A 136,468-nucleotide genomic window follows, 5' to 3' on the forward strand; every position below is an offset into this window, starting at 1 on the left:
GGGAAGAAAGGGGCTGCAGACCTGCAAACAGGTGACTCAGTCCATTGTTCCACATATCTGAAAAATCAATTGGATTCAAAGTAAAAATATTTATTTAATGAGGGAAAATATGTGGCTAATTGGTTTTTAAAAGAATATTGCTTCCTGCTCTTTGAGACTGAAAAGGAGCCTTTGGGGAAAAAATTATTTACAGGGATTGAGTTCTGAAAATGGCTTTGGAGGTTAAATAAGTATAGAGAATGGCATATAAACCACAGGAGGCAACTCTGTGGGGTACTGAGGAAAGTGGACACCTCTCAGAGCAATACCATGCCAGCGAGGATGCCGTTAGAAAGGGTACACTGGAGGACCAGCCCGCTGCAGGCTGATGCTGATGTGACTGCCCACCCCAGTTTCAGGGCTCCCAGGGTCCCTCCATATACTGCAGGCTTGAGTCTCTTTGGAAGATGGTCTCCATGAGTGAAGACCTGATATCTGGAGGCAGAACTGGGTATGAATTATGTCAAGTTTCATGGCTTTTTCAAGCCCACCCACATGAGAGAGTGATTTCCCCTCCCATGGAATCTTTCCGACAATACCTGCAATGTCCCTGCCATGGTTCAACTGGGCTGAATCTGCTCCTGGCAGCTCCTGCCACTCAGTGAAGCAGATGAGGCTCTTCTCTTAGGGTGCTTTTGCTCCATCCCACTGTCAGTCCTGCTGCCCGGTGTCCTGGGACATATCCCTAGTACCACCCAGAAGCCCTGACCTGTGAGAGGATGCAGGATGCTGTGGAACGGTGTTCTTAGCATCACACTTGTTGGTTCACTTTTATTATACAGACAGGGCCCAGACAAAAAAAAAAGCCCTCAAAGCAGCAGTGCTCACAAAAATAAAACAATTGGTTGTCTTTGGTTCCAAAGACATTTGACATCTGTGAACATCAGTTTTCTGCATAAGCAGACTTATGATCAAGGTGATGTCTAGTATCTTTTGGGGTTTTGATAGACTGCCAAATTTGGACTATGTGAGTATGAGCTCCCTGGGAATGCTACCACAAACTGCCACAGGTGGAGTGGCTGAAAACCACATGAGTTTACTCTCCCACAGCTTTGTAGCCAGAAGTTAGACACCAAGGTGTGGCAGGCCGCTCCAGGGAAGGCGGTGTCACAAGCATTCCCATCACAGTCTTTGCAAGCACACAGTGTCAAGTCAATTGTAAGCTTCTTGAAAGCAAAGATCTTCTTCCACTTGTTTCATTTTTCTCAATGCCACCTGTAACAACAAACCCAGCTTCATCCTTGCCTCCGGAGTCTCGTCATTGACTATTTCAACTACTGATAGTTATAAATGACAAAGGGCAGAAGAGCTGGTGATCAGAATTCTAAGTCACTTTGTAGATTGGAAACCAGTTAATTGAGTTTCAGGTTTCTGCTTGTACTTTTCTCTGATCATCTTCATCATCTACAAAAATTGCCTGGAGTTGGCCAGGCTAGACTGGCACTCAGACCTCCTGAGACAGAGGGGGAGACACGTCCATCCCTCCAGGCTCCTACCCTCTGGCTGAGCCTTGTGGCCAGTGGGGTCCTCTTGCTTCCCATTCCTTTACTAAGAATTCCCAGCTCCATGTCCCCTTCCCGCCCCTCCGCTGTGGCCCTGTTCTGTCTCCCCCACATGGAAAGGGAGCCCTTTCTTTGGCACTGTTGCCACTCCATATCTGCCTAACAGTCACATCTTACAGATACTCTCACCTACACACTGGCATGTGGCATAGCCTATCCACATATTTCATTCACCACCTCAGCAGACCCCAGGATGGGTTGGGAATGCATTCAGCTGCAGCAGCAGTCACTTTAATTCATATTTTCTCACTGAACCAGAAACCCAGAGGTAGCAAGTACTAACTAATGTTGGCTTGGAGCCTAAGTTGGGTACCTCTGTAAATTCAACAGTTTTTCTTCCTTCATTGCTCCAAGATGACTGCTACAGCTCCAAGCATCACAACTGTGTTCAAGGCAAGGAGAAAGGGAACATATCATGTGCTACCTTTTCTTGATTCCTTTTTCCAGGAAATCAAAACTTTACCCCAAAAGGCCAGAACTGGCTAACCAGAGTGGTAAGAGATGTAGGGAGGTTTTCAGTCCACTATACTGGAAACAGGCAAGGTCAAAGGGGGTTGGGAACCCCTCAAGAGCCATGTTAATATTTTTTTTAGAAATGAGAAAAGTGGTCCCATGAGCCAGCGAGCCTGCCCAAAGAACCTCTTCTTTTTTCTGGGCAGGGCTGCCTCACTGACGACCATTTCTGCCTCCAGTTGTGCTGCTCAGAAAGAGCACCTGCATCTCACCCCAGGTGTCCCCCCACTCCGTGCTGCTCACTTGAATGTGGAGGTAATCAACTGCCACAACAGGTGGCAGTGTGTGGCCTCTCCTTGCACTCACCGAGTTCTGCCACATGACAACTGTGAGCCTAACAGGAATGCTGACCTGGCAGTGGGCCCGGTGATGTCAGGATGGGCAGAGTCAGTGTGGTAGGTGGAAAACTTTTGAAGGGCAGTTAGGTTTAGCTAGCCCACGCTGGTGGGCGAAGGACTATGGTGGGGGGTGGGTTCTGGGTGACCTCTTGTGTGGATGGTGTGTCCCGTTCGGCCATGCTCTGCCTGGTCCTGAGCCCTGCACTCACTAGGGCCTTATAGGTGAGAGCAGGTTGCAGGTCCCCAGAGGTGGGCCTTGTCCCTGGAAGGGCTGGAGATCCTGAGGCTATGCCTGACAGTTGCCCCTTGATCCTGTATCTCTTCCCAGTCAGTGAGCAGATGGGCAGATGAGCAGATGGAAGGATGAGGGGCAGCTCTCATCTGGAAGGTGCCAGATGCATAGAGAGAATTGACAAAGACACAGTGGTTATGGGGTGCCATGTGCCAGGGCTCATTCTACAGCTGCCCACCACTTGGAGGTAGCTGCCCCAGATGGCATGCAGGGCTGTGGGCATACCTGTCCTTGTACTCCAGGGTGCAATGCCTGAGGGGCTGGGTGGGCGTATCCAGGTGGAGCCATGGAATGCCAAAAAGCAGGCTTGTTACATCACTTCACATTCAGAAAGACCTGGAAGTCACGATTTTCCTGAGGAGTCTTGTGTTTTTACATCTTGGCAACGGTAGGAAATGGCCAGCCCTATTCTTCTTCCTATGGCAGAAGCCCCACCCCAGCACAAGGTGTCTCTGGAACTCAGGGACTGAAGGCTGTCATATGGGACAGGAGACTTAAGGGGCTAAGGGAAGCTCTTCTGTGTTCAGTGGGCAGTGGGAGGAATCAGGGGTCTCCAGCTGTACGTGGATGGAGAGAATTGTTTCCAGCCTCGTGAGAACCGGGAAGTTCAGTTGCTGATCAGCAAAGCTGAGCCCTCCCCACCTCATGGGTTCTAGTTGTGTGTCCTTGTGTACCCCATTCCAGCTGGGTTTTACTTGCACCTTAACTGATACCTCGACTAGCTAATGTTGGGTTGGAGCCTAAGTTAAATGAAAATACTTACACTCTCAGGGGAATCTTCCCACCCCTCCATGCTCCGCAGGGTGGCCCATCTGCCCCTTCCTGCTGTGTTCTCCTTTCACACAGATACTGTTTTGTACTGAGGACTCATGAGGGTACATCTCCAGGCTGAGTGTGCATCATTCCCATCTCAGGGGACTACTGTCCCAGGGACCAGGATACCCAACTCCCAGGGGAAGCCACCAGAGCTGTGGATCCTGCAGATGGAGGCCTTCACCGCTAACTCTGACATCTCACCTTCCCAGGATGAGGCATGAATCACATGCAATGAGAGTTTCAATGTAAAGCAAAGAAGTGAGAGTCCACAGACCTGGACTCCTTCCTGGCCACCTGATAGCCTGTCTCACGAGCTGACAGAGCTCACACAGTCCCGTTATTCTGGACAAGGCTTCTTCTAAGCAGGACCCAAGCTCTGTGTTAAGGTTACTAGTTACATGTTAAGACGTTATTGTGAGCCCCTAGCCCACCCCCAAGAGTTTTACTTTAAAGCAGCCACAGAAAGGGCCTTGCACCCGATTGCATTTCACACTTCAGAGAGAAGTTAGTTGGCAAAATGACATATTGACAATTCACAAACATCGATGTTGATCTTTACTGTTAGAAATTTAGTGAGGGAAAGGGCTCTTTTGTTCAACATTTATGAATAAATGAGCAAAAGAAGGAAGAAGGTAGTATGTCCATTGCAAAGCTGTCCCTGATCAGATGCATCCCATGAGAAAGCACTGGTAGAGGAATGAAAGGGTGGGGAAGGCCTGCTCCCTGGCTGATGGCCTCTCCTGCCTCCCACCAAGGTTCCTAGAGACTTAGGAGCAGCACTGACCACTGGCCCATCAATGAGAAATCGTTCAGGTGCACCTGTGCAGTAACCACTTCATCCAAGATTGGGGTGAGCCCACAGAGCACTTGGACTTAATAGTGCCTCACAGGTGACCAAGGGTGGTCCCCACCACTCGGCCTGGAAAGACGTGTAGAGTTGGAGCTCTGGCTCTGGCCCTGTAGGTTTGTGTGAGTGTGTACAAGTGCGCTTTGGGGTGTATGGCTGAGTGCCTGCCTGAGAGTATGCATTGGTATTAGTGAATGCACAAATGTGTGCATGTGTGAGTTGTCAGTGACATGTGGGTGGGTTCATCTTCAGGCTCATGGGGGCTCCCTGCATTTCGTGGGTCTGGTGCAGAAGCACAGGTGAGGCTGTGTGCAGTATGACACTGATTTTCAGTTAACTCACTCCCAGTTGGACACTGTTTCCTCACTGGTGAACTAACAGTGCTGGCTTATTCTCAGGAGGCAAAGATGACAATTCATATATATTTCAGGAGCACAGAGGTTCCCCTCAGCTGCTAGGGCTCTGAGGACCTGTGATAAGCTCCTGAGTCTTGGGGGCAGTGGGAAACTGCCCCATTTTACATTCCTGGCTCACTCCAGAGCATCCCAAAGGGAACTTCAAAACAATACCCCACTACATTTGTCACTATAAATAAGTGGAAACAAACACGATAAATAAATTTGTGTTTAGTTCCTGATCTAAAGTGACCATTTAAAACGATGTTTAATAAGGATGTTGAAGAATATTTAGTAACAGCTTTCATAAAAAGAAATAAAAAGATATCTATGAGAATGCTCAGCATAATCTCATCACTGTTAAATACACACAGGCTTGGAAGACATCCCTGAAGGATACATATGAAAGTGTTAACACTGGTTATCTCTGTGTGCTAAAATGTTTAATCTTTGTTTTCTTCTGATTTTTTTTCTTTTCTACAACAAATATGCAGTATTTCAGGAGCAGAAGACATGATTTTCAAGGTTTTTATTGGCACTTTCATTACAAACGCTGTGTGGTGCTCTCCCACAGGACGTGTGCAGAGGTTTCTTCTCCACAACTCAGCCTCAAAGACTGGGCTCCTGACCTGAAGTGACCACAGTCAGGAGGAAGCAGCAGGTGTTTGGAGTGTGGGCTGTGCCTGACAAGCTACCTGTCTTGGGTTGGGGCCAACAGAAGCCTTTTGTCTGCCTTTGTTTACTTCTGAAAAGCAAGGATATTTGTTCACTGTTTCTAAGTCTCCTGGCTGCACGAAGTTTCAGTAGGTGGAAACCTGGTGCGGTGACCACAAGCTGGCCTGAGATGTTCTGGAATCCCGCCAGTCTTGTAGGAAGGGGACAGCTCAGTAGTCTCAGGACAGATTATGTTACAGGACAATCTTCATTAACCCAGTGTTACTCCAGTCTCAATAAATGACTCCACACAGGTGCCAGGTGCCCGAGGAGGCCTGTGTGCCAGGTTTGAAGTTCTGCTCTGCTCAGGAGAGATGGGACACCTTGCATAGCTATCTGCACCCTACCACTGTATGCCTCCAGCACTTGAGCTGTGACATGCCAGGGGACTTAACCAACAAACTGGTTAAATCTGAGGTGAGAGGTAGCAGGGGCAGCCGCACACACCAGGAGGGTGGTAGGGAGGGGCACCCAGGGCGCCGGCTGGGTGGGGTAGATTCAGAACCATAATGGGGTCTTCCCTAAATCCTGCAGATCTCGGAGGCTCCTCCTGACACCCAAAAACGGGCGTGTCCTGGCCACGCCCACACCCACACTCAGAGGGACAGACACGCAACGAACCTTCGGGTTGACGGGTGACCCGCAAGATTGGATCCCAGAGATCGCTAGGAAGTTGAGGATGGGGACGAAGAAGGACTGGGCGCCTCGGAGTGTCTGTGGCTAGAGAGAATTGCAGCTCCAGAAGTGGGGATTCCGCTCAAGACGCGGGAAAGGTAGGGCAGAGTCTCCAAGTGGGGCGGGTCACCAGGTGGAGTAAACGGTCTTTGCCGGGGAGGGCACTGCGCCCAGTAAGCGGCAGCATCCTGGGTTGGTGGTGGGGTGGGTCGCTGTACCGCGCCCTACGATTGGTGCCAACTCAACTCAATCCAGCGCGGCCCACCCCGTTCGTACTCTAATAGGTCTTTGCCCACGCCCTTTAGGTTCTGTCCTGGATTCTGGCCACGCCCTCTTAGAGGCCCCTCCTGTCCCGGGTTCTGGCCCCACCCCGTGCTCCCTCGGCTTCCGAAGTGCGCAGGCGCGGGCTCAGGTGTGTGCCGTTTGAAAGCATGGCGCCCGGGATCCCGCGGCTGGTTCTGTGTGAGGAGAAGATCCGGGAGAAAAGCGGACTGGCGCCACACCACGATCTGGGTGCGTGGCGGCCGGCCTACCGGTCGGCGCGGGACACTAACTGAGGGCGCGAGCTTCCCGCCAGAGGATCAGGCCAGAGGCGCCTGCACACCGACCGAGGGGTTCCCGATTGGTCACAGGCCTGGGTGGTGAGGGGTGAGGGTCACAAGGCGGGGGTGGTGCAAATGAGGAGGTGAGGGGTGGAGAGCTGGGCGGGGGGGCCCGTGCGGGGAGAATGTGGGATGTGGAGGAAGGCGGATGGCAGTGGTCTGGTGGGGGCCTGACAGTGATTGTGAATTTACCTTTCTCCTTTCCCTTCATGTGTTTTGAAACTGTGCTATTTGTTGCCTACTAAGGATTTTTATGTCTTCTTATTGGAGCGACTTTTGTAGCATAATAATTTTGTTTCTCATATTAGTGTAGCTGCTTCAGCCTTACTGTGATTGGTGTTTGCAAGGCATATCTTTCCCCACCCATTTACTTTTTAAAAAAAATTTTTCTGAAGTTAGAAGCGGGGAGGCAGTCAGACTCCCGCATGCGCCCGACCTGGATCCGCCCGGCATGCCCACCAGCGGGCGATGCTTTGTCCATCTGGGGCGTTGCTCCATCTCTGCAGGAGCGCTAGCTGAGGCGGAGGCCATGGAGCCATCCTCAGCACCAGGGCCAACTTTGCTCCAGTGGATCCTTGGCTTTGGGGAGAAAAGAGAGAGACAGAGAGGAAGGAGAGGGGGAAGGGTGGAGAAGCAGATGGGCGCTTCTCCTGTGTGCCCTGGCCCGGAAATGAACCGGGAATTAAAACCAGGACTTCCATATGCCAGGCCCACGCTCTACCACGGAGCCAACTGGCCAGGGCTTGACACCCAAAAACTTATTAATCTTTTAACCTACTTATATCATTGTATTTGAAATGAGTTTTTTGTAGACAGCGTGTAGTTCATTTATTTTTATACACTGCTAATCTCGGTCTTTTATGTTGTGATTAGACCATTTACACTTAATGTAATTATCAATATCATAGGTGTTAAGTATGCTATTTGACTTGTTTTTTCTTTTTGTTTTTCTTGTTTTGTTTCCCTTTTCCTGCCTTCCTGTGGTATACTTGAATGTTTTTTCGTTTTGATTTATCTTTTATATTTCTGAGCATCTCTTTGTGTAGCTTTTTTAGTGGTTGTATTATGAATTACAAAATTAGTCTACTTGTGTGTACATTTTACCACCTCACTTGAAATGGAGAAACTTCACCATCATTTAAGTTTATTTATCATCTCCCTTTATATTTTAGTTGTCTTAAATATTTCCTGTACATACCTTGAGAACTATATTCATGATATAATTTTTTTTACAGCCATCTAACATTTTAAATTACTCAGAAGGAAACATATTTACCCACCTGTTTACCCATTCCATTATTTTTTTCTTCATTCTTAATGTTTCAGGTATCCTTCCTGTATCTTTCTTTTATGTTTAAAGAGTTTTTTATTTTATTTTATTTTATTTTTTCATTTTTTTAGACATTATCTTAGGGCAAGTATATTGGTGACAGTTTTTCTTAGTGTTTCCTCATTGAAGAATATATTTTGTCTGTGGTCCTGAAGCTGTTTTTGGTAGATATAGACTTCTGCGTTGAAAGTTCTTTTCTTTCAGTACTTAAAAAATGTGACATCACATTTTTCAGGTCTTTGTGGTTTTTGAAGTGTACTTCCCTGCCATATGGGTTTTTTTTTACCCCTATGGGTGATGCCTTTTGTTCAGATGGTACAATTTTGGTTAATCTATCTTTGTATTTACTCTTTGAATTTTTCTCTCTGTCATCTCCATTCTGTTATTGAGCCACTCCTGTGGTTTCTTTTTGTTTCCTTTATTTTTCATTCTGAAATTTTTGTTTCTTCTTTATAGTGTTTCTTATTGGATGTATCATTGGTGAATATACTCTCCTGTTCCGTAGGTTGTCTTTTTGCTTTGTTGATGGTTTCCTTTGAAAAAAAATTAGTTTTATGTAGTCCCATTTGTTAATTTTTTCTTTTGATTCCCTTGCCTGACAGGAGATATAGCAAAAAAAATGTTGCTATGAGAGATGTCAGATATTTTATTGTCTATGTTTTCTTCTGGGAGCTTTATGGTGTTGAGTCTTACATTTAAGTTTTTGATCCATTTTCAGTTTATTCTTGTATATGGTGTAAGAAGGTAGTCAAGTATGTATTTTTAGCATGTATCTGTCCTATTTTTCAACACCATTTATTGGGTAAGCTGTCTTTACTCCATTGTATGTTATTGCCTCCTTTGTTGAATATTAATTGACCATATAGCTGTGAGTTTATTTCTGGACTCTCTTTTCTGTTCCATTGATGCATGTGCCTATTTTTATGCTGTTTTAATTACTATGTTCTTGTAGTATGGTTTGATACTAGGTAGCATAATACCTCCAACATTTTTCTTCTTTCTCAAGATTGTTGTGGCTATTAGGGTTGTTTGTGTGTGTGTGTGTGTGTGTGTGTGTGTGTTTCCCTATAAATTTTTGATTATTTGTTGTAGTTCTGTGAAATATGCCATTGGTATTTTGATAGGAATTGCATTGATTTTATAGATTGCTTTGTGTAGCATGGACCTTTAACAATGTTAATTCTTCCTATTCGTGAATACAGCATATGTTTCTATTTTTTATCTTCTTAAATTTTGTTCTTAAGTGTTTTATATTTTTCTATACAGGTCTTTTACCTCCTTGGCTAAATTTATTCCTAGGTATTTTATTTATTTTTAGATGCATTTGTAAATATGATTGTTATTTTAGTTTCCCTTTCTGATAGTTCATTATTGGTGTATAAAAATGCAACTGATTTCAGAGTATTTATTTTGTATCTTGCTACTTTACTGAATTCATTTATCAGTTCTAGATTTTGTGTGTGTGTGAAATCTTTAGGATTCTCAGTATACAATATGATGTCATCTGCAAATAATCACAATTTTACTTATTCCTTTCCATTAAGGATGCTTTCTATTTCTTCTTCTTGTGTGATTGCTGTGGCTAGAACTTCCAGTACTTTGTGGAATAAGAGTGGTGAAAGTGGACATTTCTGTCTTGTTTCTGATCTTAAGGGAAACATTTTTAGTTTGTCCCCATTCAGTATGATGTTAGCTGTGGATTTGCCATATATGACCTTTATTATGTTGAGGGATGTTCCTTCTCTTCCCACTTTGCTGAAAGTTGTTATCATAAATGGGTGCTGGATTTTATCAAATGCTTTTTCTGTATCTGTTGGTATCATCATGTGGTTTTTATCCTTAGTTTTATTTATGTGGTGTATCCCATTAGTTGATTTGTGATACCAATCTTGCATCCCCAGAATAAATCCCACTTGATCATGGTGTATGATCCTTTGACCATTTTCTTGAGGTCCCTAGATAGTTGGCCTTCTGTTCTCCACCCTTCAGAGTTGTCTGGTGTTGTTTTCTCTATTGTTGTCAAGGGTTTTTAGGATGATAAATGGGGAGAAATAGGGTGAAATGTGTCTACTCTGTCTTATCTGGGACTTAAAGCCCACAAACCAGTTTCTTTAATGAAGATGTATTTTAAAAAATAAATGTTCCTGGGAAAGTATTGGTGTATTTAGACCCAAACTATCTTTTTGATTACAAAAACTTTTTTTTGTAGTGACATTTATTTAATGGCTGCTTATGGGATGTGCCACACAGGGGCATATAGTACACAGAGCATGCAATCTGCCCTCATATGTAATGGGCATGGAGTGGCCAGCCAGATCAGTTAAGTAGTGATCACTGCATGGAAGCTAACACAGGCAATGGGGTGAGCAGCCAGGAGTGGAAGCGGAGCCCAATCAGGAGGGTGTTCGTGGTGACAGAGAGGGTTGGACCGAGAGGCATGAGGAGCAGGCATGAGTTCGCAGACATGGAGGTGAACATGAGATAAAACTTTAAATGCAATTCTTGTTCTTGAGATTATATCTCACTTACATGACAATTTATTTTCAATTAAAAAATAAATATCATAATTTTCTATTCTTAGCTGAACTTCGGTCATTGTCTATTCCTGGAACTTACCAAGAAAAGATCACTCATCTTGGAAATTCTTTGATGAATTTAACAGGCCTAAAATCTTTAGATCTCTCACGCAACTCTTTGGTTAGTCTAGAGGTAAGTTTTAGGTTTTTTAAAAGAAAATTCATTGTTATCAATAGTAGTGGAAAAAACATTTTTAAATTAAAAATGCAACCTGTTTTATAACTATGCTTATAATATTTGTGAACTATACACTTAATGATTTAAGTGTAGGGTTGTTTTTCTTGCATTTACTGTGAACTAGATTTCTTATGTATCACATTATATCTTTAAACTGCTTTGACAGCCAAAAGTCATAGCTCTCTGGTGAAGACAGTTGTATCTTTAAAGGAATAAAATAAGATCCAAAAGACTAATGTGTGTGTGTCCATCACTCTCCATCCTTCCACTGTCTATGTTTTTCTTCATCCACTTTCTGAACTGTACCTCTTTATAACCTCTCAGTGGCCTGCTGCAGCAAGCCCTGACCTGGCAGGGGGTTGGTCCTGGTGAGTAAGAAGCCACCCAGGTGATGGCAAATTGCTATGGAGAGGGGTTCTTACCTGAAAGAAAGGCAGGACACGACTGCCTGGAACGTGATACTTTCAGTGCCCCTGCCATGGGAGTCAAGAGTCTGCTCAGAGTCCAAGGCACGTTCCAATGCAGGGAGCACACAGTGTTGGCTCAGCTCCAGCCCCCTGCTTGGTTTTCTAATCTGTAATATGGGAGCAGTAGTAGGGCTTACTCTGTAAGGTTGTGTGTGATGGAATGAAATTGCGTAAATCACTTAACTTGGCACATGCTGAGACTGCTAGCTGTCCTCAGTAGTCACAACTGTTGCAGACTTCCCTGAACAGTTGTAGCACTGTGTGCAGGACAGAAATTGATAGACACGAACACATTTCATCTCTTCCTGTAGCATTATGTATGCATTACATGCGTTTGTTAAGTTGATTGATCAGTTCATACTGAAGGCCCATTTTACTGTGTGTTTTTTTTGTTTTTTGTTGTTGTTTTTTACTGTGTGTTTACTTTTAAAAGCATGAACTCATTCAGCATTTTTCCTATTAATAGGGCATTCAGTACCTGGCTGCATTGGAAAATCTCAATCTCTACTACAACTGCATTTCCTCACTAGAAGAATTGTGCCGGCTGCACTGCTTGCCTGAGCTCACAGATGTGGACTTCCGACTGAACCCCGTGGTGAAGAATGAGTCTGATTACCGCCTCTTCATTGTGCGCATGCTCCCGAAGCTCAGGCAGCTGGGTAGGTGCAGTGTGCTCACACCCCTGCTCCGTGGACCCTTGGCTAATTTTTGTTGCTGTCAGATTGACTGCACTGTTGATCTTTTTGAAAAGGGAAGTTGCTTTCTACTCTGATGGCATGAGTCCCTGTATCACAGGATGAGGGTTGTAGGAGAGCCGCCTGGGAAGGTGACAGGGAGGCTTGGATCAGAGGCATAGGCTGGACTGCTCAGTCTCATTCTGGCTCCACTTTCTAGCTGTTTGAGTTGGGCACATTCCTGAACATTTTAGTGCCCAGAGCGTTGTCTTGGGCTCATCTGGATAGCTGTATCCTACTGGTTTTGTATCTACCTGGAAAGATACAGGACTAGAAATTCATTGTGCCACACCCTCCCCCAGGTGACAGGGGTGAGAGAAGGTGAGTTTCTGTTGGTGGGTACAGCCACCACCTGGGCTTAGTAACCCATGTTCCTAAAAGAAATGGATCTCTGTAACAGGCTCACAGACGGCACTTGCAGGGAACCAACTGGACACGGGCAGGAGGCTCACACTCAGGGAGTACACATCAGCGCCTTCCCACCTGCCTCCCCCACCTGCCTCCCCACTGACCTGGGTGAGGGGTCTTTGCCCTGAGCAGTGTGGCCAGTGGCACTTCAATGCTCCCTCACACCCCACTTCAGGGGAGAGAAGCTGGAGCATGAGCCCAGGATGCACTGACCATGCAGGTCATGGGAAAGGGAGGGCTTGGGGGCCTCGTACCCTTAGTGCTCCTGTGTGAAGGGGGATCGGAAGTGCTGGGTAGCTGTGGTGCAGGAGTGTCTGATTGAAGAGTGTCATCATGTGCCCTAGTGATCACAGCGTGTCCTCAGTCTGTGGGCCCACTCACTTCTCCGTGAGGCTAGGATGCGTTTGGGGCATCTCCTGGGTTCTGACCTAAAGAAACCAAAATGAGACCCACATAAAAGTAGCATGGAAGGCATTACTCCATCGCTGTCCCTGTGGTAAATTGTGAGCTGTGGGCAGATTGGTACTGCTGTTACTGCCCTGTCTGTCCAGCCAGTGTCTGTAGAAACCCGTGTTCTGTATCTCTTGGCTGCAAGTGGATTTATGCACATCTTAGCCACACATGTGTATCTGCTAATCTCCCAGGCCCCTCTGCACTGCCTGGGCCTGAGAGTGGGGCTAGGCTGAGGATATGGATGACTGACCCCCAAAGGCACCCTGTTCAGTATCAGATTACTTAGAATTTCCATGTTTCATTTTAATTTTCAGATATTTGGGAAGATTGAATGCTCTTGTTCTAACTTATAAATAGTTAACTTTGGCTCTTTTTCAGAAGCATTAAAATCCTAATGGGACATTTTTACAATCCTCAGTTTAAATTATTACTTTTCTTTTGTCATAAAAATTTTAGGTCTAGAATCTTATAATGTTTTTATAGAGAAGGGATATGAGAGTCTTTCCACATGGGAAAGATATTTCCAGACATGAAAAAGAAACATAATTGAAAGTCAAAGTGCCTGACCAGGTGGTGGCGCAGTGGATAGAGCGTAGGACTGGGATGCGGAAGGACCCAAGTTCGAGACCCCGAGGTTGCCAGCTTCAGCTTGGACCCAAGGTCGTTGGCTCCAGCAGGGGGTTACTCGGTCTGCTGAAGGCCCACGGTCAAGGCACATATGAGAAAGCAATCAATGAACAACTAAGAAGTCGCAATGCGCAACGAGAAACTGATGATTGATGCTTCTCATCTCTCTCCATTCCTGTCTGTCTGTCCCTGTCTATCTCTGCCTCTGTAAAAAAATAAAAATAAAAAAAAATAAAAAAAGAAAGTCAAAGTCATTGCAGGACTCACATGTTGTCCCATCCCCCCCCCCCCCCCACCTGGGTGCCCAGTAAGATCAGAGCTCAGTTGTTTGTTCTGGGTCAGTAACTGAAAGGCTCTGGAGGAGTACAGAGAACAGCAGTGGGTGTCTGGGGTGACGTGGAAGGGTTGTGGGGTGGAAGCAGGGTCTGGGAGCAGAGCAAGCAGTTCATGTGGGTCTAGGGATTGTGCTATGAGTCTGGGAGAATGTTACAAAGTCAGGACAGGGTGTAGTATTGGGGAGAATGAGTTTGCATCTGGGTTTAGCCATAGTGAGTTTGAATTTATAGTGGAATAGTCTAGGGAAATAGAGTAAGGGATTTGGAACTGGCTCAAAGCGAATTTAAGGCTTAGTAAGTAGAGTTGTGCGTCGTTAACACAAAGGAGTGTCCATACCATGAGAACAGGTGCTATTTGAGAAACATGGGAAGCTTAAAGGCCAGGAGATCCCAGACCATGTCTCAAGCATGGGGCTGGAGGGAAGGGTATGAGTCACTGAGGACAGGACAGGACAGGGGCAGGACTAGGAAGGCAGCTGTGTCCCGAGGAGGAGCCCCAATGCGCAGAAGCTGCGTGCTTTTCACAGATCCTTTGTTTTTCTGTTTTGAAGGTAATTATTGTGCTGTCACTCATTTACTCATGTCTTACTGTAAGTATGTTCTTTTTGGGTTGTGCCACAGGTTAAATGTTATTTGGGAGGCAGCTTTGGAATTTAACCACCATTTGTAACATTAATTCTGTGCTCAAATATGTTGTAAGGGCCACAGCCCTGACTTTTCAGCATTTTTGAATCACCTCATCAGTGTTTGCTGAGGGAAGTCTGGGTGTAGCTAAGGAGCGGCCTCTGAGGCCTGGGCCTATCTCTGTTTGTAGTCCTGAGGCTCTGAGGAGGCACACGGTGGGTGTAAACACACAACAAGGGCGTCTTCTCTCTTTAGCATGTTCAGGTTTCTCACCCATGCGGATTCTTAGGTGTGCTCAGTGTGGTTTGAGAACCTCGTGCAGCACCCAGAATGTACATTAAAAGAAGGAATCCCAGAAGGAGGTGCCAGTGTGTGAACTGGTATGTGTGTTTCTTTTCCTGCAGCAGCAGCAGGCCTTCAAAGCGCCGTCTGAGGAGTGAGCGTTGTGGGAGCAGGGCGCCCTCTTGGAATCAGCACTCAGCATCTCCGAGAAACCAAGTGTAGCCACCAGAGCCTTGCATTCCTTTATTGGGTCAGCTTGGTGCTTATGGGGGACACTGGCAGGGTCAGCCTCGAGGTGACAGAAGGCCCTGATCCAGCAAGGGCAGCGCTGGCCATGTGTAGTGTGCTGCAGGGCAGTGCTGGGGTGCCGGAAGGTGCACCTGCTTCATGGTGCCATCTGCCAGTTTCTCAGCGCATTGTCTCCCTAGATGACCGCCCCGTCAGAGAGAGCGAGCGGAGAGCATCCCAGCTGCATTTTGCTTCAGAGGACTCATTCAGCTCCGCCCAGAGCTTCCCCGCTGTTTGCAGAGGTGGAAGGTATGGACATGAGTGGTCTTTGAACATGGAAAGAAGATGCTCAGGCTTGTCTGTTCACAGACTGCTTAACCAAAAGATATAAATCTGTATTAACTAAAAGGTAAATGTTTTTGTGCACTGATCGCCACTTAAAGGGCAGACACATAGGAAAAGAGGACAGGAGAAACACCCAATACTAGCTGGGGGTTCAAGGAGGGGGACAGCAGGACAGGTCTCTCTATGGTCCAGATTTTCTATAAACTCTTCTTTAGTATAAAAATGTTTATTAAAATAATACATGTAAAATAAATGGCACAGGAGACTTGTGATGAGAAATGGCAGTCCCTCTCCCCGCTGCCTGGCCCTCTTCTCAGAACAACCACTTTCCTTCACTTCTGCAGTCGTCGCTGCTTCCTCATCCCCAGCAGTGCAAACTAATTGCCATTTCTGGGTGTGCACGCTTGAAGCAGGACCTGATTTTTCTCTGTTGATTTCTTGTTTTTGATTTTATTGATTTCTGCTCTAATTTTTATTATTTATTTTCTTCTGTTTACTTTGGATTTAATTTGTTCTTTTTCTAGTTTCCTTAGGTGGAACTTGGATTTTTTATTTCAGCTCTATTTTTTTCTAATATGTGCATTTGATACTATAAATTCTTCTCTAAGCACTGCTTTCACTACATTCTAAACATTTTGATAAGATGTATTTTCTTTCTCGTTCTGTTCAAAATATTTTTTAATTTCTCCCAAAATTACTTTTTTAACCCATGTGTTATTTAGAAATATGTTGTTAAATCTCCAACTATTTTGGGATTTTCCAGTTATCTTCTGATGTTACTAGTTAAATTCTGTTGTAGTGTGAGAGCAGATATTGTATGATTTTTCTTCTGTAAAATATGTAAAAGTCTATTTTATGGCCCAGAATGTGGTCTGTCTTGGTGAGGATTCCACACGAACTTGAGCATCTGTATTATTGTTTTGGATGAAGTAGTCTATAGATGTCAATTATATCCAATTGATTGATGGTGCCGTTGAGTTCAACTGTGTCCTTAATTGATTTTTTGCCTGCTGGCTCTGTTCATTTCTGATGAAAGGTGTTGAGATTTCCAACTATGATAGTGGATTCTTCTCTTTCTCCTTGCAGCTCTGGCAGTTTTTGTCTGAGTTGGACGATCTGTTGTTAGGCACATACACAATAGGATTGTTATGTTTTCTTGGAGAATTGACTCTTTTATCATTATGTGACATCCCTCTTTATCCCTGATAACTTTTCTTGCTTTAGAGTGTGCTCTGTCTGAAATTAGTATCACTTCTTCATCTTTATTTTGGTTAGTGTCTGCCTGGTATATTTATCTCTATCCTTTACTTTAAATCCATTATGTTCTTATACTTAAAGTGAGCTTTTTGTAAATAGCATATGGTTCTGTCTTGTTTTTGGTTCCACTCTGACAATCTATGTCTTTATTTGTAGTATTTATACCATTGATATTTAAGATGATTATTGATACAGTTGGAATAATATCTACAGTACTTGTTACTATTTTGTACTCATTGCCATTGTTTCTTTTTCCTATTCTTCTCCCCTTTTTCTTTTGTAGTTTTTAAGAGCATTTTATATATTTTCTTTCTTTTCTTGGCATATCAATTATATTTTTACTTTTTTTAGTGGTTGCCTTAGAATATGTATATACATTTACAACTAATCCAAGTCCACTTTCAAATAACACTGTACTGCTTCACAGATTGTAAAAGTACCTTAAATGCTCCTAATTCCTCCCTCCTGTCCCTTGTATCATTCATTTTTCTTATACATAAGCATATATATTTTATCTATACTTTATATACACATAGGTCAATTAAGAATAAGAAAAATGAAAGTTTTTATTTTACTTTCACTAATTTCCCTCTAATGGTCTTCCTTTGTTTATGTAGATCTGAGTTTCTGACTTGTATCATTCTCTTCTCTAAAAAACTTAACATTGCTTACAAGGCAGGACTACTGGTGACAATTCCCTCAATTTTTGTTTACCTAAGAATGTATTTCTTTATTTTTGAAGAATAATTTTGCAGGATATCAAATTCTAGATTGATAGTTTTTTTTTCTCTCAAGACTTTAAATATTTCACTTTACTCTTTTGCTTGCATGGTTTTTGAAGAAAAGTCAGATGTAATTCTTATTTTTGTTGTAAAATGTTTTTTTCTGATTTGGCTTATTTCAAGATTTTTTTTGTTTGTCTTTGATAGTCTCCAGTTTGTATTTTATATTCCTTGATGTGATGTGTTTGGAGGGATTTATCCTTCCAGTATTCTCTGTGCTTCCTGGATCTGCAGTTTTGTGTCTGACATTAATTTGAGGAATTTATAGTTTACTTTTACAGATATTATTTTCTCTTACTTTTTTGTCTCTGTATGGATTTTCTCATGTGTATTTTACATTTTTTGTAGTTGTCCCAATTCTTCAGTATTCTGGGGTTTTTTTAATCATTTTTTTCTCTCTTCTTTTCCATTTTATTAATTTTTTTTTTTTTTACAGAGACAGAGAGAGAGTCAGTGAGAGGGATAAAGAGGGACAGACAGACAGGAACGGAGAGAGATGAGAAGAATCAATTATTAATTTTTCATTGCGACACCTTAGTTGTTCATTGATTGCTTTCTCATATGAGCCTTAACCGTGGGTCTATAGCAGACCAACTAACCCCTTGCTCAGGCCAGCGACCTTGGGGCCAAGCTGGTGAGCTTTGCTCAAACCAGATGAGCCCTTGCTCAAGCCGGCAACCTCGGGGTCTTGAACCTGGGTCCTCTGCATCCCAGTCCAACGCTCTATCCACTGTGCCACCGCCTGGTCATGCTGCTTTTCAATTTTGAAAGTTTCTGTTGACGTATTCTCAAGCTGAGATTCTTTTCTCAACCGTGTTCAGTACACTAATGAGCCCATCAAAATTTTCTTCATTTCTGTTACAGTGTTTTGATCTTTAGCATTTCTTTTTGATATTTTCTTAGAATATCCATTTTTTCTATCTGTCCTTGCATATGTGTACATTTTTTCCATTAGCGCCCTTAGCATTATTAATCATAGTTATTCTAAATCCTGATCTGATAACTCCAGCATTTCTGCCATATATGTGTCTGGTTCTAATACTTCCTTTTCTTTTTCAGATTGTTTTTGGCTTTTGGTAGTCCCCTGAGATTCCAAGTGCATTTTAGGATGGGTTTTTCTTTTTTTCTTTTTTTAAAGAATTTTATTTTTGATGGGGCGACATCAATAAATCAGGATACATATATTCAAAGATAACAACTCCAGGTTATGTTGTCATTCACTTATGTTGCATACCCATCACCCAAAGTCAGACTGTCCTCTGTCACCTTCTATCTAGTTTTCTTTGTGCCCCTCCCCCTCCCCCTCACCCTTTCCCTCTCCCTCTCCCCCCTCCCCCCGTAACCACCACACTCTTATCAATGTCTCCTAGTTTCACTTTTATGTCCCACCTACGTATGGAATAATGCAGTTCTTGGTTTTTTCTGATTTACTTATTTCGCTTCGTATCATGTTATCAAGATCCCACCATTTTGCTGTAAATGATCCGATGTCATCATTTCTTATGGCTGAGTAGTATTCCATAGTGTATATGTGCCACATCTTCTTTATCCAGTCATCTATTGACGGGCTTTTTGGTTGTTTCCATGTCCTGGCCACTGTGAACAATGCTGCAATGAACATGGGGCTGCATGTGTCTTTACATATCAATGTTTCTGAGTTTTGGGGGTATATACCCAGTAGAGGGATTGCTGGGTCATAAGGTAGTTCTATTTTCAGTTTTTTGAGGAACCACCATCCTTTCTTCCATAATGGTTGTACTACTTTACATTCCCACCAACAGTGTATGAGGGTTCCTTTTTCTCCACAGCCTCTCCAACATTTGCTATTACCTGTCTTGCTAATAATAGCTAGTCGAACAGGTGTGAGGTGGTATCTCATTGCAGTTTTGATTTGCATTTCTTTAATAGCTAAAGAAGATGAGCATCTTTTCATATATCTGTTGGCCATTTGTATTTCTTCCTGGGAGAAGTGTCTGTTCATGTCCTCTTCCCATTATTTTACTGGATTGTTTGTTTGTTTGTTGTTGATTTTTATGAGTTCTTTGTATATTTGGGATATTAGGCCCTTATCTGAGCTGTTGTTTGAAAATATCATTTCCCATTTAGTTGGCTGTCTGTTTATTTTGTTATCAGTTTCTCTTGCTGAGCAAAAACTTCTTAGTCTGATGTAGTCCCATTCATTAATTTTTGCCTTCACTTCTCTTGCCATTGGAATCAAATTCATAAAATGCTCTTTAAAACTCAGGTCCATGAGTTTAGTACCTATGTCTTCTTCTATGCACTTAATTGTTTCAGGTCTTATGTTTAGATCTTTGATCCATTTTGAGTTAATTTTAGTACAGGGGGACAGACTGTAGCCTAGTTTCATTCTTTTGCATGTGGCTTTCCAGTTTTCCCAGCACCATTTATTGAAGAGGCTTTCTTTTCTCCATTGTGTGTTGTTGGCCCCTTTATCAAAAATTATTTGACTGTATATATGTGGTTTTATTTCTGGGTTTTCTATTCTGTTCCATTGGTCCGAGTGTCTATTTTTCTGCCAATACTATACTGTTTTGATTGTCTTGGCCCTATAATATAGTTTGAAGTCAGGTATTGTAATGCCCCCAGCTTCATTCTTTTTCTTTAGGATTGCTTTGGCTCTTCAGGGTTTTTTGTAGTTTCATATAAATCTGATGATTTTTTGCTCCATTTCCTTGAAAAATGTCATTGGAATTTTGATGGGAATTGCATTAAATTTGTATATTGCTTTGGGTAATATGGCCATCTTGATTATATTTATTCTTTCTAACCAAGAACAAGGAATATTCTTCCATCTCATTATATCTTTTCGATTTCCCTTAATAATGGTTTATAGTTTTCATTATATAAGTCCTTTACATTCTTTGTTATGTTTATTTCTAAGTATTTTATTTTTTTTGTTGCAATTGTGAAGGGGATTGTTCTTTTGAGTTCGTTCTCAAATGTTTCATTGTTGGCATATAGAAAGGCTATTGACTTCTGTATGTTAATTTTGTATCATGCGACCTTACTGTATTGGCTTATTGTTTCTAGTAGTCTTTTTGTGGATTCTTTGGGGTTTTCAATGTATAGGATCATATCATCTGCAAAAAGTGATACCTTTACTTCTTCTTTTCCGATATGGATGCCTTTTATTTCTTTGTCTTGTCTGATTGCTCTGGCTAGAACCTCTAGTACCACATTAAATAAGAGTGGAGAGAGTGGACAACCCTGTCTTGTTCCTGATTTAAGGGGGAAAGCCTTCAGTTTAGTGCCATTTAATATGATGTTAGCTGATGGTTTATCATATAAGGCCTTTATCATGTTGAGATATTTTCCTTCTATACCCATTTTGTTGAGAGTCTTAAACATAAAATTGTGTTTTATTTTATCAAAAGCCTTTTCTGCATCTATTGATAAGATCATGTGGTTTTTGTTCTTTCTTTTGTTGATATGGTGTATTACGTTAACCGTTTTACGTATGTTGAACCATCCTTGAGATTCTGGGATGAATCCCACTTGATCATTATGTATTATTTTTTTAATATGTTCTTGTATTCGATTTGCTAGTATTTTGTTTAGTATTTTAGCATCTGTATTCATTAGAGATATTGGTCTGTAGTTTTTTTTGTGTGTGTGCCATCCTTGCCTGGTTTTGGTATGAGGGTTATGTTGGCCTCATAAAATGTGTTTGGAAGTATTGCTTCTTCAATTTTTTAGAAGACTTTCAGTAGAATAGGAACCAAGTCTTCTTTGAATGTTTGATAAAATTCGCTGGTATAGCCATCAGGGCCTGGACTTTTATTTTGGGGGAGGTTTTTAATGGCTTTTTCTATTTCTTCTCTACTAATAGGCCTGTTTAGGCTTTCTGCTGCTTCTTGACTCAGTCTAGGAAGGTTGTATTGTTCTAGGAATTTATCCATTTCTTCTAGGTTGTTGAATTTAGTGGCATAAAGTTTTTCATAGTATTCTACAATAGTTCTTTGTATATCTACGGTGTCCGTGGTGATTTCTCCTCTTTCATTTTGGATTTTGTTTATATGAGTTCTTTCTCTTTTTTCCTTGGTAAGTCTTGCCAAGGGTTTGTCAATTTTGTTGATCTTTTCAAAGAACCAGCTCCTTGTTCTATTAATTTTTTCTATAGTTTTTCTGTTCTCTAATTCATTTATTTCTGCTCCGATTTTTATTATCTCCTTTCTTCGGCTGGTTTTGGGTTATCTTTGTTCTTCTTTTTCTAGTTCCTTAAGGTGTGAAGTTAAGTGGTTCACTTGGGCTCTCTCTTGTTTGTTCATATATGCCTGAAGTGATATGAACTTCCCTCTTATCACTGCTTTTGCTGCATCCCATAGATTCTGGTATGTCGTATTGTCATTTTCATTAGTCTGTATTTATCTTTTGATCTCTGCACTTATTTCTTCTTTGACCCATTCATTTTTTAAAAGTATGTTGTTTAGTTTCCACATTTTTGTGGGATTTTTTTCTTCTTTTTTGCAGTTGAATTCTAGTTTCAAGGCTTTATGATCAGAAAATATGCTTGGTACAACTTCAATTTTTCTGAATTTGCTGATGTTGTTTTTGTGGCCCAACATATGGTCAATTCTTGAGAATGATCCATGTACACTGGAGAAAAATGTATACTCAGTCACTTTGGGATGAAATGTCCTGTAGATGTCTATCATATCCAGATGCTCTAGTGTTTTGTTTAAGGCCACTATATCTTTGTTGATTCTCTGTTTGGATGACCGATCTAGAGCCATCAGCGGTGTATTGAGGTCTCCAAGTATGATTGTATTTTTGTCAGTTTTTGTTTTAAGATCAATAAGTAGCTGTCTTATATATTTTGGTGCTCCTTGGTTTGGTGCATACATATTAAGAATTGTTATGTCTTCTTGATTCAGTGTCCCCTTAGCCATTATGAAATGGCCATTTTTGTCTCTGAGTACTTTTGCTGTCTTGTAGTCAGCATTATCAGATATGAGTATTGCTATGCCTGCTTTTTTTTGGATGTTATTTGCTTGGAGTATTGTTTTCCAGCCTTTCACTTTGAATTTGTTTTTATCCTTGTTACTTAGATGAGTTTCCTCTAGGCAGCATACAGTTGAATTTTCTTTTTTAATCCATTCTGCTACTCTGTGCCTTTTTATTGGTGAGTTTAATCCGTTTACATTTATTGTAATTATTGACACTTGTGAGTTCCCTATTGCCATTTTATATATTGCTTTCTGTTAGTTTTGTGTCTTGTTTGATCCTTTTCTTTCGTTTTTCTATCTTTTGTTTTTATTTGGTTGTATTCCATACATCTTTCCTCTGTTGCTATCTTTTTTATCTCATGTGCTTCTGTGGTGTTTTTTTCAATGGTGGTTACCTTTAAGTAATGAAAAGGGTTCCTACCCTGTTCATTGTAGCGCACTATTTTGTGAGTACTTTTGCACTCCATTGTCCTTTGCTACTGTTAATCTCCATCCTCTCCCCCCCTTTCTTTTTGTTGTTGTCACAGTTTAAATTTGGTTTTATTGTGTTCTTCTTGGAGCTTTTACTTGTGGCTTTGTTTTTTTTTGTTCTTTGTATCTGATTGGAGAACCCCCTTTAGTAATTCCTGGCATGGGGGTTTTCTGATGATAAATTCCCTCATCTTTTCTGTATCTGTGAATGTTTTTATTTCTCCTTCATATTTAAAGGATAGCTTTGATGGGTATAGTATTCGTGGCTGGAAGTTCCTCTCTTTCAGGACTTTAAATATTGGGGTCTACTCTCTTCTAGCTTGTAGAGTTTCTGCTGAGAAATCTGATGATAATCTAATGGGCCTTCCTTTATATGTTGTATTCTTCTTTTCCCTTGCTGCCTTGAGAATTTTTTCTTTGCCATTGGTTTGTGCCAATTTCATTATGATATGCCTTGGATTAGGTTTGTTGGGGTTAAGAAAACTCGGAGTTCTGTTTGCTTCTTGAATTTGAGGCTTTAGTTCTTTCCACAGGCTTGGGAAGTTCTCATCTATTATTTGTTTGAGTATGTTCTCCATTCCATTTTCTCTCTCTTCTCCCTCTGATATACCTATTATTCTTATGTTATTCTTTTTGATGGAGTCAGATAATTCTTGTAGGGCTATCTCATTTTTTTTAATTTTTGAGTCTCTTTCTTCTTCTCTCTGTTGTGCCTCAAGTTGCTTGTCTTCTTTTTTTTTTTTTTAATTTTTTTTTAATTCATTTTTGGAGAGGAGAGGGAGAGACAGAGGGAGAGAGAGAGAGGAGAGACAGAGAGAGAGAAGGGGGGAGGAGCTGGAAGCATCAACTCCCATATGTGCCTTGACCAGGCAAGCCCAGGGTTTCGAACCGGCGACCTCAGCATTTTCAGGTCGATGCTTTATCCACTGCACCACCACAGGTCAGGCAAGTTGCTTGTCTTCTATTTCACTAATTCTCTCTTCTATCTGGCCTGTTCTATTAGCTAAGCTTGTTACCTTGTTTTTCAGCTCGTGAATTGAGTTTTTCATCTCTGTTTGATTTGTTTTTATAGTTTCAATTTCCTTGGAAATATATTCTTTGTGTTTGTTGAGTTGTTTTCTGAGCTCCCTAAATTGCCTTTCTGTGTTTTCTTGTATATCTTGGAGGATTTTTAGGATTTCTATCTTAAATTCTGTGTCATTTAGCTCCAAGGTTTCCAATATATTAATTTTTTTTTCCATAGATTTTTTCTCATCTAGCTGTGTTATCTCTCTTTCTTTTGTAGGATGGGTTTTTCTGTTTCTGCAAAAATAACATTGGGATTTTGATAGGGATTGCACTGATTTTGTAGATCACTGTGGGTAGTGTTGACATTTTAACAATGTTAAGTCTTCTAATCAATTAACTTTGGATGTGTTTCCATTTGTTTATGTCTTCTTTAATTTCTTTTAGCCATGTTCTGTAGTGTACCTGCCCTTGATAATCTTCAGACTGAGTTATCACAGAGCTTAGAGTTCAAAGGATCTAATAGATCAGTGGTGCCCAACCCCCGGGTCGTGGACCAGTACCGGTCCGTGGGCCATTTGGTACCAGTCCTCAGAGAAAGAATAAATAACTTAAATTATTTCCATTTTATTTATATTTAAGTCTGAACAATGTTTTATTTTTAAAAAATGACCAGATTCCCTCTGTTACATCTGTCTAAGACTCACTCTTGATGCTTGTCTTGTAAATTCTACAATTATATTTAAAAATACTGCAGTTTTTACGCCAGTCGCATAATTTTATTTTGTGCATTTATCCGTCCCACCCTAAAGGCCGGTCCGTGAAAGTATTTTCTGACATTAAACCGGTCCGTGGCCCAAAAAAGGTTGGGGATGATCTGATGCAACCTCCTCATTATCCAGGGGTAGCAGTGGAGGCCCAGAGGGCCTGAGATGTGTCAGAGGTTAGGTTTCTGTAGGAATACCCAGGAAGAGACCCTGCTTTCTGCAGAGATCTGGAAAACATTCAGTAGTAGAAAATAGCAAATGTTATTGACCTCTTTGTATATGATCAGTTGTGATAAAATCAGTATTCATAGCTTATGATTGAGGATTATTTTGAAGTGTAATTTCTTAAGCTGCCTTTTAGGAAATAAGGTCCTCTTTGAGTGCATTTATGGAATGTCATTGTTAGGAGGAAGGTCATCTCCTAAAACACCTCACATTTTAGTCATTTAATGTAAAAGTAGCAATTTGTAACACCATATCCTTTCACTTTCTGATAATATGTGTCTTGCTGTGATGTGCTAGGAAAAGAGGAGCTTTCTGAACTTTCAGTGAACAAACCCTAGTAGGACTCTGCACATGCTAGACGGTGTGGTGACATCACATGCTCTTACTTTCTGTCATGAGCTGTCTTGCTGAGTCCCTCCTAGACCTCACTTTAGTAGAGGCACAAGAGCCATTTCCTGCAGTTACACCAGCTGCTCCTCCCAACAGCCCTGTGGCTGTGGTGACAGTGCAGTTGTCTCCCCTCACAGGGTCTGTGTGGGCAGGAGTGTGCCCTGGTTGAAGCAACAGCAGTGAGTTGGCTTTTCTTTGCAGACTGCACCCCTCCAGAGCTAAGAGCACTGACCCCTCAGCCCAAAAGTGCTTAGTCATGGATGCGGATGATGAGGCGGTCCTGAACCTCATTGCCGAGTGTGAGTGGGACTTGAGCAACCCTCCTAGGAGTACAAGTTCCAGCCAGAAGGAGCGAGAGGATGACTTCCACAGTTCCCAAGGTACACTTCTACTTCACCGGAAGGCCCCGCAGGTCCAGCTTGCTCTGGGGACAATTGCACTTTTTAGAAAAATTACCTTTTAATATAGAATCTTCATAAAGTCTTGTATACTTGTAAATATCAGCAATTTGGATTATAGAATTATAAAAGAAAAAGTCATGTATTTAAGTTGAGTATAGTCATACTGCAGGGTAGTTTAAATTGTATTATTTCTCAGATCAATTATAATTGCAGAGAGGAAGTAAAATGTTCAAGTGAACATTGGTAACTTGACCTGTGGCTAGTGGAACTGACATCTGTGTCAGCCACAGGAGGTGTTCCTTTAGCTTTAGGGAGCACTTAGAGCTCATGCTGCCTTGTTAGAACTTTAAACCCAGTGAGGACACTGAAGTCTTCCAGGGCATGCACAAACTTCACCACTTTGCTAGGGACTGTTTTCCACTAGGACCTGTGTATAAGCTGTAGCACCATTTCTTCTTCCATTATGAGTTTCTAAGTGTTTTTCATGATGGTGACAATATATTGAAGTGTAAGTTGGGGCTTAAATCCCAGGATTCACCTGCTGGCATGAGGACATCGGCTCTTTCAGTGTCCTCGCCAACTGTTGGTATTATCAGTCGTTCTTTTTTGGCTGTTCTTCTGGGTATGTATTAGTCTTATATTATGGTTTTAATTTGCATTTTCCTGAAGATTCATGATGAAAATCTCTTCATGTATTTACAAGCCATTTGTATATCCTCTTCTGTGAGGTTTCTACTCAAGTCTGTTCCCCTCCCTTTTTCTTCTCTTAATATTGAGTTATGAGAGTTCTTTATGTTTTTTAATACAACCTTTTCTCACCTGACCAGGTGGTGGAGCAGCAGATAAAGATTGGCCTGGGACACTGAGGACCTAGTTTTGAAACCCCTGAGCTGCCAGCTTGAGCATGGGATCATAGACATGACCCCGTTGTTGCTGGCTTGAGCGCAGAGGTCACTGGCTTGAAGCCCAAGGTCGCTGGCTTGAGCAAGAGGTTGAGCCCCTGGTCAAGGTGCATACGAGAAAGCAATCAATGAACAACTAAGGTGCCGCAACTATGAGTTGATGCTTCTCATTTCCCTCCCTTCCTGTCTATCTGTCTTTTTGCAAAAATACAATCCTTTTTCAGATATAAATGCTACAAATTTTCTCCCATTCTGTTGCTTGCTTTTTGTTTTCTTAACAGTGCTCTGAAGAGAAGAAGTTTTGATTTCAGTGAAGTCCAGTTTCTCAGTTTTTTTCTTTATGTGATTTATGTTTTTCTGTGTCCTGTAAAAACATCTTTGTCTGACCCATGCTTGTGAAGATTTTCTCCTATGGACACGTAGACGTCCTGTGGTTCCAGTGTGTTCAGGTCTATGGTCCATTCTTTCTTTTCTTTTCTTTTTTATTGATTGATTTTACAAAGAAAGGAGGGAGGTGAGCAAGAAGTATCAACTCATAGTTGCTTCACTTTAGTTTTTCATTGATTGTTTGTTGTATGTGCTTTGACTGGGCAAGCCCAGGGTATCGAACCTGCGACTTCAGCATTCCAGGTTGTCGCTTATCCACTGCGCAACCATGGGCCAGGCTCTGGTCCATTCTTAGAGTGGATTGTGAATATAGCGTGAGATGGGTCAGATTGTCTCCCGCCTACTCTCACTCCTTATATCCAGTTGTGCTAATGCCATATGTTGAAAGCATTGCCTTTTTTCTCATGTAATAATCTTAGTACATTTGTTAAGTCAGTTGACCTGAGTCCCTCTCTGGATTCTGGCTGCTGTTTTATCTGTCATCAGATATGTCTTTGTACCAATACTCACTGTCCTGACTCCTCAGCTGTGTAGTGAGTGGTGAGTTGATCAGTGTCAGTCCTGTACCTGCAGCGCTGTTTGCAGTGACCGCTAGACTAACTGCAGGTTTGGCTGTTGCATTATTAACTCATTTAGTCATCTTTTTCTTATAATTGATATACTTAATAATATACAGTCTGAAGCATAAGATGTAATTTTTAATGAACTAAAACTTTGAAAATATTCTAGCCTGACCAGGCGGTGGCGCAGTGGATAGAGTGTCAGGACTGGGATGCGGGGGACCCGAGTTTGAGATCCTGAGGTTGCCAGCTTGAGCGTGGGCCCATCTGGTTTGAGTAAAGCTCACCAACTTGGACCCAAGGTCGCTGGCTTGAGCAAGGGGTTACTCAGTCTGCTGTAACCCCACGGTCAAGGCACATATGAGAAAGCAATCAATGAGCCACTAAGGTGCTGCAACAAAAAACTGATGATTGATGCTTCTCGTCTCTCTCCGTTCCTGTCTGTCTGTCCCTATCTATCCCTCTCTCTGACTCTCTGTCTCTGTAAAAAAAAAAAAAAAAAAGTTTTAAAATGTTCTTTTATTAAATAGAATCCAGACATCTGCTGAGTCCTCACTCAGTGCAGCACCAGTGTGGGGACTCCATAAGGAAGGGCCATGACAAGAGAAAAAGCAGCTCCAGAGGGTGTTGTCCGGAAAAGAGGCTTCAGAGCCAGTACTGTGGCGAGCTCTGGCCACAGCAGGGAGACCAGCCCGAGGCCGGCCACTCCTTCGGGCCACACGTGCACTTCCCCTCACACCCAGGTAATCTCGTGCAGCTGCTAGTTCTGAGCCTCTCTGGGGAAGTTACTCAGGGGACATGGGGCTGTGTCCCCTGGGGAAGGGAGAGTCTCAGGTCCTGATAACACTAACAGAATCTCCTATAGGAACAAATTGTTGAGTCCTCTCTAATTTCCAAATTTTAGGTTTTTACTCACTTGACTCATCTTTGTTATACATAATTTTGACAACATATAATATTGGTCAGTTCATTTGTTAAAGCTATAACTTCTGGTCACTGATGGATTACCCATATGTGCCCACAAACATACACACATATGCATACACAGGCATAATAGCTCTGGGTGCTGTGCCCAAAGAACTTGGTCTGATGGGAGTTGTTTTCTCCCCTCTGTTAGACATTGAGGACTCAGCCTCCTTTTCTCAGAAGTCAAGTTTGTCAACACAGAAGACATTAAATCCTTTGCCTGCCCCTGAGAAGTACAGGAGACGGAGAATGCTGGGTGGGAGAGCGCAGGCGCCTGCAGACCAGGAGTGCCTTAGTTGCCTGGAGGAGGGTCTGAGCAGGCAGAGCGGCTCCGAGGGCTGGAGCGAGAGCAGGAGCGAGAGCAGGAGCGAGAGGACCTTTTCCCACTTGGAGGTGTCTGAGCCTGAAGAGCAGAGGCCCCAGAGCACGAGTGGTGCCAGGGAGGTGAGTAGAGAGCCGAGGGTGGCTGGATGTTAAGAGTTGGGGGATTGCTGCCTTTGCTAACGCCATGTCTTCTGTTTTCAACAGTAATGTGATCCCAAAATAAATACAGCTCTAAATGCACTTTTCCTTAGTGTTTGTCCCTCTATTTTGCTAGAAGTGTGCTTTTAGGCATTGGGATCCAGACGCGGTGAGCTGGCTTCCTAGCTGGTCACTGCAGGTTAGATCAGAGTCTGCTTTTACAAAGGGTCTGGCTGTCATCTGTTGTTACGTTCAGTCTCCCTCGGTCTCGCTGTCCAGGTTGAGGGAGGGAAGGAAAATGGGATGTGTTCGAGCCAAGACTGTGCAGGCCTTTCCTGCTGGGGGTGGACATTGTCAGGTGCAGGGCTGCACCTGGCAGATTTGCACACTTGCTTTGCAGGAAAGGTTGCTGCCTAGGGCTCCCCCTCCTCTCAGCTCTGTGCTATGACCTCATGGTGGTTGTCATCTTGGAGAGGGCAGCACCGTGCTCCTCAGGTGGAACACAGAAATCTGAGTGACTGCACTGTTCACCTTGAGGGCCTTAGTTCTGTCACCCATGTCTGTCACCCTGGCCGAGTATCCACATTCAACCAATAGCGGTGTTTGTGCCAAACACTGAGATGGTCTCGGCCTAAGGTTTTGGGGATAAGCAGCCAGGCCTTAGTGTTACCATGCTGTCTGGTTACAGGTGTGGGCTGTCCCAACCCAGTGTGAACTTGGGCAGAGAAGAGCTCTTGGTGGGCTTGCTCCTGAGGGAACAGGGATACATCCACCACCCACCTCTGTGCTCCCCCGTGCTCATGGGACTCATGAGGTAGGCAGTGGTGGTGGGAGGTGAGAGGTATCTTACTGAAGTGGCTTTTCCTGCCCTGGCCCAGGTTCTCCTGGCACTCAGGGTTTCACTGGCTGTTCCAGAAGTTCTTCAGTAGAAGTCCCTTTGTCTGTTAGAGAGGAGTGAGGGGTGCTGGCTGTGAAGGGTGGGGCTATTGCTGGCCTTCTGCCTAGATCTGATTCCTGCAGACGTGGGGTCAGCCCTGTGTCCCCAACTCTGGTCATGGCCTGTGGGACAGATAGAAATTTTATCCCCTCCCTCCCTCTCCAGACACCTCACTCACAGTAAATATATCCTTTACACTTGGAAAGTGACCAGGAAAGCACGAGCTATTTCCTTTTCTTTAATAATTTTGTTTCAAATTGGTAAAATAATTTTTCTAAAGAGAAGAAAATAAAGCATCGAGGTGAGTGCCAACGATGACTGGTTGTGTTGAGGCGCCCATGGACACGTGCGCTCGGGCCCTGGGTGCAGCCTGGACGTTCTGCCGGTAGCCTCTTCTGCATGTGTGACTTTATTACATTCAGGGCCTCATAGGCACCAGTGACCATGCAGGATGAGACTGGCTCTGAGGGGTGTCCCCCCCAGGAGTCACTGTGGACTGATCAGGACAAACAAGAACAGCTACCGCTGTGGCATTCCCACAACCTTAGCCCTTAAACTGTGATTGTGGGTTTCATTAGAGCCTGCCATTGCCAAACGCAGTATAATACCTATAGTTTAGGTCACTTGCATCTTCCGTTAGCATTTCCTCCTGCTGTGAGATGTCACCCCATTCCACCATTTTGGACATTCAGGGCTCTTGTAACCTCCCACGGTCACACGTGCAGGGGGTGGGGAGGTGACTTCCATGAGTCAGCCCCTGCGGATTTGTGAACAGCCCCATTGCTGCAGTCTCCGTGGGACTAGGGTGTTGGCATGGTGCCTGGTGGGAAATGCGCACCCAGTGTTAGGAGTGTGTTTCAGGAACTGAAAACCAGTGTTAGTTTTGTTCCCATTGCAGGTGTCTCCCACACTGCACTCAGCTGTGCCACCTGGGAAGAAGGCCACCCTGGAGGTGGTGCTCCTGGAAGCACTCCTTGACCTGGTGGACAGGTACTGGAGTGGCTGCAAGTCCCTGCACAGCAATGAGGTGTTCCTTGGTGAGTCACGGAGGGAGTCAGCTCGTTAGCTCGTCAGCTCAGGCCGCATGCATGGGCCCACCCTTCAGGCAGCACTGTGTTAGTAGAAACTTGTTCTCCCATTGGGTCCTGGGCCACACAGCAGCTGGGGGCTCCCCTGATGTGTGGCTTTTGGTTTTTCCAGCCACAGGTTCTGTATTCAGGGAGATGCCTCATTGCCTAGTTTTCTTGGAAGTGCCATTCACAGATTTTTGGTTGTCTTGGCCTTTTCACGTGAGAATTTGGGAAGAATAAAAGTCTGGTACTGTCTTCTCCAAATTTCCTGAGAGTTTGATTAGATGCAGGATCTGGGACTTGCCGAGATTTTGTTGGAAATGACTGAAGTCCAGGAGGTGGCCCCTCCCCTGAGAGGACTTTGGTTTGCTTCTGGCATGTGGGTACAGGAGCACAGTGGAGACCCCTTTACCCAGAGTTGGGGTGTGAAACAGGATGCCGCAACTCCAGAGATGCAGGGGAAGGGGGAAGTCTGAGTGCAGCATCCAGTGTCCCAGTGGGAGCAGGGACTTGCCAGCTCTCTTTCTTGGCCGACCCTGGGCCCTGTCTGGAGCTGCCATCTTAGCTGCTGCCAAAGGCTTCTGAGCACTTCAGCCACTCAGCCTTATAGCCCCTCACCTTCTCCTCCTGGAATCATGATCCCTGAAAGAGTTGGAGCCCCTGGATGCTGACCCCATAAATCTGTACCCTCTCTTTAGGGCAGCAGCAGGACTGGTCTGCGCCACCAGGGTGCTGCTATTCCCGGTCATGGAGCTGCCAGATGGTGTCTACATGCAGAGCCAGCCTAGTCATGGGCGCAGTTGGGGCTGTTGAAGAGTGCGGGGGGTGCTGCTAGGGCATTCAGCCAAACTGTCCTGGTCATAGCCTTCTTTTAAGGGGTACCTTTTTTCTAGAAGAAAACTTCTGCTCTCCTCTGCCTCTTGTCCTTGACTGGATGTAAAAAATCCTGAGCAAAAGTAATTTCAATGGTGCCCATCTCCGTGCTTGTCAGAGTTTTTCAGGCATGGTCTTGTTCAAAATGTATTGAACATATTTTGATTATACCTTATCCTTTCAGCATAAATGCAATAATAATACTTGATTTTTACTCCTAGCACAGGCAAGACATATTATGTCATCTGTTCGAGGGTTTACAGCAACTCAGGACAATTCGACAATTGTGAGCGAAGAAATTAGCTATCTGACTGTCAAAAATAAATCTTTGCAAAATCACCTTGTTGAGCAACAGCAGCAGTATAGTGAGAAGATGAGTGAGGTGGTGGCGGAGCTCAACAACGCTCGGAAAGAGATGGTGAGTGCACCCATGTGTTTTCCTTGTTCACAGATGGGGTGATTGTTTTGACTTCACAGACCAAGAGGAGACTCTCAACTCTGCCTTCCCTTAGCTGCTATTCGGCTGTAGCACTGGGGCTCTTCCTCTCTTGCCCTTCCAGGATCACAAACCCTCCCACCAGTCCCCACAGGTGGGGACTCAAGCCTCACTTTTTGTCTCTCACAGACTCCACGGCAACAATGATTTGCAGATGGAGGCATTGCCACTTCTCCCAGCTCTGCCTCTCCTGAGCGGCTCTCTTCTCTCCTAAGAGAGGAGGAGTGGGAGAGACACAGAGAAGAAGCCGGGCTTGAGGTGGAGTTCTGTGGCCTCATGTTCCCTGGCCCAGGCTCCCTAGACCACTGACGAGAGAGATTTCAGTTAGCTGGGTGATCCTGGGGTTCCTGCTCCTGTCCTGTTTGTACCAGCCAGCCACATGACATGAGCACCTGTTCAACTTGAGGGAACTTCCACCTCCAGGTGGCACCCAAGGGCAGCCAGAGCCAGCACAGCTGAACCTAGCAGCAGAGCTAAGTCTTCTGATTGACAGGACTACTCTTGACTTTTGTAAGACCATCATGTATAAATGTCTACATTAAAAAAACAGAAACATCTCAAAATCTAGATCCTCAAGGAACTAGAAAATGAACAACAAACTAAACTGAAAGTTGACAGAAGGCAGCAAATAATAAAGATCAGAGCAGAGCCTGACCAGGCGGTGGTGCAATGGATAGAGCGTCGGACTGGGATGCAGAGGACCCAGGTTTGAGACCCCGAGTTCGCCAGCTTGAGTGTGGGCTCATCTGGTTTAAGAAAAAAAAGAAAAGCTCACCAGCTTAGACCCAAGGTCTCTGGCTTGAGCAAGGGGTTACTCGGTCTGCTGTAGCCCCCTGGTCAAGGCACATATGAGAAAGCAATCAGTGAACAACTAAAGTGCCACAACGAAAAACTGATGATTGATGATTCTGATCTGTCTGCGTTCCTGTCTGTCTATCCCTATCTATCCCTCTCTCTGACTCTCTGTCTCTGTTAAAAAAAAAAAAGATCAGAGCAGAAACCGAGAATAGAAAAACAATATAAAAAAATCAACAAAACAGTTCCATTTTTAAAAATATATACAAAATCAACAAACATTTAGCTAGACTAAAAAGAGAAGACTCAAAATGAGAAATGAAAGGAGATATTACAATGGATACCTCAGGGAAACAAAAAAAAAGGATTATTATGAATTATTGTATGCAAACACATTGGGTAATGTAGAAGAAACGGATAGTCTTAGAAACATATAGTCTACCAACATTATATCAAGAAGAAATGAAACCTGAACAGACCAATATCAAATAAGGGGATTGAGCAATAATCCAAAAGCTCCACCAAAATGAAAAAGCCCAGGACCAGATGGCTTCATGGCTGAGTTCTATCAAGCATTCAAAGAAAAATGAGGAGAGGAGGACAAGATGGCGATGGAATAGGCGGACATACAAACTTCCACCTCCCAAAACTAAAGTGGATTACAAACTAGTTTTAAGAACCATCATCTGGACAAACCAACTTTGGACTAATCTAAGAGGATTCTTCAAACAAGGAACACTGAAGAAGCCACACTGAGACTGGTAGGAAAAGCGGAAACACGGAGAGGACTGCCCAGCTCCCTAGAGCGAACGACAGCCAGGAGAGAATCCCGTGGCAGGAAGTGAGTTTAGCCGAGAGAGGAGGGTCCTGAGTCCCAGGAACAAAGCCCCAGCCTGCAACCCCAGAGCCTAGAAGAGGCGTATGGACAGTATTTAGCTAGAAACAAGATAGGATACAGTTTGTGAGAAAGAGACTGATTTCTCAGACCCAGGATTTTTCTTGAAGGGACTGCGCAGAAAACCTCTCTCACAACCACTCACCCAGGGATATGGAGGATAGGGGGAGAGGAGAGGACTGGAGTAGCAGGAAGAGAGAGTGTAATCTAGGAGGCACAGGGAGAAACACTTTGAGGGACAGCCACCCTAACCCCTGGGATGAGTCACTCCCCAAATCTGAAGTGAATAGTTCCCCTGGATACAGCAATACAAGCAAAGGGAAGCAGGACACCAGGCAAACAACTCTCCCGCGGCACTCACAGCAGAGTCGCTTAGAAGGAGGAAGCTTTCAGGACTACAGTAGTGGGTCTTAGGGTCTGAGCTGCAGCGCCCCCACCCACATGGCTGAAGGCTCGCCCAAGGGTGGGCGGTGGCGGGATGCAGAAACGCGGTTCTGTCGGAAAGGGCGGAAGCTGGCTGGCCACCACTGAGGCCCAGGTGTGAGCTCAGTCTTGCGTGGCTGGGGAGGAGGGGATATGCAAAAGTGGTCAAGCCCAGCTGTGGACCGCTTGCAATCCAGCCTGCGGGGGAAGGGCAGGAGTCCCAGAAGGGACAGAGACCCTCCCTTGAGCAAGGGCGCAGGAGCACAGCCTTGCCCTGCCCGCAGAACTGAGGCTTGTGGCCTGACTTGGGAGCCGGCTCCTCCCGTGGGGGTGGAGCCAAAAGCCCGGAATAGGCGGAGTCCCACTACTAAGTGTGCCCAGCCTGTAGAGCCAAGGCTTGCAGCTGTCCCATGAGTGGGCTCCTCCTGTAGGGGTGGGGCAAAAGCCCAGAATCAGGCGGAGACCTGCAGCTGAGCAAAGGTACTCACCCCTGCCCTCAAGGCCAAGCCTAATGCCACCCATGGGGGCGGAGTGAAGGCCAAGGCCACCCTAGCACGTGATCACAGCCACTCTAGTGATGAAGAGGTGGAAACCACAGCAACAGCCCCAGTGGGCAGGCACCAGCAATGCCCATACCCGAACGCCCTAGGCAGCAACAGCAGAGGGTGTGGCGGGCCTGCAGACAGACCACACCTACGGAACACAGAGGCCACACCCAGTGGACTACAGTGGCCAAAATCTTTTTTTACACAGACAAAATGAGAAGGCAGAGAAATGCAACACAAATGAATCAAGAGAAATCCCCAGAAAAGGACCTGAAGGAGTCAGATATAACCAAATTACCAGATGCAGAGTTTAAAATAACGATTGTTAGGATGCTCAAAGATATGAGAACAACAATAGATGGTCATTACAAACACCTAAATAAAGAGATAGCAAATATAAAAAAGGACATTGAAATAATAAAAAAGAATCAGTCAGAAATGACAAATACAAGATCAGAAATGAAGAACACAATGGAAGGAATTAAAAGCAGGATGGATGAAGCTGAGATCGAATCAGCAAGTTACAGGACAAGATAAATGAAGGCACGGAAGCAGAGCAGAAAAAAGAAAAGAGACTCAAAACGTCTGAGGAAACTCTTAGAGAGCTCTGTGACAACATGAAGAGAAATAACATCTGCATCATGGGGGTTCCTGAAGAAGAAGAGAAAGAACAAGGGATAGAGACTCAAACATAACATAGCTGAAAACTTCCCTCAATTAAGTCAGGAAAATGTCTCACAAGTTCCAAGAAGCACAGAGAACTCCATTAAAGAGAAACCCAAAGAAATCTATACCAAGACACATAATTAAAATACCAAAGCCAAGTGATAAAGAGAAAATATGAAAAGCTGCTAGAGAAAAAAAGACCATCACCTACAAAGGAGCCCTCAAAAGAATGACTTCCGACTTCTCAACAGAAACACTTGAGGTCAGAAGGGAATGGCAAGAAATATTCAAAGTAATGCAGAACAAGAGCCTACAACCAAGACTACTTTATCCAGCAAGGCTATCGTTTAAAATTGAAGGAGAAATAAAAAGCTTTCCAGACAAAAAAAAACTCAAGGAATTCACTACAACCAAACCAAGGCTGCAAGAGATGCTAAGGAGCCTGTTGTAAACAGATCAAAGGAGAAAAAGAATATAGCAAAAGAGGAATACAGTTTTAAAGAATAAAATGGCAATAAACAACTACATATCAATAATAACTTTAAATGTAAATGGATTAAATGATCTGATCAAAAGACGTAGGGTAGCTGCGTGGATAAGAAAACAGGACCCATACATATGTTGTCTACAAGAGACACACCTAAAACAAAAGATGCACATAAACTGAAGATAAATGGATGGAAAAAATATTTCACGCAAATGGAAATGAATAAAAAGCTGGAGTAGCAATACTTATTTCCGACAAAATGTACTTTAAAACAAAGACTAGAGTAAGAGATAAAGAAGGCCACTACATAATGATAAAGGGAGCAATCTAACAGGAATATGTAACTGTTATAAATATGTACACACCTAATATAGGAGCACCTAAATATATAAAGCAGACTTTCATGGATTTAAAGGGTGAGATCAACATCAATACTATAATAGTAGGGGATTTCAATACCCCACTAACATCACTAGATAGATACTCAAGAAAGAAAATTAAAGAAACAGCAGACTTAAAGGACATACTAGATCAACACGATTTAATAGATATCTTCAGAACCTTTCACCCTGAAGCAGCAGAATATACATTCTTTTCAAGTGCTCATGGTACATTCTCCAGATAGACCACATGTTAGGGCACAAAAGTGGTCTCAACAAATTTAAGAAGATTGAAATCATATCAAGCACTTTCTTTGATCACAATGGCATGAAACTAGAAATTAACTGCAACAGAAAAACTGAAAAATACTCAAACACTTGGAAACTAAATAGCATGTTATTAAATAATGAATGGGTTAACAATGAGATCAAAGAAGAAATTTAAAAATTCCTAGAAACGAACAATAACGAGCATACATCAACTCAAAATTTATGGGACACAGCAAAAGCAGTCCTGAGAGGGAAGTTCATAGCATTACAGGCATACTTCAAGAAAAAGCTAGAAAAAGCTCAAATAAACAACTTGACCCTGCATCTAAAAGAACTAGAAAAAGAACAACAAGTAAAGCCCAGAGGTAATAGAAGGAAGGAAATAATAAAGATCAGAGCAGAAATAAATGACCCAGAGGCTAAAGAAACAATACAGAGGATCAATGAAACCAGGAGCTCGTTCTTTGAAAAGGTAAACAAGATCGATGAACCTTTAAGCAGACTCACCAAAAAAAAAAAAGAGAGAGGACTCAAATAAATAAAATTAGAAATGAGAGTGGAGAAATAAGAACTGACACAACAGAAATACAAAATATTGTAAGAAAATGCTATGAAGAAATGTACACCAAAAAACTAGACAGCCTAGATGAAATGGACAAATTCCTTGAAACATATAATCTTCCAAAAATTAATCTGGAAGAATCAGAAAACCTAAACAGACCAGTGATAACAAATGAGATTGAAACAGTTATGAAAAAACTCCCAAAACAGAAAAGTCCTGGGCCTGAAGGCTTCCCAAATGAATTCTACCAAATATTCAAAGAAGAACTAACTCCTGTCCTTCTCAAGCTATTTCAAAATTTTTAAGAGGATCCCTGGCCGGTTGGCTCAGTGGTAGAGCATCAGCCTGGCATGCAGGAGTCCTGGGTTCGATTCACAGCCAAGACACACTGGAGAAGCGACCATCTGCTTCTCCACCCCTCCCCCTCTATTTCCTCTCTGTCTCTCTCTTCCCCTCCTGCAGCCGAGGCTCCACTGGAGCAAAGTTTGCCCGGGTGCTGAGGATTGCCCAATGACCTCTGCCTCAGGTGCTAGAATGGCTCTGGTCGCAACAGAGCAACACCCCAGATGGGCAGAGCATCGCCCCCTGGTGGGCATGCTGGGTGGATCCCGGTCGGGCGCATGTGGGAGTCTGTCTGACTGCCTCCCGTTTCCAACTTCAGAAAAATACAAAAAAAAAAAAAAATTTAAGAGGAAGAAAGACTTCCAAGCTCCTTTTATGAGGCGAGTATAATTCTGATTCCAAAACCAGGCAAAGACAACACAAAGAAAGAAAATTATAGGCCAATATCCCTGATGAATTTAGATGCTAAAATCTTCAACAAAATATTAGCAAACCAGGTCCAGCAATATATGAAAAAAATCATACACCATGATCAAGTGGGATTTATTCTTGGGAGGCAAGGCTGGTACAATATTCGCAAATCAATCAATGTGATCCATCACATAAACAAAAGGAAGGAGAAAAACCACATGATAATTTCAATAGATGCAGAAAAAGCATTTGGTAAAATCCAGCACACATTCATAATCAAAACTCTCTGCAAAGTGGGAATACAGCATACCTCAACATGATAAAGGCCATCTATGACAAACCCACAGCCAACATCATACTCAATGGGCAAAAATTAAAAGCAATACCCTTAAGATCAGGAACAAGGCAGGGGGCAGGGGTGCCCCCTTTCACCACTCTTATTCAACATAGTTCTAGAAGTCCTAACCACACTAGTCAGACAAGAAAAAGAAATAGCATCCAAATTGGTAAAGAAGTAAAACTATCATTATCTGCAGATATGATATTGTATATAGAAAACCCTAAAGTCTCAGTCAAAAAACTACTAGACCTGATAAATGAATTCAGCAAGGTGGCAGGATATAAAATTAATACTCAGAAATCAGAGGCATTTTTATACACTAATAATGAACTGACAGAAAGAAATTAAGGAAGCAATCCCCTTCACTATTGCAACCAAAAAAATAAAGTATCTAGGAATAAATTTAACCAGGGAGACTAAAGATTTGTACTTGGAAAATTATAAACTATTGATAAAAGAAATCAGGAAGCATATACCGTGCTTATGGTTAGGAAGAATAAACATCATTAAAATGTCTATATTACCCAAAGCAATTTATAAATTCAATGCAATACCAGTTAAAATACCAATGACTTACTTCAAAGATGTAGAACACATATTCCAAAAATTTATATGGAACCAAAAGAGAACACGAATGGCCTCAGCAATCTTGAAAAGGAAGAATAAAGTAGGAGGTATCATACTTCCAGATATCAAGTTATACTTCAGGGCCATTGTACTCAAAACAGCCTGGTACTGGCATAAGAACAGGCATATAGATCAATGGAACAGAACTGAGAACCCAGAAATAAACCCACACTTTTATGGACAACTGATATTTGACAAAGGAGGTAAGAGCATACATTGGAGTAAAGACAGCCTCTTCAACAAATGGTGTTGGGAAAATTGGACAGCTACCTGCAAAAAAATGAAACTAGACCACCAACTTACACCACTCACAAAAATAAACTCAACATGGATAAAAGACTTAAATGTAAGCTGTAAAACCATAAGCGTCTTAGAAGAAAACATAGGCAGTAAGCTCTCTGACATCTCTCGCAGCAATATATTTGCCGATTTATCTCCACAAGCAAGTGAAATAAAAGACAGGATAAACAAATGGGACTATATCAAACTAAAAAGGTTTTGCACGGCTAAAGACGACAAGAACAGAATAAAAAGACAAACTACACAATGGGAAGATATATTTGACAATACGTCTGATAAGGGGTTAATAACCAAAATTTATAAAGAACTTGTAAAACTCAATACCAGAAAGACAAACAATCCAATCAAAAATGGGTGAAAGAAATGTATAGACACTTCTCCAAAGAGGTCATACATATGGCCAATAGGCATATGAAAAAATGCTCAACATCACTAATCATTAGAGAAATGTAAATTAAAAGCACAAGGAGATATCACCTCACACCAGTCAGAAAGGCGCTCATCAACAAAACAATACAAAGTGCTGGTGAGGATGTGGAGAAAAGGGAACCCTCCTGCACTGCTGGTGGGAATGTAGACTGGTGCAGCCTCTGTGGAAAACAGTATGGAGATTCCTCAAGAAATTAAAAATTGAACTGCCTTTTGACCCAGCTATAGCACTTTTAGGAATATACCCCCAAAACACCATAGCACTGTTTGAGAAGAAGAAATACACCCCCATGTTTATGGCAGCATTGTTCACAATAGCGAAGATCTGGAAACAGTCCAAGTGTCTGTCAGTGGACGAGTGGATTAAAAAGCTTTGGTACATATATACTATGGAATACTACTCAGCCATAAGAAATGATGACATTGGATCATTTACAACAACATGGATGGACCTTGATTACATTATACTGAGCAAAATAAGTAAATCAGAAAAAACTAAGAACTATATGATTGCATACATAGGTGGGACATAAAAATGAGACTCAGAGACATGGACAAGAGTGTGGGGGATATGGGGTGGGGGGGAGGAGAGGGATGGGCTTGGGGGAGGGGTGGGGCACCAAGAAGACCAGATAGAAGGTGGCAGAGGACAGTTGGACTTTGGGTGATGGGGATGCAGCATAATCAAATGTCAAAATAACCTAGAGATGTTTTCTCTGAACATATGTACCCTGGTTTATCGATGTCACCCCATTATAATTAATTTAAAAAGAAAACAGACTATACTTGCAAATTTGTTTTTATAGAGACTAATTTTATAGAAAAACTAATTAACCTGATATTATTTTTAAAAAAATGAGTACTGATTCTTCTTAAACTGTTCCAAAAAATAGAAGTAGAGGGAACAGTTTCACACTCATTTTATGAAGCAAGCAGCATCACCTGACATCAAAGCCAGACAAAGACACCACAAGAAAGAAAACTATAGGCCAGTATTTTTGATGAGCATAGAGTAAAAACCCTCTAAAATACTAGCAGACTGAATTCAACATCACATCAAGAAGATTATATACACTGTGATCAAGTTGGATTTCCCCCTGGAATACAAGTCTTCTCAACATATGCAAATTAATATACCATATTAACAGATTAGAAGATAAAAACCACACAGTCATCTCAAAGGTGAAGAAGATAAAGCATTTGACAAAGTTCAGCATTCATTCATGATAAAAGAACAACACATAAAAACCCCACACAAAGTAGGTATGAAAGAAAATTTCCTCAACACATAAAAGGCCATTTATGTAAAGCTACAGCTAACATGATCAGTAGAGGAAAACTGAAGGCTTTTCCTCTGAGATCCAGTGCAAGACAAGGATGCCCATTCTGAAAACCTCTATTTATCGTAGCATGGGAAGTACTAGCCAGAGCAAGCCAACGAAAAAGAAAAGGTATCTAAATTGGATAGGAAGAAGTAAAATTCTATTTGCAGGTGACTTGGTTATTCATGTAGAAAACCCTAAAGACTACTCTCTCACTCTCTCTCTCTCTCTCTCTCTCTATCTCTATCTATCTCTATCTCACACGCACACACACACACACCAAGAAGTTCTATTATTGTTAGAACTAATAAATTCTGGGAAATTGCAGGATATAAAACCAACATAACAAAAATCAGTTGCCTTTCTTTATACCAACAATTATCCAAAAGAAACCAAGGAAACAATCCCAATTATAATGGCATCAAAAAGAATAAAATATTGGGAATAAATTTAACCGTGGAGTTTAAAGATCTTACACTGAAAACTTTATAATGAAAGATAATTGAAGTCAGAAATGAATGGAAGAATATCCTGCGTTTATGGTTTGGAAGTTTAATATCAAAATGTCCATACTACCCAAATCAATGTACAAAACAAATAATCTTTATAAAAATTTCAATGGCATTTTTTACAAAAATAGAAAAAGCAATTCTAAAATTCATGTAATTATATTTCTTTTAAATTATATTATTCTAGTCCCAGAGAAGGCCCCAAATAGCCAAAGAAACCAGTCTTGAGGAACAGTTGTAGTATCACACTTCCTAGAAGGAAACAGGAAAAAGCTACTTGACATGCACCTGGAAATGACTTTTGGCTATGACACTAAAATTGCAGGCAGCAAAGGCAAAACTAAACTAATGGGACTGCATCAAACTAAAAACCTCCTGCGCAGCAAAGGAAACAATCGGTAGAATAAAAAGGCAACCTATATAAAATAGAAAATATTTGTAAATCATATATCTGATAAGGCTTTAATATCCGGGATATACACAGCAAAAAAAAAAAAAGCCTCATTTAAAAATGGGCAGACATTTTCCCAAAAAGGACATACAAATGGCCAACAAGTACATGAAAGGTGCTAAACATTACTAATCATCAAGGAAATGGATATTAAAACCACAATGAGACACCACCTCACACCTGTTAGAATGTCTATCATCAATAAATTGACAAATAACAGTGCTGGTAAGGATGTTGGGAAAGAGAACCCTCATGCACTGATAGGAATGTAAACTGGTGCAGCCACCATGGAAAACAGTATGGAGTCTAATCAAAAATTAAAAAATAGATTGGCTATACAATCCAGCAATCCCACTTTTGGATGGATACCCATAAGAAATAAAATTAATATCACAAAGATCTCTGTATCCCCATTTTATTGCAACATTATTTATGGTAGCCATGGTATGGAAGCAGTCTGTGTCAATTGGGGGAGTGGATAGGAATTGTGTATTCAACAGAACATTATTTAGCCATAAAAAGAAGGAAATTCTGTCATTTGTAGCCTAAGTGCACAGTGTTTATAAAGTCTACAGTTGTGTACAGGAATGTCCTAGGCCTTCATGTCATTCACTAACCCACCAGAGCCACTTCCAGTCCTGCGGGCTCTGTTCATGGAGAATGCCCTATACACGTGTGCCCTTTTTTTTAGCTTTTATACTGTATTTTCTGGACCTTTTCTGTGTTGAGGTATGTTTAGACACACAGATGCTACCATGAGTACCAGTTGCTTGTGTTATTCAGTACAGAAACATGCTGCACTGGCTTGTCGCCGAGGAGCACTGGGCAGTGCCACGTAGCCTAGGTGGGAGGTTTGTGTACGTGCCTCTATGATGTTTGCAAAATGATGAAATGGCCTGATGACACACTTCTCAGCATGTATCCCCGTCAAGTGACACATGACTGTACTACTTTTCACATTGTGATTCAGCAATTCTGATATATAAAGGGAAACTAATACCTGTGGTTATTTCAGATGGGTTCTATTTAATTTTCTATATGTATTTTGCTGAATTTAATTTCTTTTTTTTAATTGTATTGTTCTGTGTCCTTAGGATGATTTGAGGCAGCATTTAGACAAATCTGTGGAGGAGAATAGTAGCTTAAAGTCTCTTTTGTCCAACATGAAAAAAGAAATAAAAAATGCAGACACTTCAGCTGCGTTAAATTTGCAAATCACTGGTGAGTCTATGGTTTGTTTGGTAACACTAGTTGGTGAAATGTTAAGTGTTCAAATACTCAGGGAAACCTCATTTTAAATTATTCACAGAATTCAGACCCAGCAAATACTGTAAAATGAGTGCTGGCCACTCCTTGGTTATTCTGTGAGTTGTCTTGACCCATGAGTGATGCGCACGCTTGCCCGCAGCACGCCCAGGTGTATGTGAAAGGAGGCTGTGCCTGAGCTGAGGGAGAGGCGCCTCCGCTGTGGGCTGTGAGGTCCTCACTGCTCCAATGCTTTGACTTCTTAGGAGCTTGGGAATCTACTTATCGCTGTTGCACTGTGGACTGTGTTGCCAGCCTGTCTGCCCCTTGCTGTGTGCAGGGTGATAGCACTTCTCTCAGCCTTGTCTGTCCCCAGCAGGCACAGTGGTCCTTCTCCTTGATCGCTGTACCTTCCAGACCCAGATCACTTTCATCTCCCTCTCTTCATTTTTAATTCTGTTTTGCCATTTTACAAAGGTACGCTCTTGGTATTTCAGGTTCAGGTATGGGGCTTTAGACTGAGGAGTGGCGGTGTGTCTGTTTTCCATGGTAACCTTCTCTGGGTAAAGTGGGTCTCGTGGGAAGGACACGTTGAGCATCTTTTCCCATTCTCATATCTCAGGTTCTTATTGCCTCTGTCCCGAGTACTCACTGTGGCCTCTGTCACAGTGAGTAGCCATAGAGAGTTGAATGTAGCCATAGAGAGTTGAATGTAGCTATAGAGAGTTGCCCTGGTCTGTCTTTGCCCGTTGTGTTTATTGGGCAAGTTTATTGAGTGGTAGGAGTTGTTTACAATCTTTTTTATTTTTATTTAAAAACTTCTCCCTTTTTACCTTCTGTTTCTTTGAGATATCATTGTTGTGTTCACTGCTCTTTGGTTCCTTCTAGTTCGGCCTTCATTTTGTATTCTTGCCTGATTTCAGTCACCTCCTTTCTGACATTCTCTGATTTTTGTGGTTCATTCTGAAGTGGTTAGTTGTGGTTTTGATTTGTTCTGGGTGTGGCTTTCGTTGTCTGAAGGGCTGCTGCTGTTCTCATACAGTAACTTGTGTGGGGTTTGACCTCAGCACGTCTCTATTATTTATTGACATGTGAAATTTGTTTTCCTGAGTTTCTAGAAGAAGCAGGTCAGGCAGTTTCTCTAACTTCACATATAAATATGGTGGCCTCCTTTGGCCCTGCTCCCTCCTCACTTCTCTCTGGTGTCCTGTCTACTTCGAACCAGCTGTTTCTCTGTGAAATGGCCCTGTTCCAGCAGGGTCCAGGCAGGTCGGCCTCAAGGGGTCATAGGTTGCTCCAGCCCCTTCAGACTACAGAGGACCTTCTGCATTTGCCTCATTAGAGGAGGCTGAACCCATCTCGTGCCAGCCCTGGTTCCCTAGCTGGCCTGCAAGGATTTTCCATGAAAAGGGACACTTGGGGGTGCTGTTGTCCTCAGGCCTGCCAGCTGCCCTACTGCTGAGTGCTGCACCCACACAGAGGTGGAGACCATGTAGGGCTGTGGCTGTCTTGTGTTTGGGGTCTTGAGGCTACTTTATCACCAGGTACTGTAACATTGTCTGTGGGGTTCCAGTCTTGTCATCTAATCACTCTTGGTGTTGACTGATGGGTTCTGGGAGAGCTGACCCGTGCCATCACTGCCCTCTTCCCTGATGCGCTTTCGGCAGGATGCCAGCTGCCGCTGCTTCTGTGCCACCCGTACCTCGGCCCCCCACCCCTCTAGGGAGGTTTGGGTAGACACAGATTCTGAGTAGGGTTTTCTTGTCTGAGTGCAGGAGGATGTCCCTGCATCGCTGAGGCAGTCGTGAGAAGGACCCTTTGCCCGTCACCTGCCCGTGCTGCCTTTGTCCTTGTCTCTGGTGTTGTGTTTTGCAGTGGCATGTCTATATGTGGAGTTATTTCTATCCTGGTTTTGGATTTAGGAGCCAATAAATACTATATTTCTTCTCCCTGCCATCAACAAGAAGGAAACCCAGAGAGAGGCAATAGTCATATACGTGGAATGCAAACACATGCTGTCACTGATGAACATGGGACCAGCGTGCACTCAGAGACTTGCAGCCACCAAGGGCTAACAGTCGCTTCTCCTCAGAGCCGCTAGCCCTCCCCTCAGCAGAGCTTGCTGCTCTGTGGAAGACACCCTGAGGCGCACTGCTGCTAGCAGGCAGGCCCACGCAGGGATCCCACCTGGCACCAGGCCCACCTCTGCCATCACTCTGCTCTCTACACAGGACTGTGGCTCCTCAGGGATGTCTTCAGGGCAGATTCCCACAGTGTCAACCCTGAGGAGGGAGCCACAGCTGGGCCCTGGGGCAGAAACGCTGGATTACCCCGTCTCTGAATTGCTTTAAAAAATTGACCTTTTCTAAATTCTTTTTCTTGTGTCCCAGGTCTAGTTTAAACTCAGAATTGTTTTAGTTTTCCAGACATATAAATTAGTTTCATTAAATAATGCTGCTTGCCTGACCAGGCGGTGGTGCAGTGGATAGAGTGTCAGACTGGGATGCAGAAGGACCCAGGTTCGAGACCCTGAGGTCACCAGCTTGAGCCCAAGGTCGCTGGCTCGAGCAAGGGGTTACTCGATCTGCTGAAGGCCCATGGTCAAGGCACATATGAGAAAGCAATCAATGAACAACTAAGGTGTTGATTGATGCTTCTCATCTCTCCGTTCCTGTCTGTCTGTCCCTGTCTTTCCCTCTCTCTGATTCTCTCTCTGTCTCTGTAAAAAAAAAAAAACTGCTTATTTTCTTTTTTAGGGCTTCAAACAAACGTGACGAGGCTTTCTGAGGAGATTGTGGAGTTGAAGCAGCACCTGGAGCACTATGACAAAGTCCAGCAGCTCACGCAGATGCTGCAGGAGAGCCACAGGTGCCTATGTGGGGAGGGCTGGGTGCCGGGGCGCAGGGGCTCGGGCTGCAGGGGCCGAGGCCTGGTGCGCAGGAGCAGTGGCCGCTGGTGTCCCGTGTTCTGGGCCCACATGTCCCGCTGTGCTGACTTGGCACTAACATGAGCTCCCTCTTCTTAATGAAAAGCGAGTCTCTGTCATGCCCTGAGAGGTGAGGGACACGTGAGCAGTGGTGAGCAGTGATGCAGGCCATGTCTCCTGAGAGGTGAGGCTGAGCTGAGACTAGATGGGGGAGCGGAAGAAAGGGAAGTGAAACAGTCACAGTGCTGGGAAGTGCAGGCATGGGAAGATCACTTCCTGGAGCCTGACGGCCACAGGGCCTGTGGCGTTGACACCGTGGGATTCCTATGGACAGAGCAGGGGGCAGAGCATCTAGTGCAGTGCCCTGGGTTTACAGGGGCTTGTTCACTCTGAGCCTCCGCCTGGTCAGTGGCTGTCGCAGTGGTCCAAGCAAACAGGGCTGCCACCTGCACAAGGAGTTTGTCAGCGGGGAGACCTTTGTGAAGATAATGGCCCTGCTTTTGCCTATTTCTTGTGATGCCACAAATGTGCTTGAGTCATTGCTGACTGGGTGAGCAGGCCAATTTGGCAAAATACAGCACCACTTCCTGAAATCCCCTATATAATTGAAAATGGTTAACAATATTTTAAAAAATCAAGACTTTTCAATTGTACTGTTATAATATCAGGGTTTTAAAGAGTGTCCTTTATATTTGACTGGAAATTAGAAATACTTCAGTGTTTGGGTCCTTTCTAGAGTTAGAACATTGATTTGTCAGCCGTAGACTATGATGTTCTTTCAATGAACCACGCATGGCTGGAGCATTGAGGGACCTGTCTACTCACATTGAGTCATGGATCCATTTCATAGGTGCTGGGCGGTACCTGCAGGGTAGTGTGGTGGCTGAAGGGTTGAGTCAGACCTGGTCCTACCTGATCTGGAGGCAAGGGGCAGATGGGCGGTTGCCAGAAGGGAACAGGAGGGGACTGTTGTACAGGCTTGGGTATGGCTGGGTGTGTGGGGTCAATGTGCAGGCTTGGCCAGGTGAGGGAAGGTGCTGGTGGACAGGACAGCAGCAGAGCCGGGACGTGGCTGCCCTGTGTTCCCTCCAGTTCCCTGGTCAGCACCAACGAGCACCTCCTGCAGGAGCTGGCCCAGGTACGGGCTCAGCACAGGGCTGAGGTGGAGCAGCTGCACTGGAGCTACAAGGAGCTCAAGAAGACCATGGCCCTGTTCCCGCTCAGCAGCGCCCACCTCGGTGGCTGCTCTTAAACCTGACCTTTGAAGTCGTGCATGTGTGTATTCTTTACCTGGTGTACTTGTTGATGTCTCTTCTGTTTGCAGTTATCCTATGAATTCTTAAGTGTAGTCAGGGCCCACAGCTTAGTTTTCTAAAACATTCTAAAAAGACAGGATTAATCCAAGCCCTTTCGCATGTTTTGAGGCAAAGCACATTGAAATATTTTAAGATACATCATTAATATTAAGATAAAGAAAATGCAGTATTTTTCTGTCTAATATAAAAGAGAACTATGTATAATGATTAAAGAAAATAATTTCTTATATAACAAGCAATCCTTATTTAATAAATGAATATGTTGTTCTAAAAAGTGGCTCTTTATAAATTATAACTGATTTTAATATGGAATTCTTTTATAAAACAAGCTATGCACCATGGTTGGTGAGCAGAAACAAGTAAGTTCCAGGACTTAATAAAGGTAACATTTAGAGTGTGGGGAACATTTTAAAATGTTGTTTTGTGATATTAACTTTCTACAGTAAAAATATTTACCCAAGTTCTGGCCCTTTTTTCCTTACGATGTATTTCTGAAAATTATGTCATAATAGAGCATAAGTTAGATTTTTTAGTTTCACAACTTTATATCTTATGTAATTCTTTCTTTGGTAAAACAGTAAGTTTTTAGAGAAATATTTAATTGATTTAGGAAGAAAAACAGGCCTCAGAAGACACTGTGTGTAGCTATGCATGTCAAAGCTGTATCACCGGGCAGTGAGAGGTGTGTCGGTCTCCCCCTTAGGGAGGGCGGGCTCTCCGGGCCTCCATGTCCTCTCCAGTCACCTGTCTGGCCACAGTTGTTTCCAACAGCACCAGTTTTTGTAATGTAGCTACAAAATGTGCCATACCAAATGTAGTTTATGTGTGAGGGTGGAATTTCTGTCATCAGATCATTTTTTAAGCTTATTTAGAAGATTTTAGTATTAATGCACTTTAAGCTTGCAGAGAATAATCACCATGTGTTACTTATGATGTCTGGTTAGGATTTTATTGGACCTCTGGATATATATATTGGACTTCTTGGAGAGAGAGAGAGAGAGATATATATAGATATATATATATATAGATATATATACTTTTTTTTTTTTTTAAATCAAATTTGGAAGAGCTTGGCCACTATTTCCTCAGATTTCTTTTTTGACCCAATATCCTTCTCCCTGTCCTCCTGGGCTCTAGCTACACTTACCTTAGACCCTGGATATTGTCTCTTCAGTGCTTTAGTTTGTGTTGGTTCTGTTGCCTTGTTGCAAAGTTTACTGATCTTCAGCCTCATATGCTCTTGAACCTGTATAATGAATTTTTAATTTCAGAAATAATCATTTATTAATTCTAAAATTCTGTTTGGTTCTTTTTCTTTTTTTTTTTCTTAAGTGTGAAAGTGGGGAGGTGGAGAGACAGACTCCCACATGTGCCCCAACCTGGATCCACCCTGGAAGCTCACTATGGGGCGATGCTCTGCCCATCTGGGATCATTGCTCTTTTGCTTGGCAACTGAGCTGTTTTAGTGCCTGAGGCGAGGCCATGGAGCCATCCTCAGTGCTGGGGCCAATATGCCCCAACTGAGCTGTGGCTGCAGGAGGAAGAGAGAGAGAGAGAGAGAGAGAGAAGGGGGAAGGGGAGGGGTGGAGAAGCCCATGGTTACTTCTCCTGTATGACCTGACCAGGAATCGAACCTGGGACATCCACATGGCAGGCCAATGCTCTACCACTAAACCAACTGGCCAGAGCCTGGTTCTTTTTTTATTAAGGTTTTATTTCCCATTATGTTCATGTTTCATTTAACTCATTAACCATATTCTTAATAACTTGGTAATTTCAAATTGTTTTCAAAGTGAATATACCAACTAACACTCCTATTAGTAAGTAGTATATGAGAGTATATGAGAATTCCTATTGCTGCATGTTTTTAGCACATATTTCTAAAGTTTTTAATATCTTCATTCTTGAGGGTGTATAATGTACCTCCTGTTGTTCTAATTTGCTTCTCCCCAATTATCAAGGGAGTTAAGCACCTTTTTACATGATTATTGACTATATGGACTTCCTTTTTTGTAAAGTGCCTATACAAGTGTTTTTCCCTATTTTTCTATTGATAGTCTGTTTACTACTTATTTTCAGGAATGATTTATAATTCTGGATAGTGATGCTTTGTGATTTACATTTGCTAATAGCTTTTTCTTGTCTTTTCATTTTTTAATGGTGTCTTTTGATGAAGAGAAATTTTAAACTTTAATATGATCCAATTTATTAGTCTTTTTCATTATGCTTTGATAATTTTAGATCCAAATATCTAGAAATCTTTCTGTTTGTGATCTTGAAGATATTCTGCTGTGTTATCTTCCAGATATATGTTCTACCTGGAACTGATTTTTGTGCTTGTTGTAAGAGTTAAAGACCAAATTTTGTTGTCTTCCTAAGTCCAGTTACCCCACATAATCACTGACAAGACTCCTTAGGTATTAATGGTGTGTGTGTGTCTGAGTCTCTGTTCATCCCATAGCCTCCCTGTCCATTTCTGTGTTTGTCCACACTTTGCACGGTAAGACCTTTTATCTCAAGTGCAGGATGTCTGGGCAATTTTTGACTCTGCATTTCCTAAATTTTAGAATTAGCTGGTTAAATTGGGATTTCATTTGACATTGCATTGGTTGGTTTAGAAAGACTTGACATATAGGTAATGCTGAGTCTTACAAACCATGAATGGAGTATCTCTGGCCACTTGTTAGATCTCTAATGTATGTCATTATAGTTTTGTCATATTCTCCATAGAGGTTTTATGTGTTTTTTGTTATATTTATTCCTAGGTTTTTCTTATTTTGTGATGATATTTCTAAAAGATACAGTTTTTAATCTATTTGGATTTCTTTTTCTAGTTATATTTTTGTTTCTGTTGCATGGAAATCCAGTTGAGTTTCATATGTTTTATATCCAGCAATCTTGGTAAGCTCTTAACTAATTTTAGTAATTTACCTGTAGTTATTTTAGCTTTTCTAAGCATGCAGTCATGTTTCATGTGAGTAATGGGTTTTCTTTTCCATTCCTTTACTCTGGGTTTTTACTTGATTGTTTTCTTCTGTTTTTTGCTTTTCCATGCTGGCTAATAATTCTAGTACAATATTGATTAGATGTGGTAATAGAGTGTGCTCTTTTGACATATTCTAGATAATAAAATGAGTGCTTTCACCATTTCATCACTAAATTTGTGATAGGTGTTTTTTTATAGATGGGCTTTATCAGGTTCCTTCCTATTGTTGATTTGCTAGGAATTTTTCATCATGAAAGATGGATTTTATCAGATACTTTTCTGCAACTATTGAAATGATCATATGATTTTTCTCCTTTATTGTTAATGTGGTTAATTTTAATAATTTGCTAATGTAAAAACCATCTTTAATTTCTGGGATAAGCACAATTTAGTAATGATGGGTTTTAATTTACAGATATATTATTACATTTGGTTTGTTAATACTTTGTTCAGGATTTTATATTCTAGATATACCACTTAATATTTAACCTTGGGCAGTTATTTAAATTCTCTGTTCCTTGATTTCCTCATTGCCTGCCTTATAATTTGTTGTGAAAGTTAAATGACATATTATAAATAAAGTTCTAGGACAGTATCTGACACATAGTAAGCATGATGTAATTGTTTGTGTGGTGGGCCACTCCGATAGCTTCCACCCACTGACCTTGCTAGCTATGTCACAAGATCAGGAAGCTTGTTTCTCTTCTATTGAAGAGACCTCTGCTTGATCCCAGTTGGATTTCTTGTGTATGAGAAATAACTTTTGCTGTGTCCAGCCACTGAGTTTTGGGGAGTTTCCACTACAGTTAGTAGTTACTTACCTTAAATCATAGGACTGTGCAGGCTTTCCATTTCTTCTCGACTTACTTTTCATGAGTTATGCATCTCTAGGAATTTGTTCAATTGCTTAATTTTCAAATTTTTTGGCATAAAACTCAGTCTTTAATAGCATTTTAATAGCTTTAGCATTTGAGGTTGTGTCCCTGTGGCAGAGACGTAGGAGCAGCTGTGTCCCTTTAAGTAAGACCTTGCCATGCATGTAAGAACCGACTGCAGGCTGCTGTGGCCTCAGGCTCCACCTCAGCTTTCATCTGTGAGCCCTAGCCAGTGACCAAGAAGGTGAGGCACCAGGGCCTGGCCCTCCTGCCACGGGGATGGCCTCAAAAAGACATCTCCAGAGACCCTGTGGGCTAACAAGACTTTGTCAAATCTGTGTTGTGGTCTGGAGGGCTCTCTGCTCTTGCATCCCCCAAGGAACTGCTAAGTGCTCAACATCTCTTCCTGGATCCAGTTCCCACTCCCCTCATCCTTCTCATTGGTTGGTTGAACTTTATCTCTTCATTAATCTACCAAAAATTTGTCAAATTGACCATTCCTGTCAAAGAACCAGCCTTGGTCTCCATTTGCTTCTCTTCATTTTCTGCTCTTCCCTTTCTATTTTTAGTCATGTTGAAATTAATGATACATTGGATTTAAAAATACTATTTTATTAATTTTCATTGTCTGTTTCTTTCTTTTGCTTTATCCTCTAATGGAATTGATATATTTTAGTTTAAATATGCTGTATCATTTTGTGTTCAACTTCTTGTTATTTTTTCCCCTTGCCACTCTTTCTGTTTTTAGATTTTCTATCATTTAGCATTTTACCTCTACTAGTTTGGAAGCTGTGCACTCTGTTTCTGGTGTATTATTATATGTTTATGTTTATGTTTATTTTGGGGGGTTTTTTGTTTATTTTTTAATTAATTTTAATGGGGTAACATTGATAAATGAGGGTACATATATTCAGAGAAAACATCTCTAGGTTATTTTGACATTTGATTATGCTGCATCCCCATCACCCAAAGTCCAGTTGTCTTCCGTCACCTTCTAACTGGTTTTCTTTGTGGCCCTCCCCTCGCCCAACACCCTCCCTCGCCTCTCCCCCACCCTGTAACCCCCACACTCTTGTCCGTCCATGTCTCTGAGTCTCATTTTTATGTCCCACCTATGTATGCAATCATATAGTTCTTAGTTTTTTCTGATTTACTTATTTCGCTCAGTATAATGTTATCAAGGTCCATCCATGTTATTGTAAATGATCCGATGTCATCATTTCTTATGGCTGAGTAGTATTCCATAGTATATATGTACCAAAGCTTTTTAATCCATTCGTCCACTGACGGACACTTGGGCTATTTCCAGATCTTCACTACCGTGAACATAAACATGCTGCCATAAACATGGGGGTGCATTTCTTCTTTTCAAACAGTGCTATGGTGTTCTTGGGTGATATAGCTAAAGTGATATAGCTGGGTCAAGAGTGATTCCTAAAGTGATATAGCTGGGTCAAAAGGCAGTTCAATTTTTAATTTCTTGAGGAATCTCCATACTGTTTTCCACAGTGGCTACACCAGTCTGCATTCCCACCAGCAGTGCAGGAGGGTTCCCTTTTCTCCACATCCTTACCAGCACTTATTCTGTATTGTTTTGTTGATGAGTGCCTTTCAGACTGGTGTGAAGTGATATATCCTTGCACTTTTAATTTACATTTCTCTAATGATTAGTGATGTTCAGCATTTTTTCATATGCCCTATTGGCTATCTGTATGTCCTCTTTGGAGAAGTGTCTATTCATTTCTTTCGCCCATTTTTGATTGGATCGTTTGTCTTCCTGTTATTGAGTTTTACAAGTTCTTTATAAATTTTGGTTATTAACCCCTTATCAGACGTATTGTCAAATATATCTTTCCATTGTGTAGTTTGTCTTTTATTCTGTTCTTATTGTCTTTAGCTGTGCAGAAGCTTTTTAGTTTGATATAGTTCCATTTGCTTATCCTGTCTTTTATTTCACTTGCCCATGGAGATAAATTGGCAAATATATTGCTTTGAGAGATGTCGGAGAGCTTACTGCCTATGTTTTCTTCTAAGATGCTTATGGTTTTATGGCTTACATTTAAGTCTTTTATCCATTTTGAGTTTATTTTTGTGAGTGGTGTAAGTTGGTGGTCTAGTTTCATTTTTTTGCAGGTAGCTGTCCAATTTTCCCAACACCATTTGTTGAAGAGGCTGTCTTTACTCCAATGTATGCTCTTACCTCCTTTGTCAAATATCAGTTGTCCATAAAAGTGTGGGTTTATTTCTGGGTTCTCAGTTCTGTTCCATTGATCTATATGCCTGTTTTTATGCCAGTACCAGACTGTTTTCAGTACAATGGCCTTATAGTTTAACTTGATATCCGGAAGTGTGATACCTCCCACTTTATTCTTCCTTTTCAAGATTGCTGAGGCTATTCGTGTTCTCTTTTAAATTCGTGGTTCCATATAAATTTTTGGAATATGTGTTCTACATCTTTGAAGTAAGTCATTGGTATTTTAACTGGTATTGCATTGAATTTATAAATTGCTTTGGGTAATATAGACATTTTAATGATGTTTATTCTTCCTAACCATGAGCATGGTATATGCTTCCACTTGTTTGTATCTTCCCTGATTTCTTTTATCAATGTCTTATAATTTTCTGAGTACAAGTCTTTAATCTCCCTGGTTAAATTTATTTCTAGGTACTTTATTTTTTTGGTTGCAATGGTAAAGGAGGGATTGCTTTCTTAGTTTCTTTTTCTGACAGTTCATTGTTAGTGTATAAAAATGCCTCTGATTTCTGAGTATTAATTTTATATCCTGCCACCTTGCTGAATTCATTTATCAGGTCTAGTAGTTTTTTGACTGAGACTTTAGGGTTTTCTATATACAATATCATATCATCTGCAAATAATGATAGTTTTACTTCTTTACCAATTTGGATGCCTTCTATTTCTTTTTCTTGTCTGACTGGTGTGGTTAGGACTTCTAGAACTATGTTGAATAAGAGTGGTGAAAAGGGGCACCCCTGCCTTGTTCCTGATCTTAAGGGTATTGCTTTTAATTTTTGCCCATTGAGTATGATGTTGGCTGTGGGTTTGGGTTTGTCATAGATGGCCTTTATCATGTTGAGGTATGTTCCCTGTATTCCCACTTTGCAGAGTTTTGATCATGAATGCGTGCTGGATTTTATCAAATGCTTTTTCTGCATCTATCGAAATTATCATGTGGTTTTTCTCCTTCCTTTTGTTTATGTGGTGAATCACATTGATTGATTTGCGAATATTGTACCAGCCTTGCCTCCCAAGAATAAATCCCACTTGATCATGGTGTATGATTTTTTTCATATGTTGTTGGATCTGGTTTGCTAATATTTTGTTGAGGATTTTAGCATCTAAGTTCATCAGGGATATTGGCCTATAGTTTCCTTTCTTTGTGTTGTCTTTGCCTGGTTTTGGAATTAGAATTATACTCGCCTCATAAAAGAAGCTTGGAAGTCTTCCTTCCTCTTGAATTTTTTGAAATAGCTTGAGAAGGACAGGAGTTAGTTCTTCTTTGAATATTTGGTAGAATTCACTTGTGAAGCCATCAGGCCCAGGACTTTTCTGTTTTGGGAGTTTTTTCATAACTGTTTCAATCTCATTTGTTGTAATTGGTCTGTTTAGGTTTTCTGATTCTTCTAGATTAATTTTTGGAAGATTATATGTTTCAAGGAATTTGTCCATTTCATCTAGGTTGTCTAGTTTTTTGGTGTACAGTTCTTCATAGTATTTTCTTACAATATTTTGTATTTCTGTTGTGTCAGTTGTTATTTCTCCACTCTCATTTCTAATTTTATTTATTTGAGTCCTCTCTCTTTTTTTCTTGGTGAGTTTGGTTAAAGGTTCATCGATCTTGTTTACCTTTTCAAAGAACCAGCTCCTGGTTTCATTGATCCTCTGTATTGTTTCTTTAGCCTCTGGGTCATTTATTTCTGCTCTGATCTTTATTATTTCCTTCCTTCTATTACCTCTGGGCTTTACTTGTTGTTCTTTTTCTAGTTTTTTTAGATGCAGGGTCAAGTTGTTTATTTGAGCTTTTTCTAGCTTCTTGAAGTATGCCTATAATGCTATGAACTTCCCTCTCAGGACTGCTTTTGCTGTGTCCCATAAATTTTGAGTTGATGTATGCTCGTTATTGTTCGTTTCTAGGAATTTTTAAATTTCTTCTTTGATCTCATTGTTAACCCATTCATTATTTAATAACATGCTATTTAGTTTCCAAGTGTTTGAGTATTTTTCAGTTTTTCTGCTGTAGTTGATTTCTAGTTTCATGCCATTGTGATCAAAGAAAGTGCTTGATATGATTTCAATCTTCTTAAATTTGTTGAGAGCTCTTTTGTGCCCTAACATGTGGTCTATCTGGAGAATGTACCATGAGCACTTGAAAAGAATGTATATTCTGCTGCTTCAGGGTGAAAGGTTCTGAAGATATCTATTAAATCGTGTTGATCTAGTATGTCCTTTAAGTCTGCTGTTTCTTTAATTTTCTTTCTTGAGTATCTATCTAGTGATGTTAGTGGGGTATTGAAATCCCCTACTATTAGTATTGATGTTGATCTCACCCTTTAAATCCATGAAAGTCTGCTTTATATATTTAGGTGCTCCTATATTAGGTGTGTACATATTTATAACAGTTACATATTCCTGTTAGATTGCTCCCTTTATCATTATGTAGTGGCCTTCTTTATCTCTTACTATAGTCTTTGTTTTAAAGTACATTTTGTCGGAAATAAGTATTGCTACTCCAGCTTTTTATTCATTTCCATTTGCGTGAAATATTTTTTCCATCCATTTATCTTCAGTTTATGTGCATCTTTTGTTTTAGGTGTGTCTCTTGTAGACAACATATGTATGGGTCCTGTTTTCTTATCCACGCAGCTACCCTACGTCTTTTGATCAGATCATTTAATCCATTTACATTTAAAGTTATTATTGATATGTAGTTGTTTATTGCCATTTTATTCTTTAAAACTGTATTCCTCTTTTGCTATATTCTTTTTCTCCTTTGATCTGTTTACAACAGGCTCCTTAGCATCTCTTGCAGCCTTGGTTTGGTTGTAGTGAATTCCTTGAGTTTTTTTTTGTCTGGAAAGCTTTTTATTTCTCCTTCAATTTTAAACGATAGCCTTGCTGGATAAAGTAGTCTTGGTTGTAGGCTCTTGTTCTGCATTACTTTGAATATTTCTTGCCATTCCCTTCTGACCTCAAGTGTTTCTGTTGAGAAGTCGGAAGTCATTCTTTTGAGGGCTCCTTTGTAGGTGATGGTCTTTTTTTCTCTAGCAGCTTTTCATATTTTCTCTTTATCACTTGGCTTTGGTATTTTAATTATGTGTCTTGGTATAGATTTCTTTGGGTTTCTCTTTAATGGAGTTCTCTGTGCTTCTTGAACTTGTGAGACATTTTCCTGACTTAATTGAGGGAAGTTTTCAGCTATGTTATGTTTGAGTCTCTATCCCTTGTTCTTTCTCTTCTTCTTCAGGAACCCCCATGATGCAGATGTTATTTCTCTTCATGTTGTCACAGAGCTCTCTAAGAGTTTCCTCAGACGTTTTGAGTCTCTTTTCTTTTTTCTGCTCTGCTTCCGTGCCTTCATTTATCTTGTCCTGTAACTTGCTGATTCGATCTCAGCTTCATCCATCCTGCTTTTAATTCCTTCCATTGTGTTCTTCATTTCTGATCTTGTATTTGTCATTTCTGACTGATTCTTTTTTATTATTTCAATGTCCTTTTTTATATTTGCTATCTCTTTATTTAGGTGTTTGTAATGACCATCTATTGTTGTTCTCATATCTTTGAGCATCCTAACAATCGTTATTTTAAACTCTGCATCTGGTAATTTGGTTATATCTGACTCCTTCAGGTCCTTTTCTGGGGATTTCTCTTGATTCATTTGTGTTGCATTTCTCTGCCTTCTCATTTTGTCTGTGTAAAAAAAGATTTTGGCCACTGTAGTCCACTGGGTGTGGCCTCTGTGTTCCGTAGGTGTGGTCTGTCTGCAGGCCCGCCACACCCTCTGCTGTTGCTGCCTAGGGCGTTTGGGTATGGGCATTGCTGGTGCCTTCCCACTGGGGCTGTTGCTGTGGTTTCCACCTCTTCATCACTAGAGTGGCTGTGATAACTTGCTTGGGTGTACAAGCCTCGGTGGCCTTGGCCTTCGCCCCACCCCCACTGGTGGCATTATGCTTGGCCCTGAGGGCAGGGGTGAGCACTTTTGCTCAGCTGTGGGTCTCCACCTGATTCCGGGTTTCGCCTCACCCCTGCAGGAGGAGCCCGCTCGTGGGACAGCTGCAAGCCTTGGCTCCACAGGTTGGGCGGGACTGTGTGCCCATGCTCAGTAGCAGAATTCTGCCTGTTCTGTGCTTTTGGTTCCACCCCTGTGGGATAAGCCAGCTCCCAAGTCAGGCCACAAGCCTTGGTTTTGCAGGCGGGGCAAGGCTGTGCTTCTGCGTTCTTGCTCAAGGGCGGGTCTCCGCCACGTCCAGGGCTCCTGCCTCTCCCCCGCGGGCTGGATTACAGGCAGCCCGCAGCTGGGCTTGACCATTTTTGCATGTCTCCTCCTCCCCAGTTGGGCATGACTGAGCTCACACCTGGGCCTCAGTGGTGGCCCACCAGCTTCCGCCCTTGCCAACAGAACAGCGCTTCCATGTCCTGCCACTGCTGCCCTCTGGGGAGCCCTCAGCCATGTGGGTGGGGGCGCTGCAGCTCAGTCCCTAAGACTCACTACTGTAGTCCTGAAAGCTCCCTCCTTCTAAGCAACTCTGCCCTGAGTGCCTTGGGGGAGCTTGTGTGGCTGGTGTCCTCCTTCCCTTTGCTGGTATTGCTGTTTCCAGGGGAAATATCCACTTCAGATTTGGGGAGTGACTCCTCCCAGGGGTTAGGGTGGCTGTCCCTCAAAGTGTTTCTCCCTGTGCCTCCTAGATTACACTCTCTTCCTGCTACTCCAGTCGTCTCCTTTCCCCCCCGTCCCCGAGGCTCCAGGTGAGTGGTTGTGAGAGAGGTTTTCTGCACAGTCCCTTTAAAAAGGATCCTGGGGGGGAGAAAAAAAAGGATCCTGGGTCTGAGAAATCAGACTCTTTCTCACAAACAGTATCCTATCTTGTTTCCAGCTAAATACTGTCTATACGCCTCTTCTGGGCTCTGGGGCTATAGGCTGGGGCTTTGTTCCGGGGACTCAGGACCCTCCCCTCTCTGCTAAACTCACTTCGCGCCACGCGAGCCTCTCCCGGCTGCCGTTCTCTCCGGGGAGCTGGGTAGCCCTCTCCACGTTTCTGCTTTTCCTACCAGTCTCGGTTTGGCTTCTTCAGTGTTCCTTGCCTGAAGAGTCCTCTTAGTCCAAAGTTGGTTTTTCCAGATGATGGTTCTTAAAATTAGTTTGTAATCCACTTTGGTTCTTGGAAGTAGAAGTTAGTATGTCCGCCTACTCCATCGCCATCTTGTCTTCTCTGTTTATGTTTATTTAATCAGCCCTTCTGTCTGCCTCTGGTATTTCCCAGCAGATATGAGCATGTAGTTCCCCAAGCACCCTTTCTGGTTCACATGTGATGCTTTTCAGTCATTTTAATGAAATATTGGTAATCTCACAGAAAGTGTTTCTGTAGTCACTATGTATTTGTAGTTTACTACTTACTGACTTCACTTTCCTTCCTCACATCTCACACATTCCATCTACTATCACTTTCCCTCTGCATTTAAAATTACTATTCATGTTTCCTGGTGGGCATTCCCCTCTTATAGTCTAAAATGCCTTTATTTTATCTTTATTTTTGAAAATTATTCTCTGGGCTGAGATTTCAGGTTGGCAGTTATCTGGTGACAGTGTTTTTGTTGGGGATACTGTGTTGTTTGTAATGTAGTTTGTATCCCATCTGCCTGGATCTAGACCCCTTCCTGTCCAGGGCTGCACTAGAATGAAACCAGGCCTCGGACATAGCAGCTGGTCAGTCCGCCTTCTTAAGGGGTCGGGTCTGTGGTGGCCTGTCTAAATGGGGAAGTGAAAGGCTCTGTTGGGTGAGGGACAGGAGGCTCTCGGCTCTGGGAGCTACGGCTCTGCACTCCCTCCCCTGGCCCCTCCCAGGGCTTGTCCCATGTTAGATGTTGGTGCCCGTGTGACTGCTCATACAGATAGTGCACTTTGAGGATAAGAGATCCACAATTTAACACTTTATTTATCACTTTGACACACAATGTTAACAACAGCGAACACATAAGGAGCTATGTGCAGACAGACATGAGCTGTTTCCCTTAAGGTTTGTAGGCCAGGCCTTGACAGCGACCCAACAGGTGACTCTGAGCCTCACACTCCATGGGAGGGAAAGCAGGGTCCCTCCAGCCCCACAGACGTTCCTGCTGAGTGCAGCTTAGACTTTCTGAGTCAGAACACCCATGACATTGACATTACTGTACCCATCACTCTGGTAAAGTGATACACTCAGTACTCCCTAACATTAATAAGATGGTGTAAAAATATATTGCATGTATATATAAATTTATTTACCTTTCCTGAAAAAACTTAGTACAAACTAGTAGTATATGATCCCTTTCAAGTTTCTTTTAAGTTGTGCGGGTTTCCTTTGTTTGGCTTGGTTTGGTTTTTCAAAAGTCTAAAGGGAGAGAGAGAGAGTTAACTAAAGTATCTCCAAGCACAGTGACCACTGCCCACCCCACCCCCCACCCTGGCCACGGTTTCTACATGCCCACAGACAACGGCCAGGCCCCTGGACCACCAGATTTCACAAAATGTCTGGTGGTAAATCAGTGTGAGGAAACTATTCAGGGTCAGTATTTTAAGGACATTTTAACTTATTGATAATTTCACATTATAGCTAAATTGTCGACCTATACTGTATTGAACAGGTGACAACAGGGTATCCCCATGTGGCACGTGCAGCAGGACAGGAAAGTAGCCAGCTTATGTATAAATACCCAGGATGAAATAAGCCCAAATGGGTCCTTGAGGGGCTCCCCCATGAAGGGCTGGATGGTGAATATTTTAGGCTCCATGGGCCATGGCATCTGTGTCAACTCCCACCGCCAATGTCACTGCGCAGCCACGGACAGTACCTAAGCTCACAGGCTTGGCCTCTTCCACTAGAACTTTCTTCACGGAAACAGGTGCTTGTACTGGCCCAGGGTGTCGGGTGGGTGAGCCTCTGCCTGCTGCCGCTGTCTCTTTGTCCCCTCAGGGGCTCAGACAGCCTGGGGCTCTCAGCCACGGGGGTGTGGGCAAGCAGCACAGGCAGCGAGCGATGCCAGTGGAATGCTTCTGTGGATGGGTCAGCATGTTATAATTTCCACCTGTCTCAAAACTCGAGCCCAAGAATACTAAAGGTGTAAAAATACTCCAGTATAAATATATATCTTGCTATAATATTTTAAAATTATGTAATTTGAACTTCAGTTTTGATAATGCTAACTCTGCTCCTGATGACTGCCTAGTTGCATTAAATAGAAATAAATAAGTATTCTGGTATGATCAGTGTTCTCAAACACACTCCTACTATTCTCTCCTGATGTTCAGACACCGTCAGCACTGTCCTCCCCTCGGGCACGTCCTGTCTCCCGGGTGTCCTCCCCTCGGGCGCGTCCTGTCTCCCGGGTGTCCTCCGCTCAGAGCGTGTTCTATCTCCTGGGGTGCCTGCTATACAGTTCATTTGTTCACAGATAGACATTTAATTTGTATTTAACCATGGTTAGTAGAAGCTGACTGGCATTGCATAAAAACATGCAGCACAGACACACACTCTGCTTATGTGTTCACAATGGTCAGAGCCTGATGGAGGAACATGCACGTGTGAATGTTTTGTGCAGTGAAGTTGGAGTCCAGGCTCTAAAGTGTGTTCAGAGGCGACACACAGATGCACTAATGCATTTACCTGATCATTTTAAATGGACAGAAGGGTCACTACTAATCCTCATGACTTAATTTTACCCCTTCTTCCTCCTCTGACATGGGAAGGTAGGTTTTTTGATGCTATACTTTGAAGATTGATGCATCCTGGCATGTGCGCACGCACACACACACACCTGACAAAGCCTGGGGATACAGGGAGACCACAGCCTGGGGATACAGGGAGACCACAGTGCCTGTGTGGTCAGCAGGACCTCAGTGCTGTAGACCAGGCTCCCGGCCCTGGCATATGGGGGCATCAGGCCTGGGGCATGGGGTTCCCCTTCGAACTTGCCTGGGCTAGGATAGGCAGGGCCACCAAGGGCAGCAGCTGTGTATGTGCACTTGATTTCATTCATTAAACCAAAGAGAAGCTGCTGCTATCAGGATTAGCAGAGCGTTTTGAAATTTCCCTTAGAGGTGGACCAATAGTTTCTTAATGAAGTTGCTGACCTCCACCAGCCTGAGGTGGATGGCATTAGTGCTCCAAAGGCCGAGACCTGCCTCACGGGTAGATGGGGGCTTCAGTTCTGGGGTGGGCGTCGTGGGAGAAAGCTGCTAGCTGAGCGTGCTGTGGCAGGGTCCCCGGGGACCTCATGCTGTACTCATGCTGTTTCCTTTGCTTAGACCCTACTTTCCCACTGTGCTCCTGCAGCCTGGACCTCAGCTGTGCTTGGAACCTTTGTGTGGAGGTCGTTCTTGGCTGAAGACAATGCTCTGGGACAGGAGGCCACATCCTGGTGTCGTTCACCTCTCTCCAGGGTCCGGCAGGCAAGCTAGGGCTTAGAAGGGCCTGCGTTCATGGCAGACCCAGGTGACATCTCTATGGACTGTGACCTGCAGACCCTGTTCCTCTGCCCTCACCAGCATGCGTGCTGTAGTGGTCGAGGTCCTGCTGGTTCCCGGGTCTGATGATGGGGACTGGGCTGCTCATGGGCAGGAGAAGCCGCCTCAGAGCAGGAGACCCACAGCCTCTGGTAGTGGGCCTTGCCTCCAGACCCAGGGAGCAGCCCTGTTCTGTGACCGCTGATGAAAACCTCACCACCGCTTGGGACACTTTGCATGTTCAGGGTGTCACATGCGTTTCCCACAGGTTACTTTTGTCTTTGGGTTTCCCACAGACATCCAGCTGGGTGGGAGGAGAGAGGCACAGGGTGGGGGTTTGATGCTCTGCCTGCCTTTGCCCCAGCCCTTGGTCCTCTGTTTCCCATTGTGGAGTGGTCTAGCCTACCAGCTTAGAACCTTTCAAGACAATAGTGAGATTAGCCCTAAAAGTGACCCCTGGAGCCTGCATTCTATCATCTCCTGGGTTCTAATGCCACACACTGAGTTCCCAGAACCTCAGAACGAAGCTGCCTGTGGAGGCCACCTCCATCCGTGAGTCCAGGCCGCCCTGGGTGGTGAGAGGAGGCCCGTGTGCGAGAGGCCGCATCAGCTGGGAGAGCCGGCCCCAAGCCAGTGGGGTGCCACGCAGTGCTTGTCCCGAGCCAGCGGTGTGCCATGCAGTGCTTATCTGTGCTTCGGCTGCCTTGTCAGACCGGGCTGTGTGTCGGGAAGAGGTGTGTCTGCAGAGCAGACAGTCGCTGTAGCAGCTGGGCCCCAGGAAGCATTTTCCTGGGGCTGCCCTGGGCTTTTCCCAGGACCAGCTCTGGGGCCATATGGCCTGCAGTGATGCAAATGGCAGTGTCGCTCTGTGGTCACCGTGAAAACTCCCTCAACCCCAGCAAATGCTGTGGGCCTTGGAGGGGGCCCTCCCTGGCCTGGTTTGGTTGTGTGGTTTCCGGCACTCAGGTTGGGAGAGTCCAGAGAGGTGGAAATTAACTGCGGAGGATGGAGCCACAGAGATTTATGCTGAACTGTGAACAGAGAGGGAGTAGCCACGTTGACTCACAGCCTCAAGGCCCCGTTTCAGGGTGGGGACAGGCAGGAGATGCCCCATCACACACCTGCCTTGGGGCCAGCAGGGTCTTGAGATCTGGAGACGCAGGGACAGCAGGGAGAGAGAGTCACAGAAACAAGATATTCTGAATCTTCCCTGACCCGTTGTGAGAATAAACAGTTTCTTCTTGTTTCTTCTTTTCTTTAAAGAGCAACATAAAATGACTCATCCTTAGTTCCCATTTTAAAAACTTCTAACTTCACACTTCCGATCACTTTCCTTTGGTCTCCTGAGGAGCACTTTCATTGGCTCACCTTCCTTTGCACACCAGCCTTTGCGTTCATGACCACCCTTAGCACAGACCTGGTCCATAGGCATGTGTGTGTGGGTGTATGTGTGTATGCATGAGCATGTGTAAGCATATGTGTCCGTGAGTGAATGCACAAGTTTGTGTGTAAGAGCACGTGTGTGCGTGTGCAAGCATGCACTGGTGTGTCGCATACCTGCATGGAACCCCCGCAGATGCCACTGTGTCCTGCTCAAGGTTCTCTTCATCTCACTAGTGCCGCTGGTTAGTGCATCAGTGCATATTGCCCTCATGGCTCCTGGGAGGGGTCTGCTGGTCAGGAGGTCAGCATCACCTCTGACGGAGTCTGTCCCACCCACTCCTTTAAAACACCTATTTCGCTTGCAAACCAGGTGGCCTATGTGGTCTGGATCCAGGAGACACTTTGGAAATGACCATTTGTTGACTTCCCAACATGGGACAAGGCAGGTGCATTAGAGAAAGGTCAGTGAGTTCGGAGACCACAGCTGGGGTAGGAGAGGAGTGCACCAGGGCCCTAGGCAGGAGGGAGGCCTGGAGGTCACCCACAGCCACCCTGCCCTGGCATCAGAGTTCTGCCCCAGTGAGCCCAGGAATGTAAAGAAGTGTGAGGTGATATGGGGCCAGTAACTGAGGAAGGCCCTGTCCCCGGGGACTGGCTACTTGCCCCCCTGCACCTTCTGGTCGTAGGTACCCGCGTGCTTATAGCCTGACACGTAGCCCGACTCATCCACCAGGTCCACACGGCCGGCTTTGCCCTTGCCCCTGCCCGACGGGTCGAAGCGCTCCTTGTGGGAGCCTGTGAACTTGGTTGTGTCTGTGAGCCGTGACACAGTGGGCGAGGAGATGGCTTTCTGCAGGAAAGCAAGAAGAGGGGTTACTACAGCCAAACCACAGGAAGAGGAATGGATGTGTCATGGGGGCCAGAGGGGAGATTCTCACCAAAGGGGCTGAGCCCGTGCACAAGGGACACTAAAGACTCCTGAATCCACTCTCAGCTCTGGACTTGGGGAGGTAACCTGGGTCAGCCTACACCTGGGGGATTAAGGCTCCCACCCCCTTTTTAGGACACTGCCACCTGTTCCCTAGACCTCATGGGCTCCACCTCCCAAGGGGCCCACCTACCCTTGGCTTCTCAAGTGCCACTCACCGTCACCCCCGAGATGATGGGGGCCTTGCCCTCTATGAGCCTGTGCACCTCCCGCACAGCCTCCTCGCTGCTCTTGTCCTTGAATCTCTTCTTGGAGAGCTCCTCCAGTGCCTCCTTGAACTGCTCGAACGTGATGGTCCGGCAGGACTTCCCTCTGCGGGAGAGAGTACTCAGGGGCACTGGCCACCTGCCTCATGGGGCTGGGGTGCAGGGACCTGATGACACTGGGGGACTCTAGCCTTACCTGGGGACCCACTGACCTCGGGGGGCCCTCGCCCTGCCTAGGAACTCACTGATATTAGGGGACTCCAGCCCTGCCCGGAGACCTCTCACTCTGCCTCTTTCCCACACCAGAAAGCAAGTCTAACGTTAAAACACAGAACATGCCTCTCCCCATGCAGTGTTTACACCCACAGTCAGTTGCCATCGGCAACAGTAGCAAATATAAATTGTCTTGGAAAAAAGCTTAAAGGAAGCACATCCTTTACGAACAACTGGACATTCAAACAAAGCCGTTGTCTGGTTCTAAATGGAGCATGTGTGTGGCCTCCACTCAGGGAAGGACGTTTGAAGAAAAGTTAGGGTGAGAAGACTGTTGGATCCAAATCACAGGCAAGAGAACTTGGTCCTGCCTGACTAGGCAGTGGTGCAGTGGATAGAGCATTGGACTGGGATAGGGAGGACCCAGGTTCGAAACCCCAAGGTTGCTGGCTTGAGCAGGAGCTCACCAGCTTGAGTGTGGGGTTGCTGGCTTGAGCATGGGATCATAGACACGACCCCATGGCCACTGGCTTGAGCCCAAGTTCGCTGGCTTGAGCAAGGGGTCACTCGCTCTGTTGTAGCCCCCTGGTCAAGGCACATATGAGAAAGCAATCATTGAACAACTAAGAAGACTAAGGAGCTGTAATGAAGAATTGATATTTCTCATCTCTCTCCCTTCCTGCCTGTCTGTCCCTGTCTGTCCCTCTGACTCTGTCACAAAAAAATAACAAAACTTGGTCCTGCCTGGAGCACCGCAGATGGTCTATGTCCCGGTAACCACATTGGGACAAGAGGGGGCACCTCCCCAGGATACCCAGCAAAGTGGGACCAGGGCCGACACATTAGGCCCACCACCTGGGACCCCACGGCACCCTGCCAAGAAGCCGCACGGGTCTGACCAGTGCCGGTCCACATGAGCAGCGCGGTGGGCCACAGGGCCGGGCAGCGGGCTGCGTGTAGCGCCACTGATCCATCCCATGACAGCACAGGGTTCCCCCCAGGGAGGTCAGATCGTTTCAAAAGACTCTAAACTGGCTTTTCACCTTTTATAATTTAACTAAAAAACATTTTTGCCATTTTGACTGGATCTTCCCCAGTTTAAAATGGCAAAAATGTTCTCAATAAAACTAAAGGCAGTCAGTGGAGCAAGGATCATCTTTTCAACAAATGGAGCTGTAATAACTGGCCATCCACATGTAAGTAATGAGCTTCGATCTGTGCTTTGTACTGTGTACAAAAGTTAACTCAGAATGATCCTAAATTTATTATGAAACCTAAAATAAAACTTCTGGAAGAACACCTAAGAAATATATTTATGACTAGGTTAGACAATGAGGTCTCAGAAATGACACCAGGAAACAGTCCATTAAAAAAAAGGGATGACTTGGACTTAAAAATTTTTTAAACTATTTTCTTCAAAAGACATTGTAGCCTGACCTGTGGTGGCACAGTGGATAAAGCGTCAGCCTGGAAATGCTGAGGTCACCGGTTCAAAACTCTGGGCTTGCCTGGTCAAGGCACATATGGGAGTTGATGCTTCCAGCTCCTCCTCACCCCTTCTCTCTCTCTCTCTCTCTCTGTCTCTCCCTCTCCTCTCTAAAATGAATAAATAAAAAATTTAAAAAAAAAAAAAGAAAGACATTGTAATGCAACGGACAAACCACAGACTGTAAAAAAATACAAAATACATTTAAGTACAGTATTGGAGTAGGATGAAGAACTCTTAAAACTCAACAAAAAGAAGAAATCCAATGTAAAAAATTGAACAAAATGCCTGAACCAGACACTTTGCCAAAAATCTATGCGTGGCAGGCCCTGGCCGGTTGACTCAGTGATACAACATTGGCCCAGTGTGTGGAAGTCCTGGGTTCGATTCCTAATTAGGGCACACAGGAGAAGCACACATCTGCTTCTCCACCCTTCCTCCTTTTCCTCTCCCTTTCTTCTCCTCCCCTCCTGCAGCCATGACTCGACTGGAGCAAGTTGGCCCCAGGCGCTGAGGTTCACTCTATGGCCTCCCCCTCAGGTGCTAAAAAAAAAAAAAAAAAAAGGCTTGGTTGCCAAGCAACAGGGCAATGCCACACAGATGGATAGAGCATCACCCCCTAGTGGGCTTGCTGGGTAGATCCCAGTTGGGGCATATGCAGGAGTCTGTCTCTGCTCCCCTCCTCTCACTAAAAATAAATAGATAGATAGATAGATAGATAAATAAAAATAAAATCTGTGGGTGGCCAATGAGCCGTGTGGAGAGTCTGCATACGGTTCGTTCCCAGGGAGACTGCTCACACAGGATGGACCGAGTGACCAGATGAATACGACATTCCCTGTGCTGAAAAGACACAGGGCTGCAGGGGCTCAGGCACAGCCAGTGGGGACGCAGTGTGGCATCCTCTGTGGAAGGCAGTTTGGCAGTTTCTTACAGGTTACCTGTGACATGACCCCGAGACCCCACTCCTGGGTTCCCACTCAAGAGAAATGAAAACTTGGGCTCACATGTTATCGCTGCTCTACTCATAGTTCTGCTCCTAAGTCACCAAAACCCAGAAACAGCCCCCTGATCCTCAGCAGTGGATGGGCAGGCATGCCTTGGCACATTCACAGCAAGCACTGTTCCATGTTGCAAATGTCTGAAGACACAGGGCACACCAACTGACACACCCATGGTCAGGAGCTGATTGGAAGTTGCAGCCCTACCTCACCTGAGGCCATTGGGAAGGCCGGATGGGGAGCAGGGCCCTCCGCACACTCAGAGCCTCCTGTCCTGAGGGCGTTACCGACAAGGACCACAGGGCAGGGGCTGGGTAACAGGCTGGACTAGGGCTTCATCAGACCCACGGTGTTTGGTTGTGGGTTCTGCCTCTCACAGCTCTCAGACTCACCACCCACAAACTCACTGTGGCACTCTGTGGGCACTGAGGGCCATTCTAGGCAGCTGCCCCCCAGCTTGGGGTACCCGGGATAGTGTAAACACAGCCTCTTTTCTTCCTCTCCACTCTGCTGGGTGGGTAACCTCCAGGACCCAGAGGAGGCCTGTTTGTCCTGGGCTGTCACAGGCACTCCTGTCTCCTATTCATGGCCTGCCTGGACTGGCATGTAGACATCAGGCCTGGTGGCCAGCCCGGTGACCGGCCACTAGAGCATGCAGCCCTCTTTGGGCACTGTGGCACCAGGCACCACCAGTATGAGTCATTCGGGCCAAGGGTGGGGGGACTGCCCACAGGGGCTCCTGTCAAAGGGCACATTCAGATTGGGGTGAATGCACAGGCTCAGGGCCCTGACTTTCCCGCCCCACCTGGCTGGACCAGGTGTGCCCCAGTGTCTCCACTGTGACCGATGGGTGGGTCTCGGAACCCTCCCAGGGAACTCGGGGCCCTGCTGCTGAGAGAGTCCCTGGTGAGTTCTAGAGTGACAATGCCAGTCCCTTCCCCAGAGACGTGATCACATTACGCTGCTCTCCACACACAGAGTGAGCCTGTTCTCAAGAGTGCACACAATGGCGGTGTCCCCACACCAAGCCCTGTGTCTCCCCACCAGCCCCCTACTCAGAAGGCTGTTGTTTGCTGGAACACCAGCCCAGCAGTGACGGGGTCATGCTCACACAAGGCCCCTGGCGTCCCCTGGGCCTCCTGGACCAAGTCCGGGCAAGCAAAGAGGCTGAACCGGCTGTTCCTGAAGGTCACCCAGGGACACCAGAGGCCAGCCCAGCCCTCTAAGGACAGACCCAGACCTGTGTGCCTTCAGGGCCAACATCACAAAGGCTCCCAGACTTTGGCCAACGCATCCCAGCACAAAGCACCGTGAACCCCCTCCCCAGACCCCTCCTTCCCAGGGAATCAGGGCAAACGGCACACTCCCAGGGGCCCATTGCTGAGAGGCAGTGTCCAGCCTACTGGATCCAGTGGGGACAGACAGGGTGTTGGAGAAGGTACGGGTTCTCCCAGGTTCCCTGACCACCAGCAGCTGGGACCTGGTGACCTGTCCAGAGAACAGCAGCCTGGCAGCTAGGACACTGCCGTGGGAAGGAAGTGAGGTGTCAAAGGAGAGCCCTAAGGCACTGACAGAGAGCTGGGAGCTTCCATGACATTCCCATCATCCCCTGGGCCAGTGGGGGTGGGGGACTCCTGGGGACGCTGTGTCTGGTGGGGACGCACCTCTGGGGGAACCCTGGCTGGAAGGTTTCTTGGTCCCCGTGGAGGGCTCCGCCAAGAGGCGCTCTTGGCAGACACTCGCCCTCGCCCCTGCTCCGGGCCGCCCCCTTGGCAGACCGGCTCCGCCTGCCTGAGCCCTGGGGCACAGAGCCAAGGGTGCAGACCCAGCTGCAGTAGATCAGACATGCTAACAGCCACTTGAATCACAGGTCTGGTTGCCAACGGCCATGACCTGCCTGAAGAGGCCGCCACGACACCCACCCCCACATTCAGTTACTTTCCCAAAGTAGGGAAAAACCACCCTTAATGTTCCTCCTAACCCTAACTGTGTTTGCCTGGTGCAGGCCTGGCGTGACATGGGTCATGGGGACAGGGGCGTCTGGGGCTGGACTCACCCTGGGCAGGGTGGGGCAGGAGAGGCTCAGGGTGGAAGCCACTGGACGCCCTGCACTGCCGTCGGTGGTTACGTGAGGGCGCCACAGAGAGGCCACCTGACCCTGGAGGACCCCAACACGAACCTGAAAGCACAGCACGGGGCTGGGCGCACCCACCCAAATGCCCCAACCTCGCCCCCAGCCTGGAGGGAGAGGCCGGGGTCAGGAAAGGCCCAGCGCAGGGAGGGGGTCAGGAAAAGCCCCCAGGAGCATGCCATGTCAGCCCTCAGGCCCAGGAGTAAAGCAGGGTTGGGGGAGTCTCAGGGCACTGAGCAGACACTACCTGCTCACACACTGGTCACTGTGTCACCGGTGCTGTTTCTCAGACATCACTTCACACTCAGAGCTTCTGCCCACTCCACCAGCCCCTCTATGGCACCCCCACCCCACAATTGTGCTTTGCTGGGGCTCCTACTACAGGCCCAGCCTGCTCCAGCCACTGGACAGGCGCTAGATGGCATCTGGGCTCCAGACCTGCACTTCTGTGCTGAGCTTCTGCAGGGCTTCAGACAATTCCCTTGTGTCCTGGCTGTGACTATAGCATGAATGGCAAAAATGGAGCAGTTTTCCAGGTCTTTGGTGACAGGGAGCCCCACCTACCTGCTAACTTCTAACCTGGGATCCAGACACCAAACACAGGCTGAGCTGTCTCCTTGCACTGTTGTGACGGAAACAGGCTGTTTTCTCTATGAGCACACAGCACCCACCAGACAGGCATGTGCGTGGGTCAGGAGAAGCTACAGCAGAGACCCCTGCCTGCCTCTGCCCCCTTGGTCTGTCTGGCCTCTCCACCTGCTGGGTAGGGATCCCAGTGCCTGACCCCATACCTGCTGACACATGCAGGCAGGACAGAAGGGGATGTTGCCATCCACAGCCCCCTGAATGGGGCTGTCTGAGTAACACTCCTGCTTATGCATAGGAGGTCCTAATTAATTAATATGTCAGACTGACCGTCGTCTGTCCTTTGGGGCATGGAGGATACTGGAGTTTTTGTCTAGGTAACAATAGTCTTCAATCAAGACCTGATATAGAGCTGCAAGAAATTTGTTTCAAATTTAACACATAGTAACATCAAAACAAACAGGCACTGCCATGGTGACAGGACCTAAACAAAGGCTGCAGATACCCTGGCTGGCGTCACCGCCCGGAGCCCTGGCAACCGCCCCCAAACAGAAAGAGCTGCTCTTCTCCACCAAGTCAGCAACTTTGAGGTTCCACGCCCGTCCTGCTGGATCCTACGATGCTGCCCAGGGCACTGTCTACCTTTCCCATCCCAGAGTCAAGAGTGTGAGGCCCTCATACCACAGCCCCATGGTGTCCAGCAAGCCAGCCAGGTAAGGGGGCCCCACCTGCTCCCTTCTAGGGGCCCACGCAGCCACCACAGGCTGGTCTTCACTGTGTAGTGACCACAACCTCTCACTGGGCTGGGGCCACAGCTACCTGTTCCCCATTCCATGTCACCCCTATAGCGAGCTGAGGCGGAGACAGTAGGGGACCCTGAACAGCCCTAAGCTCTGCAATGTGGAGCCCTTTGTGCTCAGGAGCTGGAGGCCACAGCTTGGCCCCTAAGGGTCTGAGCAGCTGATTTCCTGCCTCCCAGGACAAGCATGGGGAGCATCAGGGTCCTTCCTGGGGCCCACTCACTCCTGTGATGCCAGCACCCCCCATGTGGGTGGTGGGGTTCTCATGCCTCCTGCACACAGGGTCTCCGGGCCTGTCCAGGGTACTTGATCTCTGAATGGGTCACCACCACACTTGCCACCACCCCTCCTGCAAGGGTGTGGCCAGCCTGAGTTCTACCTATGTGCATGTACATGTATTGTGCATGTGTGTGCAGATTTGTACTGTGAGCTCATGTGCATATGTGTGCACAGGCATGACTGTGTGTATGTGCATGTACTATGAGCTCCTGCGCTCACATGGGTGCACACGCTTGAATGCAGGAGCTTAAAGGCAACTTACGGCAGAAGGAATTGAGGGTGAGGGAAAGAATCGCCCACACCTGCCCCGACACTTTGCATGCCTGGGCCGGTGCCAAGGGTGTGAGACCCTGGAAACCTGTCACACTCCCTAGTGGGGTGACCTGCCCCTGGACAGGCCAGTTATCACCCTCTTCCCAGCCCTTCTGTAGGTTCCCCAACAGACACAGCTGTTGGGGTTTGTCAGATCCTGAATTAGCCCCTCTGTCTCTCCTGGACACACTGGGTTTACAAAGGCCTGGAGGACCACCCCAGGGGCCTGAACGGAGGGTCCATGCTGGGCCTCATCCCAGCCCTGCCCCAGCTCCTCCTCTTTACCTGCATTCACCTCTTCCTTCAATGAGTGGCCCCACACTCTCCTCTGACCCTGGGCCTTGAGAGGCATCGGCTCACAGGAAATGCAGAGTCCAGCAGAATGACATATCCTATGCTATTGTGTCGTTGGGGCTCTGGCCTACCTGTAAGAAATCTGAAATGGTCGACCTCTTCCAATGAGACTGGAAAGACTGAGTCCCTGACTCCTGGGCCCTGTGACTAGGTCCTAATGGTTGTCCCTAGGGGGCCACTTGAGGTTCCACCTCCACCCTGCCCCAGTGAGGCCATCCTGTCCAACCTCCTGCTTGGTGGGAATGAGTCGACCCCAGGAGAGCTGGCCCGTGGCTCCATGGCGACTGGTAGTGACAGCTTCCCATCTGCCTCAGGTGGTTGTCAGGACTGTATGTTAGGCTGGGGAGTTGGGGATACCTCGCTGTGATGGAGACACACCAAACAACGTTTCCACAAGCAAAGTGGTGACATGAAGTCACAAGCTCTGGAGGCACAAAGAAAAAAGCCTGTTCATTGACTCTGTGCTCGGAGGAGGAGGGATGGATGGAGGGTGGGGCCAGGCCATTAACGGGGAGGGCTCAGGGGTATCTGAGATGAAGGATGGTGAGGTCACAGCAACATCCAACTAGAGGGTCACACTGACCTCAATGGACACAGGACAAAAATAAACTGAAATAAAGCAATTTTCCAGCAACATGTATGACCTGGACAGAGGACTAGAGGTTTGGTGGCTTTGGGGGCCATGTGTGGCCATATTGGTCATGGGTTGAGGAGGGTAGGAGAATATCCTCACACTTCAGAGATGCCGGAAGAATGGGAACTGGGTGTGTATAATTCCTGGACGTGTCCCCAACATCCAGTAGAAAGGAGTGTGCAGGAACATATGACATGCACACACAGCACTGTGTCTTCACAGATACATAGGAACATACACTTGCATGCCCACAGGTGCACATGCACACAAAGGAAGCGCACGACCACAATGCTCAATGTCACAAAGTCACAGGTAAAGACTCAGGTGCTAACTTCTCTGTTACCCACACTCTTCTTCCTGTGTGATCATCCGCCAAAGCAAAGGGGAGCCCCACAGAGGGGCAGCAGGCAGGAGCGGATGAGATGCAGGTCACACCTTAGGGACAGGCTTCACAGTGCCTTCTCTCAGACTCAGCCCGCTATGGGCCAGGGCCCTGCCACTGAGACCCCTCCAAGCTGCCAAGGGCAGAGCAGTGTCCCCCTCCTGGGCTCCTAACCCAGCCTAAGGCAGCCTGTTCTGGTTTCAACTTTTGGGCACCTGATTCTGGGAAGGGAAGGATCTCAAAGCATCACACTCCTCACAGCCCGTTAAGGCATGAACAGCCCCCCAACCCCCTCGTGGACCCTGGATGTGTGGCCTGGACGACCACAAGCCTCCAGGAAGCCGGCTCCAAGGCAACGGAGCCCTGGCACACTTACTTGATTTTGCTGAACACAATGTCCACATCGGTGATGGTCACGTTCTTCCCGTCGATCACCTGGCAGTCCTTGCACAGTTTTGACCAGTTTTTGCCATGCATCTCCTTCCCGGTGGCCCGGGTGTCGCCATGCACGGCGAACCGCCGGAAGGCCTCCTCCAGGGCACTGAGCTCTGGGGCGATGGCAGCTGCCCCCTCGTTGGCACCTTCTGACTCCAGTGACAGCCTCTTAGCCGCCTTGTCCTTTGCAGGGTCCCCTGGGGACTTCGGGGGTGTCTTGTTGGCGGCCTTGGCGGCCTTGGCCTTGCTGTCGGCCATGTTTCTGGTGGAAGAAAGAGAGAAGGAAGGGGTTATTCTGTTTCCTCAGAGCCACTGCCCATGGCCCTCCCAGCTGCCCGCTCACAGGACAGGAGGCTGGCAGCCACCCAGGATGTGGCAAGGCCCCTGGGGCCCCTTGGCACTAAGCCCTGGGCATGAGGGGGCAGAATCCCTGCCAAGGTGACCACAGCAGGATAGTGAGCACTTGTCCTGCTGCTGGACACAGCACTGCCCCCAAGCACCAGCATCTTGCCAGTCATTAGTAGATTAAGGACCCATCTTCAAATAGTCAAAGCCATCAGCAATGACAGGGCCACAGGAGCTATACCCAGCCCAGCCACCTGGGGGCTCAGGAATCCCTCCCTGTTACTCCCCCATCATGGTCCCCACCCTGGGCTACATCTGCTGGGTGACTTCCCAGAAAGACACCCTTCCCAGGGTCCATGGAGTGATGCCACCCTTGGGGAGGGGGTCCAGAATCAGCTGCTACCCTCACCTCAGGGCTGAGCCTGCTGCCCTCCTGTGAGTGGAGAGGGAGACCCTCGGGTGTTTTCCCAGGAACCCTGAAGCCGAGCATGGCTGTGCCCCAGGCACAGGATGGAGGAACTGCCTGCACTGGGACAAAGTCATCACTCGGGGCCCTGTGTGGAGAGCTCAGGGAGCCAGCCTAGCCCATGAGTCTCTGCCTCTGTGAGGCACCTGACCCTCAAAGCTGGGCTGGGTCCCTGGGGGGCTCAGAAGACAGCAGCCCGTGCTGCCTCCAGCAGGTTTCAGGAGCACCGAACATTGATGCCAGGACAAGACCCCGAGAGGCCCAGCACCAGGGCTGGCAACCCAGGGAGGCTTCCTAGAGGAATGCAGCCAGGAAGCTCATCTCTCTACCTCACTAAGAACAGATGCCTCGGGGGGGTCAATAAGAGGACAGAACTCAGGACCCACTGGTGCACAACACAAAATCCAGAGCAAGGTCTGTGCCATGAATAGTAAGCTTGCTCACAACTCTGCCTTCACTGAAAATCCCTTTCAAATCTGCATTCTCAACACCAGTTAGGACAGAGGAGGATGGCTGACCAAGCATTGTGAGGGGGTCCTGGTGGCTCTGCTGAACTCAGGATCCCACAAATTCCCAACAGGAAGAAGTCAAATGCCCTTGACCATTGGACTGAATGTTCTCAGAGGCCTCATAGGCTGTAATCCCACCCTGTCCCCCATCCTCTGTGATGGCACAAAAAGTACACCTGCTGCTGAGAGAAACCCTGGACACCCCATGAGGAAGTACAGCTGGTTCTGGACATGAATGAGAGTTGGATCAGCACTTCCGGCTTCCCACAGGAGCAGGTGCAGGTGCAGGTGCAGGTGCAGGTGCAGGATAGGGAGTGCTCTCTCTGAGGGATTGAGCACCAAAGTGAAGGTGCTCAGGTGTCAGTGGAATTGCTTCCAGGTTTATTGCTGACACCATTTCTTTGTCTGAAACAGGAGCTTCTTATGGGACCAGTAGAGTGTGTTTACATGGCATCTCTTCAGCACTTGGTGCCCAGGAAGGAAGAGTGGCTAAAATTACTAGAAGCATGAGCCCTGGACGGATAGCTTGATTGTTTAGAGCATCATCCTGAAACCCAGAAGTTGCTGGTTCAAACCCCGGTCAGGGCACGTACAGGAACATATTGATGTTCTTCTCTCTCTCTTGCTCTCTTGCTCTCTCCCTTCCTCTCTTTAAAATTAATAAAAAATAAAGAAATAATTTTTAAAAGATTACCAGAAGTCAACTTGTCAGTCGACTTGTGAGATAGTGCACGTGTGTTCAACTTGGTCAAAGAGAAGGAAACCTCTTATGATGCTTCCAACTCAGTGCATGTTCCATGATCCAGAGAACGTCGTATCATGAGAAGAAAACATGTCCAAGTGACATCAGGGATAGCTGTCTCAGGGTTTCAGAACTCTGAGTCATTCTGTTAAAGCACGAGGCTTTAACATGCTGGGAGATCAGCCTCCACAGTCAATTAAAAGGTGAGAAGAACTGAACAAGATGTGAAAAAGTTCTGTGGTCATGAGCTTTACCATCTGACTGGAGTCATGCTTTTCTGTATGTTGCAGATTTCCTAGAAGTGCTATTTTATAGCAAGGGCCCAGATAGGGGAGGCCAGGGCTCCTCCCCAAAACCCCCTGAACCCCACTCAGTGTCTGGGACTGAGCCAGCACTCTAGGGAACCAACAGCAAGCCCTCCTACCAGCCACCTGTGGGGGGCTGGGTGCCCCACCAATGACACAGAAAAAACGAATCCCTGTGAAGTGCCCTGGACACACGCTGACCGGATACGTTGATTCTGGCAGGCAGAGCAGGCCCTCTGGGAACGTCAGCCCCCAGGGGCCCCTGGATAAAGGCCATGAGTCACAGCCAGGAGAGGCCTGCCACACCACCCCGCTCAGGCACAGCATGGCCTTCAGCCCAACTCACGCTGAGCACGAGGCTTTAACACGCTGGGAGATCAGCCTCCACAGTCAATTAAAAGGTGAGAAGAACTGAACAAGATGTGAAAAAGTTCTGTGGTCATGAGCTTTACCATCCGACTGGAGACAGGCAATAAATAAGTAAACAAACCTAAGTGGGATGACATCAGGGAGTAAGAGGTATACTGAGGAGAAGTTAAAGCATGAGATGGCGGCTGCAAGTATGATTTGAGATGGATTGGAGGGGAAGTGTGAGTTGAGACAAGGCCACACAAAGGTACAGCACATAGGCTAATGTGCCTGGAGCATCTAACGCCAGTGCTGCCACGAATCCCGCCAGACAGTGCAGCTTCCTCCCAGACTCAAAGTCCCACGAGGCGGCGAGCAGGGGGGAGAGGAAAGAGCAGAGAGAACGTGGTCAGGCTGGCATCAGGTGTCCACCTGCTGCCCTGGGCACTGGGAGGAAAGGGACCATACTTTAAATGTTCTGAAGAAAAACCCTTCCTACTGGGAACTTCTATACCCACACCACGGCCCCAGGGGTGAGGGGCCATGGATGGCTGCCACAGACGAGCTCGGTGGCTCTACCACATTTGTCAGAAAGGTTGTTGGTGATGGTCAGCATGGCAGAAATTCATGGCCAGCCCTGGAGAGGGTGCAGGAGCCCCGGAGTCAGCAGCAGCCCTGGGAGGGGAGCCTGGGGGACAGTTTGGGAAGAGCGGACAGACAGGGTCACGGAGGATGGAAAACTCCAGGGGATGAACAGGAGACCTTCAAGCACAAGCCTTCTAAACTCAACCCTGGGCGGCTGGCCAGGGCTTTTCTCCACCAGGCAGCGGCCACTTCGACCTGCAATGTTCCGTCCGGAGCTGTGGCCTCACGCACGTGCCTCTATCACTGCTGTTTGGGGCTGTTTCTGGGCATGGTGATGGGTTTTCACTTAGGAATCAGCTTGGAGTCTGTTCTCAGAGATGTCCAGAGTGATGGTAGACAGAGAGGTCCTGGAGTAACAACCTTGTTGGAAAGCAGGTGGCGCAGAGAACCCCCACCCCAGCTGCCGTGGCTGCTCCCGCTGCCCTCGCCCTCGCCAGCCACGCGGTCTGTGACCTCCAAGCCGCAGAGGAGATACGGCCACGAGATCCAAAACACAGCTCTCTGTTCTGGGCTCCTACTTTGTTTCACTATGAACAAGTTTTAAAATCATTTTCACCCAACCTGTGGTGGCGCAGTGGATAAAGCGTCCACCTGGAATGCAGAGGTCGCCGGTTGGTGACCCCAGGCGACCCAGGCTTGACTGGTCAAGGCACGTATGAGAGGCAACTACTATGAGCTGATGCTTCCTGCTCCTCCGCCCGCCTTTCTTTCTCTCTACCCTCTCTCTAAAAAAATCAATAAATAAAATCTTTTTATAAATTATTTTAACAAAATAACAGCAGGAGTTAGAGCCTGTGTGCAGATAGGGGAAGATGTCTAAGGTTACTGTCTGCCATGTGGAGAAGAAGCAGGACAGGGAAGAGCAGAAATCACTCACCCACTCTGGAAAAACAGACCATGGCAACCAGAGCTACATGTTGGCACTGCCAGGAAGTCTATGGGCAGCCAGGGCTGAGGGGAGGGGCCACATGTTTCTGTCGTTTGAATTGCTCCAATAAATCCATGTGCTAGTTTCATAATGAAGTAATAATAATAAATTTAATTTAAAAAGAAGCCAAGAGCTCCTGCAGAGGGCTAGCGGCATACAGAGGTATCCAGAGAGCCCTTCTGTGTTCATGATGACAGCTTGCACATGGGGGCCTCGCTCCAGCCGGAACCCGCCTGGCTTCTCTCCCCACCATGGAGGCTGTAGTTCCCCACTACTTTCCTGCCTCCATGGTTTCTGGGGGTGAGGTGAGTCTGAACCCAGGGTGGCCTTCCATGCCCTTCCTACCTGTGACACCCCCTTTCCACCAAGACAAAAAATAAAATCACTCAGAGGGATAGGCTGTCAGGAAGTCAAAATGCCAGCCCACCAAATGCAGTGTTCTCTGAGGGGTGGCCTGTATTATCAGGTGAGTGCTGTGTTTCCAGGTGTGTACCCTGCACCCAGTTGTGTTCTCTGCACCTCCAGGTGTGTGCTCTGCATCTCCAGGTTTGTGTCCTGTGTTTTCGGGTGTGTGTCCTTCACCCCAAGTGTGTGCCCTGCATCCAGGTATATGCCCTACATCTCCAGGTGTCTTCCCTGTGCCCCAGGTGTGTGCCCTGCATCCGGGTATATGCCCTACATCTCCAGGTGTCTTCCCTGTGCCCCCGGTGTGTGCCCTGCATCCAGGTATATGCCCTACATCTCCAGGTGTCTTCCCTGTGCCCCCGGTGTGTGCCCTGCATCCAGGTATATGCCCTACATCTCCAGGTGTCTTCCCTGTGCCCCCGGTGTGTGCCCTGCATCCAGGTATATGCCCTACATATCCAGGTGTTTTCCCTGTGCCCCAGGTGTGTGCCCTGCATCCAGGTATATGTCCTACATCTCCAGGTGTTCTCCCTGTGCCCCAGGTGTGTGCCCTGCATCCAGGTATGTGCCCTACATCTCCAGATATTTGCCCTGTGCCCCAGGTGTGTGCACTGCATTCTCAGGTGTATGCCCTGCATCCCTAGGAGAGGTGACCCTCCCTGGCCAAGGTTCCACATACATGGCACAGGTCAGCATATGGTAGGAGGGTAGACTGATTGGGTATGATGAGGTATCACTCCAACTGGCTACAGACACACCAGCCTGGATGCCTGGCAAGCTCTGTTCCTGCTCTCTCAACATGAGGATTTTCAACAGCTCGACAAAGCCCCAGTGAAGAAAGTTCTAATTTATTTCATGGTCCAGGACCCCCAGCTCCACATGAAAGCCCAGTCGCTCTCCTGGCCCTCTCTCATCTGCTTCCTGGAAAGACCCCCCAATTCTTTGAGGTGTATATATGCTTGGGAGGTAGAGACGGAGAAGGAGGACTACACAGAAAGGCAGGGTGGCAAACAGGGCAGGTGGGACATGCCTCCCAGCTGGCCTCCCTTGGGCCCCCTCTTCTGCTGGCTTCAGGGGTCCTGGACAGGAGGTTGAGAGTTGTGTCCCTCTCCATCCCTGGGCCTTTAACCAAGTAGCCCACCGCAGGACCCTCGCTGGCAGGAACCCTACCGGCAAGCCCGTCAATAGCTCTGGACTCTGATGGTATCATACAGGACTGGGGGAGGGGCAGGGAGAGGAGTGGGTGGGAGGCAGGAAAGGTGGAGGGAGCCGACGTGCCCAGTTCTGTGTGAGCCATTGGCCTCTGCCAGGTGCTGCTCGAGGCAGAGCTGGCGCTGACCTAGAGGGGTCAGAAAGAACTGATAAAGTACTCACACTGGGTGTGGGGACAGACTATGTTACCGAATTTGCATTTTCAAAGGAGGACTCAGAGAGTGCAGGGCAGCCGAAAGGTGGAATTACAGATCAGGAAAGGTGGAATTACAGACCGGAGTGGCAGGAGACGCAGGGCAGGCGCATGGTGCCCAGAGGGCAGCACCCGGGAAACAGTCTGACAAAAGCCACTGGCCAGGTGACCCCATCCAAACCTGGGGACACTTGCCCCTGAGTGTCCACCAGGATCCAGGGACCGTCCCACCATTATGGTGGGCCTGTCTCTAAGATACCGTGTGTTCTCCCTGGCCTACTGCCCTTCACAGGCTAAAGATTATCCAAAGACCCATGGCAGGGTTCCTATTTCCAGAAAAAACTGGACCCCATTTCAAAATGACTTTTCCTGGAAAAAACCTATATACAGAAGGTGGCACAGGAAAGACCCTGACAGACGACAGTCACAGTTGCTACATGATATCAGCACATAGCACCCCAACCAGGAGGAATGAATATTCGTGTTAGTGACATGCCTGCACTAGGACCAGGTGTCTGTGAGCAGGGCCAGGTGTGTTTGTGAGCATGGCCAGGTGTCTGTGAGCAGGGTCAGGTGTGTTTGTGAGCAGGGCCAGGTGTCTGTGAGCAGGGTCAGGTGTGTTTGTGAGCATGGCCAGGTGTCTGTGAGCAGGGCCAGGTGTGTTTGTGAGCATGGCCAGGTGTCTGTGAGCAGGGCCAGGTGTCTGTGAGCAGGGCCAGGTGTGTCTGTGAGCAGGGCTAGGTGTGTTTGTGAGCAGGGCTAGGTATGTCTGTGAGCAGGGCCAGGTATGTCTGTGTGCAGGGCCAGGTGTGTTTGTGAGCATGGCCAGGTGCCTGTGAGCAGGGCCAGGTATGTCTGTGAGCAGGGCCAGGTGTGTTTGTGAGCATGGCCAGATGTCTGTAAGCAGGGCCAGGTGTCTGTGAGCAGGGCCAGGTGTGTCTGTGAGCATGGCCAGGTGTGTCTGTGAGCAGGGCTAGGTATGTCTGTGAGCAGGGCCAGGTATGTCTGTGTGTAGGGCCAGGTGCCTGTGAGCAGGGCTAGGTGTGTTTGTGAGCATGGCCAGGTGTCTGTGTGCAGGGCCAGGTGTGTCTGTGAGCATGGCCAGGTGCCTGTGAGCAGGGCCAGGTGTGTTTGTGAGCATGGCCAAATGTCTGTGAGCAGGGCCAGGTGTGTTTGTGAGCAGGGCCAGGTGTGTTTGTGAGCATGGCCAGGTGTCTGTGAGCAGGGCCAGGTGTGTTTGTGAGCAGGGCTAGGTATGTCTGTGAGTAGGGCCAGGTGTGTTTGTGAGCATGGCCAGGTGTCTGTGAGCAGGGCCAGGTGTGTTTGTGAGCATGGCCAGGTGTCTGTGAGCAGGGCCAGGTGTGTCTGTGAGCAGGGGTAGGTATGTCTGTGTGCAGGGCCAGATGTGTCTGTGAGCAGGGCTAGGTATGTCTGTGTGCAGGGCCAGGTGTGTCTGTGAGCAGGGCCAGGTGTCTGTGAGCAGGGCCAGGTGTGTCTGTGAGCAGGGCCAGGTGTCTGTGAGCAGGGCCAGGTGTGTTTGTGAGCAGGGGTAGGTATGTCTGTGTGCAGGGCCAGATGTGTCTGTGAGCAGGGCTAGGTACGTCTGTGTGCAGGGTCAGGTGTGTCTGTGAGCAGGGCTAGGTATGTCTGTGTGCAGGGCCAGGTGTGTCTGTGAGCAGGGCCAGGTGTCTGTGAGCAGGGCCAGGTGTGTCTGTGAGCATGGCCAGGTGTCTGTGAGCAGGGCCAGGTGTGTCTGTGAGCATGGCCAGGTGTCTGTGAGCAGGGCCAGGTGTGTCTGTGAGCATGGCCAGGTGTCTGTGAGCAGGGCTAGGTGTGTCTGTGAGCAGGGCTAGGTATGTCTGTGTGCAGGGCCAGGTGTGTCTGTGAGCATGGCCAGGTGCCTGTGAGCAGGGCTAGGTATGTCTGTGAGCAGGGCCAGGTGTGTTTGTGAGCATGGCCAGATGTCTGTAAGCAGGGCCAGGTGTCTGTGAGCAGGGCCAGGTGTGTCTGTGAGCAGGGCTAGGTGTGTCTGTGAGCAGGGCTAGGTATGTCTGTGAGCAGGGCCAGGTATGTCTGTGTGTAGGGCCAGGTGCCTGTGAGCAGGGCTAGGTGTGTTTGTGAGCATGGCCAAATGTCTGTGAGCAGGGCCAGGTGTGTTTGTGAGCAGGGCCAGGTGTGTTTGTGAGCATGGCCAGGTGTCTGTGAGCAGGGCCAGGTGTGTTTGTGAGCAGGGCTAGGTATGTCTGTGAGTAGGGCCAGGTATGTTTGTGAGCATGGCCAAGTGTCTGTGAGCAGGGCCAGGTGTGTTTGTGAGCATGGCCAGGTGTCTGTGAGCAGGGCCAGGTGTGTTTGTGAGCAGGGGTAGGTATGTCTGTGTGCAGGGCCAGATGTGTCTGTGAGCAGGGCTAGGTATGTCTGTGTGCAGGGCCAGGTGTGTCTGTGAGCAGGGCCAGGTGTCTGTGAGCAGGGCCAGGTGTGTCTGTGAGCAGGGCCAGGTGTCTGTGAGCAGGGCCAGGTGTCTGTGAGCAGGGCCAGGTGTGTTTGTGAGCAGGGGTAGGTATGTCTGTGTGCAGGGCCAGATGTGTCTGTGAGCAGGGCTAGGTACGTCTGTGTGCAGGGTCAGGTGTGTCTGTGAGCAGGGCTAGGTATGTCTGTGTGCAGGGCCAGGTGTGTCTGTGAGCAGGGCCAGGTGTCTGTGAGCAGGGCCAGGTGTGTCTGTGAGCATGGCCAGGTGTCTGTGAGCAGGGCTAGGTGTGTTTGTGAGCAGGGCTAGGTATGTCTGTGAGCAGGGCCAGGTGTGTTTGTGAGCAGGGCTAGGTATGTCTGTGTGCAGGGCCAGGTGTGTCTGTGAGCATAGCCAGGTATCTGTCAGTCAGGCTAGTATGTCTGTGAGCAGGAGCAGGTGTGTCTGTGAGCAGGGCCAGATGTGTCAGTGAGCAGGGTGAGGTGTGTCTTGGAGCAGGACCAGGTGTGTCAGCAGGGCCAGGAGTCTGTGTGCAGGACAGGTATGTCTGTGATCCAGGCCAGGTGCCAGTGAGGAGAGGCAGGTATGGTTTTAAAGGTGGCAGCAACAGCAGCTCTGTGCTCTCAGGTTCCCCTTCCCAGATGGGACGTGGTTGTGCCCTGACTGTAAAGAGGGGTGTGTACCTGCTTTCTCAGGTGTGAACCACCTCTACTCTCAGGCTCCCCCAAGCACATTCTCAGCAACTCATCCCTGATGCTCTACGAGCTCCCTTGCCCTGTCCCCAGTCTGCACCCTGACCTGCTGGCCCTCCTGCAATCTGACTTGGCCAGTGGGCTGACCATCCGCATTTTATAACCAGGTGCCCTCCAGTTCCCAAGGCCCCTCACAACCTGTAGCTCCCTCCCATCAACCCTGTATCCTCTGATGCCAGTGTCTGTGGCACCTGGGCATTATCAAGATGACCAACACACTGTCTTCCCCAGGTAAGCATTGGGTGCCCCCAAATGGCTGAGCCTTGCACGAGTGAGGGCCTGTGCTCAAACTGCACCAACACTGGGGTGGGCAGCCAAGACAGTGTGCAGAGTAGGCAAGGTGTGGGCCAGCAGGACGCATGGGCAGGGAACTCGGACCAGCCACAGGATTCCCAGAGCTCATACAGGATCTGTCTTATACTCCCGTTGCCCTCCTGGGGGCTGTGGGATACCCCCAGAGGGCCCCTTCCCCGGGGGAACGTCTGCCTCATAGCAGCAGTACAGACAGCCTCCCCGGGACCCCTCCAGGAAACGCTGGGCCTGACCAGCCTCTCCTCCTGGAGGGTCCTCTGCCCGCTGGCCTGCTCTGGGCCCTGCTCTGAGGCTCTCCCAGGAAGGACTGCAGAGAGAGGCCCTACGGCCCACGGCCCCTTCTCAGGAGGATGCCCACAGCGGGCAGCCACCTGGGCCTCAGGCTCCATCCCGCCTGACTTGCCAACTGCTAGAAACTCAGTCCTCATCCTTGACAGGGCCACACCCTGCCCCCCACCCCTAAGCGACCTGGGCTCAGAGCACGTGGCAGAATGAAGACACCTGTGCACTAGTGATGTGAACCTGCTCTACAGAGAAACGCTCTGCAGCCAGGGCCACCTGGATTCCACCATGAACACAAGAGAAACATTCTTTGGGAGCCTCTAGTTCTGGTGAGACGTCTCACAACCTTACCTAACTCCAGAAACTTCTGATGTAACTAAGGTAATGCACTGGAGAATTCCCCTTGTCAAGAGAGCAGGGCCCTTGTGATTCAGATGTCTGGGGGCCTGGATGGGGAGCCACGCCTGCTCAGCTTCTGGAGGCTGCCTGGCCTCCCCTGCGGCTACTGCGGGCAGCGGCTCTGCTCTCCAGCCCAGGATCGCAGCTTGGGTTCTTGTCTTGAGCCTCCTCCTCTAAAGGCACAGCGCCAGCTCCCTCAGGTAGGCTGGGGTGCCGGGATGCACGTGTCGCAAGCTGGACTGGGAAACGAGCGGGCGGGCTGGCCGTGCTCTGCGGGAATGGGGTGTGTCTCCTGGGCTGGTGGCAGATGCCGTCATAGGCCCTGCAGGTAGGAAAGGGCTCCTGGGAACGTGGGCAGCAGAAGGAAGCTGCCCAGGTCCCCTGAGCATGTGCCTGGGTGCCACTAGTTCTCAGCCCCGTGGGCTTCGGAAAGGCGGCTGTGGTGCCACCCAAATCCCCTGAATCTTTATACCTACTTAGAGTTAGAGATACCGCCCACTACCAGGGCTGGGAACCAGAGCCCCTGGACTGTCTCTGGGCTCACTGATGTGACCCCAAAACCCAGGGTCTGTGTGGGAAACCTCACGGGCCCTGGACAGGCAAGCACTCCTGAGGGTGTGATAAACAGACCCCTGCTCGGACCTCGAAGGAGTGCCTGACACTTGCAGGGCCGACTGGCAGCCAAGGAGCCACTCTGGTGTTGGGAGCTGAGCTAAGGGCACCTGCCAAGAGGCTGTGAGCACGGGCAGCACCTGGCCAGGTGCCACTGGCCTCTCAAAGGCAATCGGAAGCTCTAACCGAAGTGTGAAGGAGAGAAAGGAGACAGGGCAGAGCCTGCGCCTCCCTCACCTCAGAGGCCTCCAAGGCAGGCGGGTCCTGGAACCCCGGGTACAAGGGACCCAGGAAGTCCCTCTCAGGTTGCTCCATGGGCCCCATTAGGGCCTGGTCCCAGCACCCTGACTGGGAGGAAGAGAGGCTTGGGGAGAGAACGGTAAGAGCCCCAGATAAGTCCCAAGCACAACTGGCCCAGAGGCACCAAAGAAGCCTCAGGCCGGGTCAGCTGGTCCAGGGCGAGCCTCCTGCTCACTGAGACAACCTGCCAGGCTCACGTGGGTCTTCACCTCCTCCTCCCATCATGACATTTCCTGGGCATTTGGGCGTGTGCGTGAATGCAAAGGCAGGGTCAGGGTGAAACAACAAACTCAAAAGACCACAGGGGCCTCAGGCTGGAAGTCAGATGGTGTCCGATTAACTCACCTCTCATTCTCACTTCCATCCTGCCAGGGCCCTGCGCCCACTGGAGGCGCAAGCCCCCAGCGTCAAGGTCTAGAACAGCGGTTCCAGACAGGTTGAGAACCGCTGGTCTAGAAGTATGAGTGCTGCCCCTGGAGAGGGCAGCAAACAGCCCGAGGAACAAAGGCTATCAGAAGCCCAGCTCTCCCGCCCCCCACCCGGGACAGCTCAGCATGCTCCCCCCGTCTACATTTCTTTATTTGAGTCCATTTGAGTACAACGCGGCCCTTTGGCAATTGTTCACATTTTTAATCATAACATGGCCACCCACCCCGTGGCTGCCCGGACACTCGATGTGAATGACCACTCGTCTCATCTGAGGGCCGTCCCAGGCGGCGGGAGCCTCCCGGAGCTGGACAAAGCAGCCTCTGAGTACATGGGCGTCCACCAAGTGCACGGGAAGGTCTCCGGAGCCCCAGCGCCCCAGCCGCCCGGCCCTTCACAGTCCAGGGCTGAGTGGCCCCAACAGGCCGAGCTGGCTGGACTAAGGCTGTAGGCAGGACAGAGTTGGGCAGGATGAGGGCAACCCCAGGACAGGCTGTAAACTCTCCAAAAGATGGCCTCAGGAGCCAGGAGGCTTTCCAGAAAGAAAAACTGAGGAAGGCGGCATTATCCTGCCCAACCACTCAGAAGAATTGGTGTCCACAGCTGGAACTTCTCTGGTCACTATGGATGGGGTTTCAGGGGAACCTGCTCAGCTGGGACCCCTTGGCCTCCCAGGAGCTACACTTTACCCCGGCCCCCAGAGTCATCCTGGTTTCTGTCAGCATGTTTCCTATGAAGTCCAAGAACACGGCTGGCCATTGGTGGCTGAGGGCAGCACTGTGCACAGGTCGCTAAGAAAATGAGTTTCTCTGAGGGCAAGGGGGAGCCCTCTAGGGCTACTAGCCACCCCACTCCTGAGACGGGTCGTTCAGGACCCAGGACAGAGGAGCAGCTAGAAGGACAGGTCCCCCAGCACCAACAGGAACAGAAGAGCAAGGAGCTTGCTGCCGCCTGCCCACTTGGGGACCCACGAGGTCCTTGGAGCCGTCCCCCGACCAGCATGGCACCTGGCTCTGAGCTGCTGGCCCAGGGCCGCACAGAATTAAACCCCGTATCACAAGATGTTCTGCCAACAGAGCACCCAGTATGAAGTAGGAGAGAAAGAAGACCCAGGGAACACAGGTATGGCATAGCACAGAAAGGATAGAGAACTGGGTACTTCATCTTATGCCAATAGACAGGCATCCACCATGTGGAGGTCTGATACCCACCCTCTTGCCGGAAGCACCCTGATGGTTAGAGGAGGACACTCGTAGAAACGTCTAGTCACTGATCCCTTCCTCGGTCAATCAGCATAAGCTCCCTGCCCCACAAGGAACCAGCAGGGGTAGGGGTGTGTCTTGTCCTGCAGCCAACCTAGTGGTCAGGAGGGCTCCCTATACAGGGGGCAAAGGGTAGTGGGATGAGTAATGACCCTGCATTAGGTGTGCCCTGTCCTCACCCCAGAACCTGTGAAGGAGATCTTGTTTGGGAAAGGTTCTTTGCAGATGTGATCAAGCCAAAGGTGTTAAGATGAGATCAGCCTGTGTCATCCGGGTGGCCTTGAATCCAATGAGAGTGTCCTTATGAGACAGAAGAGGAGAGACACAGACACAGAAGGGAGGCCACATAATGGCAGAGGCAGTGATTGAGGGACTCAGCCACAGCACAGGGACACCTCGAACACCAGGACCTGGGAGAGACAGGAAGAACCCCCCTTAGAGACTCTGGAGGGAGTGTACCCCAGGGACATCCTGATCTCAGACTTCTGGCCCCAGAACTGGGAGAGAATAAGTTTCTGTGTGTTAAGCCACCAGTTTGTGGTCCTTCATTATAGCAGCTCCAGGACCCTCGTACAGGCGAGACCAGAATGGGAGCATCCCTCACAGAGGAGAGAGTGTGAAAGGCCCAGGGACCACAATGCCATCAGGTGGTGGCACAGGGAACCCCAGGGCAAGAGCCAGCAGAGGGCCAGTGCAGTGGATTTCAGAGGTCCCTGGAGGTCAGTCACCCTACGCCAGATGGGCTCTCAGCACGAAACTGCCGGATGACACCTGTCCTCTAAGATACCCATTGGGGCCTCAGCTTGGAGGCATTTGGACAGGAAAAAAAATGGATACACATTCAATGTGAGTAAAAATACTAGGTGAAGCACTTGAGACCTTGACAGGAAACTTGTTCATTCAGGGAAAGGTTAAACTACTTGTGTGCATGCTAGGTGGCCCCTTCCAGGTTAGGGCGCCATCCCTGCTGGATGAGCTGCAGGTCATAGTGGCCCCTGGTACTAGTCCTGCTTCAGAGATACCTGAGGCCACACTGACAAGGACGGCAACTGAGGGCAGGTCAGAAAGAACTGGAATTTGCTTAGGCCAGAGCAGTCAGGTGACCACAGGGGCAACAGGAATGTGACAAGAAAGTACAAAGGACCTGCAGGAAAGGGCTGATGACCCGGTCTGCCTGGTTCACAGCGAACACACAACGTGTTGTACCTTTAGGCCTCAAAGATCTCCTGCCCCCAAAAGCAGCCAGTGTAGGAAGAGGCTGATGGAGCACTGTAGTCAGGCACAAAACTGGAGCACTACACAGGGCCCGCCGCCCTGTGGGTGAGACACCGAGGAGTATGGCACAGATGTGAAGTACAGGGAGCATTAACAAGAGGGCGTGGGCATGTTCCCTGCAAACACCATCTTCCACCTGGCCAGGCACTGTGCAGTCTCGGGGAAGGAGTTTTCAGCCAGGCCATCTATCAGAACCAGTTGGGAGCTTTGCAAATGCAGATGCCGTACTCCTACTTCCTGTGATGGAGGCCAGGCCCACCTGCCCACAGGGCAGTGAGCAATATTGGAGAATTAGAAACCCATCTCCCTCAGCACACCTGCGTGCTAACAGAAGAGAGAAATATAAGCAGCCAGGCTCAAGGAAAGAGGAGATGCACCAGGCCATTTCTCTGTGGGTACGGGCTAGTACTGGAGGAGGGGTGGGGAGCTCCGCAGGCTGAGCACACTGCTCTACAGCTGTCCCAAGAGGGGAGAAGCAGGGGTGAGGGTGAGCTGACAGGAGACCCAGATAGCTCAGTTCCTCAACTCACAACTTGGATTCAGGTGATTGGATTGCTAGTGCCCCAGAATACCAGCAGGACACACAAAACTCTCCAGAGAATGAGACTGTCATCAAGACCATAAAATATTTCTATGAAGATATTTTGATTACAATAGCTAGTACATAGTAAAAAATAACCAGGCACACAAGGGGGAAAAGTGCCAAGAATCTGCAGAACAACAGACAATAGAAGCAACCTAGAAGTTCCAATTACTGGTACTTGATCAGACACTGAGTTTGAAGTAACTATGTATGCCGTGTGCAAAGAAGAAAGGGCAGCATGTGCCGTGGGCAAAGAAGAAAGGGCAGCATGTGCCGTGGGCAAAGAAGAAAGGGCAGCTTGTACCATGGGCAAAGAAGAAAAAGGACATGATGGGAAATTCCAGCAAAGGACTGGAAAATATAAAAATGTAGATAGCAACTTTGAAAAAGAACACTTTAGTAATTCTAGCACTAAAAAATACAACTAAAATTCAGAACTCAGTGGATGAATTTAACAGCAGAGTATATTCAACACAGCATTTAAAAGAACTCGTGGATTGGAAATGCCCAAAAGAAAACACTTAGATGTGGTGAAAACGTGTGTGTGCATGTACACAAACGTATATAAGGACAAAAACAACTGAAATAATGAAGATAAACATAAAAATTAATAAATTGGAAAACAAACCTACAATACAGAGCACCAACAATATCAAAAGTTAGTGCTTTAAAACACTAATTAGGCCCTGGCCAGGTGGCTCAGTGGTACAGTGTCAGCCTGGCATATAGATGTCCCAGGTTCGATTCCCATTCAGGGCACACAGGAGAAGTACCCATCTATTTCTCCTCCCTCCTCCTTCTCTCTTTTTCTCGCTCTTCCCCTCTTGCAGGCATGGCTCAAATGATTCGAGCACATTGGCCCTGGGTGCTGAGGATGGCTCTGTGGAGCCTCTACCTCAGGTGCTAAAAATAGCTTGGCTGCAAGCATGGCCCCAGATAGCCAAAGCATGGGCCCTAGACAGGGGTTGCCAGGTGGATCCCAGTCAAGGCACATGCGAGAGTCTGTCTCTCTATTTCCCCTCCTCTAACTTGGAGAAGAAGAAAAAAAGCCACACTAATTATATTGATAAATACTGGGGATATTAATCAAGGAAAAATAAAAGAGAAGGTCAAAACATACAATGTCAGGAATAGTAAATGGGGACATCCCTACAAGTTCTACATATAGTAAAAGATTAAAATATAATAAGAGAATATTCCGAACAACTTAAACCAATACATTTCATAATTTAAATTCCTAAAAGCACAAATTCCTCAAAACAAAACAAAAACAAAAAAAAAGCCACCTTGCTGAAAGGTACTAAAAAGAAACAGATATTATTATAATTAGTATAAGAATTATTTTTATAATGATTAAGGACTTGAATCCTTACTTAAAATTTCTCTCTTGAAACAAATCCAGTCACGGATGGCTTGGCAAACAGATTTCACCTTATAATGAAAGGAGAAATAATGTCAATCTTACACAAATTCTTCCAGAGAAGAGTAACAGATGGAACACCCTCAGCCAGCCAATCATATTATAAGGCTAAAATAATCCTGGTACCAAAACCTGATAAGGGTGTTATAAGTAAAGAATAATTTATGTCAATCTCACTTATAAACATAGATGCAAAAATCCTGAACAAAATATTAACAAACTAAATCCAGTAATAGACAAAAAGCATCAGTACCTTACAATCAAGTCAGGTTTACACCAGGAATGCAAGGTTGGTTTAACATGAACATAAATCAATATAGTTCATCACTCTGACAGAATCAGGGATAAAAATCATTTTATCATCTTAATAAGTGTAAGAAAAGCATTTGACCATAAACATTCTTAGTAAATTAGGGGAAAAAAGGAAATTCCTTAATTTGATAAAGGGTACCGACCAAAAAAAAAAAAAAGAAAAAGAAAAAGAACCCTGCAAAAATCATTATACTTAACAATAGTGACCCTGGCCCGAGGAGAGAAATGAACCAGTAGGACAGAATAAAGCCCAAATAGACCCACAGTCCGTATGACAATGGTGGCCCTGCAGGGAACAAAAGGGGGCAAAGAATGTTTTCAGTCAATGGATATGGGTTGATTGAATAGACACATGAAAAAAAAAATAGAACACTGGCTCCTGACACCATCGGCTCAGGTCCACAGCACACTGAAGCGGGGAAGGCAGAGTGATGAGGCTACAGGAAGATAACGCACACAAGCATCTGGTGTCTTTGGGGCGGGAAGATTGATTACACAGGATGCAAGCATCACTACCCCTAGAGGAGAAGGTTTCTAAAAGGCACCAGATTAAAATTAAGAACTCTTCATCCAAAAATATTTCGGAGGGCATGAAAAGGCAAGCCACAGAGAAGGAGGAGTCCGTGACCCACAATGAACACGGGCTCATCTCAGAGTCTATGAGGAACCCTGCTCATCAACGAGAGAGAGAGAGAGAGAGAGAGAGAGAGAGAGAGAGAGAGAGAGAGATGGCTCTAGGATGACAGTGAGGACATGGCCCGGCATTCAATGAGAGCACCTCCCATGCCCAGTACCACAGGGATGTGTATAACCCAGAAAGTGCAAATAAACCCCAAAGCAGATAACACCACACCCTCCAGGAGGCTGGCAACTGAAAAGGGTGGTTCTGCCAAGTGCTGTGGGATGAACAGTGACAGAGAACTGCGGGCACACCGTTCCAGCTGCCCTGGTGACACTGACCGTCACAGGACATCTGGGTAACCGAGGACCAACTCTCCAGTCAGCATTCACCAACAGAAATGCCCACGTGTATGCTACAGAGAGCATGGCAGGAAGGCTTGGGCAGCTCTGTTCACAATGGTGAGTACATGGAAGTGCCCCACACCCATAGCCACACAGCAGGTAAGTGACAGTGGTGGGCTCCCAGCATGGCACACATACACTCTGGCTCCTCAAGACCTCATGAATAAACCGCTCACACGCGCTAGCTGAAACAAGCCAGCACCGCAGACTGTGTTCTGTGGCTTCCTAGACATAAAGGCTAAATACAACTATAGCGGTAGCTGGTAAAACCACTGCAAAGGCACAGCCCTCCCACAAGCACAGGAGAGGACAGCCGCCTTCACATCGGTCTGGGGACAGCTGGGTGCCAGCATGCCAGGGAAGGCTGGGCTGGGACAGGGGCTCAGATGAGTCCCGTCCTCCTCCAGCGCCACTCTGTCCCAGCCCACCCCTCGCACAGGCTCAGAGGTGAGCCAATACTTCACCAGAGGCAGGGGGACATCCAGCACGGGCAGCACCAAGGCCCCAGGCAGAAGTGGAGTGGGTGTGGCAGGGGTGCCCAAAAACTGAGGAACCAGCATGTGGGGCAGGCTGTGAAGTGAGGCCAGGTTTGCCGAGGAGGGCAGTCAGTCACCTGTGAGAGCTCAGTGCGCCAATGGTCGTGCTGAGGGCACAGTGAGAAGAGCTGTCAGGTTCCGGGGCTCAAGGGAAGGCCTGGCCGGGGGTGGGGCTGCGAACCACAGGTGGGGTTCCTGGGTGGGGGAGGCAGGAGTCAGCTGTGTGGAAATTCAGAAAGAAAGCAAAGATTCTCAAATAGAAAAGAGCCAGGATGGATGGAGAATGCTGACGCCAGGGAGGACAAGGTCCGGACCAGGGCTACCCAGTGTAGTGTCCTGGCAAGCAACGGGAATCAGGCCCAGGGTGCAGTGGGAGGGTGACCAGCGAGGCCATCTCTCTTGAGGTGGGCCCTGCTGCCAGGAGATGAGAACAACTGGCTAAGGCGACAAGGCCAGGGGAAGAGCAGAGCCAGGAAAGGACCAGGTGGATGCCGGACCCTGGGGGCAAGAGGAGGACAGAGTTCGAAGACTTTCAGTGTGGTGCAGGCATGAGCAGGCCACCAGTGACTAATGAAGGCTGAAGGCACGGGCAGGGGAGACCACTGGGTCTGCACAAGAGGTCTTCAGAAGCATTAAGGAAGGGGAGACAATCCTTCCCAGTGACTGCTGCCCTGATACCTCTCCCACCAAGTGCCTCCTCCCGGGACCTGGACAACTCGGTAACTGCCTCCACTGCAGCACGCAGGGGCAGGAAGTTGCTGACTTCTGCAGTCATGGCATAAAGGCTGAGGATCCCTCGCCTCATGTTCTCTAGGGACCTGTCACAGGGAGCCCTGAACTAACAGTTGGGGTAAAAAGCAACGATGCCCCAAAGACAGCCTGAAGCTGGCGTTCTGGAAAAACCCCACCACCAGAGACAGAAGAGACCCTGCTGTGGTCGCCAGCCATCACCCCGGGGGGACATGTGACTGAGCAGATGGTCCACCTAGCCCGTGGGCCACTTAGCTACAGCCAAGGGAAGGGAGACCTCCACCCGTGCCAAGCCCTGTTAGGTGGCAGATTACCGAGCAAACAGAACGCTGTCACTGTCTCACCCCTGGTTTGGGGTGGGCTGTGGCACAGCATGAAAACCTGGAGTGGGGTGGGGGACAGGGCGGGGCTGAGGGTCACCGCATGAACAGTGGTGAGGACCATGAGCCACACACACATGTTGTGTGAAACATGCTTCCTTAGGGGCAGTGCACGAACCAGGGCTACAGGCTCCTGGGAGCTCACTCAGTCAGATGTGAGGGGGCGTCTGAATTAACAGAGGCTCTGGGGCCAGACTCTTAGGTGTGAGGCCTACATGCACACCCCCACAGTGAAGCTCAACCCACCCACCTGGCTCATCCCTTGCCAAGAGGAGATGAGACAGTGGGGAGTATGTGGCCTAAATGAGGTCACCTAGAGGATGCTGGCTGTTTTGTGACATTCCAGCTAGAGTGAGAACTCCCCAGGGCAGAGGCCATGCTGGCTCACCTGGCACCTGGCAGATGCTCAGACATCTGTTGAACAAATGGGTGCAACAGGGTTACAGGATGAGATCTCGGGGAAAGTGGCCCAGGGTGGGGGGAGATCACGTGGAGCCCACCCCGAGTGCCCCACTTATCACGCCAAGAAAATCAGAGATGTGGGGCCGCTGGGGACATTCAGAGACGCTGTGCTTCAGGAGAAAGCAGCAGCAAAGTATAAAGGGGCTCCAGGTGGTTTTAAATTTTAGGCTTAAAATAAGATAAGGGCCCATCCTTCCCTCTCACAAATCTAATTTTAAAAAGAAAAAGTCAGCATGAATATGGTCTTATGAGGACAAGCTCACACTTCCCCCCCGCTAAGAAGCTCAGGTCTCCATGCATGGGGGGTGGTTTGCAGGACACATTTTGGTGTGTGAAAAAGCCAGAAAGCTATCATCTTCTTATACTTTGTTAAAGACTTTTACATTTCTTCACTGAATAAGGCCCCGCATTTGGATATTTAGAGAGTCAATCAGTCACAACTGAGCTGCCATCACATGCTGTTGTATAATAAAAGGGGAAATATGGAAGCAAAAAGTCTTCGTTCCCATATCAGGGACCGAGATTTGAAGACAGTGTGCCTCATTCCTATGGGGAACTGCCCTCCCCCCACATGTGGTTCTTGGGGGCTACCCATGGATCACGGACCCTGCACCCTCCCCTGTGACCCCAGCAGGGCCGATTAAAGCAATTGCCGGGAACTGGCACTTGAAAGCTGCCTAGAAAACTGCCCAGGAGCTGCTGTGAAGTGGGGATGCCACGGTCAGGAGTGGTGTGGGTTGTGACACTGTGGCTACTTCCCCACCTAAGGAGGTAGCTGGCCTCCCCGGGAGGGGGTTGAACCCAGAGAGGGCCCACATGGGGCCTGGAGCCCGGACGAGTGGGCCCCACCACGGCAGCCCCGCTCGTGCCTTCCCAGCAAACATCTGTTGCCTAAGCAGTAGGGTCTGGGTGGGTGTCCATTCTCCTGCCTAGTCCCAGTGTCTGCCTGGTCCTGGGTTTGTAGTCTCAAGTGGATTTGGCATCATGCCCAAGCCACCCTGGCTCCAGAGTGGTTTCTAGACGGGAGCTCAGGGCCCAGATCTCACAGCCTGAGGAGGACCTGATACTTCAAGGTACAGCAGGGCCCCTCGCCTCAGATCCCCAGATGGCCTCTCTGTGCATGCTCCTCCAGCCTCACCAGCAACATCAGCAGCTATATATAGGCCTGGCTCCAAGTCAGCACAGCCTCTCCTCAGGAAGCCTCTTTGTGTTTGTTTTTTTTTAATCTTTCAATTACAGTTTACTTTCAATATTAGTTAGTATTGGTTTCATGTGTACAGCACAAAGTACTTCCCTTGGTATTTCCAGTACTTCTCAGTCTCTACAGGGAACAGCTCTGCTGCCCCTCTGGAAGGGAAGCCATGTGGACATGCCCCTGAGGACAGTTTGGCTGCTCAAAGATTTCTCTTAAACCTCTATCAGTGGTGAGTGTTTCAATTTTCTTTATGAAATCTGCACATTTTCCACCATTAGCATTTAAAACCTTGTACAAGGTTAAAACAGTTATTTGTTGCAACTTCAAAGGATTCAGGAAGATCAGCTAACAACACAAGGGAGATAAGAATACAGTCATCACAGCTTCCTCGAATCTCCATCACCTCATCATTCTGTCGAGATGGAGAGAATTTCTTTTTTTATTGTAGTCCTTAAATTATGGTACCTTTTTGAGTCAGATCCCTTTGGAAATCATGAAAGCCAAGGGGCCTTTCTGGAGGAAACCATGCATACATAACCCTCATGTGGCATGCATTTGCAGATGTTCCACGCTCCCAAGAAGTTCACCAGCACCACCCCCCCTCCCCGCCATTACCCATCACTGAGCCCTGAGATTCCAACCATGTGATGGGAACAGGGACCAGAGACAGGATTACGGATTCCAGTTTAAGGCATTGAGAAGCCTTAAGTACGTCTCACTGTCCACTTCGCACCCATCATTTCCTGCCTGTGGGAGCTCCCCCTCCTCAGCCCTATCACTTCATCTCCCGGATGTGATCCCAGTGCACTCAGAGTTCAGGTCAGTGTTTACTGATCATGTCCTAGAGGCCAGGGGCTGGTCTGGGCTCTGGGGAGGCCCCCTCCCCTGCTTGTCCTCCCTGAGAGGTTGGCCATGGGGCGTGCCCCGTGGGGGGAGGCGGTGGAGGCCATGGGAGCTGGGTCATTTTATCAGCGCCCCCAAGGGACTCCGCAAGTATCCAATAAATGTCAAGGGAGTCAGCCAATGAAATGCGCAGGTGGATGACAGCATAGCCGCCTCATCCTAAAAGGTGTCAGATCCTCGGAGAGCACACAACGCCTATCAAAATAGCAGTCCTCAACAGGGAAGCGCGAATGAATGTTTTTCCCACCGTGTCGCAGGCTTCTGTACAAAATTGAAACCGCAGAATGAAGGGTTCCGCAGGACCCTCCCTCAAAGGCGAGCAGTGCCCCCAGAGGTGCGTGGGAAATGCACTGGCAGCCAATCTCTTAATCTTGACTGCGGCTTCTGTGCTTACATGCGATAAGAAAACAGAACACCCCTCTGGAAGCTTCGTTTTGCAGACTGTAGGCCTGACACTTTGCCCGGGACATAATGGTGACGTTTGTGCCTGACCGAGAGGCGCAAACCCTGAGGGGGGCAGCGCAGTCCTTACCCCAGGATCACGCTCATTCTGGGCCCCTGGACACAACGGCAGTTTCGTGCTGTACGACAGTGGCTTCATTTCAAAACCTTTTATTCCTAATTTCTTGCTGTCTCGTGGGCAGCAGCACCCCAGGCCCAGGCGTCCGTAAACAGCGCTTCTGCAGCTGGACATGAAGGGCGGAAGGTGGGGGCGGGGGAGAAGGGGCTGCCGTGAGGCGCCTGGAAAAGGGGACTCCTAGCGGCACCGACACTAAGAAAGGCAAAGCGCCTCACCTGGGGTCCAATTATAAACCTGTCCTTTGCACTGCCAGTCACTCCCGCCCGCATCCTCCTCGGCCCCAGACCCGCACGCAACAAAGCACCAACCGCCTCGCAGCCCCAGGGCCAGGGCGCAGGTGGCGGGCTGGGAGGGCCAACCTGACCCGGCGTCCCTGAGGGCTGCCCGTCTGCGCCGCACCCCGGGACCGAGCCCCACTGCCTCTTACCTCCCAGACGCAGGGACTGCAGCGGCGGCGCCTCCGCGACTCCGCCGCGCGCGACCGGGTGCCTGGCGGTGCGCTCGCGCCGCCACCGCCACCGCCCCCGGCCCCGCCCCGGCCCCGCCCCCACCGGTCTTCTCGCGCCCCCCGGCCCCGCCCCTCCCCGCTCCCCGGGCCCCGACCCGGTGTGCCCCACGCGGCCGGCGCGTCCCGAGCCCCCACCCCAGCCTGCCCCGGCCCCGCCCCTGCTGGCCCGCGCTCGCCTCCGGCCCCGCCCCAGCCCCCTTGTCCATCCAGTCCCCAGACCCCACCCAGCCCACCCGAGCGCTCTGCGGCCCCGCCCCGGGTCCTTCTCCGTCCCGGGAGCGCGCAGGACGCACCGAGGCTGGTCCGAGCGCCTCCTCTGCCTTACAAGGCCTCGGCGCAGGCCCGGTGGCCACCGGCTCTACGCGCAGGGCCGTGGGAACCTCGCGGCGAAGTGTCCGTCCTGCCGCAGCTGGCCCTCCGAGGCCCCGGGGACGGCGGGTCCGGTCTCCGCGCCCCTCCCCCCAGAACGCGGGCGGACCAGGGTGGCGGCGGAAGGAGGATGAATGGGTGCGCGGAGGGGCCTTCCCGGTTGGGGCGGCTGGGAGCAATGGCTCTCCGCGGAGACGCTCGGGCCACGAGGGGGACCGGGGTGGAGCGGGGCTTGGACCCCGCGGAAGGTGCGCAGGTCAGGGGACGAGGAGTGGGGCCGCGCCCCGAGAGTTGGGGTGTACCGGGGCGGGGGTGCGCGGCGAACGCATGGTTGGAGCAACGACACCGAGGCAAAGAAGCAGGTTCATGCCCAGGACCAGCACCGTGCGCAGCTGGGTCTCCTTCCCCCGGGATGGGGAACAGCGGCTGCACCCCCACCACTGCCCTCCACTCCCGCTAGAGGCTTTCCTTCTTCCAACAGACTGTATGGACCTCCCCTGATTACCTGTGTGAAAAGCGCCATCCTGAAAGACTCTTCCAATTTCTCCTCTTTTGCCGGGAACACCTGCTGCCCCTTTCCCACCTGGCCGACTCCGCGGAGGGGAGGGCGATGTCAGCCTTCCACAGAAGGTTGCTCAGCAAAAGGTTCTGGAGCCAGGATGAGGAGGAGGTGCTAGCCTGAATTCTGGGACTTAGGGTACAGGGGTCTCCCTCTCAGCCTCCAGGACCCCTCCACAAGAGGAGGTCTCCTTAGGCCATTGAGAGGCTCATCTTTCAGAGAGATGGTATCGTTGAGATCACTTCCAGCTTCACTGCTACGGCTCCCTTGGAGCTAGCCAAGGAACCCCACCCGAGGCTCTGTCTTCACCCTCCTGGCTGAAGAACATTCTCTCCATACCCACCCACCCAAACCTCCTGGCTCTGTCTGTTCTGGGCCCATCTGCTGTTGAACCCCCAACCCCCACTACACACATACACACACACACACACACACACACACACACACACGGGACTGTCCTCTCCCAGCTGCAATGACCCTCCCCATAAACATACTTCCAGACTCTGTCCTTGCCCTCTTTGCTAAAGAGCCCTCCCCCCACCCCCCACCCCCACACACACATCCTCCAGGTGTGTCTGCTGTCAGCGTCTCACCTGAATCAGAAGTGCCTAGGGCAGGAGTCAGCATGTGAGAGCAGGGAGCCTGGCAAAGTCAGCAGAAGTTGGGGTGCTAAGCCAAAGAAGGGGTGATGGGTGGTGGCTGCCCCCCAGACCACAAGAGAATGTGGTTTGCTGATGCTCAGGGAGACCCAGCTGCTGCTGCACATCCATCCCCGCAGTGATCCTGGGTCCCAGTGCCTTCCTCTTAACTCCTCTGGTTTCTACTCCCACTTAAAACTGGCCCAGAAATGGACTTCTAATTCTCATTCCCCTGAATAGTTCCACAACCCAAGAGACCAGGCAAGTCTGAAAACTTAAGAGTTGGAAGAATAGAGAAAACTCAAGCATGTCTTCCTGAGGTCCCACACTCCCAAGTCGTGGTTCTGTTCTATTTCAACTAAATGGTTGAATCTGGGCTGTGCCTTCTCTGTGTCCACGCAGCCCTAAGCACTGCTGTTGCCTGGGAGTTATAGGTAATGCAAATAAAATAATGGAAAGCACTACTAATATGTTCCCATAATCATATTAGCCAGGTGATTGTTTAATTCCATTTTTTAAAACCTGCACAAGTGCTCTGACCTAAACATGGTGATTTTGCCAATGGTAAAATGGCAGTGGGAGGTGAGTGCCAGGCTTCAGAAGCAAAAATGTTCAAGGAACACAGGCATTGGGAAGCAAAGCCAGGTGAGGGGAGGCGGAGGGCAGCTCCACAGGGTCCTAAGCAAGCAGTCAGCACACCTGTCCCAGGACAAGGGTGGAGGCTCAGCCTTGCAGGCGCCACTCCCATGTTCCACGCCTGACACTTGCTTCTGGATTGTCAGTGGCTGGAGACAGGGCTGCTGTCTGTGCCCTTTCTGGTTGTTTGTGAATGAAGTTTTGAGATCACAGGTGTGCTGCTTCTATTTAATATGGAGTCAGTCCAGTCCACACTTAGAAAATCACCTCAAATAGTGGCATAGGGTCCTATGAACCTCGGTAAGTCCCGCTTCATGATGGAATTGCATGTTTTATCCAGGTTCGGGAATCTGAGGGCCCTTCCTGCTGGATGCTGCACCCAGTTCTTGGTCCACTGAAACCTGGACAATGTCCATCTAACCTGCAGGTACTAAAACCCCACTCATGGTTGGCAGGTGTGGGTCCACACAATGGCCACACAGAGGCTTTGCCTGTAGGCAGGAATTAGTTGCATTTGTAGGAAGGACACTGATTGTTGTCTGGGGCCCAGGGAATGAAGGACCACACACTGGCAACTTATACTACAGAAATCCTTTCAGTTCTGGGGCCCAAACTCCCAAGTCAAGGTGTCAGCAGGCCACCCTCCCTCCAGAAGCTCTAAGGGGGGGGGACTTCATGCCTTCTTCAGCTCCTGGTGTTCCAGGTGTCCCTGGGCTTGTGGCGGTGACTGTGTTATTCCAACCCCTCCCTCCATTTTTACATGTCCCCCCCACCCCTATTTGTCTTCTTCCCCGTGTCTTTTATAACAACACTCTCGTTGGATTCAGCATCACCAGGATAATCTAGGATGGTCTCATGTCAAGGTCGCTAATTACATCTGCAGAGACCCTTTCTTTAAATGAAGTCATAACCTGAGGTACAGGTGCACTCCCGGCACAAGTGCCCCTCCTGGCTCTCCAGGAGAGGGTCCTCTTGGCCCAGCAGCCATGGCAGTACACCAGGAAAAGTCTCCAAGTCCTTTGCTGCCCTCCCTGGCTTCCTGAGCAAATTCTTTTTTGTCACACAATTGGAGGCATGAAGGACAGCTCAGCAGTAGGGGGGTCAGGTGGCAGCAGCAAGCGAAGGGTACCCCCAGGCTCCCTGCTAGGCCTGCACTGAACAGCCCCCCAAGAGCCAAGGATTTGAAATTACCAAGACTAACTTTCAATTTATTGCCACTAAAATTAATTTTTATTATTTCCTATAAAGCTTTCTAAAGAATACTGAAAAGGTCTTTAAAAGCTACTTAAACTCATAAGCTTATCAGCATTATTGATCGGCAAGAGTAAAAGCATTGTACCAAGTCCACTTTGAATTCACTTTCAGCTCAGACGTATTTTGGAAACTATGGATGTCTTTAATAATGTGGTTTCCAAACTGAGTAAATGCAGTTCATTAAAATCACATGTAGCCAAAAAGAGAGGAAACCCTAGAAAGAGCAGAGGCCCATGTAGGTGTGGGTCTGGAGTGCCCTTTCTGGGCACTGGTGTCTGGGGGGCGGGTAGAGAGAGAAAGAATCTGGGAGATGTTCACACACTTTCTCTTTTATTTTAAACACCTTCTTGGACCAATCCTCTGCCCAAGGTCCAGGCCATCAGGCATTATGGTCAGGGGTGACTCTGGAGGAGTGTCTGCTTCAACCTCAGCGGACTCATTAGAGCAGCAGTTAAATTCACACTGGGGACCAGGAACAAGCTGGCTCTGGTCCATCGCCTTGGGATGCAGAGGCCCACATGGCTGAACCACTTTGCACAGCAGAGTCACCTCCTGTGTAGGTTCTGGAAGATGGTTAGGCTGGAGGAGGCGCTCATCCTGGGGGCCTGCCTGTCATCCAGCCCTTCACAATGGTGGGGTGGGGGACGGCACACTGTGGGCCTCCTGGCCTTCTGGGAGTGTGTCCTGGGGGCTCCTGAAATGGCACATTCTGGCTGCTGTCATGAAGCAAGTTCAGGAGCAGCAGGTTTTCCATGGCTGACTTCACAGCTGGGATCAGAATCTCAGGGAAGAATTCCTGGGTGGGTCACTTGGCCAATGTCAGCCCCTCTCAGCTCCTGCACAGCAAAGGAAAGTTACCGTGAGCGCCCACAAGGGAACAGAGCACACACAGGAACAGCGCCTGGTCCTATTTGCAACGGAGACCACGGCTGGGACACCTTGCTGGGAGATGGGGGCTGGCTCCTGGGGAGAACAACTAGGTTTACCCACAGAGCCCACTCACACTGCAAAATATCTTACCTGATGCTAAGCCTTCATTTTTAGCACGGACTCCTTCCACAGGCAAGAGATTGCTTGCAACCTACGGAAAGAGAAATAATAGGGAACATCTGATGTAGTACTTGTTATACTGCTGAAGACAACAAAATGTAACAACAAAGTACATTCTAGAGACACACAAACCTGGCTCTGCCCCTGATGAGCTTTGGGACATGGGCAGTCCCCTTACCTTCTGAGTGTCAGAACACTCATCGTGTATGTGGCTGTTCTCCTGACTGACAGGCAGAGGGTGGAGGATGTGGTTCTTCTGCATGTGCGTCAATGCTCTGCGTAGTGAGGGGGGGGGGATTGTGGTAGCCGAGCACTTCTGAAAACAGTATGACCTTGTCTTGTAGAGTTGAACAATCATGCCCAGCAATTCCACTTGTGGGAGTAGCCCTTGCACACTTACGGCAGATGTGTCAAAATTGGGCATTGCACCAGCTTGGTACCAAAATCCTGGGAACCGTCCTGAGGACCCCCACAGCAGAGGGCTGAGTAAAGGTATGGAAAGAAATAACCACAAAGGCAAAAGCAAATGGGCTGCAGTGAAACAATGTGGACAGCCTTGGCAACTTAGTATCCGGTGGAAAAGGTGATTCCCCAAATATTCAAACATTACATACACGCTGTGTCCTGTCTGTAAAATAAAAGTAACCAATGTATTGCCTATACTTTTTAGAAATACATATAATCTAAAATAGTAAATTAAAAGGAAAACATGAGAATAAAGAAAATGGGTGGGGTGCTAGGACTTGGAATGGGGGCCACATCATTAGCTGTAGAACATGTCAGGACCCTGCCCTATTTTTGAGTGGTGGTCCTTCTCTTATCAAAAAGAAATAATACATTGAGTAATTTTTTAAGTGAGAAGTGGGGAGCCAAAGAGACAGATTCCCACATGTGCCCCAACCAGGATCCACTGGACAAGCCTCCTACTAGGTGATGCTCTGCCCATCTGGGGCCATTGCTCCACTGCTTGGCAACTGAGCTATTTTAGCGCCTGAAGCAAAACCATGGAACCATCCTCAGTACCTGGGGTCAACTTGCTTAAATGGAGCCATGGCTGTGGGAGGAGAAAAGAGAGAGAGAGGGAGGGGGAGGGGTAGAAAAATAGATGGTTGCTTCTCCTTTGTGCCCTGACCAGAAATCAAAACCAGGACATACACATGCCACACTGATGCTCTACCACTGAGCCAACCAGCCAGGGCCTACATTGAGTAAATTTAAAAAATAGGTCATACAGCCTGACCAAGCGGTGGCGCAGTGGATAGAGCGTTGACCCAGGTTCGAGACCCCGAGGTCACCAACTTGAGCATGGGCTCATCTGGTTTGAGCAAAAGCCCACCAGCTTGAACCCAAGGTCGCTGGCTCCAGCAAGGGGTTACTCGGTCTGCTGAAGGCCCGCGGTCAAGGCACATAACAGAAAGCAATCAATGAACAACTAAGGTGTTGCAACGCGCAACAAACAACTAATGATTGATGCTTCTCATCTCTCTCCATTCCTGTCTGTCTGTCCCTGTCTATCCCTCTCTCTGACTCACTCTCTGTCTCTGTAAAAAAAAAAAAAAAATAAATAAAAATTAAAAAAGAAAAAAGAAGGTCATACATAGATCTATGACGAGTCTATAGACCCAAACAAGGGTTATAATTAATGCAATTCTGTGCATCAAGGTCCCAAACAAGTGTATAGTGGGCCGGGGAAAGGGGGGGGGGGCAATGGCAACTACCATTTACTGAGCATCACTCTGAGCCAGACACTGGGCAGCAGTGTTCAGGATTCCTCATTCAGTCTTCTCATGCATTCTTCTCTGGGAAGCAGGTATTAATACCCCCACACACACTTCCTCATGAAGAAATATGGATGCAGAGAGTTTTAAGAAACGTATTCAATGTTATATATAGCACTACTAACATCTCTATACTAGAGTGGCACTCGGACCTGTCTAATGCTGAAGTCCAAGCACACTTTATGGGGCCAGTTAGTTTCTAATCGCACTGCTAAGAGATATAGGCTTTGGAGGCACCCACAGAGAAGTGAGCCTGGGGGTAGCCCAGGGCTGTTAGAGCAGCAGAATCCCACAAAGGCTCTGCATTGAGCCTGCGCTGAGAGGAGGTCACAGGCAGGGACTGGGGTGTTGTCAGATCTTAGTGAATGTGGATGTGCAGCTAGGGCCAGGGTCTGACCTTCCTTGGTCAGGGCTCTCCTAAGTGGGATCAAGGACAAAGCCTAGACTTCAAGTGCATCCTTCTGAGTCTCTGGCCACAGAAGAGAGATTGGTCCCCACTGCTGGAAGGGGATGGGAAGTCAAGCTCTGCAGACTCCCTTGCGGCTGCCTAAGTCACTTTGGAAGGGAGCATCCGGGTCTGTGAGGACCTGCTCCCTGTAGTCCTAGGGCAGTCTCACTTCTAGCACTCTGCAGGTCTCTACACTTACCTGCTAGCAACAGGCCGTGGTGGGTCTGCCTTGTGTGCCTCAGCGTGTAGCACCTGGTCCCGCCCAAACACCCTGTCCTGGGCCTCACAGCATGTCTCACTTGCAGGCTTCCTCACTCAGTTTGCCTTTGACCCCTGCATGTGTCTCACTTGCACATTGACCTGTGCTATTTTTTGACCATTAGTTACACACACACCATCTTTATTCCCCCAGTTTTCTTTTCCTTTTTCTTTTTTATTAGTGAGAGGAGGGGAGACAGAGTCCCGCATGCGCCCTGACTGGGATCCACCCGGCATGCCCACCAGGGAGCGATGCTCTGCCCCATTCAGGGCCCTTGCTCCATTGCAAACTGAGCCATTTTTTAGCACCTGAGACAGAGGCCATGGAGCCATCCTCAGCAGTCAGGGCCAACTCTCTCTAATAGAGCCATGGCTGCAGGAGAAGAGGAAGAGAAAGAGAGAGAAAGAACCGAGAGGGGGAGGGGTAGAGAAGCAGATGGGCTCTTCTCTTGTGTGCCCTGACTAGGAATCAAACCCAGGACATCCACACACTGGGCCGATGCCCTATCACTGAGCCAACTGGCCAGGGCCTCAGTTTTCTATACACACAGTTATTCCCCAACATTTTATTATGTGTCTTTTTTTTTTTTTTTTTGTATTTTTCTGAAGCTGGAAACAAGGAGAGACAGTCAGACAGACTCCCGCATGCGCCCGACCGGGATCCACCCGGCACGCCCACCAGGGGGCGACGCTCTGCCCACCAGGGGGCAATGCTCTGCCCCTCCGGGGCATCGCTCTGTTGCAACCAGAGCCACTCTAGTGCCTGGGGCAGAGGCCAAGGAGCCATCCCCAGCGCCCGGGCCATCTTTGCTCCAGTGGAGCCTCAGCTGCAGGAGGGGAAGAGAGAGACAGAGAGGAAGGAGAGGGGGAGGGGTGGAGAAGCAAATGGGCGCTTCTCCTATGTGCCCTGGCTGGGAATCGAACCCAGGACTTCTGCACGCCAGGCCGACGCTCTACCACTGAGCCAACCGGCCAGGGCCCCAACATTTTATTATGAAAAATTGCAAAGATACAGAATAGTTGAAAGGATTTTACAAAACACCCACCACCAAAATTTTATCATTGCTAACATTTGCCCTATATCCTTTATCACTTAACTGTCCATTGACGCATCACTTTATGTTGGTTCATTTCAAAGCTAGTGGGAGATATCACTACACTTCACCAAAACAAGCATATGTTGTTCAGTTTCAGCAACAACTGTTTTGTACTCAATCTGCTTCCATCACACATGAATATGTTTTGTCCCTCACTTTTCTTCTATTTTGCCCTCGCCTTCATTGCCATTTCAGTAGCATCCCTGGAAACACTATAAATGATTGACACCAGTCAAACAAGCACCCAGAATATTGTCCCACCTCAGCTCCTGGGCGGCTTTAGAGCTTGCTTGGCTCTCAGCTTTGCACCGGAGGCTCAGTAACCAGCAGCCTTGGCTGACCTTGATCGTTAAAGGTGGGGCGCTTCCGGGCTGCTGGGAGTGATGGAGCCCAGAAGCATTTAGACAGCCCCTGGGATTCCTTATGATTCCCTCTGCTAGGATGGGGCAGATAAAAAGAAACACATATCAACAAAGAAGGCCCTTGCTGTGGGGGTGACCTCACAGAGGCCGTTAAAGGCTACAGAGTACCACACAAATGCCTGGTTATTGTGGTTTTCCTCTCATTGCACAATCTCTGGGACAGGCAGCTCCTGGGAGGCTGAATGCGTGTGAGTTTACTGTGCCATAAACAGGCCCATGCCTCACATGGAAAGGACCCCATGGGCTTGCTGGTGAGATGGGACAAAGAGACACTTCCATCCACCAACAGAAAGTCAGAACAAGCCATATGGTAGATTTTAGCTGAGTAGAAGCTCCCTCAAAATTAGACAAGCAGTAGCTTCATATGTGTGACTAATCCTACTTCCTGTTCATATTTTCACTTCATTTGATCAATGCAATGGTTTATCTCCGACCATCTAATTTAATATCCCATAATAGATAAACAGACCAGAAGAGAAGCTCCCAATAAGTTTGTCTGATAACTACCACGGGAGAAAGACACTATTTAAAATCCAAATGATGTTTTACAGTAAAATGTGACTGTGATTAACACCCTGTCACTCCACAGGCATTAGTGAGTGGGATGTCTCCCATTGGCATGGTTCAGACAGACAAAGGCCCTGACCTCTAGAAACTGAGACCCTCTCACGGGCACTGGATGAAAAGTTGTTGAGGTTAGAATGCCATATCCACACACTTAAAACATAGGAAAATGTCTCATAGAACTACCTTCTAATTACAAAGGTGATATATACTCATCGTATGATCAGGTAAATATTGTGGGGGACAAAGAGTATATATAACTTACATTTATACTGTGAACATATTTCTTATCACTCAGTATTTCATGAGAAGATGACTTTCCATGGCTGTACACAGTCTTGTCATGAGGACCGGGTATACTCTCTAAAGTGTGTGCTTGAACCTGGATCATGATCTTTATAATGGCCAACTTTCTGCTTTGGTGATATTAGAGGTAAAGAAGTCACGTGCACTCGGGTTGGTCTGTGTGCAGTGTTTCTGGGGCAGGGCTGTCATCAGGAACGTATTTACTTAGCATCTACTCAACACAGGAATGAGTAAAGAACAAGCCCTACTTAACCAAACACTATTATGAACTTAAAAAAAAAATTTTTTTAATTGAGAGGTGGGGAGGCCAAGAGACAGAGTCCTGGCATGTGCCCCGACTGGGATCCACCTGGCAAGCTCTGCCCATCTGGGGTTACTGCTCTGTTGCTTGGCAACTGAGCTATTTTTAGCACCTGAGGCAAGGACATGGAACCAAGTTGCCCAGGATCCAGGAACCATTTGAGCCATGGCTGCAGGATGCGGGGGTTGGGGGATGGGGAGAGAGAGAGAGAAGGAGGAGGGGTAGAGAAGCAGATGGTCACTTCTCCTGTGTGCCCTGACCAGGAATCAAACCCAGGACTTCCACATGCTTGGCCAACACTCTATTGCTGAGCCAACCTGCCAGGGCCAATTATAAACTTTTAAGAGCATCCATATTTTATATACTGCTTCTTCCTATTTGTTATACCATAAGCATTTAAAACTGTTGTTACGTAGTTTCAAGGCTGGGATTTTCAGTGGTCCCATTACCTTTCAGGACTAGGTATTTAGCCTTGTTTTACTTGTTTATTTAAAAATTCACCTAGTTTTGGAATTTTAGATTATCTCATATTTGTCATTATTAAAAACAGTGTTACACTGAGCATCTTCGCACAGGCTGTGTCTATACTTGTAATGGGGTCTTTAAGGTAGTAAACAAGTATACTGGGTACTGTGCTAGTTCATGGACCATCTCATTTAATCTATACAAAAAAACTTTACAAGTAGGTAACTTTACTATCCTTGTTGTACAGATGAGGAGATAAGCACAGGTGAATGAGTTTCCCTGCACAGGTAACTGGGAAAGCAGGACTGAGCCCAGGAAGCTTAGAGTCTATTTTCATTTTCAGGAGTGCAATTTGTGGGTCAAAGTTTATTAATGGGTGTACTCAAAGCAAGCTGTTTTAAAAAGAAAGCTTAAGTATATCAGGGTGATTGTACTTGACATTTGCTAACAGAGTAGATCTGAAATGTTCTCACCAAAACAAACAAACGAAAAAAAGAGAGAGAGAGAGAGAAAGAAAAAGAAAAAAGGTAACTATGTGAGATAATAGATGTGTTCATTAATATGACTGTGGTGCTCATTTCACAATGTATACATATGTCATTGTTTTTCCTTAATAGATAGTGCTTTGGTATCATATCAAAGAAAGCTTTGCCCAATACAAGATCACAAATATTTTATGACATGATTTCTTCTAGAAGTGGTCAGGTTGTACCTCTTAAATTAAGTGGTATGGTCAATTTTGAGTTAATATGTCTATGGTTGAAGTAAGGTGTTAAGCTATTTTTATTTCGATATGAGTATCAATTGTTCCAGCACTGCTGGTCTCTCACATTTCCCCTCGAGATTGCCTTGGCATTGTTGTTTGAAATCCACTGACCATAAATGTAAAGGTTTACTTCTGGAATTTTTATTTTATTGCATTGGTCTATATGTCTACCCATGCTAGTCTCACATTTTCCTGATCACCAGAGCTTTGTAGGAAAACTTGAAGTCGGGTTGTATAATTCCTCCAATGTTGTTTTTTTTTCTAAATTGTTTTTGGCTACTCTAGATTTTCTAAATTTCTATCCATATTTTAGGATCAACTTGTCAATTTTCTTTAAAAAGAAAAAGCTGCTGGGAAATTCAGTAGGGACTGTGTCTGCGGGGAAACTGCTACCTTGACAATATTGACTGCTCCAATCTATCCACATTGTATATCTTTCCACTCATTTCAAATGTTTTCAACTTCTAACAGCCATGGTATGTAATTTTCAGTGTACAGATTTTGTACTAGTTTTGTTAAATTTATGTGTTATGCTGTTGCATATAGGATACATTATTTTTAGATTCTTCTTTGCTGTATATAGTAATATGATTAAGTTTTATACATTGATGTTATGTCCTACAAACTTGCAATTTTCTTTTTAATAAGTGAAGTAAAAAAAAAAAAGATGTATTTTCTAACAACTGTTTCCATTCCAGATAATGGAAAGTTACATAAAAACATTTCTTGGTGGACCAAAGCAACTGAAAACTTCTGACTTTGACTATGGCTGAGGCAGTTTGCTGTGGAGGTGGCTGGAGGTTCCTGAAGCCAGTTGGGGGCTATAATTGACTTCTGCTGTGCTCCAAATAGCACTGACAACAAATGTCCCAGAGGTAGCTTATTGGAAAGCTCTTTAGCTGTTTCTTGATCAACTATTATTACTAATAGGGTTTTTTTTTTGGGGGGGGGGTTTGTATCTTTTAGGATTATCTTGCCTGCAAATCAACACAGTTTCACTTTCTATTCTGTAAGACCTTATTTTTCTTGCTTAATCGCACTGGCGCTGGAAATTTAATACACTGTTAAATAAAGGAGGTGAGCAGCCATTCCTGTTTTGCTTCCAGACTAAAGGGGAAGTATTTAGTATTTGGCCAGGAGGTATGATGTTAGTTTTACATCGTATGATGTAAAGTTTTCCTACTAGGTGCTTCTTGTCAGAATGAGGTCTTTCCATTTTATTGCTATGTTAGTTGAGAATTATTTTTTATCATAAATGGGAATTTGTCATTGTCAGCTACATTTTCTGCACTGATTGACATGATCATGTGTTGACTGTCCTTTATTCTATTAATGTCTTATATAAGGAAATTGATTTTCATATCTTATAAATCTTGCATTCCTAGAATGAACCTCACATAGCTATGGTATACCCTATTTCCCCATGTATAAGACATCCCATGTATAAGACACACCTTAATTTGGGTGCCCAAAATTAAAAAAAAAAATAAAAAAAAAAAAAATATATATATATAACATAGTTATTGAACTCAAGTTTTATTCATCACAAAATTCATACACCCCCCCCCATCAAAACTCCCATCCATTAGTTTGTCCCCATCTGTATCTGATGGTGAATCATTTTGTCTTCAACAATGAGCGCAAAAACAAGCATGAAAAAGCTGGAAATGCAAATAAAAATAAATCGACAACCACTGTATAAGACGCACCCAGTTTTTAGACCCAAAATTTTTTGAACAAAGTGTGTCTTATACATGGGGAAATACGGTATATAATTCTGTATATATGTTGCTAGATTTGGTTTGCTAATATTTTTTAAGGATTTCTGTCTGTACTTTCATTAAGCACATTGCCTGATAGCATTCTTTTTTACAATGACTTTGGTTAAAACTGGCCCTATAGAATAAGTTGGGAAGTTTCCCCTCCTCCTCTGTTTTCAAGCTGGGGAAGGCTGCATTATGACGGCTCATTACTGTGGTTTTCCTTTTTTCTGCAGAAACTAGGAAACCAGCAGCTCCTGGGACGTCATTTGAGTGCTCCTGGTTTACCGCACCAAGGGGACCCCCCAGGGAAGGGAGTAGGGCAGAGGTCATGGGGGTGCAGGGAAGCAGTGAGGGGTCTCTACAAGAGGGACAGGAAGAGCACGGCCATGGGCCTCTGGGGGTCAGGAGGAGAGCCAGGCCAGCAAGGCCCGGGTTTGGTAGGAAGGAGATTTTTAGGGTTACCAAGAGTGGTGGTGGGAGAGAGAGGTCACAGCATGGTAAGCTTACAAACGTAACCTGAGTGCAGATGAACTGCGGTTCTTGTTAATTTCCTGTGTGGGAAAGGGGGGGTCAATGATAAATCACAGAATTACAGAGGAAGTTACTGATACTGAGCCTATCTTACACTACATTCGAGCCAATTTTTAGTCGATTTTGTGTACTGGGTCCTGGGAAAGGACCTCACTGTGGGGACAGGACCTGTGTTCCCAACTATTGTAACACGTGTACCTGTGTTTTCTCTTTGGTGAGAAACTGGGTATGGGACTTCTGGTTCATGTGATAAATACATATTTTAGTTTTTTAAAAAATGGCAAACTGCTTTCCAAAGCAGTGTAATTTGAACTTCCCACTGGCAATGTGTGAGACTCCCAACTGCCCTTCAGCTTCGTCAACACTTGGTATTGTTGGGCTTTTTGGTTTTAGCCTCTCACGGTCTGTAGCGGTCCCTTCTGCTGTTCACCTGCATCCCCCTGGTGCCAAATGAGGTCGACCATCCATTCTTGTGCTATTTGCCACCCACAGATCTACCTTGGCAACTAATTTGTTCGAATCTTTTGCCCATTTTAAAACCTGGGTAATTTTTCTCACAATTGAACCTTGAAAGTTCTTTATATAATCTGGATACAGGTATATAATTTGCAAATTTTTTGTCTGTGGCTTATATTTTTCTTTTCTTAATGGTGACCTCTGGGGAGTAAGTGTTTTTAGTGTTGATGAGGAGGAGCTCAAGAAATCAGCATCCCTGGCCAGTTGGCTCAGTGGTAGAGCATCGGCCCAGCATGTGGATGTCCTGGGTTTGATTCCCAGCCAGGGCACACAGGAGAAGTGACCATCTGCTTCTCCATCCTCCTTCCTCCTCATGCTTCTCTCTCTCTTCCCCTCCTACAGCCATGGCTCAATTGGAGTGAGTTAGCCTTGGGCGCTGAGGATGGCTCCATTGCATCCGCCTAGGCACTAAGAAGAGCTTGTTGCTGAGCAACAGAGCAATGCCTCAGATGGGCAGAGCATCGTCCCCTAGTAGGCTTGCTAGGTGGATCCCAGTCAGGGCACATGCGGGAGTCTGTCTCTCTGCCTCCCCTCCTCTCACTGAATAAAAAAAAAAAAAAAGAAAGAATAAATGGGCCTAACGGAGTCAGCCCTGCTGGGGTGATCCCAAGCAGAGTACACCACACACACACACACACACACACACACACACACACACACACACATACACACACACACACATTCCGCATCACTCACACTCACACTCACTCCACATCACACTCCTAGCACCATGCCCACACAGGAGCAAAGGATGGTGACTAAGTGATCCTAACCACAGGCAACCTTGGGTCCTGTCCCAGTTCTGGATAAACAGGAATGAGCACAGGGACAGCTGTACCTGTGGCAATCCTTGTATTTGAAAGGTTAGATTTTTGTTCCTGGCTGAGTCTTTTGACCTCTGTCATCTGGGGCCCCATGTCACATAATCCAAGGTACTCATGCTGTGGACCCTAGAAAGGAGAAAGAAGGAAAGAGCAGTTACCAACCCTCCACTGTGCACACGGGCTGGGTCCTGACCCAGAACACAGGGGAGCTGCAGGACAGCCACTGCGGAGACCACCTGGCCTCTGGGCAGCACATCTCACACTCCCCCGAGGCAGCGGGCCCCCCGCTCCTGGGGCGGCCTCCGCCCTGCCTGCCTCACAGCCTACCATGTAAATGTGGCCCAACACACTTTTTATTAAGCTGAGGTACTGGCTCCAGCATGTGGCAGACGAGCCCCAGGTTACTGCAAATCTGAGACACGTTTGTCAGTAGAAAAGTAGTACCGATGAAAATGGGGTCCTTGCCTGTTTCAGCCACATGCTTCTGTGGAGGGGCCAGACTTTCATTTCTCTTTCCCTAAAAACTAACAAACATGAGAACAGATGGCTTACAATTATTTCTGGAAAGTGAGAAGGGCCACCCACAGAAGCCTATTTGCAGCTTGAGGAGCAAGAGGAGGGCGGGCTGCCCCACAGGCCCCAGTGCCACCCTTGGGCTGCTCTCTCAGGTTTAGGGGCTCCGTGGAGCAGAACCCCATCCCATTCCCTGGGCAGTCTCAACAAGTGCTTTTGTTTTTGTTGTATCTGGGCCTGACTTATCTTTCCTGATTAACTCCACCCACTGCATTCTTCCACATTCCCTCTGAACCTGGGTCACAGTTGGAGAATACAAACTTGCACTTCTGTATATTCTAGTGGAAACATTCATTCTTTCGCATGGGTTTGCATAGATACCATCAAAATCAGCTTAGAAAGCATGCCCTGCATGTCTCCCAGAGCTCACACTCATTCTAAGTTTCATGCAAAATCTTTAAATCTGACCTAACAGTAGAGGAGACACAGCACAGAACTTTAAAACGCACAGGCGAGCCTGACCAGGCAGTGGCACAGTGAACAGAGTGTCGGACTGAAATGCGGAGGACCCAGGTTCGAGACCCTGAGATCGCCAGCTTGAGCACGGGCTCATCTGGTTTGAGCAAAGCTCAAATGTCTTGGACCTAAGGTCACTGGCTTGAGTAAGGGGTCACTCAGTCTGCTGTAGCCCCACGATCAAGGCACATATGAGAAAGCAATCAATGAACAACTAAAGTGCCACAGCGAAAAATTGATGCTTCTCATCTCTCTCCCTTCCTATCTGTGTCTGTCTGTCCCTATCTGTCCCTCTCTCTGACTCTCTCTCTCTCTGTAAACAAACAAAAAAAATTAAATTAAAAAAAAGCACAGGTGAGGACCTCTGAGGCCAGAGAGCAGCATGCATTAAATGGGCATCCACCCGTATTTCCCTCAGCATTAGTTTGGGGCAGGTTGTAGAATCCTGCTCTTCCTTAATATCATCCTGGATGCTTTCTCTTCCATTTCCTGTGAATGTGGCCCTTCTTCCCGCCTCTGCTGTGGGTGCCCTCCACATCCGCCGGTCTTCCCAGCCGGTCTCACCCTCACCGCAGTTTCACTCCCATTTAAATTCGGAAGAATCATCTGATGTTCCTGTCTCAAGCTTCAAAATGGAGCATCCACCTGCCAATAGCTCCCACCACAGGGCATTGGTTCCCTGTTTAGTCTGTCCTCTGGATGTGGCTCGTTCTGGTGACTTGTTCTGGCGACTTGCAGGAAAGGTGATGGGATGCCACTTCCATGAGTGGGTTAGAGAGGCTGGCTTCTATCCTGCTGCCCTCTCTCTCGCCCTCTCACTTGCTCAGCTGCCCTGCTCTGAGACGCTCCGTCATGCTGGAACATCCATGTGACAAGGAATGGAAGGAGGCCACTGGGCAGAATCTCACTAGGACCAACCCTGCCAACGGCCTGGTGATGATCCTGGAGCGGGTCCTCTTCCAGTCAGATGAGACCACAGGCCCGGCCAGCACTCTGAAGTCTCAAGAAAGATCCAGGACCAGACGACCCAGATAAGCTAATGCTGGACTTCTGACCCACAGAAACTATGAGGTAATAAACGTGTGTTGTTTCCCCAATAAATTCAATTTAAAAAAAAACAACGTATGTGTTGTTTTAAGTGGCTGCATTTTAGGGTAATTGTACTAGAACTAATATCCCAACTTCTTCCTGGAAATCTATTCTCTGATGTCTGAGTGCCCTAGGACACGTTCAGTCTGAACTCAGTGTGCTTCTCCCTCTAAGGGCAAGTCTCCTATGAGTCCCCACTCCCAGTGAGCGTGGCGCCACCACCCTCCTGGTTGCCCGAGTTAGAATTCTAGAGCTCCATCCTCAAATCTTCAGTTGGCCATTACTTCCGGTGGGTTTTGAGTTCTCTGTGTCCCCAGCACGTATGCCACCTTCAGGCTGTCACACACCCTGCTGCTGAGGCACTGTTTCCAAAATTTGTCCCGGACCCCATCACCCCACTGCTCTCCCCAGCCCCGCCAGCATGCTCAGGAGCTTTGGGAAGAGCCTTGACTGACCGGGGCTTTGGGCACCCTGTACACTTCTCTGGCTCAGCTGGGACATCCCATGCTAGATGAATCCACATAGCCCCTCCTGGTGCCGTCTTCTCTTAGAGGCTATAGGAAGTAACCACCCTGACTCCCGAAGAAAGGCTTCATGGGGTGGGAGAAGTCACACCCTCCCCTATCCAAGGACGAGATAGGCACTGCTGGTGGACACAAGAAAACCACCAGTCCTCCTGCAGCATGTCTGCCTAGTGGACACCCTGTCACTGAGTTGAATGTTTGCATTGATAGGATTTCTGGTCAATGCTCTTCTCAATCTTCATTCTATTTCCATGGTGTTCTGCTCCTGCCTCATAGATCCTAGTATCGCTCTGAACATGTTAACCTACGGCTTTTAAATCTCATCTTTTCTGTAGTTCTTGGGACAAAATTTGCCCTGCTGCCTCTCAGGGTGTCAGTTTGTCCTCTGGCTGGCTGAGAGGCTACCTGCTTTGGGACAGGTGTGAACACAAGGGGGCAAAGTCTAGTCATCCTGGACTGGGAACCCAGGGGGACACACACTTAGGTAGAGGTGGAAGATGAACAGGTGCTTGATCACAGGAGGCTGATGAGCTCCAACACCAGCACCAACACCCTGATTATCACAGCCACTGGGGTCTTTGCCTTTAGGTGAAAATAAGGAAGGAACAGCCATGTGTTCTGCCAATGTCTATGGAGACGGGGCAGACACGCATGCATTTGGCATCTGCTGACATGGCAGCACCTCTCCTCAGATGAGTACTACAGGACAGAGCTTGGGGTGGGGGCAAATATCAACCTGAGGGAGAACCTCCCCGCCCAGGTGAGTACCTCCCTGCCCAGGTGAGTACCTCCCTGCTCAGGTGAATGCCTCCTTACCCAGCTGAGCCCGTCTTCATTAACCAGGCGTATGCCTTGCTTTACCTAAGTGCCCTTGCAGCCCTTCCTGTCTGCAGTGGGTACTATGGTCCCACTTTATGAATCTGGAAGGTGAGGTTGGGAGAGGGTAACTCTGTCCAGGTCACAGATCCTGACCTCCAACACCCGCCCTGTCCTGCAGGCCCAGTCTCGCCAGGCCTTGTCTATTCTGCCCCAGTCTGTCCTGCAGGCCCAGTCTCGCCAGGCCCTGTCCATTCTGCCCCAGTTCGTCCTGCAGGCCCAGTCTCACCAAGCCTTGTCTATTCTGCCCCAGTCTGTCCTGTAGGCCCAGTCTCGCCAGGCCCTGTCCATTCTGCACCAGCCTGTCCTGCAGGCCCAGCCTCGCCAGGCCCTGTCCATTCTGCACCAGTCTGTCCTGCAGGCCCAGTCTCGCCAGGCCCTGTCCATTCTGCACCAGCCTGTCCTGCAGGCCCAGTCTCGCCAGGCCCTGTCTATTCTGCCCCAGTCTGTCCTGCAGGCCCAGTCTCACCAGGCCCTGTCTATTCTTCCCCAGTCTGTCCTGCAGGCCCAGTCTCGCCAGGCCCTGTCCATTCTGCACCAGCCTGTCCTGCAGGCCCAGTCTCGCCAGGCCCTGTCCATTCTGCACCAGCCTGTCCTGCAGGCCCAGTCTCGCCAGGCCCTGTCCATTCTGCCCCAATCTGTCCTGAAGGCCCAGTCTCACCAGGCCTTGTCCATTCTGCATCAGCCTGTCCTGCAGGCCCAGTCTCGCCAGGCCTTGTCCATTCTGCCCCGGCCTGTCCTGCAGGCCCAGTCTCACCAGGCCCTGTCTATTCTTCCCCAGTCTGTCCTGCAGGCCCAGTCTCACCAGGCCCTGTCCATTCTGCACCAGCCTGTCCTGCAGGCCCAGTCTCACCAGGCCCTGTCTATTCTGCCCCAGTCTGTCCTGCAGGCCCAGTCTCGCCAGGCCCTGTCCATTCTGCCCCAGTTCGTCCTGCAGGCCCAGTCTCACCAAGCCTTGTCTATTCTGCCCCAGTCTGTCCTGCAGGCCCAGTCTCGCCAGGCCCTGTCCATTCTGCACCAGCCTGTCCTGCAGGCCCAGTCTCGCCAGGCCCTGTCCATTCTGCCCCAGTCTGTCCTGCAGGCCCAGTCTCGCCAGGCCTTGTCTATTCTGCCCCAGTCTGTCCTGCAGGCCCAGTCTCACCAGGCCCTGTCCATTCTGCCCCAGTTCGTCCTGCAGGCCCAGTCTCACCAAGCCTTGTCTATTCTGCCCCAGTCTGTCCTGCAGGCCCAGTCTCGCCAGGCCCTGTCCATTCTGCACCAGCCTGTCCTGCAGGCCCAGTCTCGCCAGGCCCTGTCCATTCTGCCCCAGTCAGTCCTGCAGGCCCAGTCTCGCCAGGCCTTGTCTATTCTGCCCCAGTCTGTCCTGCAGGCCCAGTCTCGCCAGGCCCTGTCCATTCTGCCCCAGTTCGTCCTGCAGGCCCAGTCTCGCCAAGCCTTGTCTATTCTGCCCCAGTCTGTCCTGTAGGCCCAGTCTCACCAGGCCCTGTCCATTCTGCACCAGCCTGTCCTGCAGGCCCAGTCTCGCCAGGCCCTGTCCATTCTGCCCCAGTCTGTCCTGCAGGCCCAGTCTCACCAGGCCCTGTCCATTCTGCCCCGGCCTGTCCTGCAGGCCCAGTCTCACCAGGCCCTGTCCATTCTTCCCCAGTCTGTCCTGCAGGCCCAGTCTCACCAGGCCCTGTCCATTCTGCCCCGGCCTGTCCTGCAGGCCCAGTCTCGCCAGGCCTTGTCCATTCTGCCCCGGCCTGTCCTGCAGGCCCAGTCTCGCCAGGCCCTGTCTATTCTTCCCCAGTCTGTCCTGCAGGCCCAGTCTCACCAGGCCCTGTCTATTCTTCCCCAGTCTGTCCTGCAGGCCCAGTCTCACCAGGCCCTGTCCATTCTGCACCAGCCTGTCCTGCAGGCCCAGTCTCGCCAGGCCCTGTCTATTCTTCCCCAGTCTGTCCTGCAGGCCCAGTCTCACCAGGCCCTGTCCATTCTTCCCCAGTCTGTCCTGCAGGCCCAGTCTCGCCAGGCCCTGTCCATTCTGCACCAGCCTGTCCTGCAGGCCCAGTCTCGCCAGGCCCTGTCCATTCTGCACCAGCCTGTCCTGCAGGCCCAGTCTCGCCAGGCCCTGTCCATTCTGCACCAGTCTGTCCTGCAGGCCCAGTCTCGCCAGGCCCTGTCCATTCTGCACCAGCCTGTCCTGCAGGCCCAGTCTCGCCAGGCCCTGTCTATTCTGCCCCAGTCTGTCCTGCAGGCCCAGTCTCACCAGGCCCTGTCTATTCTTCCCCAGTCTGTCCTGCAGGCCCAGTCTCGCCAGGCCCTGTCCATTCTGCACCAGCCTGTCCTGCAGGCCCAGTCTCGCCAGGCCCTGTCCATTCTGCACCAGCCTGTCCTGCAGGCCCAGTCTCGCCAGGCCCTGTCTATTCTGCCCCAATCTGTCCTGAAGGCCCAGTCTCACCAGGCCTTGTCCATTCTGCACCAGCCTGTCCTGCAGGCCCAGTCTCGCCAGGCCTTGTCCATTCTGCCCCGGCCTGTCCTGCAGGCCCAGTCTCGCCAGGCCCTGTCTATTCTTCCCCAGTCTGTCCTGCAGGCCCAGTCTCACCAGGCCCTGTCCATTCTGCACCAGCCTGTCCTGCAGGCCCAGTCTCACCAGGCCCTGTCTATTCTGCCCCAGTCTGTCCTGCAGGCCCAGTCTCGCCAGGCCCTGTCCATTCTGCACCAGCCTGTCCTGCAGGCCCAGTCTCGCCAGGCCCTGTCTATTCTTCCCCAGTCTGTCCTGCAGGCCCAGTCTCACCAGGCCCTGTCTATTCTTCCCCAGTCTGTCCTGCAGGCCCAGTCTCGCCAGGCCCTGTCCATTCTGCACCAGCCTGTCCTGCAGGCCCAGTCTCGCCAGGCCCTGTCCATTCTGCCCCAGCCTGTCCTGCAGGCCCAGTCTCGCCAGGCCCTGTCTATTCTGCCCCAATCTGTCCTGAAGGCCCAGTCTCACCAGGCCTTGTCCATTCTGCACCAGCCTGTCCTGCAGGCCCAGTCTCGCCAGGCCCTGTTCATTCTGTACCAGCCACTCTCAAGTTGAACTAGAAGGCTAGAGCCACCACCTTAGGGCATTTCTAGGACATGATCCCCTGTGATGCTCACAGCCACATTGCTTCTAAAAATTGTGAGAAAAAGCCTTGAGGGCTTGTATGGGCATGGTAGTGTAGACTGATTCTAGCTATTGGCTCTGTTCTACAACAATACTTAGAAGGGGGCTTGAGCCAGGTCTCTAATGTGGCACCCAAGGTCGATGGCCATCAGCAGCTGTATTGTGTGATCGTGGGCAGTACCCGGGGCAGTCTGAGTGGATAGCTGTGTTGAACCCATGGAGCCTGCAGTCACGTATCACCCCGGGCCCTGTCCCCAGACAGCCCTGCCCTCCTGTCCCAGCCTGCTCCCACCCATGACCAAATGTGGGGGGATGGGATGCGGACCCCACTCTCTGATGCCTGATGCCTCTGGGCCCCAAACCTGCCTCCTGGGCACTTGGGAAGCTGCTGGGCTAACGTGTGCACTGGGCTCTCTTCCCGGAAGGAGCGCCAGCATACCCTCCTGCTCCAGCGCCTCGTCCCGCTCACCCAGGGAAAAGGTGGGAAACCACTCTGGAAGGATGATTTGACCTGGAAGACGGCTGGAGGGTGAGGCTGAGACACATGAGAAAGTGAGGGGAAGCCCACCGGGGAGCATCAGCATGTCCTGCCAGAGGGAAGCCTGTGTAGCTCCCGCAGGTTGATGTGGTACTGGATGAAAATGTGCAAAGGGAAGTCACCACCACAGTGACTGGCCGATGCAGGCGCCACAGAGCTGAAGAAGCACCAGCAAGAGAAGGAGACATGGTTCAGAGTGGGTGACTGTGGCCCTGACAGCGCTTGCGCGTCTGTCTCCACAGCATGGGGGTCCAGTCAGCCCAGGTGGCTGAGAACAAGTGCCTACGTGTCCCCATGGCATGGGCAAGCCTGCATACTCCGAGTTCTGCTCCAGTTGCATCGTAAAGCTCAGCGCTTTTCTCCTGCTGTCCCAGGTATTCCTTTCCAGCACTCTAGGTGATGTCACTGATCCGTGACCACCACTGATCACGCTGCAGTTTTATATTGCCTCACAACATATAACATGATCTCATTTAGTCCTTACAAAATGTTATGAGGTTGGGGGCCACCCCCAGTTCACAAACAGGGAAACTAAGTCTCAGAGGTGGGATGTTACCTGCCCAAGCCACCTGGGCCCACCTAGAATGCCGGTGCAGGGTTCCATTGTGTCCCCAGCCTGCAGCCCATGGGTCTGTCTGTCTGCTTTCCCGGCTCCCGCTTATTCAGGCTGTGAGGGGCCATTTTTTGCTGTTTGTTTGCCTGAGAGGCGGTTTCCCCTGCCTATGTGCTTGTCTGCTGTTGCGAGACTTTATTAAAAAGGTATGGCCCAACCCTTTCCAGCTTGGCAGTTTTTCTACAGTCTGCCCGAATCCAGTGTGAACCTGCCTGGCCTTGGCCACTGGCATTACATCTGGCATAGTGGGCAGGGTTTGGAGCAGATGGGTATGGAGCCACCGATACCCTTAAAGGGTAGGGTAGAGGAGTGATTGCTGTTCTCCAGCGTATAGTTTCCCGTGGCTGTCCTTTTGGGGGCCATAGGCTGGGTGGTTTTTACAGCCCTGTGAGAGGAGACCGAGAGCTCTGTGTGAGAGGTGGCCCAAAGTCGAAAGCTCCAGGGTGAGCTGCGGAGCAAGTGGCAACAATGGCACAAGCTGGAATAGTCATTAGAAAAAGAGCTGCAGATCCAACAATTGCAAGTCAGGCTGCAGGTTGAGAAGCAACGAGGGCGTGAACTGGAGCCAGCACTGGAGAGGGAGGCTGACCAGGTTCGAGAGTTGCATTGTGAGGTGCAGGCTGAACACCAATGGCACCTGGAACTGGAGTGGTCTCTGGACAAAGAGTTATGGGTTTGCGAGTTGCAGTTTGCCCTGGAAACTGAACATTAGCAGCAACAGCTGCTGGAGAAACAACTGTGGGTTCAGGAGCTTGAGAGTCGGGTGCAGACTGAGAGCTGGCAGCTGCAGGAGCAGAAGCAGGTGCAGAAGATGAAACTTCTCCTGCCAGCAGAGCGGCTCTGGGTCAGTGAAGCAGGCATTTCCAACTCCTTCTCTTCTGAGGGAGAGGCTCAGGCTGCAACTGCCATCTGCAGACTCAGAGCCTGGCTGGTGGTCGCCAAGAAGGTAAAATCTCAGCAGCAAAGAATCCCTCAGAGGCAACCACAGCCTCCCCCACAGGTAGTGGAGCACTCTGTGGTCTGGCCCTACACCCAGGCAGAGCTGATGGAGTTGGGGACGCAATTCAGGCAGAAACCCATGGAGCCACTGGCAGCCTGGTTACTGAGGTTGTGGGACATAGGGGTGGATGGCATTATGCTCTCCAAAACAGAGATGGAGAAATTGGCCACCATTACCACACACTTATCCTCGAGGCAGCATCTTCAGAACTGCCGTGACAACCCAGAAAACCATACCCTATTAGAATGGGTGATGGCTGCCATTCGTACATTCTGGCACAATGCTGGGGACTTGCTGGGGGCAGTGAGTTGGTGGCAGTGCTATAGTGAGTTAGTAAAGGTCCTTAAGGAACTAGGTATGAAAAATGCTTTCCACCCAGGGTCTTGTGGACCAGACGAGGAAGTGTTTATGGCCAGGATGTGGTATCTTATCCTCTACAGTGCCCCATCAGCCCTTTTTGGGTCACTAGTGGCTATCCTGGGCCCCTACATGACACAGCCTATAAACGTGATTACACAGATGGTAGCAGATTTCGGGGAGCTGGAGGGAGCACGGAATCACAAAACTGTGAGGGCTGCTGCCCATGCTGCCCCCTGCCCCCGACTAACAAGAGAAACAGGCCTGTGAAAGTTACCCAAACACAGAGGTGGGAAGATTTGATTGCAGCTGGGGCAGATAGAAATTAGATGGCAAGCCTAATAAAGTCTTGCTAGAGCTTTGGTGGCAGCTTGAGCCAGAACAGAAGTTCCAGTCACTGAAAAAGCAGGGGAAGTGGGTGGCCCGGCATCTGCCAGGAAAATGGCTGGCATTTAGGTTACAGGATCCCAAGACCCGCTGTCCCAGTTTGAAGAGGGGGAAGGGTTAGGTGTCTGCAGCTATACCACCCTGAACGCACCTGATCTCGTCTGAATAGGGGGAAGGGCAAGGACCCGTCTGACAGGGACAGGTGGGGGCCAGGGGCCCCATGTGAAGTTGACAATCCACTGGTCCCCTTCTAATGTGCAGCAGGTATTGGCATTAGAAGGTAATAGGAGCTTTTTTTTTTTTTTTTTTTTTACAGCCACAGCAGCTAAGAGAACTGTTAAGGTGACACAGGTCTTATATGTGCTTGACCCCATCAGGCCCCGTGAGATTGTTGAGGGGTCTTGATGGGGCTTGTGGCAACAGACAGCACACTGTGGAAAGGTGCTGAGGTCTGTTAATAAAGAGCTGTATGGCTAGTTGCCTGTAATGGACCTTTACCTGGGTGACTTGCACAGACAGCTGGGCTGTCCATCGTGGACTGACTCTTGGACTGCAACCAGAGGGGGGCACCGGCTCCCTTGTTGGATGGACATGCCGCTTTTGGACAGTATGAGAGACCCTAATGGGGGAGGCAGCTCCAGTGGACACCCTCCTGCACTGGGAAACCGCTCTCACCCAGTTGCGGAGATGCACCAAAGACATTTTTTGGGTTCAGTGGACATGGCCCTGGACTGTACAGGCGCCCCACCTAAGATGGGTGGCCTTGTTGGCACTCTGAGGTAGGGAGTTGGAGATAGCCCTCCAGTTAAGTCCCTGGGCAAAGTGCTCAGGGAGACGTTGTGAAGATGCACCTTTGTAATTTCTTTATGGCCCATAATGAGTTCTCTCATTTTGCTGCACATGGAACCAGCAGATCCTGGTGTATTGGCCAATAGGTTTGGTATGCCCACCCGGGGCGGCCTCTGGTACCTGCTACTGTGCCGTCTGCAGACAGAACTCTGGCCTGTATTCTGCCAGACGGGAAAGATTTGTCTCTCTTGGTACCACTGACCACTCTATAATCTCGTCTACAGCTGTGTTTTGTAATTTTGTTGCTGACTGTACTGTTCCTCACTCCTCACACAGGGACCATCATGGAAGAAACCTGTCATCTACAGTGTAGATTGTGAGGCGAGCAGCTGTGTTTCATGCTTGTTCACTGGTTTACCGGCTGCAAGCCCTTTACATGATCAGTGCGTGAGCACGTGGCAGAGGCACATGTGTATACGGCCTATATAAAGCTATGGGTGCTTACGCTCAGGGAGATTGCACATGTTCCGATTGCCTGCCCACCACTGTGAGGAGCCATTTTGCTGTTTGTTTGCCTGAGAGGCAGTTTCCCCTGCCTGTGTGCTTGTCCGCCGTTGTGAGACTTTATTAAAAGGAATGGCCCAACGCTTTCTGGCTCTGCAGTTTCTCTACTGTCTGCCCGAATCCAGTGTGAACCTGCCTGGCCTCGGCCACAGGCATCACACTCTTGAAGTTTCTTTGCACAATCTTGAGGCAGAGGGTGACAATGTGCTCTCAAGAGGGTCAGGTGGACGAGGACTCAGCCCCAGGCAAGACGGCCCTGAGGGCCCCTCCACTGTCCCTCTGGGTGTCTCTTCAGGATAACCCTGCATGGGCTGGCTCTCCTCTGTGTGAGTGTGGGGATGCCAGGCCCAGGCCTGTGACCCCCAGCTGGCTCTGGTCTCCGGGAGCCCCGGAGGTGAAGCAAGCAGCCCTGTCCAGGAGGTGAGTTCGTGCCTCCCCCAACCCCTCAGGGTCATCTTGGTCCTGCTGTCGGGACAGAACTGCCTTCTCACTTGGTGCAACAGGTGGGCCCCCCAGACAGGGTGGGGCTGGAGATCCAACCAAACGGTCACACTTGCCATCGTCCTCTCCCCTCTAACATCCACAAAGGATCATCTCCTCACCTTTCTCCAGTGTTGTGCACCACAGCTCTCTCCAGCTTTAACCTGGCACCATTCCTCATTCTCCTCTTGTGCGTACTATGAAAGACATGCATGGCCTCTGTTATATATAATTTTGGCGAACTTATATTCTAAATGTTGTTGTTCACTCTAGCTTTCTCTGCCCTACAGCTGAAGGGACAGGAAGCAACTGAGGAGAAACGCTGGTCAGTCCGTTCCCACCACTCGCGGCCAACGACAGCCCCGGCTCTCACCCTGACCCCACCTCCAGGCTCTGTGCACATAGTGCCCCTGCCCCACTGTGTGCTCCTACCAAGGTGAGCCGACCTCTCCTGCCTGGCTGCCAGGCGTGTGCTCTGACCTTCCGACCCTGCCAGTGGTTGTGGGTAGGGCTCCTGAGACTCAGGGTCCCGCTGGAAAAACCTCGCTCAGCCTCGCTGTGTCTGAAGCTGTGATCACCAGAGCCTGGCCCACCTCATCTTCCTCAAGGTCAGGGCCACACAACTTCATCTGTTCTCCCAAGAGCTGGTTGAATCTCAGACCTCAAGATGACCAGACAGCCCTAAGGAGGTGCGTGGAGGGCGAGGGACATCCCCATGAGGATGGGGGTTCTACCCTGCCCTCCTGGGGCTCCTCTGCTGTAGGGGAGGAGGCATGGGAAGGGCTCCCAGGTCCCTTCCAGTCACACAACTCTGCTTGGGTTTTTCTCATTATGAGACCTTTGGATTTCCTTCTGCTCCGAGCAGCCAAGCTTCTTTCCATGCAGGAACAAGTGCTGCCTTTCTCATGTGGTCTCTCTCCCCTGCTTGGTGGCGGGGAGCCCCGTGCACGTGTGCTGCAGAAAGTGGGTAAGCAATGGAGCCCCCCTCCATAGTCAGAAGGTCACAAAATGTGCCAGCAAAGGCCTTTTCTTTCCAAGTCCAGCACGGATTAGGGTGAGAGCATTTGTGTTTCTCCTGGCGACACGCAGCTCTTTAAGGCCGGCAGCACTGACTGACAAGCCTGGTGAAAGCCACAGGCCCTGCACCCTGATCTCACAGAGGAAATGCCTCTGACATAGCTGGGTGCTTGCTCCCGGCACACATCCTCTGTGCTCGGGGCCCGGCAGTAGCTGGGCGCTTGCTCCCGGCACACACCCTCTGTGCTCGGGGCCCGGCAGTAGCTGGGTGCTTGCTCCCGGCACACACCCTCTGTGCTCGGGGCCCGGCAGTAGCTGGGTGCTTGCTCCCGGCACACATCCTCTGTGCTCGGGGCCCGGCAGTAGCTGGGCGCTTGCTCCCGGCACACACCCTCTGTGCTCGGGGCCCGGCAGGCAGAAAGCACAGGGACCCGGGCCAGCAGGCCAAGGACTGTCAGCCCAGGCTGTCTTCTGTGGACAGGGGCTGCGCCTCATCAAACCTAATGAGGATCTTCAGTGACTTACTTTGTCAAGACAGGCTTGACATGGCACGTCCAGGGACAGCTCCATCCAAACATGTTTCAGAGACAGACAAGAACGGAAGGACACTGAGAGCTGCTTTGCCGGGGGATGAGACACAGCCCCCCACTCCTCATGGCCCCCCAGCTCTAACTGACAAGGCCCCCGGCCCACAGACGCCCTTCTGGGTCCCTTCCCCCTTACCTTCTCCCTTCCTCCTCCCTCCTCCCTCCCCCTCCTCCTTCCCCCTCTCCCCTCCCCCCTCCTTCCTCCTCACCAGTAATTCCTGCTCCTGATGCAGTTGTTGAACCATTTGCAGTAACAGTCAAAGCCAGGGATGCACCTGTTGCAGGTGCTACAATGTTTGGCTTTCATGCTTCTGGAAGGAAAAGTTTTGGAGAAGCAGCCTGTTAGCAACCTGTGCAGGTGAGGAGCGGGTCAGAGCCCCCTCTGCCTGTAGCAGGCGGGCGGCAGCAGCAGCATGACCTGTGCCTGAGTGGTGGGGCACCTCCCTCAGCCTCACCTGCCACATGGTGCCAGGGCCTGAAGCCTGGAAGCTGGGCTAGGGTCCTGACCTGAGCCACTGGGCCTCCCTCCAGGCCAACCACTTAAGTCCCTAGGGCCCCTCAGGGGCCCAGGTCCTGATCAGCCCTGTGATCCAGTGGGGCCAGGGGACTCATCTGAGAAACCCCAAGACAGACAGTGCTCTCCTGGGCCTAGATCAGCAAGGGGCAGGGCAGTGGGGGACTGGGGGCCAGGGGGACACAGCACCAGAGAGCTGCATGAAAACAGCCCCTGCTTCTCTGAGGAAGCAGTGTCGAGTGGCCCTCACAAGAGACTGGGGAATTCAGCTGGCTGTCCATCGAGTGGGTACAGGGCCGTCAGCGTTGCCTGGCCCGGTGCCCCGGCACTCGCTCGGCGGCCTCCCAGAGAGCAGTGCTGATCTGTGATGACATGGCAGCGTTTGCAGTGGTTGAAGGGAGGCAGTGGATGACTGTAGTCATTCTGGTGTCTGACGCTTCAGCCAGCTCGATGGAGACAGACACCACGTGCCGGATGAGAGGAAAAAGGAACATTCCACCATCACCCCATGGAGGGGGGTGGCAAGGTCAACAAATAACTCAGCCCTAGGCCTGGTCAGCCTGGCGCAAGGTATCCAGGCCCTGGTGCTTGGCCAGGAGCTGTGGCCCAGGGAGTGGCAGAGACTGAGGGCAGCCTCTTTGCCCCCCGTTCTTCCCTGCAGGAAGGACAAAGCAAGGCCTGCTAGAGGGAGGCTTTCAAACTGGAACCGTGGCCTCACAATGGGCAAACAGTTCTTCACCTGAGGGTGTGGCTCCCACACTAAGGGAGAGGCCTGTGTGCAGAGGTGGGAACCACGCTGCATGCTAAAGGTGGGGGGTGGGTGGTCTTTGGGCAGCCGAGACCTGAGAGTGTGGGAGGCATTAGGAAAAAGCGTATCATCAGAAACAAAGGAGAAAGGGAGGGAGGGAGGGAGAGAAGACTCAAACACCCAGCCAGTGTGCTTTGGGGTGAGGGCATATGCTGTCTCTCTCTTCCCCCAAGACCCTCGGGCTTCTGTCCCCTCACACTCTGCAGGGCTCAGAGGTAAAATCAAGCCCTCACCTCCCACCTCTCCACCTCCTCTCCCCTGGGGACCAACATACCATCCCCATGGAAACCAAACAGAGGGGGCGGAAGTACTGGTGTGGCCTCCCCATCAGCCCTACCCTGCTTCCCAGGAACAAGCTGTGAGTCAGGAAGAAAGGGTTCAGGGTTTACAGGCCTGTCTGCAGAAGGACAGAGGGCAGCTGGGCATGCTGGGCAATGCCGCCTGCCAGCAGGTTCTCCTTCTCTGTGCCCAGAGGGTGTCATCTGACTCACCGCTGTATGCAAAAGGCTCCAGAGGTTGTACAGAGGGGTCACAAGCAGGGTGGGCTCTGAACAGAATGATGGGAATAGGGCTCCATCCTGTGGAATCCCCTCCTCAGGCTCTGCTCAGTCTGTCACTCTGTCTGCAAGGTCAGCTTCCGTGTGGAGCCACCTGGGGGCTCTGGGGCTTGGGTTTATATTTGTGGCCCTGTATTGATGAGGGTCCAGTCACAAGTGTCTACAATGTGCAACAAGCTTGAGTGGAAGCTGGTCTAGCCAAACTGCTCATTCCTCCCTCATCGTCTGGCCTCCAGGAAGCAAGTGCCGACCCAGGGCCATGGGGCCCACCTGGCTGGGGTGCCCTGAGACAGCGGAGAAAGGGTGAGGGGAGGCATCAAGAAGGTCAGATAGGGAAGCTGGTGCCTGGACCCGGGGTGGGCCAGTGCAGAGCTGGGTGGGCCCAGGGAAGGGTGGGGGGCAAGATGGCTAAGAACCAACCATGGTCTGGGGGATGCAGGGGACAAGACTGACCAGACTCCTCTGGTGCCATGTGGGGTATAAGGTGGCAGCCATTTCCTTCCCATGGCCACTATTCCTTGTAGGGCTAGAGGAAAGGCCTGAGCCTCCTCTGTTTCGCTGTTGAGCAGACCAAGGCCAGGCTCGTGTAAAGGGTGTGGGGCCATTGGGCAGGTGGCCAGCGGCTGGGCCAGGCCTCACTGTCACAGCTGGTAATACCAACAAGGTCCTGGCACGCTGGTCTCTCTGCACCTGGTCCCTGAAGCCCAAGGAGCCTGCAGCACTGTTTGTGTAGTTACCGGGGTAACAGGAGCACGTCCTAAGTGGCAGGACACAGGAGGGTGACAGCCAGCTGAGGACAATGAGACAGCAGGAAGCAGCGCTGTGGCCCAGGTGCAGGCCCTTCCTCTGTAGAGCAAGAGGAGAATGGCCTTTGTCAGAGACCGGTGGGCGGGGTGGTGGTGCTGGGGGAGCCAGCGGGGCGGGTGGCTGGATGGGGCCTCCTTCTGGGCGGCAGGTAAGGCTGGGGTTCAGGTGTGTGGCCCAAGCCTTTGCCGCCAGCCTTTGCCTCCACATCCATACTCGGCTCACGTACGAGACCACTGCCAGGGGGTGTGGGGACAGCATAGTCTGTACTGGGACCCTCAGTCTCAAAGTGGAGTTGCTGGGGCACCCGACCAGGGCCTGCGTGGCCAGCCCTGCAGAACTGCCTGTGGCCCATTCCCCAGCAGCCCACCTCTCAGAACATGCCCCCTGGGAACACAGAGGTGAAACTTTCAGAGAAAAGGGACTCTGAGAGTCTAGGGTGGCGTCCTGCCTCAGTGCAGTGGGCAAAGCTGTTCCCAGCTCCCTAGACGTGAAGCTGTCCGAACCAAGAACAAACAAGTACACCTTGCACTTCATGTGCAGAGACAGCACCCGGCTGCCTGAACGGTCGGCCAGCACTCAGCACGCGACCACGCTTCACTTGGCCCCCGGCACAAGATCACCCACAGGAATGATTGCTGAGCAAAAGCTGGTCACATTTTGCACCAGATGACCTGGCCGTTCACATTCGTGGCCTTTTCACTGAGGGTGGGCTGAGCCCCTGGAATGGGAAGGTCACAGGGTAGGTGCCACACCCTCAGGTGCCCTGCTTTTACTTCTAGAGGCAATTTTATCTTAGGTTCAAGTTTATAATAAAGAGAAAGGAAAGGGGTTCATGATCACACTTTCATTACAAATCAGGAGCTGCCTGACCAGCCCTGAGGGCTCACAGGAGCTGTTCTGAGAACAGGCTGTAAGGTCCCCTAGCAACAATCTGTGTTTGGTAAACAAACAGCACAGAGGGCGCCAGCCCAGGACACGCCCTCGTCACACTGTTAACCTCTTGTCCTGTTTGTAGCAGGAAGAGGCGGAGAGCAGGGCCCACAGCAGTATTCCCATTGCCACAGTCACGTCCTATCTCCCCCTCCAGGGCCAGCCCAGAGTCAGAGCCAGACATGCTGGAGATACCAGCTTCTTTGTCCTCACTAGGAGCTTCTCTACCACGTGCCCAAGTTCATTTTGCCTCTGGCCACAACACAGGATGCCCAGATTAAATAAAATTCCATCAGATTCCAGTGCCTTCTGCACAGTGGCCCATAGGGATCAGACAGCTAAGAGAGCACTGACTCGGAGATTAGCCAACACTGGGTGTTGACCTCTGCTCTGTACAGAGGTCCACCTTTGCTGTTCCTTCCTTGTTCCCACTGGGCGCCCCACCCTGCCTACCTTAGGCATGGGCTGCAGTCTCTGCAGGTGCCAAATGATGCTGGTGTCCACCCAGTGGCCAGAGGATAGATCCCAAGTGCAGCTGGGGCTTGAGGGATGTCACAGGTGGGTGACACAGGGGGTGTGCCTAGTGGTGGGAACTGGACAGGGAAGCCATCCTGCATGCACCACTTAGGACAAATGGTAGGGGCAGCCCTGACTTGGTGTTGAGCTTCCCATGGAGGGTGGGGGAGGGCCACGGCAGGTGTGGGCAGGGAGTGCAGGTGAGCCCGAACTCCTTGCTGCACCATAAAATAGATTCGAGCTGAGCATGACCACTGGACAAAGAACACAGGGCCAAAACAGGGCTGAGTTCTGAGTCAAAAGAGAATGAAAATAATGGGGGAGGCCCTGGCTGTTTGCCTCAGTGGTAGAGTGTCAGCCTGGCGTGTAGATGTCCTGGGTTCAATCCCTAGTCAGGGCACGCTGGAGAAGCAACCATCTGCTTCTCCACCCCTCTGCCTCTCACTTCTCTCTCTCTCTCTCTCTCTCTCTCTCTCTCTTCCTCTCCTGCAGCAATGGCTTGATTGGAATGAGTTGGCCCCAGGCACTGAGGATGGTTCCATGGCCTCTGTCTCAGGCGCTAAGCTGAGCAACGGAGCTATGCCCCAAATGGGCAGAGCATCACCCCCTGGTGGGCTTGCTGGGTGGATTTGGGTCGGGGTGCATGCGGGAGTCTGTCTCTGCCTCCCCTTCTCTCTGAATAAAATTAAAAAAAAAAAGATAATGGGTTAATCCAGCACAAAAGCAAGACCCACAGTTAAGGACTGAACTGTGTCCCCAAAAGACATTAGAGTCCTAACCCTCAGGACCTGCAAGTGTGATCTTGTTTGGAAACAGGGTCTTTGCGAATGATCAAGTTAAGATAAGGTTGTTAGAGTGAGTCCTAACCCAGATGACTGATGTCCTTAGAAAAAGAGATTAGGACGTAGACATGCGCAGAAGGATGACCATGTGAGGACACAGAGGTGGCCATACAAGCCAGAGGACACCTGAGGCCAGCAGAGCTGGGAGAGAGGCCTGGAACAGGTCCTCCCCTGGAGCCTTCAGAAAGAGCATGGCCCTGCCTACACCTTGATCTCAGACTTCTGGCTCCAGAACCTCAAGAGAATAAATGTCTTTGTTTAAGCTGCCCAGTCTGTGGTACTTGTTATGGCAGCAGCCAGGGGAAACTCATACACAGTCCATGGTGCTAAGGGGGGGTGCTGGCACTCACAGGCCTGGCCTGCAAGCAGGCTGATGTTGCAAGAGAATTGAACAAGAAACACAAAACCTCAAGCCACCCTGACGCAAACCACTGAGATACAAAGGCAGATGTCTTCTCGGGCGCACCGCAGAGCACAACCACCCAGGGCGATCTCAGACCTGAAAACCCATCAGCGAGCCGTGAGAGAGCTGACCTGAAAAGCCCTGTCGGGAGACAGGGCTCCGCAGCACACACCTGACAGAGCCTGGGATAAGCAAACTGGAGTTGTACATTGTCAAGGCGTTAGCGTTCCTTTCAAGTTCTTACTAAACTCACTCTTCTCAGTTGGGCAACACAGATCAAATATTGTGCATCATAGGGAAAGCTGTGGAGGTCCCAGCTTCTACCTCTTCCCTGTCCCCATGGCTCTGCCTCCCACCCCAGAGGCCCCTCCCTGCCCCCTCGTAGCCAGGCGCACTCTCTCCGCAATGATTGAAGGTGAGGGATAGACCTTCCTGTGTAAACATCTGCACTTTCAGCTGGGACCCTGAGATGGTGAGCCACACAGAGAACAGAAGTGTGTGTATGAGTGTATGTGGGAGGTTCGGGCACCATGACAGTTACGGGGGTGCATGGGGTGAGAGGCAAGGAGTAGGAGACAGCCCTCGGGTGACTGAGTGTAGAGGACAGAGCTCAGGAGAGCATCGCAGGCAGGCACCTGGAGTCAGCTCAGGAGGAGTCCTTCCAATGTCCCTCCCTACTCTAGACAACAGGCAGGTGTTACCCCAGGAAAAGGATACTCCGTAGGTGATGTACTTCCACTTATGCAGCAGCATGAGACTAAAAATGCAAAACATGGCTACAGCCACGATCCTGACTAAGATATCACACGGGTTTTATGGAGGAGCTTCCACCAGCTGTTCACCCTGGACAGGCGAGGCAGCGATGTCCACTTCACCCCGCTGGCCGCGGAGTCTGAGAAGACCCATCTCCGCCCTGCCACAGCAGCCCATTTGCAAGATGAAGGTGAGCATGGAAAGCTGTGGGCCTACTGCCGCAGCTCTGCATGGCTGGGGCGACTCCAGGGGTAGGGACCCACTGCCCGGCATCGCCTGGGACCACTGTTGGTGGCAGAGGTGGCTGGGCTGGAGCTGGGGCTGGAAACCGCAGAGGGCCCTCCACGGAGAACCAAAGGGACTCCTGCAGCGTCCAGCCAGGCCACAAGGCAGCTGTGGAGCACAGCTCTTAGAGGGCGTGTGGCCCATAGAGCCAAGGAACCGGAAGGAACTCCCACCCACCAGGACCCTAGGGGTGGGGAGCTACCAGAACCTCATAGCCAGGGGACAGCTTACAGTGATGCAGAACGTGGCTAAGGCTAAGATCAGGAACATGGACCAGGCCACTGCCTGGTAGGAGTGGCTTTATAAACAAGTCCAGGGCTTGTTTATATTAATAAATGGACACAGACTCATCAGAAGACCCACCAGTATGAGATGAAAACCCACATCAACACAAGGCCCTCATCCCTGGGGACACCAAGGCGGTGCAGGAAAAGCAAAATCAGCTGGTGTGATGATGTGATGCTTTTGACAGAAACCCTCCCTGAGAATTCCAGAAAAAAAACAAAAACAAAACACAAAACATTCCCCTTAAGAACAGACCCAGAGACTATGTTTCCATAGAATTCTGTGTTATTCCTTCTGTGGGGAGAGAGAAGGCCTATGACATCGGGGCGTCCTGGTGTTGCCCAGGTGGAGCATCTGGGAAGCAGCCATGGCCCCTCTGGCCGGCCAGGTGGGCAGGGGCCGTGGGAAGAGGAAAGGACACGGCATCACGGAGACTGCAGAGCGTGTGCCAGAGTGGGAGATGGGGGGACCATGTTTCACCACTGCCACAGCTTCTAGAAAACTTTGCCACATTATGCCCAGAAAATGTAACTGGTATAAATGTATTTCTTTGGGAATAGACAGAAATGTTAAAAAATATTCTAAGACTCTTTCTTATGAGTTGTGAATTCTCTTGGATATTTTCCTAAGAGCAGGTTTTGGATGCTGTCGGTCACCCACTCTGGTTTTCTGGGTGTGACACCAGGTGGACATGGGCCACAGTGGTCCTGAGTTTATTTGGGTTACACAAGGATCTCAGGGAGACCTGAGAGAACAGCGCCTTTATAAGAAAAGACCAAGTAGAAAGGTAATTTAGTATAACACCCCCATGCAGATAGAAGAGCCAACTAACAGAAAAATAAAAAACATAGCCAAAAATCAAAGTTCCATAATCTGGAAAGTGAAATCAAGGAATTGTCGCAGATTCTGGAAGAGAGGCGAAGAATTGAGACTTGTGAGAGGAAACTTGAGCGGCACGGAGGACAGAAGCTGGAGACACAGTCCCGTCTGTGAGGGTTCCCAGAAGAGGCGACGGAGAGGCTGTGAGGGAGGGAACAGAAACAGTGAAGACAGTGCGCCTGTGCTTCAGAGAGACTTAAAGCTTGAGACTCGGAGTATGCTCCAAGAGCCAGACAGGAAAAATGAAAATAAGAAGTAAGATTCCTTACAAGAGATGGATACTTAAGAATTGTAACTGGCTTCAGATTTTGTAGAATTTAAAACAGAGCAATTCTTCAAGTTCTGATAGTCTTTTGAACCTAAAATAGATGTGACCGAATGATCACCAGAGTGTGACGGGAAACTGAAAGATCTGGAAATGCGTGAGATTCAAAGTACACTGAGAAAGTTCACGCCATCAAATATGAAAATTACCCACAGTGGTGAGCAAATGGATCTACAATTATGTTTGAATCAAATCTACAATGAAATCAAGTTGAAGCAACAACCGATGACAGGGCTTTGAGTCTGCCACTGTCAGCAGGCATGCCTGGTCAGAGACAGTGTCAGCAAGATGACAAACGCCAAAACTATGGGTGCGAGGCAAACACTTACCCCCCCCCTTGCCTAGGACACAGATGATCTGCAGGCGGTAACTGAAGTCTGAGGCTCTCCCAGCGCTGTGCCGGCCTATGGGATCTAAATGAACTCTCCTGTTCCTTCAGGAACAGAGGGCTGGATTGCCACCCCCCACCCTAAGGTGCGCACACCTTCATCCCACTCCTCTCCTCTCAGCAGGGTCTGCACTCATCTCCATTAATTAAAACCAAGTGTTCTTTCACCCAGTTTGAAATATGTGCAAAAGAGGAAAGGTGTACTTTTCTAGTTCAAATTCTTATCTCTTGGGAGATCAGATCAGTTAAAAAACAAACAAACTGGGACCAAATACCTAGCTGTCAACAAATGCGGCACTTCCTGTTTCCTTCTGGGATGAAATGGGCACAATTAAAGTGGGCTTCCTGTGAGTGCCCCCACTGTCTCCCTGTGGACAAAGTGCCTTGTCTGGAGACAGCCCCAGTTCCCTAGAGGGATTTAGAGCCAGCCACCCATCCATCCAACTTCGCAAAACGTCTGCTTGGAGCTGGACCTTCTGGGAAATGCCACTTCCTGCTGGAGATTCCGTGCTATCCTGCCCGCTCCACACTTAGAGAGAAATGAAACAATAGTGCTGTCTTGTCCGCTGGTGGCACAGAGCCATTCCTCCATGCTTCTTCGGAGGAGGTGTGCTGGTGCGGACCCAGGGCTGGAGCAGCAGCAATGTAAAGGTTGCATGCCTCCACCGACAGAAGAAGGCAGCGCCAGGCCAGGTTTCCACACCCAACCAGCAAACAGACTCGAGCAGGCTCATCCTCCTTCAATGAGCTCACTTTCCACTGCTGCCATGCAGACAAATTGGTCAGGCCTCAACAGTGAGAGCAAGGGAAAACGCTCTCCTTCCCATCTGGCTTGACACACAGCTCTGATATTGCTGCTGCATGTGAACGCACACATACCACACCAACACCCACAATGCTGCACACACCACATATACCACAGCCCACACACATACACCAAACACACATGCACCACACTGTACACCCATACACACCACACACACTATTGGCATCTTTATTATGACAACATGACCTCGTTGCATTTTTTTTTTTTTTTTTTTAGTGAAAGAGAGAGTTGAGAAGCATCAACTCTTAGTTGTGTCACTTTAATTGTTCATTGATTGCTTCTCATACATTCCTTGATCGGGTGGCTCCAGCTGAGCCAGTGACCTCTTGCACAGGCCAGTGACCTTGGGTTTCAAGCTAGTGAACTTTGGGCTCACCCAGAGACCCTGGGGTCATATCTATGATCCCATGCTCATGCCAATGACCCCACACTCAAGCTGGTGAGGCTGTGCTCAAACCAGGTGAGCCCGCTAAGCTGGTGACCTCGAGTTTCTGAACCTGGGACCTCAGTGTCCCTGGCTGATGCTCTATCCACTGCACCACCACCAGTCAGGCACTGTGCAAACATTTCTGAACCCTATCATTGAACACAGACCCCAACATTTCTGAATTATTATTTTGCTCTGTGTTCTTCTGGGTCCCGGACTATCTTCCTGAACTTCCAGAGGTTAAACCTGCTAGTCCCCTGGTGAGAACAGAAGTGAAACACCTACCTCTCTCGTAGGCAAAACATATTCTTCTTTTCTCAGCTATCAAAGATGTCCTGACTGAACAAAAAAGCATACACGCTCTGGCTCAGCCCAGGCCAAACTGAGGAAGACCACCCAAATGGGACCTCAGGATCTCCCTGGTTGACATGCAACAATAGAATCCAAGGTACCTCATAAAGCTCAGTTCCCTGGACACGTCTATTGCCAGCTATGAGAGAGGGAAGGTTAGAACAGACCCTGTGGAGACCCTGAGAATTAGGTACGGAGGCTCTCAGATGGGGTGGGCTGGTAAGAAGTACCAGCTCTCACCACCTGCACTTGAGTCCGTTACTACATGGTCCTCAGTGTTGAGTAAAACATTTCTGATCACAGCCCCTCAGTGACAAAGCAGTCAGTTCATAGCCCTCCCTGACCTCCTGCTTCAACAGCTCATGGTGACCAGGAAGGCAGCTCCAACTTTTCTTGTCACATTTGGCCCCATCAGCTGTTTTGGCTGCAGGAATCGAGACTGACACATTGTCCAGAGTGTGAGTGCCTCTGGATCAGACATGGGGACTGTGGTACACAGATGCTTCAGCCTGATCGCCATGTCGGCCGCCCTTGTGGTGGCCACAAAAGGGCCACACAGAAGGGTCAGGGAGTGAGGGATATGTGAACACGCTGTGCTGAGGGGGAGTCATATGTCAGGGAGGGTTTCTCTGGAGGATGGCCACCAGTGAGATTCACAGCACCATCCCTGTTCCCTGCTTCTCCTCTGTGTCTCAATTCTTAAGCTCAAGAAAATTTCAGTTCCCATCTCTGGGGTCCAAGGACTCCTATGTGAAGAACCCCAGATTCTGGGCAATCACCCACTCCTTCCTTGGTGGGGGTGGGGAGAGTAGATGGGGCATGTTTCTTTTCCATCAGCGGAGATGGCTTCCGGTGGGCTCCATCGGCCCCTGGCACCTGGGCAAGTCACCTGAGCCAGGGATGTAGTCTCTGCAGCGGAAGGCTGACTGTGCCTCCTGCCCAAACAGGACTGTATGCAGCCCTGCTGCCTGGTGTGGCCAAGGGCCTGTCTTCCAATGTGCAACTGAGCCAGGGCATACAGAGGCACAAGACAAAGAGAAACCAGCAGGTTACAAGGCTACCTGGGTGAGGCCGGGAGTCATTTGGAGGGAAGGGGCTTTCCATGAGTTAGGGCATGTGTCACTAACATGTGGCTACGACAGCCTCTCTGGAGAGCCCAGGAACCTCCTTGCTGGTTGGAGAGCTGGTTCACATGGCTGGTGCTGAGCCTGGCCTCTGATTGTGGTTACTCCACTCTACCCAGCCACCTGGCCTCAGCTCTCCTGGGTTTCCATTTCCTCATACTGCAGCAGTGCCACCATAAGGGACAACAAAGGAGCACAGCATCATTAGGATGACAAGGACACTTGTCTCAGAAACCTGGCCTGACCACGGGTGAGCAGGAGACAGGGCCTGGAGGCCTAGTGACCAGGCCACTGTGCAGTGGGTGGCTGTCTCCTAGGACCCCTGGACAACAATACCACTTGTGGGCAGGCCTGGGCAAGCCCAAGCTGGCACCAACACAGGTCTGCTGTACTGACCTCCACCTAGAAACCATGCCCAAGTGAGGCAAAGCCCAAAGACACCCACAGCTGACCAGAGAGTTATCGGAACAGCTGGGCACCGCTGTCCATGGTACTGCCCAGGCCATGCCCTTGTTGCTACATTCCCACCAGGTGCCAGGACAATGAGCTACCAAAGAGAGCCAGGGAAGACAATCGAGCCGCCCAACTGGTTTTCAGACCTGAGAAGTCAACAGCACATGGAGGCCCCAGGTTGTGGGAGATACTACAGCCATGATCACTGGTAACTAAAAACCAGGGTGCAGCACCCCCCAGAGAGGGTGGTCAGTCTTCAAGGTACCTATACTTCCAAAAGGATGTGACTTTGAGAAAGAAGAGTTCTTGGATGGCATGTCACAGCTCCTGTGTCAGTGGATTCATCTCTCAAGCTGTTGATCAGTGTGGCCTTCACAGTTCTTGAAAGTGCTTCCTGGTAAGTTAAGATTAATGCCGTCTTTGCCTCATGCACAGAACATGCTTCTCCAGACACACATGTACAGCCAGTGGATGGTGCAGGATGGCCATACCGTCCTTACTCTAGGGGCGGTGACCTCAATACCAGGTGTCTCAAAGGTCAACAGGGCCCAGGGCAGTTCCCGTGTGATGCTGAATAAGGCCACCAGGCATCAGGGGTGGGGAATGCATTACTAGGGAACTCTAAATCTGTAGATGGTGGAGACTTCCAGACTGACCCAGAGCCAGAATGCCAGCTGCTCACAACTTTGAGAAATGACCCTACCTTACAGACATCTTTGCTTCACAAAAATAACTTTAGAAGCTACAAAATCAGGGCCTGCTCACTGTGTAAACATTAGGAAGTAGAGATAGGAACTGAGAACCTGCAAAGCCAGACCCCTACCCTGGGACCAGCATCTTCTGTGCATAGATGCATATACAGGACTTCCACATGACAAGCATTTTGTGGTACCCATGTTACAGCCCGCTCTGTCCTCTGACTGCAGCATGTGGTCGTCCCTTCGCTCCACAAAGACCACTGCACTGATTTTATAGAGTGCACAACACCCCACCATGTGTGACAGATCAACACGCCTGAAATTCAGGTTGTCCATGACTTACCATTATCATAATGCTCTGTGAACCTCTGTGTGGCTCTGCTGCACACATGTCCAAGGTCCTGTATCACTCCCCCCCCACACACACACACTGCAAGGGTCTCCACCACAGGTGAGGGAGGTTGGTGTGAATAGGGGGGACACAGAGCAGCCACATAGGGGAGCAGGGGTGGGCACAGGGCACTGCATGCCTGGGTACAGAGATTCCCTTTGGGGTAACAGAAATTCTCTGAATTTGAAGGAGATGGTGGTGACATCACTGTGAAGGGACAAAGGCCACTGAATTGCATACTGACAATGGGCA

The 136,468-nt window shown here is 48.6% G+C and overlaps 2 protein-coding genes and 3 long non-coding RNA genes across 5 annotated transcripts; 3 read left to right on the forward strand and 2 right to left on the reverse strand.

The window, feature by feature from the left end:
• Positions 1-5,572: 5,572 nt before the first annotated feature.
• On the forward strand, positions 5,573-47,920 carry CEP72 (centrosomal protein 72). Its single transcript, XM_066243090.1, has 14 exons — positions 5,573-5,933; positions 6,051-6,289; positions 6,497-6,704; positions 10,705-10,832; positions 11,811-12,003; positions 15,236-15,344; positions 25,446-25,624; positions 28,025-28,237; positions 28,612-28,904; positions 30,758-30,896; positions 32,024-32,220; positions 43,147-43,273; positions 46,054-46,165; positions 47,316-47,920. The coding sequence occupies exons 3-14, from the start codon at positions 6,623-6,625 to the stop codon at positions 47,473-47,475; spliced, it is 1,932 nt and encodes a 643-aa protein (XP_066099187.1). The 5' UTR covers positions 5,573-5,933; positions 6,051-6,289; positions 6,497-6,622; the 3' UTR covers positions 47,476-47,920.
• Positions 47,921-59,549: 11,629 nt separating this feature from the next.
• Positions 59,550-96,135, reverse strand: TPPP (tubulin polymerization promoting protein). The gene is made up of 4 exons (XM_066243237.1): positions 96,058-96,135; positions 73,246-73,566; positions 64,645-64,798; positions 59,550-64,348 (listed from the first exon to the last, which is right to left on the reverse strand). The coding sequence occupies exons 2-4, from the start codon at positions 73,560-73,562 to the stop codon at positions 64,154-64,156; spliced, it is 666 nt and encodes a 221-aa protein (XP_066099334.1). The 5' UTR covers positions 73,563-73,566; positions 96,058-96,135; the 3' UTR covers positions 59,550-64,153.
• LOC136313110 (uncharacterized) lies at positions 70,602-75,315 on the forward strand. Its single transcript, XR_010727101.1, has 2 exons — positions 70,602-70,821; positions 75,039-75,315. It is a non-coding gene; the product is annotated as an uncharacterized lncRNA (long non-coding RNA).
• A 302-nt stretch (positions 96,136-96,437) lies between the features above and the next one.
• On the forward strand, positions 96,438-108,328 carry LOC136313105 (uncharacterized). Its single transcript, XR_010727099.1, has 5 exons — positions 96,438-96,645; positions 98,681-98,767; positions 100,989-101,136; positions 107,363-107,525; positions 107,748-108,328. It is a non-coding gene; the product is annotated as an uncharacterized lncRNA (long non-coding RNA).
• LOC136313112 (uncharacterized) lies at positions 99,776-100,885 on the reverse strand. The gene is made up of 3 exons (XR_010727102.1): positions 100,823-100,885; positions 100,615-100,675; positions 99,776-100,430 (listed from the first exon to the last, which is right to left on the reverse strand). It is a non-coding gene; the product is annotated as an uncharacterized lncRNA (long non-coding RNA).
• Positions 108,329-136,468: the final 28,140 nt, after the last annotated feature.

The sequence above is a fragment of the Saccopteryx bilineata genome, chromosome 1 (assembly GCF_036850765.1).
Source record: "Saccopteryx bilineata isolate mSacBil1 chromosome 1, mSacBil1_pri_phased_curated, whole genome shotgun sequence".
NCBI lineage: Eukaryota > Metazoa > Chordata > Mammalia > Chiroptera > Emballonuridae > Saccopteryx > Saccopteryx bilineata.

Excerpts from the sequence above, each read along its gene's own strand:
- TPPP (XM_066243237.1), bottom strand. The coding sequence starts at position 73,562 with ATGGCCGACAGCAAGGCCAAGGCCGCCAAGGCCGCCAACAAGACACCC. Across the intron at positions 64,799-73,245 it reads ATTGTGTTCAGCAAAATCAA|AGGGAAGTCCTGCCGGACCA; the intron begins GTAAGTGTGCCA and ends TCTCTCCCGCAG. Across the intron at positions 64,349-64,644 it reads CCATCATCTCGGGGGTGACG|AAAGCCATCTCCTCGCCCAC; the intron begins GTGAGTGGCACT and ends GCTTTCCTGCAG.
- CEP72 (XM_066243090.1), top strand. The coding sequence starts at position 6,623 with ATGGCGCCCGGGATCCCGCGGCTGGTTCTGTGTGAGGAGAAGATCCGG. Across the intron at positions 32,221-43,146 it reads ACAACGCTCGGAAAGAGATG|GATGATTTGAGGCAGCATTT; the intron begins GTGAGTGCACCC and ends CTGTGTCCTTAG. Across the intron at positions 43,274-46,053 it reads GTTAAATTTGCAAATCACTG|GGCTTCAAACAAACGTGACG; the intron begins GTGAGTCTATGG and ends TTTCTTTTTTAG.